This window comes from Labeo rohita, chromosome 23, assembly GCF_022985175.1.
Source record: "Labeo rohita strain BAU-BD-2019 chromosome 23, IGBB_LRoh.1.0, whole genome shotgun sequence".
NCBI classification, from domain to species: domain Eukaryota; kingdom Metazoa; phylum Chordata; class Actinopteri; order Cypriniformes; family Cyprinidae; genus Labeo; species Labeo rohita.
In genome coordinates this window covers 23,640,388-23,755,209 of record NC_066891.1, presented here as the reverse complement: position 1 = coordinate 23,755,209, position 114,822 = coordinate 23,640,388, and the positions used below count along the sequence as shown (strand labels likewise).

Here is a 114,822-nt window from a genome sequence, read left to right as displayed (position 1 = left end):
TGCTCCTGAGCTAAACTTCAACTGTCCCAGATAGGCATGAATACTTATGCAATGGAATCATTTCAGTGTTTTATTTATAATAAATTTTTGTTTTTGCTTTGTCATTATGGTGTATGGAGTGTAGATTGATATGGGTAAAAAGTACTTTAATGCAGTTTAACATAAGGCAGCAACATAAATTGTGAAAAAAAATGAAGGGGTATGAATACTTTCGAAAAGCACTGTATGAACAGAACAAAACAAAACATTATCAAATATGTACGTCATATGTACGTTATGTTTTAATTATTGCACAAGCACTAAAAGTAACTAAAATTGACGTTTATTTGTGCCCACAATTTAATTCGTTCCCTCATTTTGTTTAAATATATACAATCTATTGTATAAATCTATTATCTGTTATGGCCATTAATTAAGTTTTTGTTCCCTTTAGCATGTTTATCTATGACCATGATTTATTAATTTGTAGACTTGTACTTGCAGACATGTACTAATTTGTTCCCTAATTTTGATTTAACTAAAACAAGGCAATGAATTAAAAGTTGTATGAATGTGTTCTTAATTAATGGCTGCAATAAAAATTAAAAAATCTTACTGAACCCAAACCCGAACAGTAGTATATGTAGCTGTGAGATGTGGAAACAAAGAAATTTTAAAACTTAAAGAGGAATTTAAAGGGAGCCAGTTGTTCAGTTATGAAATTTGCCCAACCATGGTATTAGGAAAGCCAAGAACCGAACATAAATATCTGTTTTCATTTTTTGGTCAGATTGTCCCTCGTTTTGGAAATCAACTGAGCATCTGTTATTAATCCACAGTCAAGTCAAGTTTGTGATGTCTTCATGTGTCTGTTGGCTGACTGATCTTTTAAAGGTCAGCTGTGCATTATGAAATGAAAGAATAGTTTTTATACTATATAAAATTCATGTTCAACACTTATTAGGGCTGCAAGGTTCCGCTTATCAGTTCATTTCGGTTTTAGTTGCAAGTAGCCATAATTAAAATAATTGTAATAATATTTCACAATATTACATGTGTTTTTGATTAAATAAATGCTGCCTTGGTGAGCATACAAGATTTTCAAAAACATAAAAAAATTATCAACCCCAAACCCCAATCAGTCTGTAAGGCATAACTTTATTTTATTCAAGCCAACTTTTAAAGTCTGCCTTAACAACTTGGCTTTTCTAGTTAAAATGAGTTATATGAGTTTCTTTCATATCATTTTTAAAGTTAATTTTAATTCTGCTTCCATATATTTAAATGTTTCCTTATATTCAAACTTATATATATAAATTTGCTACCTTTTTAATTTAATTCTGATGTACAACTCTGCTTAAAACAATTCAACGGATAGTATTCAAAAGTAGTTGTTTTCATAACTTTTATCATATATAACTTCGTCCAATAACTTGGCTTTACTGTGGTATGTAACAGCCACTTTTCACAATCCAAATGATTAAATAAAATCAGTCCCTTTCCTTACATTTCACCTCTTAAATTTCAGATAAAAGCTACAAATCTGCCCTGGGATGGTTCTGTGTACTCTTAACGTACTAATACATTGTTTTAAAGTACTAATATGTAACATTTAGGGTAAATAAGGTACAAAGATCTACTACATTTTGGCTTCTGAACCTAAGTGTACCACCTCAGTGACAGCTTTGTACCATATTTCTGAAGTAAATTGGTTGCAAACATTGTTTTATTTTGGCTGCAATACACAGCGATGTCTGATTAGGACCAGAGGGAGCAGTAATTCATTACTGTCACGTCTCACTAGAATTTCTCAGTTAACAGCACTCTCACAGTAAACACTTACTGTTTACACCATTAACACTGCAGTATATACAGATTATGGATCCATAATCTGTCTTTCTAGTACACCTTACCATCATATTTTCTGTTTACTTGTCTAAGAATGTCTCATAAGATTATCTATCACAGGAACGCTTGCAGCGTGCATCTGAGGACCGGAGACTTGTTATAAAACTGCTCCAGTCAGCTGCTTCTGGAATGAATTTGATAGCTCCCACCGCAGAGGCTGTCGATCATCCAGACAACATGCTTAATTGTCTGTGAAAGATTGCCATGAGGGGATCAAAAATTCCCTTTATGCCTAAAAGCAATTACCTTGCCCTTGTTTTTAAAACACTCCACTTGTGCACTGGTGCATGGATGAAAACAAGAGGCATGCTGGGACTGGCAAATGCAAGAGGACTGTGATTGAGCTCTGTCGAATTAATCAATATATTAGTCCAGTTTCTATAAAGGAAACACTACCATAGATAATAGCATAGTTGATGCATATGCAAAAGACTACAGATGTGAAATGCTTTCTCTGTTGCTAATAGAACTGGATCCACTTTAAAGCTCTTCATCTAAAAACAAATATTTTAGAAACTTAAATGCAGAACAGGTGTGTTGTTGTAATATAGACAAACTTTACTGATTAAGCCATTTAAAAACATCTAAAGCCGCAAGCATGTTGTAAAATGAGGCATCTAGGTATATTTAAACACAACGGTTTAAAAGTTTGGGGTCAGTAAGATTTTCAAAAAACTTAATATTTTTATTCATCAAGAATGCATTCAATCAAAAGTGATTGTAAATACATAATTTTTTTCAAAGATTGTATTTCAAATAAATACTGTTCTTGTCAATTTAAAATTTTTCAAAGAATCCTGAAAAAAAAGTATAAAAAATTTGCAAAAATATTAACCAGCAAAACAATTTTCAACATTGATAAGTGTTTTAGGGCCCTATGATTTCCGCGATGCGGAAAACGTGGACGGAATCGTGAATCCAGTCATAAAAACGGAATTTACTGAATAACACGGAATGTCACGGAATTTGTCAAAGTTTGAATGAATTAATCAAAAGTAGGTCATTACACTTAAATCAAACCGCAATATGGACTAGTATCTGTAAATTTTACGGAGCAAAAATACAATTTAATTGTGAATCCTGCATGTTCTGCGTGTATTTTAATGAATGGAGCAGACGAGCGGAACTAACGTTATATCATATACACACAGAAATGTAAAGGTAGACAAGGCAACCCGTCAAAATAAAATTCCGGTTTAACTAAAGACACTGTGCCAGATATATATTACTACTATTACTACTACTACTAAAATGAAACAAACATTATTTTTTAGGGTATAATCACACAACATTTCTTCCATGTTTTAATTTTAATAGTAAATTCCCCCTTTTTTTGCTTAATTTTCAATAATTAAAAGATAAATTAAATTAATGTTTTATGCCTTCATTTGATAACCAGAACATTTTAAATACACAACACAGAATTTCTGAGGGTATAAAAAGCTTTCATAAGGCTATTTTAAGAATAAATTTGAATAAATTAAGTATGCATGTAAATAATTAGACATGTTAAAACACAGAACTTGAACACAATAAAACATATGCTGAGAAAACATAAAACATTTCATGGGCCTTAAACATGTCATTTTTGTTAAACCTTTATTAAATTTATGTGAAATTGTATAAGTTTCATGATTTTAATTAATTAGACACACTCTTTAATAAAGTTTAATTTAACCATTAAAAAGGAGCTGAGAAAATGGGAAAAAACGGAATCCAGAAAAATTGAAATGGAAAACACGGAATTTGGAAAAAAATAAAACAGAATTTGGGTAGAAATAAAACAGATTTCATAGGGCCCTAGTGTTTCTTGACAAGCAAATCATCATATTAGAATGATTTCTGAAGGATCATGTGACACTGAAAACTGGAGTAACGATGCTGAAAATTTAGCTTTGCATCACAGGAATAAAACACATTTTAAAAACTACAAAACATTTATTTACAATTGTAATACTATTTCACAATGGCTCGAAAAGCTTAAGAGAAGAAATGTGCAGCTTGTAATTTTGTAAAATAACTTCTATTAAGTCCTTTTTTAAAAAATTGTTTGGCTGTAAACTTCTATTTTTACAAACTGAGTGACATGCATGTCACATTTTCCAGTCAAAGTTTTTATTTAACCCAGAATATCCTTTGAATTTACTAAGCCGCAACAATAAGCAGCTGGACTCTGAACTATAAATATTCAGTGACAAAAATGAATTTTTATGTAAGATCCTCACAAAATCAGATGTTTGTGTTCATGGATGGAATGTCGTTGAAAAACAGCGTACCATCAGCACATTCTTAGCTATAATTACAATTTCTCAGGCAAAACTATATTTCATCCAACATCTTTAGCATTTATAGCTGTTGAAACATTTCAGTTATTGTAGGATTTTGTAAACACTTTTTGGGGCCTCCATATCTGACACTGTGGGGCTTTGATATGTGTGACCCTGGACCACAAAACCAGTCATAAGTATCAATTTTATACATCATCTGAATAAATAAGCTTTCCACTGATGTATGGTTTGTTAGGAAAAGACAATATTTGGCTGAGATACAACTATTTAAAAATCTGCAACCTGAGAGTGCAAAAAAAAAAAAAAAAATTAAAAATATTGAGAAAATCTCCTTTAAAGTTCTTAGCAATGCATATACCTAATCAAAAATTAAGTTTTGATATATTTACAGTAGGAAATTTGCAAAATATCTTCATGGAACATGATCTTTCCTTAATATCCTAATGATTTTTGGCATAAAAGAAAAAATTGATCATTTTGACCCATACAATGTATTGTTGGCTATTGCTATAAATATACCCGTGCTACGTACGACTGGTTTTGTGGTCCAGGGTCACATTTGTGCTAAGAATGTTATGCATAATGCAAAGCACACAATTTACTGCCTAAACCAAAAACTCAAGTTTCAAGAAAAGCAAGGCCATAGAGGGTACTGAGAAAGTTTTAGATCAGAAAGTCCAATCTCTATGTAAACTATGTACAAAACTTACATGACATGAAAAACATTAAAGAGTGGCAGGTGAAATTACCAGTTAATATTAAAAGAAGTAATGAACAAGCCAGTGATGAAACAGACTGAAAATAAATAATGTTTTAAATAGAAAAATTGTATATAAAAACATTATATAGAATGAATGATCTTCAAATACTGTACACAATTTGTAATATTCAACAAATAGTATCATGTGAAAATAAACCAGACATTTAGGCTGGGTCATATGCTATCATATCATGCCATGCACCTTTAAAACTAGATTGGCATTATAAGACCACACAAAGACCCTTATGTCAGTAAACAGAAATAAACTGTCTTCTTTGTATTTTACAAAATGTATGCCTAAGTTACAGAATATTTTCATTTACATTCACGCTTCTGCAAACACTATTAGTCTGAGGATGGCTCACACCTTAAAGGAGAAGTCCACTTCCAGAACAACAATTTACAAATAATGTACTCACCCCCTTATCATTCAAGATGTTTATGTCTTTCTTTCTTCAGTTGTAAAGAAATTATGTTTTTTGAGGAAAACAATTCAGAATTTTTCTCCATATAATGGACTGCTATGGTGCCCCAATTTTGAACTTCTTAAAAATGTAGTTTAAATGCGGCTTCAAACGATCCCAAATGTGGTTGTAAACAATCCCAGCCGAGAAATAAGGGTCTTATCTAGCACAACGATCGGTTAATTTAATAAAAATAATACAGTTTATATACTTTTTAATGCCAAACGCTCGTCTTGTCTTACTCTGCCTGGACTGTTTTTGTTCCGGTTCATGACAGTTAGGGTATGTCGAAAAACTCCCATCTCATGTTCTCCCTCAACTTCAAAATCATCCTATATTGCTGTTTTACCTTTTTTGTTAAGGGTGCTTGATCTTCTTTGCATGTTCACTTGCAAAGACTGTGTTGGTACTTCTGCAGCGATGTAGGATGATTTTGAAATGATTTTTGAAGTTGGAGGTTGGAACTGGAGTGTTTCGACATACCCTAACTGTCTTGAACCAGAATACACAGAGTTCAGGGAGAGCAAGACAAGACGAGTGTTTGAGATTAAAAAATATTTAAAATTTTTTTTTTAAATAACCGATCGTTTCGCTAGATAAGACCCATTTGGGATCATTTAAACTGCCTTTTAGAAGTTCAAAATCGGGGCACCATACCAGTACATGGGCGTTGCTAGACCCCATTTACTGAGGCACGTGCCCCAGTAAAAATCTGCTGTGCCCCAGTAAAATCTCAAGTTTGAGTTATAATTTACTTAATTTGTCAGTGTATTAATTTAGAATGATAATCCCGAAATAAAGAAATTAATCTATATGTAACAACCGAATCAACGCTTGTAAAAGCAATGCAGTTTAACCGATGACAAACTGGCCTGTGCGTGCAGAAATCCATGCCCGCGCACGTCTGTATATTTAAAGGAGAAGTTCACTTCCAGAACAACAATTTACAGATAATGTACTCACCCCCTTGTCATCCAAGATGTTCATGTCTTTCTGTCTTCAGTCGTAAAGAAATTCTGGTTTTTGAGGAAAACATTTCAGGATTTTTCTGCATATAATGTACTTCATTAGTGCCCCGATTTTGAACTTCCAAAATGCAGCTTCAAAGGGCTCTACACAATCCCAGAACAAAGCAGAGGAAGAAGGGTCTTATCTAGCAAAACGATCGGTCATTGTTTTCGAAAAATAATAATTTGTATACTTTTTAAGCAAAAGCTCGTGTAGCACAGGCTCTGGGATGCGCGTCCACGAGTCGTTCTTGAACGATTTGTTAATTTTGAATGAATCTTCAATGTGACTCGGGAAGAACGAGTCGTCTCGGGAGTGATTGGTTCAGTCGCGCATGCACAACATCCTATTAGGTTCTGTACTGGAATTAGTTCACCTGTTCACGAAATGGCTAGAAAAAAGATTTGTTCATTTTGCTGAACGAGACTCAAAGGTACGAGTAGGTAAAATGATGCGAACTTCTCATCACTACTACGAATCATGTCTTCAAATCACCACAAGTTCACTGTCTGTGTACTCCGGCTCAAAATGGTAGAGTATGTCGAAACACTTATTTTCTCCTACAACTTCAGAATCGTCCGACATCGTTGCACCTTTTTGTTTGTAAACAGCGTTTGACTTACTTGCACTTTCTTAGTCTTTGTGCGTTCACTTTGTAAACACTGGGTCTGTGGTTCCGCCTACATTCTGCATGACCTTCCTACGTGATTCAATAGTACTTGAATGCACATCCCAGACCCTGTGCTACATGAGCTTTTGCTTAAAAAGTATACAAATTATTATTTTTCGAAAACAATGACCGATCGTTTTGCTAGATAAGACCCTTTTTCCTCTGCTTTGTTCTTGGATTGTTTAGAGCCCTCTGAAGCTGCATTTTGGAAGTTCAAAATCAGGGCACCAATAAAGTCCATTATATGGAGAAAAATCCTGAAAAGCTTTCCTCAAAAACCATAATTTCTTCATGACTGAAGACAGAAAGACATAAACATCTTGGATGACAAGGGGGTGAGTAAATTATTTGTGAATTGTTGTTCTGGAAGTGGACTTCTCCTTTAACGGCAACTGCAACTTACAAAGAAGTGTATTTTTGTTGTGTTCTGTAGAAATGTGTTATGAAATTAATATTTATTTATATGAAAAAGTGATGTGAGTAATGGGGGGCCTGTGCCTCAGTAGAGTTTTAGGTCTAGCAACGCCCCTGGGTGAGTACATTATATGTGAATCTTTGTTTTGGAAGTGGACTTCTCCTTTACAAAAATACAGAGTTTACAAAAATAATGTACTAATGTACTGTGAAATACTATGTTTTCTAGGTAACAAAGCAGATAAAAGAAGTGAGATAATGCTATAAAAATAATGTTATAAGCACTGATAAAACGCTTATGGTTTACTCATAGTTTTACGACTGCTTCTCCGTAACCCGTTTTGTATTGTTATTGCTAGTAGTGTAGGCCTAAGTAAGCTAAATGAACTATGAGTATTTTTTTCGCGTTACCTGCAGATATCCCTGCTTATTTGTCAGCAAAAGTCCGCCGGATGATGTAAACGCATAGTGAGTGTTGACTTCTGACAGCTCCGGGGCTTTTGTGAAAAACTACAGATTGTACGTCCGGAGTTTTTTATTCCCGCTCACGAATAGTCTAATCGAGCCCAGTGTATTGTGGGTATTGTAGTTTTCCTACCTTTTTCTGTACAACCCGTTTTATGTAGCCTTGTAGTGCTGAAAGTTGCAAACAAAAACTGTGTTTGTGCTGCATAGGCAGCTAGCTTTATTAAAACCCCATCTTGCCAGCAATGAATTATCCCTTTAAAGGAACTAACTAAAGCAACTTGTAGGCTAATGTTAGGTAGTTTAAAAGCGAAACAGTGGTTAAGGATAGGCTACCGTTACGAAAATTAACCATGGTTTTATTATAGTAAAAGTGTAGTAACCATGTTTTTTATTTTTTTGATGCATTGATTATTTGTATAACCATAATTTTACTACACATACTATGGTTAGTGTACCAAGACCATGGCTAGTTTGTGGTTACTATGTTTTAATTATAGTAACCATGTTTTTTGGTTTTATTTGTAGTAAAACCATGGTTAATTTTCATAAGGGTATGCTTTGAATGATACAGAACTGTTAAAAAGTAACGACGAAGCTTGTACTTAATAACATTGACCATATAATGACCATATAATAATTAAAAGTGTTTACAAATACAAATAATATTAGTTAAAATTAAATGGTAGTGAAACTAAAACAAATCATTATTGCTAATAAGCCATCCAAAGGTGTTTAATGCAAGTTTTCTTTATGTTTTGGCGAATAAAGTATTTAGATACCTCCTGCAGGTACCTAAAACTCTCAGGTTATTGTTTAATATATTTGGCACAGTATTAGAGTACGAGACCATTTAGTTTAGTATTCAGCTTTCAGTATATTGTTCTCAGTGGACCCATTATTTCATGCATGAATAACAACATTTAAACTCAAAGCCATCTAAAGAATATAAAATGTCATATCTTGTTGTGAAGAGGGGATACATTTTGCTGGAGTGAGCAAAAATGTAGGAAATAATTTCAGGAGGTTGAAAATTGCGGCGGTTAATCTGGCAATCTTTCTCTCTGGAGACTTGGAGTTCCTAACAGTTCACCAACAATAACACTGTTAAACGTTTAATTTTCTGCTATCAGCCAAAGTGAAGGAGCCTCAGCACACGTAAAAATTCAAGACACACTTCATCTCCATCTTCACACAGTAATCCCTGTGTGTGCTCTCTGAAAATCAGCCCACAAAGTGGAGATAATGCAGAGTGTATTTTACAGGTCTATTTCCAATTCCGCAAGGGCGTCCGCTGAATATTTGTATTAGGTCTAAAGTCAGGCTGAAACAAGTGGACGTAACCCTTGAAGCAAGGACGTGGGTCCCACACAGATATGCTTCCGAAATCTGCAAAGAGTTTTCTAAAGAATTCACTTGTTACCGTGGACCAGATGAGTCAAGGGCGTTCCAGGAAATATAACACTGTGAGGAATGTGGGGAAGGTTTTGCTCCAAATCTGTGAAAATCCAAAACCTGTGCCTAGTTGGGTGCCCAGTTTGATGCAGATCATCTTAAAGGCTTGAGGTGTCACGTGTTTTTACCCAGGTGAACGTCCTATCAATCTTCTGTCCGGCACATTCTGTCTTCTTCGTAATTCAAAACAGAACCATAAAATAGCATCACACACAATGATGGAATTGGAAACAGAAAAATATATACTATTATATTTCCCCCTGTAGCGTCTTACATTAGTGATTATACAGTAGGATACATTCAGCTTAGTTTTGTAGCTAATGAAACAAATAAAATGCAATAAATAAATACAGATTATTTTGCTTATGACTTAGTTTTGTGTACCTTGCGTTACAGAAGTTGTAGCACTGGGAATCACTGTGGTCTGCACATGTGCAGCGATGAAGTACCGTCCCATCTGTACCACTGGAGCGTTTCAGTCGCTGAGGGCTGCGGTAACTGGACATGCCATACGGAACTGTGCGCCTGCACACAGAACAGATATGAACTTTTATTTTGGGCATCTTATGATTTTTAATAATTCCTTACAGGGATAGCTCACCCAAAAATGAAAATTCTGTTATTGTTTACACACCCTCATGTTAATCTGAATGTATAAGACTTTGGTTAGTCTTGGAAACACAGATTAAGATATTTGTAATGAAATCTGAGAGGATTCTATCCCTCTACTGAAAGTCCAAGTCCAGTAGTTTTTCAACACTTTTGTGTATTTGAACCTTTTCCAACAATGACTGTATGATTTTGAGATCCATCTTTTCACACTGAGGAACTCATATGCAACTATTACAGAAGGTTTAAATGCTCACTGATGCTCCAGAAGAAAAAAAAGATGCGTTAAGAGTCGGGGGGTGAAAACTTTTGGAATGTGAAGATCAGGGTAAATTTAACTTATTTTGTCTTCTGGAAAACATGTAAGTATCTTCTGTAGCTTCTGAAGGGCAGTACTAAATGAAAAAAAAAAGAAGGTATTTAGGCAAAATAAGAAAATTATACACGTTCATTCTTTTCAAAAGTTTTCACCCCCTGGCTCTTAGTGCATCATTTTTCCTTCTGGAGCATCAGTGAGTGTTTGAATCTTCTGTAATAGTTGCATATGAGTCCCTCAGTTGTCCTCAGTGTGAAAAGATGGATCTCAAAATCATACAGTCATTGTTAGAAACGGTTCAAATACACAAAAATGCTGGAAAACGAAAGAGTTTGTGAGATCTGAAGGATTTTTCTGAAGAACAGCAGACAGTTTAAATGTTCAGGACAAACAAGGGACTTATGAATTACTATCAGTAAACTAAAAACACAGCTGTGGATCATTCAGGTAACAATACAGTATTAAGAATCAGTGGGGTTGTAAACGTTTGAACCAGGTCATTTTTATAAATTCAACTATTATTTTCTCTTGTGGACTATACGTAAACATCTTTTATGTGAAATATCTTATTCAGGTCAGTACTAAATAAACAATAACATGTATTTTGTATGATCCCTCTTATTTTGATAAAATAATTAAGATTTTGCAGATTCTGAAATGGGGATGTAAACTTTTGACCTCAACTGTATTTACACTAACTTTGCCCACCAACATGTTATTTGGCTAGTCAACACTACAAAAGATGATAGCATATGACGTAGTCTTTTTAATGCAATCGACCCAAGTTCGAATCTGGCTTTTACTTAAGTTTTTTCTCCCTTTTTATATCTCACATCGGATCAGAAAGGCATTTATTTTAAATAAAAATGAAGGAAATTATCAAAAAGTTAAAAAGAAAGGTGGGTAGGGTTAGGGTAGGTGTTGGGAGGGCTTTATTGTCCCAATAGGGTGGCATCTATTTAATCTATTTATGGCATCTATTTCAAGTAGAATTAAAATTATAATTTGCACTCAATGCAATATTATTTCATACTGTTTTGTAATGTACTACAATTCTGAGGTGCAGATAATTGCCACTTTTTACTAAAAGTAGTATAAATGGCAGAAAATCCTGCTATTTTCAAGTAGTATAAACAGAATCCATTGCTATTTACACTTAGTGTATTAGCAAATTAGAAATAGCAAAGTGTAAATAGCCTCTTTCGAATAGCCGCTGCTATAAACATTTCCTGATAGTTTAACCACCCCCATGTCATCCAAGATGTTCATGTTTTTCTTTGTTCAGGCGAAAAGAAATTAAGGTTTTTGTGGAAAACATTCCAGGATTTTTTCTCCATATAGTGGACTTCAATGGGGGTCAGCAGTTTGAAGGTCCAAATTGCAGTTTCATTGCAGCTTCAAAGGGCTCTATACACTCCCAGCCAAGGAATAAGGGTCTCTACGCCATGCATGACCTTTCCAACGTGACTACGTAATGTGTGAAGTCCAGCTAGTGCATGATGAGCATTTGTGGTTAAAAAGTATACTTTTTAAAAAAAATAAATAAATAAGACCCTTCTAAAAAAGACCCTTAATCCTCAGATGGGATTGTGTAGAGCCCTTTAAAGCTGCATTGAAACTGCAGTTTACACCTTCAACCCACTGGTCCCCACTGAAGTCCACTGGAGAAAAATCCTGTAATGTTTTCATCAAAAACATTAATTTCTTTTCATCTGAAGAAAGAAAGACATGAACATCTTGGATAACATGAGGATGAGTAAATTAGCAGGACATTTTCATTCTGGAAGTTAATTAATCCTTTTATTTGTTTTTCCAACATTAAGCAAAGTCTTATGAGTAATTAATGACAGAATTCTCATTTGAGAGTGAACTGTTCCTTTACATCAAAAGAGAAAATATACTGAAATGTTTCTTTGGTTCTGAAATGACAAAATTATACAGTAATACTTAATATTTGGTCAAATATATTTAATAAGTGCGTTAAACATGTTTTCATCTGTTTCTTGTTTACTTAGAGGTCAAAACGTTGCTTTGGAAATCACTATGCCAACCAAACAAATTCAAGACTGACTCTGGAATGATTTAAGGCATTCATTACTGGATTTAAATGTGGTTGTCGTTCCTGATACTTTCCAGTGTGAATGTGTCCTTTCTTGCACATGAAATGTGCTGTAGTTGCCTTTCATCTTGAAAAAAACATTTTGTTGTTTAATGAAAAAATGTGCTGTCATGACAACTTCAGTTTGCCAATGAATTACATATTAAGCCATTGTTCCATTTTCTCCTGTGCACAAATATTTAGAGCCCTCTCATTTGGTTGGAGTAAAGCTTAAAAGGCATGGCACTGCTTTTGAGACAACAGGTGGGCTGGTAAATCATGGTGAAATGTAGTTTTGATGGTGTATAAGCAGTAAAGAGAACAAAGCCATAAAAGATAAGCCTGATTTTCACAATCATGCCAAACAGATTATTAAAATTTAAATCACACCACATATGGCGCATGTTGGGCTGAACTCATACAGTAATTGCACAAAAATTTCAACTGATTTCAAACACAGACTGCAATAAACTAGCAAAAACACAAATGGTGCTTTGACCACAACTGTTTCAAGAGAACATAGACTGTGCTCACCATTTATTTGATTAAAAGTAAAACAATAATATTGTGAAATGTTATTGCAATTTAAAATAAGTGTATTCTATTTTAATATGTGACCCTGGACCACAAAACCAGTCTTAAGTAGCACAAGTATATTTGTAGCAATAGCCAAAAATACATTATATGGGTCAAAATTGCACCATCAGATTTTCAAATAATTGTATCTCGGCCAAATATCGTCCGATCCTAACAAACCACACATCAATGGAAAACGTATTTAGCTTTCAGATGATGTATAAATCTCAATTTCAAAAAATTGACCCTTATTACTAGTTTTGTAGTCCAGGGTCACATATATTTTAAAATATAATTTATTCCTTTGATGCAAAGCTGATCCTTCAGAAATCATTCTAATATGATGATCTTCTGCTCAAGAAATATTATAATGTTTAATAATATTTATTATTATGCTGACAGCAGTTGTGCTGTTTAATATTTCTGTAGAAACTGTAATTCAAGTTTTTAGGTTTCTTCAATGAATAGAAAGTTCAAAATAACAGCATTTATTTGAAATATAAATCTTTCGTAAAAAAATATACAGTACAAATGACTTGTCACTTTTGATCAATTTAATGCATCCTAACTGAATAAAAGTATTAATTCAATAAAAACGTTACTTTTTAAAGGGGTCATTGGATGCCCATTTTCCACAAATTGATATGATCCTTTAGCATCTTAAAGGAGAAGTCCACTTCCAGTCTTTCTTTCTGCAGTCGTAAAGAAATTGTTTTTTTGAGGGAAACATTACAGCATTTTTTCCCCATATAATGGACTGATATGGTGCCCCGAGTTTGAACTTCCAAAATGCTGTTTAAATGCAGCTTCAAACGATTCCAAATGCGGTTGTAAACGATCCCAGGCAAGGAAGAAGGGTCTTATCTAGCGAAACGATCGGTTATTTTCATAAAAATAATACAATTTATATACTTTTTAATGTCAAACGCTCATCTTGTCTTACTCTGCCTGAACTCTGTGTATTCTGACTCAAGACAGTTAGGGTATGTCGAAAAACACTGATCGTATTTTCTCCCTCAACTTCAAAATCGTCCTATATCACTGTTTTACCTTTTTTGTTAAGGGTGTTTGATCTTCTTTGCACATTCACTTTGCAAAGACTGGGTCGGGACTTCTGCAGCGATGTAGGATGAATTTAAAATGATTTTTGAAGTTGAGGGAGAAAATACGATTGGAGTTTTTCGACATACCCGAACTGTCTTGAGTCAGAATACACAGAGTTCAGGGAGAGAAAGGCAAGACGTGCATTTGAGATTAAAAAGTATTTAAATTGTATGTTTTTAATGAAAATAACTGATCTTTTCGCTAGATAAGACCCTACTTCCTTTGCTGGGATTGTTTACAACTGCATTTGGGATCGTTTGAAGCCGCATTTAAACTGCATTTTGGAAGTTCAAAATCGGGGCACCATATCAGTCCATTATATGGAGAAAATTCCTGAAATGTTTCCCTCAAAAAACACAATTTCTTTACGACTGAAGAAAGACATGAACATCTTTGACGACAAGGGGGTGAGTAAATTATCTGTAAATTGTTGTTTTGGAAGTGGACTTCTCCTTTAATAAAAAGTCTATAATATACTTTGATTAAAAATTCTTAATGGTAGTGTAAAACAACACCCTTTTTGATTTGCCAAAATCAGCTCTGCAAAAATCATCCTGTTCTGGCTGAGGTTGCTTTTAATGTTAATAAGCTCTGCTCGCCCCGCCCCTCTCTTCTCTCTGTGGAGTGACGAGCCTGTTTACTTTAGCTGCGTTTAACCGCTAAACTTGCTAACTAGCACGTTATTAGGAAAGGTGATCGCAAAGATTCACAAAAAAACCCCCCTTATACTCACTTCAGCTGTAAGTGAAGATAGATCACGAATGATTTGCGCAAACATCAGGAGGTGCATTCCCTTCACAAACAAATGTAATCCACTGCATATTCAGCGGCTCAAATGTCGGGAGTAAATGATGACCACTTGCTGGATGTTCATTATTACATCCAGCAACACAACACCTCAATCGCTCAATTGGAGATATTCTTGTCTAACTTACATCCCTGCTTTGGCATCAAAACAATGGAAGTTGGACTGTTACAGCTGATCTGAGGTAAAACGCTCATGTTAATCAACTATCGTGGGAGCGGCCTCTGTGGGTGTGACGCCACAACGACAGGCATCTGAGAACGGGTCGATTTGAAAAAGGGGATATTATTTTTACAGATTAATTAAAAACCACTGCATGGATTTTTATCATTATAGGGTAGATTTGTACATACACTGCCAACACACATTAATGTTTAAACAACATGTAAAAGTGAACTTTGCATCCGATGACCCCTTTAAACTCTTAACAATGTAAATTCTGTCATCATTTACTCACTCTATGTTGTTTCAAACATGTATGACTTTCTTTCCATATGAACAAAACAAAACAGTGAGACATTTCTCAAAATATCTTCTTTTATGTTCCAGAGAAGAAAGTCATACATACAAAAAATATGCTAGCGAAAGAAACCTGTTATATTTAAAACAAAGCTGGATTGACACTGAGTTGGAGATAAACCACAAGAGGCTGCCTCTAGTGATGAGTTGGAACAAGGGCCAAAAATCTTTCTGCAGTCTCATCTGGGAAAGCGTCCATGCACTTTATATGAGCTTCTCTCTGATCTCCAGCCACTCTCTTCAGTACTCTCTTTCTGAACGCATGCCTCTCATCTCACATCACAAGTGTTTGCTCTCACGTTGACCATTTGGTTTCAGCACGGAGCCAGAGGTCCGAGCTGAATTCCTGAAGGATCGCCTGTCAATACCAATGGTGAGTGATGTGCCGCAACACATTGTAAGTCATTGTTTAAATAGCGCAGCGTCAATCTGAATCACTCTACTAAAAGTCCTGTGGTGATCTCTCATGTATTTGGCTAAATAGCAATAACTCACTCGTGGTTGCATGTTGTCATTTTTTTGTCATTTATACTTCTCTATATATCTAGATTTAAAAATGTCTTTTAATCATGTGTTTTCCGGCTGTGGAATCATATTGATTTAAGGAGTGTTGGGCATGACCTCATTTTAATATTTTTAGGTATTCTGGCGAATCATATGGGAAATTAAACCGGGTTTATTTTAAATGATATATATATACTGTTTGTGCTGGCTGTCAAAAAGTGATCATATTCAAACTCTAATTTTTGAGAATCCTGTTCTTCTATTGCATCAGCACCATGGACAGTAACCGTCACCATGGAAACACAGTCACATCATGTAAAGCTTGTGGTAAGTATTGCAGAATTGTAAGCTGGACCTCTATGTACAATATAAAGAGCAGACACCATTAAATCAATGACACTCCATCATTCTGCTCAATCAGGTTTAACTACATGTCAGTCAAACTACTAAACTTTATTAAGTCATGGCTTAATTATAATATATCATATTTATTTCAAAAGTTTCAAAAGTTTTAGTAAATGTTATTTGACGCACTTTTGAAACACAATACAGCAAAAACAGTAATATGGTAAAATGTTTTCTTAATATATTTTAAAATGTAACTTATTCCAGTCTTTAGTGTCACATGATCCTTCGGAAATAATTCTAATATGCTGATGTGATGCTCAAGAAACATTTCTTATTATTACCAATGCTGAAAACAGATCATTTTTTAAGTTAAAAAGAACAGCATTTTAAGTTTTTTTAAGGTAACACTTTACAAAAGGTGCCATTTGTTAACATTAATGTAATTACTAACATTAACAAACAATTAACAATACATTCATTACATTATTAGTTAATAAAAATAGTCGTTTATTGTTTGTTCATGTTAGTTCACAGTCCATTAACTAATGTTAACAAACACAACTTGTGATTTTAATAATGCATTAGTAAATTCTGAAATTAACATTAACTAAGATTAATAAATGCTCCAGAAGTATTGTTCATTCTTAGTTCACGTTAACTAATGTAGTTAACTAATGAACCTTATTGTAAAGTGTTACAGAAATTAAATAAATTAATACTTTTATTGAGCAATGATGCATTAAATTGATCAAAATTGACTTTTTAATGTATAAAATATTTATATATATATATATATATATAAAAAGTTCATCAAAGTTGTTCTAAGACAGTATTGTTTCGGTTTTAGGATAACTTTGATGGAAGCTGTACTGCATTAATTTTTGTCCTTATTCCCCTTAATAATCCAAGCTGAATTACAACTACTCAGTGTTCTATGACTTTTCATGGATAACAATATTGGTCTAATACAGTGAAATAGAAAAATAGACAGAACAACCTGATCCAATTACTTTTAAGTGCCTCACAGTGCTTCTGTCCTGAATATAAAGGTCACTGGGTTGATCATTCATCAAGCTACAAGCCTAAACAACAAACTTTCAAAACAGATTCTTCAGCATGACTGAGAATCCTTGCCCTAATATCATGCATGCAATGTATTACTTTACCAAGGGTTCATTTTGTTTACCCCTCTAGAGACCAAACCAACAAATACTACATTTACTACAAATGTGTGTTTCTGCAGAATCTTCTGCCTTGTAGCAATGAAAACGTGGTTTGTTGATTGGTAAATAAATTAAAATGACTATTTTTAGTATATTGTAACCTGTTGTTAAAACATGTTTGTGTACAGTTTATAGAATACATTTTATTTTTAATTTGCATTTTGTTTGGGAAACAGACTATTGAACAAAATAAAAATAAATAATTACTTGATTATCAAAATATTAAAGAATAGAGATTTAGAGATTAGAGATTTTGTGAAATACTCATTTTTTCACTGACACTTCAGTAGACATATTATTCATCATTTGCAGAAGATCTTGAGAATGGTGATGAATGTACTCACTGTGGGGTGTTGATCCAGATGATGCCCAAGTGACAGTAATAAACACATTCCCTGTCCTTAAAGGAGTAGCAAGTGCAGCGCTTGGATCTTGTGCGGGTGTGTGATGCTGAAATGAGCTCTGCTTTCGTCTGCGGATGTAAAACACTGTTCGGATCATCGCAGAAGACTGGAGATGAGTGCAGGTCTTCTGTCCTGGATAATGATGCACCTTTAATTTGAACAATAATCCATCGTTATCAAAGAGCATAGCTAATGTCAAAGCACCAAAGTACACTGGAATTGCAATTTACAAATGTGGGAGAAAAGGTCAAAAAAAAAAAAAAAAAAAAAAAAAAGGTCCAGGCACATTTCAGGCACAATTATAGGGCAAGCACCATTATTCTCATTAGTAATTCTCATTAGATCCTCATTACTGACAGAATAATGTAATACAGTGTTATTGTTTGTTTCGATGCACAAAAATATTAATAACAATAACAGCAGCTGATATTTATAATGCTATAAAAATTGTATATTACATTATCTTGTATAAGAATATTATTATTATTATTTTAAGTAATGGTGAAAGTAACGGTTACACTGTTACGTGGTGTTCTTGTTACAGTGTAATTATACATTTAAGTACTGAGTAATATTAATGAACTAATTGTACTTACTATATGGTTAGGGTTATAATTAGGTTTATAATTTAGGGTTACTTGCATGTGATTATGCATAATAATTGTTTTTATAATAGAAAGTACATGTAACATGTAACAAGGACACCTTAAAATAAAGTGTAGCCCTCTACAGTAAGGAACCATTAGTTAACAAGGAGCAATACCTTTTTTTTTTTTTTTACATTATCTTTGTTAATGTTAAAGGTAAAGGTAAAAATTCTTCTGATCATTTTTAGTTCAATTTAGCTCTGGTGCATTAAATAATATTACTTTGGATTTTCATAATGTATTAGTAAATACTGAAATTAACATTAATTAAGTTTAACATTTTAACCTTAAGCGTTACCACTATTATTAAATTACAGTGTTGAGGAATATTAGAATTTTAAAGAAAATGTGCTTAATTTTCATGATACTAGGTCTAATGTCAAATTGCAAAAGGCGTAAAATAAGCTTGAAATTATTAAAAAAAAAAAAAAGTGTTGTCTTGTGATCCAGTCATGTTCTTCACCCATGTATTAGCCACATAACAGTCGGTAATGAGGAAAAACCATACGAACTGAATGACACTAAAGTACGCAGGCTGAACAGAACTTAAAACTAGTTAAATAACAAACTATTAATGGCTCCAATAAATTAAAAAACCCACTTTACTCATGTAAAACTCAGAACAAAATTGTGATTCAGTCTAGCTGGAGCACTTACCCACGGTGAAAACGTTTAGCAAACTCACAATTAACAAAAGAACGTCAGGAAACAGTTTTGCCATTTTGCCAGCGTCCTTTTAAAACGCGCAACCAATTTTTATATGTGGAAAAAGTTGTCAGACGCGGTATCCGAGTTTCTAAATAACAAATGTCTTCCAAAATAATTCCACTTCAGTCCACAAACCAGTTCTGAGCATCATGTTCTTCACCTCTGAAAAAGCTGTGGTGTAAAGGAAAATGAGATTTTTTTCACGGTCAGACAAAATATATATTTATAGCGCGTGTTGACACCACCCACTGGTGACCGCGCTCACATACACACGAGTGTAGTTTCAGAGGAGAAACTAATGCTGTGAAACATGACAGCTCAAATCAGCCTGATATTACAAAAGTAGCGCACTTTGGAATTTGGATTTGTCCCTGTATAGTTCGATCTTCTATGTATAGATATATAGCCTACTAAAACAGTCCGTTATTTACACTCTGTTGTCTCTTTTCACTTCAGGAATTTTAGCAACTAATCTTTCTCAGCCTTGAGGAATTTGCTCACGTTGATAGAGTCCGTTCTTTATTATTTTACCTTCATAGCTGGAAAACATTAAGGTTGGCCTATTTTGAAAACCAAGCATGGTTTCTGGTCTACCTCAAGTTTATAAAACTGTAGAATAGTAAATTGTGGCATTTAAAAACCTTCACTTTTAAATTGCAATGATCTTGTGTGCACAGTGACTTTTTCCTTTTGGCAATGTTAGTTATGTGGCAATATAAGGCATTTTATAAGGTTTTGGAAGGTAGTAAATAGGAATCCCAGGAATCCACTTTTCTTTACAACATAATACGTTCCTACCTGAATTTTTTGAAAACCAATTTTTATTTATTTATTTTTTTTTTTATTGTTATAAAATAACCTCTTTAGGTTGATTCAGTGACATTAAATGATATTTTACGTGAAAAATGTAGTTAGTTCACATTAATAAATTGTATTAAATATAATTCAACTAAAAATGAAAGTTACTTGAGAAATGACTTATCCTCAGGTCATTCAAGATGTGGAAATGTTTGTTTTTTAATCAGAACAGATTTGGAGATTTGTAGCATTACATCACATGCTCACTAATGGATCATCTGCAGCGAATGGGTGCTGTCAGAATGAGAGTCCAAACAACTGATAAAAACACACAACTACATTCTATTAGTTAACCATCTTGTGAAGCAAAAAGCTGTTTGTGGAGCTGAGGTCAAAAGTTTACATCCCTCTTTCAGAATCTAAATTATTTTACCAAAATAAGAGCGATCATGCAAAATGCATATTATTTTTTATTTAGTACTGACCTGAATAAGATATTTCACATAAAAGATGTTTATATATAGTCCACAAGAGAAAATAATAGTTGAATTTATAAAAATTAACTGGTTCAAAAGTTTACATCCCCCTGATTCTTAACACTGTGTTGAATGTTCATGAGTCCCTTGTTTGTCCTGAACAGTTAAACTGCTTGCTGTTCTTCAGAAAAGTCCTTCAGGTTCCACAAATTTGTTGTTTTTTCAGCATTTTTGTGTATTTGAACACTTTCCAACAATGACTGTATGATTTTGAGATCCATCTTTTCACACTGAGGACAACTGAGAGACTCATATGCAACTATTACTTAGACATTTATTAGTGTGTTAATTACAGAAGGTTCAAACGCTCACTGATGCTTCAGAAGGAAAAACGAGTTGGGGGGTGAAAACTTTTTGAATTTGAAAGTCAGGGTAAATTTAACTTTTAACAGTTTTATCCGGGAAACATGTAAATATCTCCTGTAGCCTCTGAAGGGCAGTACTAAATTAAAAAAAAAAAAAAAAAAAAAAAAAAAAAAAGAAAGTAGATATTTAGGCAAAATAAAAAAAAAATGCACACTTCTCCATTCTGTTCAAAAGTTTTCACCCCCAAGCTTTTAACGCATGGTTATTCCTTCTGAAGCATCAGTGAGTGTTTAAACCTTCTGTAATAGTTGCATATGAGTCCCTCAGTTGTCATCAGTGTGAAAAGATGGATCTCAAAATCATACAGTCATTGTTGGAAAGGGTTAAAATACACAAAAACGCTGGAAAACCAAAGAATTTGTGGGACCTGAAGGATTTTTTCTGAAGAACAGCAGGCAGTTTAACTGTTCAGGACAAACAAGGGACTCATGAACAACTATCACTAAACAAAAAACACAGCTGTGGATCATTCAGGTAACAACACAGTATTAAGAATCCACGGGATGCAAACTTTTGAATGGGGTCATTTTTTATAAATTCAACTATTATTTTCTCTTGTGGACTATATGTAAACATCTTTTATGTGAAGTATCTTATTCAGGTCAGTACTAAATAAACAATAACATGCATTTTGTACGATCCCTCTTATTTTGGTAAAATAATTAACACTTGTATTGATTCTGAATGGGGGGTGCAAACTTTTGTCCTCAACTGTAAGCTGATGTTGTAAGATGGTTGTAATTCATCATTAAGGCTTAAAATATGAGTCTTCTTTTCACAATATTTCTTTCTCCAGTGGATGTTTTCATCAGCTGCTTGGACTCTCATTCTGATGGCACCCATTCACTGCAGAGGATCAATTGATGAGCAAGTAACATAATGCTAAATTTTTTAGCTTTTTAATTATTAAAAAGCTAAAAATTTCACACCTAATTCTTTAAGTGTTTTCTTTTGGAGACACTTTCAAGAATTTATTAATATTAATACATTTATACATTTATTACGTTACATTTAAAGGTCTTACACTGACCTAAATCAGAAGCTTCTCTGCGGGATGCTAAAGGGTAAAGTACTACAGAAACACTTCAAAGCAAATAAACATTTAGACTGCCCACCTCAGTGTCCTGGTGACCTCAATTTCCTCTTCAGTGTAAAGTTCGATGGCCAGTATCCCTCTGAGAATTTCAAGCCCTTTGTAAATATCTTCAGGGTCTGGCGGTGTTATTTATCACCTAAACTTTTGTCATTGAGGTCACATCATTAAAATGCAAGACACTTCTGTGATATTTAGTTCACAACGTACCAAGAGTTATACAACATTTTGTTTTTATTCTGCGCTGTATCTAATGTTCTATTCCTGACTGATAAAATAGCCTATTAGACAGACCTGCTATTACTTTAATGGAAAATGACACATTTACTTATCTGAATTTCATGAGGGTCTTGGCAGAAGCTGTATTTGGGCATGAAACATGTCTATCCCTAAACCTAAATCAAACCCACAAACATCAGAAAGCTTTCCCATCCAGCACCCTGGTTAGCTGCAGTGGAGAAAGAGGAATTCCACACCAATTATATGGGGGGGAAAACACGAACAGAAACAATTCACTCACAAGCATCTCTCATTTTTGACAGTGGGAAATAAGGAGTTTTTCATATAATTTTGCAATTATTGCACAGCAATTGCAATTTAGAAATACCCATGGACTGACTGCACATTATTTCAGATCAAATGTATATCAAATATTATATTATATAGCCAGTTCATATTGTACCCATTAAAATTGCTATATCCTTTGTGGATATAATTTCCAAAGGTGCTTATCTAACAACAAACAATGTTTTCATAAGCACTTTGAGTTATTATGATGAAAAACATTTTTGGAGCCAAACTCCTGGGGACATTTATGCATGCGCTGCCTGGAGGTATGAGTATTTAAGAAGCTCTACCTCAAAAGCCACTAAGTACATTCAGGGAAAATATATGTTACATCAGTGTTCAAACATATTGTGTATGCATAAAGCAAACACAGTTTGATTGTACAGCCAAGTAAAACAACACGCACTTGAAGCTTCGCCCAGAACCAGCTGTAAAACTGTGCAGAAAATCTAGTTTAATCACTTTCCTGACCCTACCATGGCACGACTTGAAATAAATATAGGCTATGGTAGAAGTGCTCTTTCTATAAATTAAAATTCCACGTGGGAAAAAAAATATGTGTGTAGGAAATGTGCAAGCATTTTTACTAACCTATTTAATATTTTACAGAAGTTGTATTAGTGTAGAGAGATTATAAAATATAATTTGTTTAGGAAAGATATGAAGAACTAAAATCTTAACTTCCAATGAACACACTGGATATTTTCATCAAAAATAATTCCTCAGATTCTTCTGTTTGTCAAATAAATGTCCCATGATTTCAGAACAAACAAACCTGTAAGGGAAAGAATGTGGGTCTTTATTCAATTCAAAAACTGCTAACAAGCTATGAAGAAGAGATTACCTCTCGATATTCATAGAATTCTGAAAAATCCAGCATATAGATCAGTAGTGTGCTGTGGTGTTCTGAAATAAGAAAGCGAAGTCCTCTTTTTTTTTTTTTTTTTTTTTTTTTAACCAAACGTGAATTCATGCCACATTTTCTTGGTTAAATAAACATTACACTATCAGAAAAAGAAAAGAAGAAAAAATATATATGTTATATTTTTACATTAACAATGTAATAATGTAATCAATATTCTATTTATTAAAGGAACACTCCACTTTTTTTAAAAAAAATAGGCTCATTAGGCTCAAATAGAGCCAGGTATGAATCTCATCAAGTTAATAATTCAAACAACATTTATTTGTGAACTTATGTTCAGCTATTTATTTCAACTTTAACTTTCAACTGTTTTTGATTTGTTTTTTTTTTCCGGAACATCAGTCATCAAATATTGGTCACAGACACAAAAATTAACTTTAAATTTGTCGCATGAACCAATCACAGCCGATCCTAGCTAGTCATATCCAATCATATCGCGTGACTTTCTTCCATCCACTCTTTGGGGGTCTGTTAAAACACAGTGGGCTCATGGGAGTCGAGAGAGACGCAGACCTCTGCTGTAACTTTATCTGCTGGTGTGACTGTTGGACAGTGTTTCTTGTGAGTGATTTGTAGACTTTTTAATGTTATAATTTGTATTGCTTTATTTTTGTACTACGATTGTTTCTTCTCATCCAATATTATCAGGAGGCACTGCTTCTCTTGCCTCCTCAGAGGAAGCATATTGTACAGTTATAAGTACATAAATGCCCTTATGAAATCATAACTCTGATTTCAGTTTGTTATTGGCATATAAAATGGATATATTTTCAATAGCATGCACTGCATAAAGCTGTGATCTTGATCTAGAATATAATTATTAAAAAAAAGTTTTTGGAAAGTAATTTCATCAGCTGAACAAATTTGTTGTGTTGTTAAACAACACACATTGTAGTTCTCTGCCTGTCATGCAGTCAAAAATTAAATATGGCATTACCCTAAAACTCTATACTGTAGAAATGCACAATTTACCACTAACTGACATCTGAAAAGAACAAAACAGACTTTATTTTCTGCAGTTAGCTTTCACTGCAGTTGACACATCTTTATATTTACCGACCAGATGAAATTTCACAGTTTTCCACAGATGGTACATTGAAAAATGGATGCCAAGTAACTTCCTTGTGCTATAATCCAAATCTTTGTATAGGCAGTTCAACTGTTATATCATCCTCTACAGTCTCTATGAACAGCATTCTTTCACTTAATAAATATAATAATCTTATTCAAGATGCTGGATGTCCAGATGTCTCCATAAATAAGCTGCAGGTCATTTAAAATGCAGCCAGTGTTCAGAAAATTGAAAGGCCTAAATATCAGTCCAATAATATCAGCACTCAACTGTTTACGTTAGTTATAAAATACTTTACTGTTCTATTGTGGGATTTGAAATGTGCTATTTTTCATACAACTGCTTTGGATGAATATTTTTTTTAAAAGCACTAAAAATTAAAGTGAATTGAATTCAATTTAATAACAATGTTCCATGCAAATTCGTCACTCTTTACAACATCTATCTATTATCTATTTATCTATCTATTTAAATATCATTTTGGCTGTTTACTCTGAACAAGAAAATGGACATAGAAAGTGAAAGATCAGGTGTGGAATGGAGTTTTCATTGCCTTTCATTACTGAATTGTTCTCTAGATAGTCTAGCTGACTGATCTGAGATGAAGCCATCAAAATACGTGAATGAAATCAAACAACAAACCACCTACCTGTGAAAGAGAGTTGACCAAATGAAAACGCTCTGTGACCCGAAGCTACAGTGAATAGAATCTGTTTTTACAGCAGCATTACAAAAGAAGTTCCCGCAGAGTGGATTATTGTGTTGAAGAAGCTTTGTGTGCTTCTAACGTGGTCCTTGTCTGTGAGAAGTCTGAGTGTCATTGAATTGTTGGTGGCAATTTGAACAACTAGATGCCCGTTGTTTGCATAATGCATTTTAGTACAGCCCCTAAGATACTTTGAGTTTCAGAGTGAGTGTTTGGAAAAATGGCAGTACATTTCTCGCTATATTGAGCCTGAATCAAGCAGGCATCTGGGGAACGCCAAGTTCTGCTTCAATTCATTAAAAAGAAATACATCAGTGTAGACTTGAAATTGCATCCAAGACACTGGAGAACACTCAGGATGGTAAGATTCAAGGCATTGGCAGACGATACTGAAACTTGATTAGTTCATTATGTTGGAAGCCTTTATTCCCAGATGGTTCACAGACCAGGGCCTTGTGGACATATACTAAATTTGCTTTTTGGTATTTTACGGTTTATATTCAATTATGAAATTAGTTTCAGGAGGACGTGCCATTGAATTTTCACCACTCAATTTGAATTTAATTTCGAACGTCCATTACAAAGTACTACAATTCATCCTCTTAAACACACTATGCACTGATCTGATATTTGAATACTCCTGTCTGATATAACACCTTTAAAATGCTCTGATGGATTACACAAGCTCAGCTATACAAAAATGTCTGTTTCTCTACCAGTGCACACATACAGAGACGATAGAGCTAGAATATATCAAACTTATTTCCTGCAGATCTTGCATGATGAACCTGGCCTTCATATCCTACATTCCTGAGACACCCAAACTGGTTCATGTAATATTTGCCAAGTCCAGGTTAATGTGAATTGTTGGTCTTCTGGAAAGTATTTTCATTTACTGTATATGTACTCAATACTTGGTAGGGGCTTCTTTTGCTTTAATTACTGCCTCAATTAGGTGTGACATGGAGGTGATCAGTCTGTGGCACTGCTGAGGTGGTATGGAACCTGGGTTTCTTTGACCGTGACATTCAGCTCATCTGCATTTTTTGGTCTCTTGTTTCTTATTTTCCTCTTGACAATACCCCATAGATTCTCTGTGGGGTTCAGGTCTGGTGAGTTTGCTGGCCAGTCAAGCACACAAACATTTGGTGCTTTTGGCAGTGTGGGCAGGTGCCAAATCCTGCTGTAAAATTAAATCAGCATCTTTAAAAAGGTGGTCAGCAGAAGGAACCATGAAGTGCTCTAAAATTTCTTGGTAAACGGGTGCAGTGACTTTGGTTTTCAAAAAATGCAGTGGACCAACACCAGCAGATTACATTGCACCTCAAATCATCACAGTCTGTGGAAACTTAACACTTGACTTTAAGCAACTTGGGCTATGAGCTGCTTATGGGCTTAACAAGAGGTATACGAAAACTGTAGCCAAATTCCTTAACACGTCTGTGTGTGGTGTCTTGATGCCTTGACCCCAGCCTCAGTCCATTCCTTGAGAAGTTCACCCAAATTCTTGAATTGATTTTGCTTGACAAGCCTTTTAAGGCTGCGGTTCTCTCGCTTGGTTGTGCATCTTTTTCTTCCACACTGTTTCCTTCCACTCAACTTTCTGTTAACATGCTTGGATACAGCACTCTGTGAACAGCCAGCTTCTTTGGCAATGAATGTTTGTGGTTTACCCTCTTTGTGAAGGGTGTCATTGATTGTCTTCTGGAAGACCGTCAGATCAGCAGTCTTCCCCATGATTGTGTAGCCTAGTGAACCAAACTGAGAGACCATTTTGAAGGCTCAGGAAACCTTTGCAGGTATTGAGTTGATTAGCTGATTGGCTTGTCACCATATTCTAATTTGTGAATTGGTGGGTTTTTGTAAAATGTGAGCCAAAATCATCACAATTAAAAGAACCAATGACAATGACTGTGTGCACTGAATTTATTTATTACACGAGTTTCACAATTTGAGTTCAATTACTTAAATAAATGTACTTTTCCAAAACATTCTAATTTATTAGGGGCACCATTATTTAGATTGCATGAAACGGTTGCACTCGGTGAGCCACTGGCAATATCTGTTGCCATATTTACCACAACATAACTTGGAATATACAACTCGGTAAATAAAATACTGATATGATGACCACAAGTACTGAAAGAGCTTATAAGTGGTGATGGATATAAGCGTATGCTTAAACTGAATGCCGTACCATCGGAAGTTTTATTCGTCCACAGGCACCTTACCTTTCTTTCTCCTCTTCTTATCGCTAAGAAAGCAGTGAAGACTTAGATCGCTTGCCTTGTTGTCCTTTGACTGAAAATTACAACCAGAAGGCGCACAATGTGGCATCATATCAGTATTTTATTTTTCAAGTTGCTTGAAAAATAAATAGTGTCAGATAGTGCCAGTTACCCACTAAGTGCAACCGTTTTTACGTAATCAAAATAATGTCACTTTAGGGGCGCCGTAGTATTACGACAGGCTACAATTTAATGCGTTAGATCTGATACAGTACATACACTCTAAAGTAAAGGTTCTTTAAAAGGTTCTTCACAGCGATGCCATAGAAGAAACATTTTTGGTTCCACAAAGAACCATTAAGTCAAAGGTTCTATAAAGAACCATCTCTTTCTTGCCTTTTTATAATCTGACAAACCTTCTTTCGCCACAAAGAAAGTTTTGTGAAACCAAAAGGTTCTTCAGATGTTAAAGGTTCTTTATGGAACCATTTAAACAAAAAAAGTTATTCTATGGCATCATGAAGCACCTTTATTTTTAAGAACGTAGGCCTAACACATTAACTCAGAAGTTCCAAGAAGTGTTATTAACATGTTTTATTTGAATATTTTGTTAATTTTTCAAGTGTAGCAGGTGAGGTTAATACTGTGAGACACTGTAAAAACATTCTGTGGTTTAGTCCTATTCATACGATTGTCATCATAGGTATGAACAATTAATACGGTTGCATTGTTTGCATTGTTATGAATATTCATGTTATGTTGTTAGCAGTTTATGATAACAAGGACTTTTCTTGTTTTCACTGTTTTTGCATGCAAGTTGATACACAATGGTTTGAAGTTAAAAACATCTTATGATTAATTTATTTCTTACAAACATGCAGCTTTCACTTCACAAGATGTTAACTGATGGACTAGAGTGTTGTGGATTATTGTGATGTTTTTATCAGCTTTTCAGACTGATATGATATTCTGACAGCACCCATGCATTCATTGCAGAGGATCCATTGCTGAACAAGTGATGTGATGCTAAATTTCTCAAAATCTGTTCTGTTGAAGAAACAAATACATCTACATTTTGGATGGCCTGAGAATAAGTGAAATGTAAGCATATTTTCATTTTCATATTTTCATCACACCAATTGTTACAATAGGTAATTGTTACAGTTTTGTCAGATGAAGTCAAGCAAGATGTTTTCTTGCAGTATTAACTGAATTTATCTTTAAAAACACGCAGACTGTTCATTTTAGTTAAATTGCATGAAAATCAATTTTTCACACACTCATCAAGTATGATATTCTCAAGAGGAAAATTTGCAATATCATTTTAACACAGCAGGAATAATGCACCCTCTCCCTCAGATAAATGTGTAGGTGGAGAAAGTGAAACACAGAATCTTATTACTAAACTTATTACTAACTCGATGACACAGTCCTGTCCACATTTGACCGGTTGTTAAATTTGTCCTCCCTTTAAGGCTAGCTTTGACAAATTCCCCTATTTTTCCAATATGCACAATGAGTAAGATGAACCGAAGAGGTGTTTTATCTTTGTATGAGACACATCTTCCTCCCTCAATCCAATCTTCGAACCACCACTTCATCAGTTACTGTGACCTATCACAATCCAGATAACAAGTCTTGCTTTATCAGGGATGGTGAATCAGCTGATCTGATTTAGTGTTGCACGATACTGGAATTTCTAACTTCGATACGATACCTTGAAAAATATTGATATTCGATACCATTTTCAATACCACAGAAAAATAAAACTGCCACAATACTAAGAGGGTAATTTCTTTTTAAAATTTAAAGATAAATATAACAAATCTAGAACATGACAATGGCCGTTTCTCAATACCAAGTACGCAAAGTTCGGACTTGCATCCTTCGTAGTTCGGACTTAGTAGTTTGACTTGGGAGTACAAACTCCCGAGGACGGGAGGACGCAAGTCCTGTAATTCTGCAAATGGAACAGCAGCGTACTTGATAACGTCAGTCAGCTCGCCTTATCTACTCCGGTTATCTTCACTGTACGTATTTACGATAAGACGAAATATGATATCAACCACCTCTGCCTCTTTTCGTTTTCATTTAAACATATTAATAGCTGCAAAAATGTAGTTCAGGGAATGTACAACATTGCAGTGAAACGAAATATTATATCAAACAGCATTGCCTCTTTTCGGTTTCATTTAAACATATTAATAGCGACAAAAATGTGGTTCATGCAACGCGTACACGCATTAATGAACAATATTAGCTATTATAAAAGTATAAGTATAAAGTATAAGAGACGTATGTAATCGGAAATGAAGACAAAAGCAAAAAATTCAGTCAAATGCATGCTAAAATGTCAGCATTGAATTACGATTGATAAATAAATAATTTATGAAGCATAACTTTGTCCTCAGGCAAAACGATATACCCTGGAATAAATAATAGATTCACGAGACCGAAAACTAGCTGTTAGATTTACCCACAACGAATTATACCTCTTGATTAACCACTACAGCGATGTCAGGACCAGCGGCAAACGTCAGAAGGACTAGCCGTGGTGAGGCTCTCTCTGCGGGATACATGAACACTGAGCACCCGGTGTTCGCCTGGAACTCACATCTCCGAAATCGGCGAAACAAAATTTTAAATAGGCGCGGTCTTTGTAAATAAACCGCAGATTTGAGTTTTAAACAACTACATTCTCGCCTGAAATACTCTTTAAACTACATTTCATGACACAATAACAGTAATATTTTGAAAATCATGCGGGTTTTCGCCTCCGCCATTAACGCTCGCTAATAGGTGCGAAATGCATTCTGGGATACATGGCTGCCTCAAGTTCGCACAAGTCTCCTCTTGATGCATCCTTGATAAAAGGGGCGGAGCAAGAACACATCCGGGGATTTGAACTGTACTTGGCTAGATGTGAACTTTAAATTGGAACAGTACTTGGGTGACGACTGATGATGTTTCACAAGTCCACAAGAACTCAAGTACAGACAAGAACGCATATTGAGAAACGGCTAATGAGGTATATTTTACATGAACAAAAATGTCTTGAGGTACTACACTGCTACAGCCCTGTTCAGCTTCTTAGGTTCATTTGAGTTTGCTTCATACTTTCTTTGCTGTTCAAATACAGCTGGTAGTGTAGGTTGTGAGCATGTTGTTTTTGTTGCAGGTCGAGTCTCATCTTCTTTCTGGTGCTACAAGAGAATGCCAAACTTTAATAAACTTTTTTTTTGTTCTGTTTTTAGACCACACTTTTAAAATGAACTGAACTAACTAATCTTAGAACTTAAGCTAATGGTAATAGGTATGTGTTAACATTAGTTAACATAAATAAACAATGAAAAATACATCCAAAACATTTATTAATCTTAGTTAAAAGTTAATTTAAACTAACATTTACTAATACATGAACTAATTAAAATCTGAAGTTCTATCTGTTAATATTTTTTGAGTGGACAAGAGCTTACATGATCCGTTGTTTTTATTTTCTACCGTTATCAAAGATTAAAATATACTGTAACAAATGCATTGCTCATCGTTCATAAATGCTGGTTAATACATTAAAATTATATGATGAACAGATTTTAATGCCAGATTCACATATAAACACTGATCCACGCATGCAAGTGCGTGCATTACACGTGAAAACAATGCTCAGTTGCTCACTGGATCAACATAAAGACAAATTGCAGAATTTAAGTAATAATTTTTTGAATAAAGTTAAATAAGCACAAGTTAATTTACATTTGGCCACAGTCAAAGTATTTACTTGTCTAAGATTCCTCAGTCAGATTATATTAACTTTAAGAATTACGGTGAAAAAAACGAGACAACACTCATATCAGCAACAATCCCTGGTAAAAAAAAAAAAACAGCATATGCTGGTAGGTATGTTTTGATGCTGGAATGCTGGTTAGGTAGGTTTTGATGCTGGTTTAAGCTGGTCCTTTGCTGGTTTATGCTGGTCCTTAGCTGGTTTAAGCTGGTCCTTTGCTGGTTTTTGCTGGTCATGTTGCTGATCAAGGACCAGCATAAACCAGCAAAGGACCATCTTAAACCAGCATCAAAACCTACCTAACCAGCATTCCAGCATCAAAACATACCTAGCAGCATATGCTGTTTTTTTCACCAGGGATACTAGGCCATCTTGGTCAATGATTCAGTAATGTTAAAATGAGAACAGTTACCAACCTCTCGAAATTCTTTATATAGATCTGGGTGTCTGTCTTTTAGGTGCTTTGCTAAATTAGAGGTGTTAGCGCCTTTTGTTAGCTATTTATAGAAATATCTATATTTTTGACAACACTAATCTGATTTCACATTGGACATCAATGTGGCAGCCCAACACTTTATGCAAAAATTACTTTAATGTATTAATATTGCCATCAGGCCCTGCAATATGCAAAATTATTAACCTGACACTGGCTAAAAAAAGGACAATGTGTGTGTGTGTTTAATGTCTTGAATTGTTTTTCATAGTTCCATGCTCTCGTTATTTAAAACAAACCATATTTTCCCTGTAAGTGAACTCATTTTAAATGAAGTCTGGGTTGTATTTTGATTGAACTTTGCATACTTTTGTTCATAGCTTGAGAGGAAGAGGACATCTCACGCAACCTGTCCATGTTGGCATCTGTCTCACTTGGCTACAGCGTCTAGAAAATGTCAAATAAATTTGAATCAAAATACCACTGGATGCTTTTAACATCAGCAACAAAAGATATGGTAAGTGTTTTGTCCTCAATTTTAAAGGCTGCTAAACAAATTTACTTTATGCAAGTGGTATTTTGCATCTAGCACTACTTTCCCTGCTGTGCACAAAACCCATGTCTCATATTTTGGTTGAGATGCACCACTTTACGTGGCTTTTGAGTAATGTTATGGTGTTATGACAAACATCTCACAATCCTGATTTCTAGTCCCCAACTATCAGATTTTATCTCCAACATGACAAATGAACTTTTCTTGACATTCTCTCCAAACCACAAAGGACTGAAAACAAGGGTGTTGTTTCCCAGTGAAATATGCATAATGATGGTAATTGCTCGAAAGATTGCCCTCATCGCCGACAATGATTTTCCCACATACTCTGTACATATGGGAGTAGCGTATTTCACATCAAGCCACTGTGTACAAAACACAAAGGCTTGGGAATGAGCCATTACATGGTCAGAAAAAAATAATACTGCCATCCTCTGGTTGAAATATTAACAGCAACAGTTCTAGCTGTACCAAACATATGTATCATGAAGGTATTTTTATTATTCGACTCTCAGTTATTGATTTTTCATTAGTTAAAGAAAGTTTAGTGTTTCTTGACAAACAACAAAAATATCTGCTCTTTCTCTAGAATAATGACCTTACACATGACCATATACACACACTTGTGTATGTAAGGACTATCATTTGTACACTCTGCTGTAATTTTCTCAGCACGCACACTCATTTCCTGTGCTGTAATTACAAATGCACTCCCACTACATAGCACATTTCCCATCAGGCAACAGCCTCATTGTTTAATATGGCTGAATATGCAGTAATACTCTAGAAATAACTGTGATTATTTGTATAGATAAAAAAAATATTTTTCAGATGTATTTGATGTTCTAAATTTGGAGCTCAACCAGATTTTAAACTTTTATTAAAAAGAATAAAAAATAGGAATTCAGACAGCAGGCCTTTATTAACACCATGGTGATTGAATGGACATTTAATAACTCTGCGATTACATTCAGTTTCATCATTTAAGACTGTTCCCTTAATTCAGAAGTGAGGGATATCTGTCAGCAGCTGTCTGTAGGCACAAGGGCTGTCAGTAAAGCGGCTGTGCACACTGGGGTTTTTATCTGTTTGCGTGGGGTTGGGATGCTTTCTTTGCCATGAGATGTTTGGATTTCTGGAGGAGGATGTGGATTCGAACATGCTGAAATAAGTTTAAAGGTGTCCTCTTTCTCATCATCTTTGCTTCACATACATTATGGACACATTTTTTGTTCATTTGTGTTTCTGAGGTATTCTCAGGTTTATTGTAGTATTAATTTGAGACTAACTTATCTCAAATTCACTTCGTTGATTTCAGAAATGAAAATTCTTTTATCATTTACTCGCCCTCATGTTGTTCCAAACCTGTAGGACTTTCTTTCTTTTGTGAAACGTAAAAGAAGATATTTGGAGGAAAAGTGTGTTTTTCTGGCTCTGCAGTGGAAGTCAATGGTAACCAAATCTGTTTGGATACTACCGCTTTTTGAAATATCTTCTTTTATGTTAAAAGAAAGCAAATGAATAAATAAACAAAAAAATAGATTATAAAATCTAAAAAATACTACTACTACTATAATAATAAATGAAGGAAAGAAGGAAGGAAGGAAAGAACGTCATTTTGAGGAACAAAAAAAGATATTTTGAGAAGTGTTTTGTTTTTGTCCATACAAAGACAAATTGTCAGCTGTTACCAAAACTGTTTGTTTACCGACAATATTGTGTGAGTTGTATTTTATTTGTTCATTCACATTTTTTTTTTGTTAATTTTGCTAACTATTTTGCTAATTTAAAATACATTTTTACTAATTTCAGAAATTAATTTTTTTTATTATTTACTCACCCTCATTTTGTTACAAACCTGTATGACTTTCTTTATTCTGTGAAATTTTAAGGAAAACAGTTTTTTGGGTCTGTACAATGGAAGCCAATAGTAATCAAAACTGTTTGGATACCAACACTCTTAAAGGGGTCATTGGATGCTAAGTTCACTTTTACATGTTGTTTGAACATTAATGTGTGTTGGCAGTGTATGTACAAATCTACCCTATAATGATAAAAATCCATGCAGTGGTTTTTAATTAATCTGTAACAATAATATTCCCTTTTAAAAACTGAGCTGTTCTCGGATGCCTGTGTGGCGTCACACTGACAGAGGCCGCTCCCACGATAGCTGACATGAGACATGAGCGTTTTACCTCAGATCAGCTGTAACAGTCCAACCTCCATGTTTTGATGCCGAAGCAGGGATGTAAGTTAGACAAGAACTGAGCGATCGAGGTGTTGTGTTCCTGGATGTAATAATGAACATAGTGGTCGTCATTTACTCCCGACATCTGAGCTGCTGAAGATGCAGTGGATTACATTTGTTTGTGAAGGGAATGCGCCTCCCGATCTACATATATTCATCTATGTTTGCGCGAATCATTTGCGATCCAGCTTCACTTTCAGAGTATAAGCGTTGTTTTTATGAATCTTTGCGATCGCCTTTCCTAATAATGTGCTAGTTAGCAAGTTCAGCATTTAAACGCGGGTGGGGCGAGCAGAGCTCATTTGCATTTAAAGCAGCCTCGACCAGAATGGGATGATTTTTGCAGAGCTGATTTTGGCAAGGTAAAAAGGGTGTTGTTTTACACTACCATTGAGAATTTTTAACCAAAGTATATTATAGACTTTTCATTAAGACCCTAAAGCAGGGGTGCCCAACCCTGTTCCTGGAGATCGACCTTCCTGCAGAGTTTAGTTCCAACCCTAATCAAACACACCTGTCTGTAATTATCAAGTGCTCCTCCAGATCCTAATTAGCTTGGTCAGGTGTGTTTGGTAAGGGTTGAAGCTGAACTCCGCAGGAAAGTCGATCACCATGACCAGGGGTTGAGCACTCCTGCCCTAAAGAATCATATCAACTTGTGGAAAATGGGCATCCGATGACTCCTTTAAAAATATCTTTTTATGTTAAAAGAAAGCAAAGAAATGCAATAAACAAACAAACAAACAAATAAGTAAATAAATAAATTAAATAAATAAATCTACAAATATATATATATATATATATATATACACTACTGCTAATAATAATAAAGGAAGGAAGGAAAGAAGGGAGGAACTTTGTGAAACATAAAAAGAAATTTTGAGAAAAGTGTGTTTTGTTTTTGTCCATAAAAAGATAGTCATCGGTCACCAAAACTGTTTGGTTGCCAACAATATTGTGTAAATATTACATGTATTTATTTGTACATTTGCTTTTTTTGTTAATTTGTATTTCTGAGGTATTAATTCTCAGGTTTATCACAGTATTAGTTTGAGACTAACTTATCTCAAATTCAGTTAATTCATTTCAGAATTATTTACTCACACTCATTTTCTTCCAAACATGTATGACTTTCTTTCTTCTTTGAAACATAAAAGCAGATATTTTGAGGAAAAGTGTGTTTGTGTTTTTGTCAAAGGTAAACAAAACTGTTTGGATACCAACATTCTTCAAAATATCTTCTTTTGTGTTTAAAGAAAGCAAAGAAATAGAAGCAAAAAATAAAAAAATAAATATAAATATAAATAAATAAATACATTAATGCTGTCAAACGATTAATCGCGATTAATCGCATACAAAATAAAAGTTTTTGCTTAGACAATATATTATGTATATATAAAAATGCATGGATATTTTTAAGATAAGTATGTTATGTTTATATATTAAATATATTTATATCTAATTTTAATTAAACGAATACATGTAAATATTTTCAAAATATATATTTTATGTGTGTGTATTTATATATACACAATATATATACACAGTATACACACATATATTAAATATTATAAGCAAGCATATTATAAGCAAAGACTTTTATTTTGGATGCGATTAATCGTGATTAATCGCTTGACAGCACTAAAATACATAAATAAAATAAATAAATAAAAAGTAAATTAAATACATAAAAAGTACCATAAAAAGAACATAAAAAGATATTTTGAGAAAAGTGTGTTTTGTTGTTGTCTGTACAAAGAAAGTAAATGGTCAACAAAACTGTTTGATTACCCATAATATCTCTTATTATATACATTCATTAATATGTATGTTTATTTGATTGTTTATATATTTGCTGGGTTTTAATATTTAGTTTTATTTATTTATTTAAACAAATATTATTTTTCTAAATGTGTTTAATTTTAGTAATAAGGTCCTAAGATACCTCTAAGTTTATCGTAAAAAAAAAAAAAAAAAAAATTGACAACGTAATGCATCCAATAGAGAGTTAATGATAGTTTCACTTTTATAAAACTCAATCATTTAAATATTACCAAATGAAACACATATTTGTTACCTGACAAAACATTTTTACCTTGCATTTGAGAAATTTGTATAGGGAGTGGTGTATTTTTATTGTATTAATTGTTACTCACGCAACTCTCATAATATATCGTCTACAGATACAGTTTACTCTAAAATGCATGTATGTGTTTCTTCAATTGTCCACTAAATTACAGGAATAGGCTAGTGTATATGGACGGACATAAAGCGGAATAGAGTCTCGTAGCTCATCCGTGATGATGAAATCGGCGCGTGTTCAGTTGAGCGCTGCTCTCTCAGCGGCGAGGAAGGAGTTTGGTGTATTCCAGCGCGCATACGCCCCCTACGCTCCTCTCTTCTCCTCTCCTCCTCCTCTTCTTCTCTTCTCTCCTCGCCTCTCATCCATCCACCCGAGAGAGCTGCTCTTCCCCCTCCGTCCGCTGCTCCGCTCATTCATCCTCCCGGACAGTCTCCATCCTTTGACGGAGAACAGAAGCAGCAGGGCGGTGGCAATCGCAAGCCCTCAATGGTCGGCATTTGGACGGAAATCCGCGCGTCAAACCTGGAGAGACAGGTAGGGCTCTTTGTTGCGATGTCATCCCGTGTATGCTCACTATCCGTGAAGTGTGCACTGTAAACAGGCTGAATGTGTCCTCTCAGCGCTTGCAGCCTATATGCCCTTGTGATGAGCCCTTAAATCTTGCGTTATTCTGGCATTTGACATTTTGCGCGGCAGGCCGGTCTGTTAACAAGGGGTTGCTACCGCTTTTGCTCCTGTGGTCATTTTGTAACATAAAAACTGGGTTTAGTGAAGGGGATGCCGTTGTTATACTGAACAATACGTGTAGATGAGCTACGCTTTCCTGACAGTGCAGGTGTACTAACCTTTTTCACTTATACAGGAGGACAGAGCTGATATTTAACCCTTATATTTTTCATATGTTGCATAAAGAGAAATATCAAGCTTTCAGGATGCTGTGTGGCCGTGTTACTGTATCACGTGTAGAATAACATTAATCTTCGCTGTCTCAATAGGCTACCGGGGGCTTCACTATAATTTAAACGTTTCTTATTGGTGACTCAGATCTAAGTGAGGTGTCAAGGCTGTTTAATGAAAAGAGGGTGTGGCACCGGGGCAGTCGTGCGCGCTTCGTGTGGCTCCAGAAGCCAATTAACTGAAAGCTGTTGAGACTTATGGAGAGCGGGCGCGTACACACGCTCCAGTGCGCACCATGTTAGTTTGCTATAATAGAGCTGAAGGAGCACGCTGCGAGAAAAATGAACATTTGCCAACGCTTTTCAGAAAACAACTGGACTTGTTATGTATTTGTTGGCGTATTTGTGTGGCTTGTTTATACTACAGCACCCATGTGGTTCATGCCAGATTTTTCTGCTGTTTTGCTTGAAGAGGCTCAGATGAGTATACAAAGGTCTCCCGCAATTGGAATACGAAGTGTAGTTGCTTTTCAAAGCTGAAAATGTTGGGGAGTTTTCAAATGGTGTTTTCCAGGCCTGGAAAAGTAATGGAAATACATCCACGGAACCTGTCCATTTCACAAAAACTCTCTTAAAAATAAAGGTTCTTTATTGGCATTGATGGTTCCACAAAGAACATTTAACATCCATGGAACCTTTCCATTTCACAAAAGGTTCTTCAGAATGTTGTTTTTGAGATTATTGAAATGTTCTTCACACAAAGAAAATGGTTCTTTATGGACTGATCACCAACAATTGGGAATCAAAAATGGTTCTTCTATGGCATCCTGCATCCTTTTGGAATTTTTATTTTTAGGAGTGTCAAGATTTACATTGCACAAAACACTAAAGATTCTTTGTTAGCATTGATGATTCCATGAAGAACCTTTAACATCCATGGAATCTTTCAACTGCACACAAAGTTTTTTATAAGGTGCTTTTGCACCGCATAGTTCCTAGAGAACCAATTTTCCAATTTTTGTTCGTGGTTGCTTTCACACCGGCAGCAGGAACTCTGAAGCAGCAGACGGCGACGTCTTTATTTGCGGCATTTACAAATGTCAACAAATGGTGAATGGAGGACGCCGTGATCAGAGCTTTTTTTGTTGTGTGTCGTAGGTTTTGTGATAATGGAGATGGAATCTAAACAGACAATTTACAGGACTAAAAGTGCATTAAAATCTGACAAAATCTCCCTGTTACATATCACCGAAGGTGAGAAATGAACACATTGCTGTAGAGAACAGGTGAATACCATTATTGCTGTTTTCCACATTCGTGGAGTAAATATTTTTACATGGCTTTTAAAAAATGCTGGGTAGCCATTGTTTCGTATGCGTTTGGCCAATCAGTGTATACGTAAGTGCATACACTTGCATCACTGGTAGTTCCTATAGAACTGTTTTAGACCCTACCCTGAGGTAGGAGCTAATTTAGTTCCCCCAAACGGAGTTCCTATACTAAATATGTTCCTAGTTTCTACAGTACGAACATTGCAAAAAAAAAACGGGAACTTCCGGTAATTCTAGGAATTATGAAAAGGTTCCTCTGGTGTGAAAGCCCCTATAGTTGAAAATGTTTTAGCGGTGTGAACCGTTCCATTTGCACAAAACACTAAATAAAAAATGGTTCTTTATTCACCTTATTCTTCAACACGGAAGTAAGCCTATGGGCGAGACTTCCAGTTCATTAGCCGCTATAGGGAAATAATGAGAAGAATAACAGCATGCAGTAAACGGTAAAACTGTGTGCACTACACAGCCACTGTGTTCATGAAGATAATACATATGGTAAGACACACCTATTTGCAATAACCATGAGCAAAGCGAGCTGTTTTTTGCAGTAAAAAATAGCTGGACTCGGATAAGACTGGAAGCCACACCCATAAAATTTACAAAAGGCCAGGCCCACTCTTACGGGAAAAATACGGTAGATATTTAAAAAGGTTCTTTAGATTGTTAAAATGTTCTTCAGACTAAATAAAAAATGGTTCTTTTAAGAACTGTTCACTGAAAGGTTCCCAGAATGGTTCTTCTACAGCATCAATGCCAAACCCCCCTTTTAGAATCTTTACTTTTAAGAGTGTATGTCTACTTCAAGTGTACGTTTTCATCTACATCTCTAAACCATTCCCTGTCAGATGTTAAAAAGAAATTCAGATGTCTTAAAGACGTATATAATTTAGTATGTGAATCGGCTCTCTTTTAAAAATACCTATTAGATGTTGTACACAATAATTAGATGTTTTCCAGATGTTCAGAGCTCTTAGAGATGTGCTGGATGCTTACTTGGAAGTCATAGAAATTTTGATAATCACCACACACGTTCTCTAGTTATATTTAGCTGTGAAAGATTTAATGGGCTATATATTGCTTTTGGGAAAAGTCAGACTTGCTTGGTGATTTCAGATTTAAAAAATCTTATCCAGCAATCACAAATGATTGGAAAAGTGGGAAAGTCAAAAAGAGCCTTGGTTTATTAATCAAAAAAGATGACTAAAAACCACAGCAGACACATTTAAGTAAACCATAAAAAATCTGGACACACATTTAGCTGAACAAAGCCCATCTTTCCTATAAGTAGAGAGTGGATCTGTTGCCAAACCACAGAAGTGCATTGGTCTGCATAGCCATATCATTTATCACACATTTTGGCATCGTGCCTGTCCAGATTAAAGTTATTAACAGATGAAAGATACCTTCGTTTTGAACCTTTTTGAACAATTGTTCATTTTTTGGACAATTTTCATTAGGCTTCTCACTGACTTTTAACTTCACTGATTTTAAATACACTCTGAAGAAAATGTGAGTCCTACTGGCCATATAAAAACCCGCCGCTATAATGCTACAGGCTTCTCATAGGCTCCTAGAGCTTTGTTACTGAATGCGGTTGCTGAGGTATTCAAAAAAGCCCACTCACAAGTCTCTGATCCCTCCTTTAATGTAAGTTAGTGGGATTTTATCATCCGCCAGGCGAAAATAGTAAGTCTGATCACTCAACCCTTGTGCGTACAGTCACACCGGTTTTATTAGAACGTTCAGCGCATCACATGATCAACTGCTATATTCCAATCTGCTTTCACGCTCTGGCGCTGAACCAGACAGAGACTCGCTCATCGCTTGTCGTATATCACAGCTGTTCAGTGCTTTCACCCACATAATGTTTATGTCATATTTCAGACATTTAAATACACATAAGTTCTAACAGAAACACATTAATTGTTTGTGAAATACCCAATGATGTCTATGGAAATCTCTCTACATTTGTCATGTGACAAACTTAAAGTGTAGCCAAAGGTGATACATTCTAAAATAACAGTGTAACTCACTCTGGGGCTCAGCTTGAATATTTTAAACTTACGTGTGAGAGGGTTAAATAGGCAATAACACACCTCCTCAACAAGCCGCAAGATTTGAGATATCATTTTTTAGCAAAAAACTGTGGATGAGTAATACGCCAAAGTGTAATACTTTAGAGGTTTGTTGAATTCTTTATTTTTAAAAAAACCCTAGGAATGAGCAATAGTAAAAGCAGCCGCTGCTAATTAGCCGAAAACCAACTGTTTAATTCATATCAAGACTGTAGCAATAGAAAGTGGCAAAAATTCTGCAAGCTATTCCTGTAGCACGTTGTTTGGACTAATTGAGCACAGCGTGCTATTAATGGCAAACTGCAACCGTCCCGTCCTACACACGCCTCCAACATGCTCTCAGCGTTCCTATATAACGTCCCATGAGTTCCCCTGATGTCAGTATGCTGACATGCATTGCATTGTGCTGCATTTGCCAGTTCTGTACTGTGACTAAGATCTTGTTTTCACAACCCTTATTCCCATGAGCACAACCGAGGGTGAATGCGTTGCACAGGTAAACCGGAGGTAGCCAGACAAACGTGTGCTTCTCAGTAAACCAAACACTTAGTCTGAAACCGAAGGTACAATGGCTGCTTTGTTGCCTTAGCGGCCAGACAGTCAATGGCTCTTTCTCAAATGCCAGCTTAAGCCATTGCGGTTCATCTCTGAGCCCACATTTTGGTGATGTAATATTGTATAAACTGCCAGGTGTAGTGTTCATGCAACTTTTATGTCCAACGTGAGTTCACATCAGCTTAGACCTGGCAAGGGTGCTTGTGAGAACTTGAGAATCAGAAAATGGTAAATGGGACACTGTGCTGTCTCTTGGACTTCACAGATGGTCCATCGCAGGACGTCAAGATTCTGACAGGGCCTATGACTTGAAGGGATAGTTCAGCCAAAATGAAAATTCTCTCATTTACTCACCCCCATACTGTTTCATATGTACATTATATGACTTACTTTCTTCAGATAAATACAGCTTTTGCAAGAAGCGTCCACAGTTTCCCAATGCTCGCTTCACAACTGCGTGAACTGCATGCTAACACTTACATCAGTTGTGAACTATTGAACCCATGTGTGACTGTTGGTTTGAAGCTATGGTTTAAAAACGTAAAATTTATTAGTATTTGTTTCACACACGGCTGCCGTTTCATTTTAGAAGACAGTGATTCATCAAATTGGGCTGTTTGGATTACCGTTACGTTCATTTTGTTTGTTTTTTAAGCATCAAGTTTGACGATTCCTTCACTTGAATTATATGGACTCACAGAGATAGATAATTTTTTTAAAAATCTCCATTTGTGACTCTGGACCACAAAACCAGTCTTATGTAGCATGTGTATATTTGTAGCAAATGCCAAAAATACAATAGGTCAAAATTATTGATTTTTCTTTTATGCCAAAAATCATGAGGAAATTAAGTAAAGATTATGTTCCATGACAATATTTTGTAAATTTCCTACGTTAAATATATGAAAACTTCATTTTTGATTAGTAATATGCATTGTTAAGAACTTTATTTGGACACCTTTAAAGGCGATTTTTGTGCACCCTCAGATTTCAAATATTTGCATCTCGACCAAATATTGTCCTAAAATCATACATCAGTGGAAAGCTTATTTATTCAGCTTTCATATGATGTATAAATCTCTATTTCAAAAAAATGGACCCTTATGACTGGTTTTGTGGTCCAGGGTCACATTTATGTTCATCTGAAGAAATTAATAAAGTACATGTGGGACAGCAAGAGGATAAGTAAATGATTCGAAAATTTTCATTTTTGAGTTTAGTATCCTTTTTAAGGAAAAAAATGTTATAAAATGTGTAATATGATGATGATCTACAAGAGAGATGATGATCTACAAGATCTAATTGAGATTTAGCTTTTTACATACCAAGTATATAATACCAAGTCAATATTTGCAGTACTGACTGCAGAAACAAAATCATATATTTATGTAGTGTGAAGTCTGATCCTTGAGAATAAATAAAAGGGTCACTAACTTTGTAAATTCTTTCATTTTTTCCCCACATTTTTACTGAACTGTACCATAAATTTGTCACATGGTGTGACATAGCAAAAATTAAGAAAAAAAAAAAATATATATATACAAATAGCATGAGAGAGATTTATCTTCATTGTTAGACACGTCTTTCATATAGTGTTATTTATTTAATATGAAATTATAAGTAACATTATTTTTTTCTCCATGACTTGTTGGACAATTTCAAGACAAACTTTGACAACAAAACAAACTTTGCTGCATCTGTTCAAGACTGCTGAATATTAAACCATTTTATGATGCGTGATATTTATATGTCCCCTATTGCAATACTACAAAACTTGTTTTTTTTTCTGTTGTTCTGTTATGTGTCACGCTATAGGACATTACGACAATCTAAAGAAGAGAAATAGTAGTTATTAAAGTATTTCAATTTCATTTTGAACATGTCAAAGGAGAAAGAAAGTTTAATTTTGATGCAAACAATATTAACATGTTTTTTAAACAAAACAAAATAATTTTTTATCAACAAAATTCAGTCTCTAACTCAATTAGCATGTTACTGAAACTTTTCTAACACCTCTGCTGCATGTGCGGCATGAATATGCTAAATATGATTGATATTCAAACTATATTCATTAAGATGTGAATTAATTAATTAACTAGATGGCTATGCTTTTAAAGGCATCATTTTGATTGTTTACTTTCTGTATTGTTCTCTTAGGATCTCCTGTTAATTTTCTGTGTCCTCCCTCTTCCACTTATTTCTCCCCCTCAATTCTTTCTGTTTAAAAAACAAAGTATCTCATTTTATACTTATTTTCATGACACTTTATAACAATTTTTTGCAAAAACATCAGAAAATAGTTTAATTAATGTAATTATTGCATTTTAGATCACTGAAAATTATCGAAAAAGGATAAAAAGGAGTTAAACAAATCTTATTGCATTATTTAAAATGCTTCTTAAAGAGACCTCATCCTCTGATGTGACATCTTTGTGCTGTGGTTTGACAGTACAGGCGTCACACCGGAGGACATTATCTGTCACACCATAGGACGTTTCAGCCTTGTGTGTCAATTAACGACTTTGCTATTCCGAGCTAACCTGTCATTAGCGGTTAACAAGACGTATTTGCATAATCTTCCATGGTTATGTAGTTTAAAATACAGTTTTTAATTAAAAACCAAATGACAACAAAATGTAACACTTTTGTAGTGGTTCCAAAAAAGTAAATATTTGAACAATTGTGAGACAAAAATTGACCATGTGCACATGTCATGAGCTTGACGGGGTTCAGTAACATGATCATGAATGGGGTCCTTCAGCTAATTAAATTTTTCTCTGGATTGGGTGAAAATCAGGATATGGTGTTACACCAGAGGACATGGTTTTCAGAGACAAAATGTATCAAGTTCCTACGCTTTCAGAAATATATGGATGAAAAAAAAAGATTGCCACTTACTAAAATAGAGACTTGACGGCGCCGATAGCTTTTCCTGTCCTTTCTGATCTGTCCTGTCCATAATAAAGGCAAAATGCCAAATAAATAAATAAATAAATAGACACTTGTACAATTATGCAGGTATTTATTAACATTTTTATGCTTTTCTTTTTCATTTATAAAAGTGGTAATTTATTGAACCGTGCTTGAGACAGTCACACCATAGGACAATTTTGATATTTGGCTCAAAATGTTAAAAAAAATGGTCTTTTTTAACAACAGGTCCATATAGGACAAACAAATGTTTAATGATTTACTGCATTTTAAATGAAGACAACGTTAATTATATTAATTTTAATCCTGTTGGAAAGTGAAAATGCCATATCATGTCAACAATCGCTAAAAAAATGTATATACTATTTTAACATTAAAAACAATGTTGTTTTATTAGTATTAAGATACTATTATTATTTTCAGTAATAATATGAATTAGACAGCATGAGGATGAGTAAATTATGAGAAAAGTAAAAAAATTTTTGGTTGAGTATCCCTTTTAATACACTTTTTAAGGAAAAACGTTGTAAAATGTGTATTAATCTGATGATCTACAACAAATTTTATTGATTTTTTTTTTTTTAAATCTGCAGTAATGGCTATAGAGCATAGAAACCAAATCATAAAAATCACAAAAACTATTTAATACAACTACTTAGAATTAAAAAGAGACAAAACATATATATATATATATATATATATACACATTTATATTTATATAATATTTTACCAAAATAAAAAAAAACACCTGTCAGTGTGTTGCCAAACTGCACAAGTGTTATTTTAGTTTACCATTTTCATTCATATTTTAAAATTAGTTTTATTTTTATATTTTCCATTTTAGTCAGAGTTTTATAAATTTTGTTGTTTTTGTCATTTTTTTTTTAACTTAATGAAAATAAGAATGTTGTAGAGAAAGTATGAGAATGTAAGCTGAAATAAGTTGTGTGTGTATATATATATATGTATTTTATATTTTATATAAAAACTGCACATTGTTGAGATCCATCTGTGCCGCCCTCAAAAACAGACCAGACAGAGGTTTCTGAATAGACAGGATGTTGCACTATGACATAACGTCTTCATCTTTAATATAAGCCTCTTTTTGTGGCTTTTTTTCCCTCTCTCTAGGCCATAACCCAGTAAGATCCATCCTCTCTGCTCTGTGTGCTCTTATGGCCTCCAGGGCCGACAGACTGAAAAAACGACCCCCTCTTTTTTCTCCACCCCCATCGCAAGGCTCAGAGAGTGCGAATCACTCTTCATTCATGTTTAACAGCATCCCGTTTGCTGTGTGTGTCCGAGAGGCGAATGTCTGTGCTTCAGAGTCAGGGATGGGCAGGTTTTGATGCTCACAGAAGGAGCGCTGCCTCCCACGGGAGCTTATTTGCTTGTATATGAGTCAGTTGTATGTATGAAGTTCTGCCCTGATCGTACAGAAGAATGTAAATTATTCAGAAGGCAGTTAAGCTTTGTGGTCTTGTGGGTGACAGCATGACTCGGTCTGATTGCTGTGAGTCAGCGCAATTTTCTCTTGCCGCTTCATCAGACCCCCTTTCACATTCATTGGATTCACTGACATCTTTTAAATGGACACGAGGCGGAAAATGAAGGGGTAGGTGGTGATGCCTTTCCAGGAGGCACTGATACCTCGGAGCTAAAAGCAGTTTTACTTCCCGCAGAATTGAATCTGGCTTTGCCTTTGTTTATTTCCTAGGAGAGCCTTTTATGCTTTCCATCATGATGAAATATAGAGTCACAGACCTCTCAAAAAAAGGTCATTGCTGTTGTTGTATCGCTTCGTTCCTCTTCTCATCTGTAATTAGCGGTTCTTACTAGGCGATCACTGTTATTATTTCTCATAGTTTGTTCTAAGCCGTAAGTGTTAACTTCGGTGTGTAACTCATCCTGTTTGTGCTACATGAAAAATATCTCAAGTCGTGTGATTTTCTAACTTTATTTCTTAGTTTAACCTGTCACAATTACTTTTTTTAGGTTTTATGGCACAAATAATCTTCCATAGGATCTTGAGCAATATCTGTTATTATTGTTAAACTAACACTACTGAATATGTTTTCATCCTTTTAAATAATGATAAAATAAAATATAAGTATTACATGAAAAACTAAAAAGAATGGCAACACTTTACAAATACGATACCTGTACAGCATTTATTGATCTCAATTAATGTTAATTTCAACATTTACTAATGCATTATTAAAATCACAAGCTGTTATTTTTTATGAACTACATTGACTAAGATGAATAAATAGTGTAATAAATGTATTGTTTATTGTTCATTCGTGTTAGTTAATACATTAAGTAATGTTCACAAATGACACCTTATTGTAAAGTGTTCAAAAAAAGAAAAGAAAAGAAAAGAAAGGTTGCATTAAAATAAGTACTAAAATGAGTAAAATAGTAGTTAAGTACTAATATTACTCAAAACTAAAATTCAAAATGCTAATAAAATAAAATGGCAATAAATAAAAGCTAAATAGAAACAAAATCATAATGATCACAAAATAAAAAAAAAAAACTTACAATAAAACATGTATGTATTTTAAAATAATTATTTATATAATATTTAAAAAAGAAAGGAAATGTTTCCTTAAAATAATCTGAAGTACCAAAAGTAAAATAATTCAAAGTATTAACATTTCTCAAAACTAAAATATTAAATGCTAATAAAATAAAATGGTAATACATTAAAGATAAATAGAAACAAAACCACAAAAATAACAAAAAACAAAAAAACAAAAACAAATTATAATAAAAAATGTATATATATTTTAAAATATTTTTTCATATAATATTTTAAAATATAAAAATAAGAAAAGAAAGGAAATGTTGCCTTAAAATAATTACAAGTACCAAAATTAGTAAAATAATTTTGGAGTACTAATATTACTCAAAACTAAAAATACAAAAGGCTAATAAAATAAATTGGCAATAAATTAAAGTTAAATAGAAACAAAATCATAAAAATCACAAAAAAAAAAAAAAAAAAAAAAAAAAAAAATCAAAACAACATATTACAATTAAAAATGTATATATTTTAAAATAATTATTTATATAATATTTAAAATATAAAAATAAGAAAAGAAATGTTGTCTTAAAATAATTACAAGCACCACAATTTGTAAAATAATTTTGAAGTACTCATATATTACACAAAAATTAAAATACAAAATGCTAATAAAATAAAATTGTAACCCATTAAAGGTAAATGAAAAAAAAAATCACAAAATAAAAAACAAGATAACCACTTACAATTAAAAATGTACATATTTTAAATAACTTTTTATATAATATTTAAAAAAAAATTAAAAAAATATTTTTTAAAAAATATTACCATTTTTTTGCTTAAAATTCAGATTATTTTATAGATTAAAAAAAAATTACCTTTTTATTTTTATTATGGCTTTTAGCTGGTTTATATATTAAAACTGCAACTGAAATAAAATATGTTACTGAAACTAAAATATAAATATATTTTTAATTAAAATGAACATGAAAAAGCACATAAAAAATAACTTAAATTCAAATTAAAATTAAAAAGTGAAATATAAAAATAAAAGCTAAACCAAAATCAAAAAACCAAAAATCACTATAATATACAAATAATACTAAAAGAACACTGATTGATGGCTTCTTTTGACTTAAGTCATTAAGCAAGCAACTATGCACGCAGAACACATTACCATTCGCATATCAATGGCCTGACTGTGAAATTTGCATAGACGAGTTTGGCAAGCACCTCTGACATTTTGCTCAGAAAAAATTAGGAGCTTTGTTAAATTTAAACTATAACATTTTGATGTAATGTTGCATTGCGAAGAATCAAAATTCAACAAGACAAACAGATTTTGTTTTTGCAGGCAGAGATAAAAATCTAGTCTCTAGAAATGTGTCACTGTCAGTGTGGACAGGTGTGTTTGTTTGAAACCAAAAACCTCATTTGCATAACCCTAATGAGTCTGTCTGCCTATACGCTCATTACAAAGTCCATTTGATCTCCCAGTCTGGCAATACATCTCAGCCACTGCTGAGACTGTTGAATCGGTGAGGTAAGTAGGAAGGATGTATCGATAAGTGAATGAGGCTGGCCAAAAGAAAGGCTCAATCATTTGAGAATTGAGTTGGCTACTTTGACTGCCATTTTAAGAAATTAGTTTAATCAGTAAATGAGCATTTCGTTACTCCAGGCTTTCTGCCATTGCGCCTCGCAGGGACTGACGAGGGCTAATCTATGAGCTTTCATTGTACAAATCATACAGTCGGTCTAAGAAGCAGACGTCCTTCTAGATGCGGCTTATTTACTTCAAACCCTTCCTACTTTGAAAATCATAGGCTTATATGTAAAATTTCAGCGTTAGATGTATTAAGTTCTTTAAAATTCATCCTCGCGTGTCTATTTCAAGTTCCTCTCCATTAGAATTAGCCATCTTCTGTGGTAAAAAACTAGATGATTCCCTTGATGAGTCACAAACTCATCAAGTCACTAGCAATGCTAATATCTGAGGCTCGTTTTAGATTATTGCGAGAATTAAAAAAACGACCCAGCTGATTAACCTTTAATGTCAGTCATCAAGAGGATACCCACCGGCTCAACTCGCATTTCATTTTATATTCGGTGGCCACTTTATCCATAGGCAGTTCGAGTTTGTGTCACCATGGCAACGGAACTTTACAAAGAGCACTCGTTTTTTTTTTTTTGTTGAAGATCTCTTTACCTCGACGTTGCATAGCTTTTTGCTGTCATTTTCCTGTCTTTAGAAATGGGTTTATAAAACAGGCCTCAATCAGCTTGTCAGACTGAGAGTTTGTCATTGTGTCACGGTGGATGTTTTAAAGGAGCTTCGTGACAGTGACGGTTGTGGAGGTAGTAAACACATTTTTGTCGCTGAAGCACGATTTGAATAGCCTACATCGGATTGAAGACAAAGTGCAAAATGATTCAACCTGTAGCAGAGGTACTCAAGTTAAAGGGGGTAAATGTGGATGGACCCAAAAATTAAAATTCTGTCATTACTCACCCTCATGTCATTCCAAACCCGTAAGACCTTGCATAGACAGCAATGTTTCAGTCGCGTTACTGTCTATGCAGGGTCAGAAAGCTCTCAGATTTCATCAAAAATATATTAATTTGTGTTTCGCAGATGAATAAAGGTCTTACGGGTTTGGAACGACATGAGGGTGAGTAATTAATTACAGAATTCTAATTTTTGGCTGAACTATCCCTTCAACCCACAACACTTGTAAAGGTCCAACATTTTGTGAGATATTTTATAATTCGGTTGTAGTCTACCAAGTACAAATTTGCTTGTACTCGTGTTTGACCTCCGAGGAACGTCAGTTTTTTATTACATAGTGGTTTTGCAGCATTGATCAGTGTAACCAATCACATGAGGAGCTCATAACTGCAATACCCAGCCACACTATGCAACTTATGGAGTGTGGAGTCAACAATACTTGAGTTTTTTTTTTGCTTAAAGGGGTCACCGGATGCCCATTTTCCACAAGTTGATATGATTCTTTAGGGTCTTAATGAAAAGTCTATAATATACTTTGGTTAAAAATTCTCAATGGAAGTGTAAAACAACACCCTTTTTACCTTGTCAAAATGAGCTCTGCAAAAATCATCCTGTTCTGAGGGATTGTTCCTTTAAATGCAGATGAGCTCTGCTCGCCCCGCCCCTCTCTTCTCTCTGTGGAGTGACGAGCCTGTTTACTTTAGCCGCATTTAGCGCGCTTAGCCATGAAACTTGCTTATTAGGAAACACGTTATTAGGAGAGGTGATTGCAGAGATTCATAAAAAAACCCTTATACTCACTTCTGCTGTAAGTGAAGCTGGATCACGAATGATTTGTGCGAACATAGACGCATTTATGTAGATCGGGAGGTGCATTCCCTTCACAAACAAACGTAATCCACTGCATCTTCAGTGGGTCAGATGTTGGGAGTAAATGACGACCACTATGTTCATTATTACCTCCAGCAACACAACATCTCAATCGTTCAATCAGAGATATTCTTGTCTAACTTACATCCCTGCTCCGGCATCGAAACAATGGAGGTTGGACTGTTACAGCTGATCTGAGGTAAGACGCTCATGTCAATCAGCTATTGTGGGAGCGGCCTCTATCGGTGTGACACCACACAGGCATCTGAGAACAGCTCGATTTGAAAAAGGGGATATTATTTTTACAGATTAATTAAAAACCACTGCATGGATTTTTATCATTATAGGGTAGATTTGTACATACACTGCCAACACACATTAATGTTCAAACAACATGTAAAAGTGAACTTTGCATCCGATGACCCAATGACCCCTTTAAAGGGTTGTTATGATGTCGCAACGTGGCCCATTTGAGTATCATGGGGGGGATTAACCTAACTTTAGCGAAGCAGCACGGAGAGCCGCTTCTGATAAACTTGCACTAGACTAGGCTAATCAGTGATGATGTTCATTGATAATGTTAATGCTCTTTGCTTTTTTTCTGTAGTTGCTTTTGTAAGCATTATAATTTGTAACTTACAATGTTTTTATTCACTTGTTTTCATGTTAAATACAAATTCAGTCATATTAAAAACATTTGGCTGCTTTTAGCCTTATGCTGGAGCTGGTTTCGGGCAATGAAACTAAGTATGTAAATAATTGAATAAATTAGCATGATAATATCGGTGATCTCACTTACTGTAGTATCAAGTATACCTTAATATATTCTCAACTATAACAGAGCAGACAGTGTTTCAGTACTGCCATGCTGTCATGCTGCTTTGACAGGGGTGTGGCAGTACTGGAACACTGTCTAAGCTGTTCGCCAATCGCAGTGCATTGGGACAGCCAACCAATCAGAACACATTTCTTTTTTTCGAAGGCGGGCCTTCATCAAAGCCGGAACTAATCGAGCCATTTACTAGTCGGAGAAAGTGGGGAGAAAGGTATTGTAATAATGTAAATTATGTGAAAACTAATTTGTTTTTCAAACCATCAAGCAAGAGAGCATGTTCTAGTTTAACCCAAAAACAAAATTAAGACTTTGTAAAAGAGCATAATAGTACTCCTTTAAACCCGGGACACAACAAGCCGACGATAGGCCATCGGTCAATGTCGGGCCGTTGGGCTAGTCTGTTTGGTGTGTTCCACTCGTTGGCTCTCGTTGGGCTAATCGTCGGCGGAAGTTTGCCATGTTAACATGTTCAACATGTTAAATGAAGGCGGCACAAACGGAAGACTGTTCTCATGTTACGTGATCTTTCCCAAGCATTCCAATATGCAAATATTTTCATAACAACATGAGTCGCTTAAAATAAAAAAAGGTCTCAACCAAACTGATATTCAAAATAGTAAGCAAGCACTGATTTGTTTGCATTTTGTATATCTGCATATATCTGGTATATTATTGTTTTGGTTTCTCCTTTTAAATGACGAATGTATACTATTAGAAGCTGCTGATTAAACAGATAAATCTTCTCATGCAGGCACAGAATGCAGTAGTTTGCAGTAGTTGAGAGCAGTAGTTGCTGTAGGCTGTGCACTGTGTTCAAGTGCAGCTTTTTGGTCCAGATGCTCCCGATGCAAGGTGGCTACACCATCGGCTTTGTCACTGCTATTACTTCAAAGTCGTCTTGGTGTGTCCCGGCCCATAGAGTTCATGCTTTCACTGCGTGATGTAGTCTGTTAATATATATTCAGAATATGTACATTTGTATTATCACCACGATTGCAAATGTGATATTGATTTTATAAAAAAGTCCAAGAAATAAGTTAATATTAACTGACAGTTCATCCAGGTGGATGCTGCGCACTGGTGATGGTTGAGGAGATACCCCTTCTATGTAAAATGCTTTGAGTGCCCAGGAAAGCACTATATGAAATGTAAGGAATTATTATTATTATTATTATAGTTCCTGTTTTTGCTGTATTTCGTCAACAATAGTAGTTTCAAACCATGCCACAGCAGAGCTGTTGTGCTTCTCTGTGCAACATGACGGTGTTTTGTTACTGAATTATTGCATTGCTGAATCAGTCATCCATTTGAACGAATCAGTTGAATGAATGACTCAGTGACTCATTCAGCAATATGCCGCAACCTGTTGGAGATTTTAGGTTTATATTTAAAGTATATTTTACAATTTTTCCCCTAAATCATTTCAAATATCAGTATTCAACTTTTTGTTTTAACATCAAAACATTAATTATGCATTTGTAACCGCAGGTTAAATGCATTCATGTCCTGCATTAAACAATCTGTGCAAATGCATCTAAATGCCTCTTAAGATGCAGATTCTGTTCCACCTCTGCATTGCAAACTCAAATTTTGTTGATACAGATTTCATTTGATTGGTAACAGCTCTATAGTGTCTTATTATTTGAATTTATTAATCAAATTTAAAAATTTGATACAAAATATGATGCATACATTTAATTAGGTTGGTAAAAATGAGGTAAAAATGTCCATAAAAGGTAAAAATAATTTCTGTTGCTCCTGCAAACTAACCACCTCACAAGATATAAAGAATGTAAAATGCTTTGGGAGTCAACTGTCCACAGCGGTCCTAAACCTGCCAAAGTACCAGCGCAATAACACGCTCAGCAAAATATTGTCTAATTATTGTTATCGACAGAATTCCAGAAAATATCAAGATATCATTTTTTTGTTGCACAGCCCTAACTCACTCTCCACTTGTGTCTTTCCTCTGAACGAAAAAGAAGATATTCTGATCCCCCTATAGATATTATGTATTGGTAGCCAAACAGTTGACCTTTGACTTCCGATATTTTGAGCTGATTTTTAATTTAATTTTTCATGCATCTTCTAGCAACAGGGCGCATATTGTTGCGTTTGCTGAAAGTGGTAGTAGTGTGTGATCCTCAGTAGTTCAGTGTATATTTTTCTGTTTCTATTAACAAAGTCGACAACTGTATTATGCCTAGTGTTTTAAAATCTGTTTAAGTTTTAGCCTTCAGTCAAAATTTAGTACGAATTTTCGCAAGAGTGCAGAAGTTTAGTTAGTCATGCTGAAGTGAAGTGATTGAAAGCTTCAGTGATTTTAAAAGTAGCAGTCTTTCTGAATGTTATCCATTTACAATTTGAATAATAGTTTTATTTTTCATGCCACTAATACAAATAACACTGCATAATATTCACGCTTCTTTTGAATGCAGATTATAATAAATATATGTTCACATGGCATTACCGATTTCCCCCCAAGAGCGGCAGTAATTTGTGATATAGCAAAATTATATGACAGAATTCTCAACTTCTAATTATTTGTGTCCTTATCTGTTTGCGAATGCCATAAAGAGCCACATTTCATTAGGAATTTACGGCGCGTCCTTGAAAGAGAATCTATGTCTAATTCAATATGCAGCTATCTGCATGCCCTTGAACTGCTCAGTGATGCGAGATGGCACGTTCTTAAAGGATGATGTCTGCATCTGTGGATTCTCACTTTTCCTCTGCAGAGTTCTCCAAAAGGAAACGTCCATGTTCCTTCTGGCGTTAATGCATTTATCTACGGTAGGGATAAAGGCAGATGTTGTAACACAACAAAGGCTGTTTCACAGGATTTTTCGGGGATGGCCTTTTCCTCAACTTACTGTGATGCTCCTGTGGCTAGAGATGTTTGTTCGCACTTTTACTGGACTGCGTTTTTATCGCAACCGAGCAATAAAAGGCCTCTCTGGTTGAGGTTTTACACTCTCACTGAGAAGTGTACATGCTTGGCAGCCATTCAATTTAACTCCTGTTGCTTCATAGGATGCTTTTCAGAAACTCAGGCAACATCCTCCAAGTCAATTTGAACTGGTTTTAGCTTTAAACCGTCGACAGAAAAGTCTCATTCTTGGGACAAGGACGTTTCTGTGCTGAACTGAATGCTGTTTCGTTGCATCAGCCAAATTTCTCTCAGGACAGATTGATGGATTGGAGGTAAACAGCATTAATATGAATGCTTCAATTAATTTGAGAGGGGCCGTGTATGATGTGCATGCTAACTAGGGGCCCTGAAGAAAACCTGCTTTCCTTTTCTTCGCCTCGCTCCTCCCTTTTGCCTGCACGCTGCTCTCACAGAATGACTGCACCGGTGACGTCAGCACTTCCTTCTGTATGCCACCATTTGAGGACTCATTTGCTTGGGGCTACAAATGAATCTTGGGTTGATATGTTTTTCTTGCACATGAGTGCCTGTGTTATTGTATTTGTTTATTTGAAGGTTGTTCTGTGCATTATACTATTATGGCAGTGCTGTTTGAACAGATTCGTTCCAAGATTGTAAGTAGATCTTGCAAAACTGAACTGTCAGTTTTTTCATAAACTCACTCAGTTGATATAAGACTCAGCTGACGTTCGGTTGTTTTTTCTTTTTTACAGTGGAGCGCTTTCATGCATTGAACAAGGGGGGTTTTGTGCCTTTTGAAAGGGCACCACAGCTCCCTCAAAAAGAAGTCCTGCCATCACCGTAGCTCTGTTCCAAAATGTAGTGAGCTGAATCTGTAGGCTACATTTTCAAAGCATTATAGATTCTCCTGATGCAAAGGCTGTTTCAAAATGTAGTCACTTGGCCAAATCCAAAGGCAGTGTCGTATTTGTCTTTTGTGGAGATAACGCAATGAAATGCGACATGCTCATTTAGAAAAAAATGGTAACACTTTAGTATAGGGAACAATTCTCACTATTAACTAGTTATTTATTAGCATGCCTATTATTAATATATTGGCTGTTTATTAGAACTTTTAAAAACACCTATTCTGCATGACCATAATCTACATCCCTAATCCTTCCCAATACATGAACTGAACAACTACCTTACTAACTATTAATATACAGGAAATTAGGAGTTTATTGAGGCAAAAGCCATAGTTAATAGATTGTTAATAGCAAGAACTGTAAAACTGAAAAAAATCAAAGCTGGAGAATTAGAAAATAGGACAATATAAGAGAAATGCTGATTATAAATGTAACTAATTCAATACTGAAAATGAATAATAATAATACATATGCAATGCATATTCGTGCAAATCAAAGGAGTAATTTATCCCAAAATGAAAAGACATCATTTACTCACCCTCATGTTGTTTCAAAATTGTATTACTTTTTTTTTTTTTTTGCAAAATAAAACATCTAGCATAAGTGAAAGTGGGTGGGAACAGTTGTGGGTACCATTCACATTCATTGTACGAGCAGATTCATTGTAAGCTTCTCATTCTTTGTAACATATCATATGCATATTTTATGCAATGAAAAAAATTAAAGTGGTTCATAAGTTTTATTAAGTGTGTATCCGCACTCCTGGTTTCTTTTAAAGGAGAAGTCCACTTCCAGAACAAAAATGTACAGAAAACTCACCCCCTTGTCATCCAAGATGTTCATGTCTTTCTTTCTTCAGTCGTAAAGAAATTATGTTTTTTTGAGGGAAACATTTCAGGATTTTTCTCGATATAATGGACTGATATGGTGCCCCGATTTTGAACTTCCAAAATGCAGTTTAAATGTGGCTTCAAACGATCCTAAATGTGGTTGTAAATGATCCCAGCCGAATAAGAAGGGTCTTATCTAGTGAAACGATCGGTTATTTTCATTAAAAAATACAATTTATATACTTTTCAATCTCAAATGCTCATCTTGTCTTGCTCTCAATGAACTCTGTGTATTTTGGCTCAAGACAGTTAGGCAGTCGACAGTATGTTGAAATCGTATTTTCTCTCTCAACTTCAAAAATCATTTCAAAATCATCCTACATCACTGCAGAAGTTCTGACCCAGTCTTTGCAAAGTGAACATGCAAAAAAGATCAAACACCCTTAACAAAAAAAGGTAAAACAGTGATATAGGGTGATTTTGAAGTTGAGGGAGAACATGAGATGGGAGTTTGTCGACATACCCTAACTGTCATGAACCGGAAAAAAACAGTCCAGGCAGAGTAAGACAAGACGAGCGTTTGACATTAAAAAGTATATAAGTTGTATTATTTTTATTAAAATAACAGATCGTTTCACTAGATAAGACCTTCTTTCTCAGCTGGGATCGTTTACAACTGCATTTGGGATCGTTTGAAGCCGCATTTAAACTGCATTTTGGAAGTTCAAAATCGGGGCACCATATCAGTCCATTATATGGAGAAAAATGCTGAAATGTTTTCCTCAAAAAACATAATTCCTTTACAATTGAAGAAAGAAAGACATGAACATCTTGGATGACAAGGGGGTGAGTACATTATATGTGAATCTTCGTTTTGGAAGTGGACTTCTCCTTTAAGGTTCCTTATATTGTTCTGGGACACGCAAGGTCAAAAAACGCTTTTGTTTTCTCAAAACATACATTTAACATCACTTCATTTTCCAGCGATTCTCAAATGGTTCATTTGAAGCTATTCAAAGATTCAGTCTCTCTAAACCCCACCTTTCCATAAGCCTACTTTGCTCTTATTGGCCAAATGGCCCTAGCTTTTCTGATTGGTCTACCGCGTACTGTAGGTCAGAAGATTGACGCCCATTGTAATAGTTCCATATTTTGAACGCACAGAATAGAATATAGAATAGAACATATAATAACATCAGTTATTATTCATACTTACAGGTTGTGATTCAGTTGAACCAGTTGGTTCAAATAAACTGTACTGAGCCATCTTTCAAGAGCAAGCGTTTTGTTTCACGTTGAAGTCCCAGAGATTAGTGAAGCAGTCGATAGTAAAATGACAGGAACACAAAAAAAGATTTGGGTTGTACTGCTGTGGTACAGTCGGGAAAAATGAATTTTAACCACTGATTCTTCGCAGCCTCATTATTTGGTCTTCCTGGCATGATGTTTGCCACACAAACAAGCTACAGTGTTTGAGGGCGGGTCAAGTCATTCGTGGCCGGCCACGTAGAACATAGGCAGGTGTTATGCAAATGTCTTACACACAGAAGTGGGTTTTGAATTACTGACAACTTCGTTTTGCCTGTTCAAAGTCCATTCTTTCTTGTGGGAGACAAAAACTTCATTTATTGTGCACTTTTGGCTTTACAGTTTTGCAGATCGTTTGGATTCATTTACAGCTACATTACATGCTGCATGAAAGGCAATGTTCGAAATGGCATAATAGAGGCACTTTAAGACAAAGAGCACAAAGAGCATTGCAGAAATACCAGAAAAAATATCTTTTGTGCTGGACAGTGAGGGGGTCTACAAGCCAAAATGGTGGAAAAGCACTGTTTTAAAGTATTTTATCATCTCTCTTGTTTCTCCAATACTAAAATGAATCAATGACACACAGAGCTCCTGCATGTGCAGAGCATTCCGAATCCGTCCCTAATGAGGTTCCATTGTTGTTAGGATGCAACCTAGGATACTGTGTATGTAGGCAGTAGGCAGCCTGCCAACTTATGGACCATAGCGCCTGCCTTCATGCATGAGAAGAGGCTTTCCCTCATTGCTTTTTCCTCATGCACATTTTGTCATTTCCCTGAAATCGTTTTGTGTGAACTGTTGACATGTTTGTCTTGAGTTACTAGAGCCTCTGCCCTGTGCCTTTCTTCTGCTAGCATGCGTTCTGCCATAAATGATGGATTCCTTTAGCAGATTGCACTACAGATGAGTGATTGTGCTCCGAGCTACGGAGAACTGGTGGCCAAGTGTAGATCCATTTTCCAACAGCAAGGCTGCAGGGAGAGAACCAAGGGGAAGATACTTGATGACAAATGGCGTAGTACGGCCGTCATTTTGCAGGAAATTATTCCCCATCATTTTGCTGGCTTTGGGGACATTTATCTAAGCAGGCCGGCATCCTGAACTACACTCCAAATAGCTGCTATAAAAAGGTTTTAGTATTTGATTTTAGTGAGTGTTATGTACAAGCATGGTGTCGTAAAAATTAGATTCTTTTAATTTTAGCTTTAATTACACTTTGCTAGTTAGCACAGAATGAGATAGACAGGCTAATTGTGAAATGGCAAGTGACAGGATAAAAATAATACATGCACAGTGATAGCAAGTGGTAGAAGATGACGTATAAGCCGAGGACACGGGTTTGAATCCAGCTTTTGTAATGTTACGATCCTGTTAATACATAACTGGAAATTGGATGTCGATTTGGCCTTACAGAAATTGGAGGAGAAAGATAATTGCCCCTGCAGAGAAATTTAGCTTGCCATTTTGCAGTCATTTTGTGAACATTTTGACATTTTAAATGTTTTGGACTGAGGCAGACATTTGTATTCCCTGTTGACACTGGCAAGAGTGCAAAAAAAAAAAAAAAAAAAGCCTGCCTGCTCCAATTTCAACCTTATAACATGTCAGCCTATTAAAAAGATGTAGCAGCTGTGCTTACTTAACAGTGTGTCAATAAAACAACGTTTTTATATTTTATTAAAAACTGTGAGCGACGCTTAGTGTAGGGCATATATCATATATATCAAATAAATCATATACAAATGGAAATGCACAGGAGGGGGATCATTATATTTAGTGGTTCAAAGCAAAACATTTAGTTAAACTCTTTATCTATCTCAAAAAATCCTTTTGCCAAAGGCTTGTCACAGCAAAGGTCAGTGTACAGCAATTTTGGACATACAGTACAGTACATGTTTTATGTTTATCTGGTTGTCCTTGAGTGTAATGACGTTGCTATCAATAGCCATTACTTTTATTATGTTGTCCACCTTTTTGCTTTACCCATCAGAAAGCTACTCATTTCTGCAAAATCCAACACTCTCATTCATTAAATAGTTTTTTAAATCCAAACATCCCCTGGTCTTTGTGTGCTTAATAAATATTTTAGATTTTGCTTTCAGCTAGTAATATGAGTGTACTTCGGTTCACATTCCCTTATTAACCCTGTTAAGCCTCACATAAAATAATAGTCAGAAAAATCTTGATTTTTATTGGAAGTTTGTTGAACCTTTAGACAAAAGTAGTTTTAAAAATCGTTTTTTATTAACAGTAATGTATTTTTTTGAATCTGTGCAAACTCCTTGTGTTGTGACAACACAATTGAATGAGGAAGAATCTGTGAAATTATAACGTCCAACCTAATCAGTTAATTAAAAAATATTTACACTAAGTGCAAATAGCAAAAGATTCTATTTACACAAAGTGAAAATAGCAGTATTTTTTAGCGATATGCTATTTATACTAAGTGCAAATCACTGTGGATTCTATTTAAACTATGTTAAAATAGCAGGATTTTCTGCTATTTATACTGCTTATTGAAAATAGTGGCAATTATCTGCACCTCAGTATTGTAGTACATTATAAAACAGTATGCAATAATACTGTATTGCGTGTAAATTATAATTCATCATTCAAATTATTAAATGGATGCCACCTTATTGGGACAATAAAGCCCACCCTGCACCTACCCTAACCCTACCCCTCATTTTTATTGAAAACAAATGCCTTTCCAATGTGAGATTTGAAAAGGAAGAAAAAAGTTCAGCAAAAAGGGGGTTCGAACCCTGGTCGATCGCATCAAAAAGATTTTCTTATATGATTTTCCCTCTGCACCATTGGAGTTGATGATTGATAGCCATATTTTGTATTGTTGACTACACCAATCACACATTGGTGGGTGGAGTTAGTGTAAATAGCCTCTGCCAACTAGACAGGCTATTTTCACTTAGTGTAAATAGACACTCCGTTATTGAAAGCTGCACTGTAAAAAAAATTCTGTAAAATTTACGGTAAAAAATATGGTAGCAACATTTTACGCTTTTCACTTAAATTTACAGGTAAATACCGTAATTTCATTAACTGATATAATGTCTATTGTCTATTGAAGTACTGAAATCTGTTTTGTACCTTTGTAATACACTGATAAACACCAAAAGCAGGTGGTGATTAGCAAGTCACATGATGAACCAAAGCTCATCACAAACAGCTTTTAAATATTAACATATATAGAAGGTGCACAGTGTCATTCACACAAACACTGAACACCATCATGGTAACAAACATGAAACTGAAATAATGCAATAAACATTAATTCAACAACATTAGATGTAACATACAACCCTAATGTGTAAAACAACAAGAAAAAACTAAGAAGAAAAGGTTATTTCAACAAAAAAACCCTCCATCAAATTAAAAAAAATGTAACACAGGGAATTCTGGGAATGTCAGTTTATGGTTATTTACTGTCTTTTACCATTAACCATTTAACAGGTTTTTACTGTAGCATTTTTACAGTTTTTTACCGTTAAATTCACAGTAATTTTTTACAGTGTGGCCAAATATGTTTCACTCAACCCACATAAGGAGATTTGTTTTAAACAATTCCTTTTCATTTAAAATTCAATTAGTTCTAGTTTCTTTAACTCAGTGGTTTCTATTTAAAGTTACTCCTTTCAACAAAGCATTTTTTATGTTTGTAATTGTCTTTATTGAGTCATAAAAAGACATGTCACAAATAATCAAACTTCATTTTTTAAACAAGAACAATGAATACAGTTACATACAGTTAAATGCAGTTGAAACCACATTACAAAATTACACAAACTGGCAGAAATGTCAAACTACTGTCATTTCCTTATACTTGACATTTAAAGGTAACCAATCAAACCTTATTCCAGGAACAGTCCTTACTCAGACACGTCAAAGAAGAGCTTGGCCTTCAGTCTTTGCACTTTTTTGGATGACTTGTTGCCATCTAGCTTTAGAAATAACTGCAGTACTTCAAGTCCATACAGTATATCAGTCCCAGAAACATGGTATTGCGTATACTGCTAAGGTCCTCAAGAACTTTTCAGCTTCCAGTACTTCATCTGCTGGGCTGTCTTCAATGTTTGCACCTTCAAATCTTAATAATGTAAATCATTGAGATTTTTACTACAGTATAGCACACTACATTAAATGCTTATAAATATCTGCTGTCACTCTTTAATTCTAATTAGGGCTGGCAAACGATTAATCGTGATTAATCGCACACAAAATAAAAGTTTGAGTTTGCCTAATATATGTGTGTGTGCTGTCTGTAATTATTATGTATATATAAATACAAGCACATATATATTTAAGACATATTTACAAGTATATGTATTTATTATAATTTTGATCAAATTTATATTATATATAATTCAAAATATTTTGTACATAACATAATTCTCTTAAATATATACATTCATTTGTGTGTATTTATACATACTTAATAATTACACATAATACACACACATATATTAGGCAAACTTAAACTTTTATTTTGTATGTGATTAATCACGATTAATCGTTTACCAGCCCTAGTTCTAATAATATGTCTTAGTAAGATGATATTTATGTAAGATGATATTTTATGATCAAAGCTCTTTAGTTTTTGTGTGAGGGCAAATACAATGCAATACAATGATGACTGAGAACTGTATCCTTATGCATCATATTTGATACATTTTAACATGACTTGTGTAAAATTGATATATATGTATAATTAAGTAAACCTAAATTGCTTCAGTTCGGTTAATATTTATATTAAAAAAATATTACTAATAATATATATTATGTGGTCAACACTCTATTTTTAAGTCCAGTTCTCCCTATTAACAAACCATTAACTATGACTTTTGCCTCAATTAACTCCTAATTTGCTACTTATTAATAGTTAATAGTACATTTAGGTATTGGGTCGGATTAGGGATGTAGAATATGGTCATGCAGAAGATGTGCTATATAAGTACTAATAAGCAACCAATATTAATAATAGGCATGCTAATAGCAACCAGTTAATAGTGAGAATTGGCCACTATGCTAAGTGTTACGAGTTATTCTTAAGCTTACTATATAAAAATCAATAAAGACTTAGCAGCAAAAAGACATGTGAACCACAACCTGAAGGTGGACATATTTACAATTATGCTACAAGGTCTTTTACTTGCTATAAATGTATCGTTTAGAAAGATGATATGTACTAGATTGTGTTTAACAGATTTTGATCACAATAATTTGAAGGCCTTAGAAATCTGTGTATTAAATCTGATCTGTGTAGGCTTTAGGATTAAAGTTCTTTCCACAGAATTCTTCATATTTTCCCCTGCAAATGTCTGCCAAATATATGTACTATTCAACATATTCCTTCTTTCTGATTTGTTTATGCTTCAGCACATGAAGGTTGCTGTTCTAATAGCACCATGCGACTGATAGAAGTGTTCGGCTTGTCACTGGTTACATCAGGTTTATTTCTCCATATGTCCATATGGCCTGGGGCAGTGCCAGCTCACTACTGCGCTCCCAATGTGCATCATGGCAGAACTGGGAAATTTAGCAAATGAGACGACAGTCTTGTTCCATAATTTCGGCGCTCAATAATCTCATGATCACTGCAGAGATATTTTGCAGCATTTGTTAGTTTTCACTACATCTGAGCAAACACACATAAACACACACTCTAATTAACTGCTATTGTAAGAGTCCAAGCCATCTTCTACCGCATCACTGAGCCGTTCAGATTATCCCTGATCAAACTTGACCTCTGATTTAAACAAAGACATGGTTACGTGTACAAACAACATTAGAGTTGCTGATCAGCTTGAATTCTGAGTGCAACACGATAAGGCTGCTTGATCTCTGTTTGGGCATTTTAATTATCCATCATCATCTGTGTCAAATGCAGTTTTGATCATGGTGAGCGCTTTAGTCGGAGGAAACACTTCACATGAAAGCTACTACACGAAGGTCAAAGTGTGCATCTAATCACTGCTGTTCATTAAGAGGCATCAGGCAATTAATTATTTAACTTTTAACTTCAGAGTTGATGTTTTCGAAATACCACTTGTTTTAAATGGTTGGTTCATCCCAAAAAATTAAAAACATCATCTTCATGTGATTAATAAACCTACTTGCTATTGTGGAACACAAAAGATGTTTAGAAGAATGTTAACGCTGCTCTTTTCCATGCCGTGAAAATTAAAAGCCAAGCATCATAAAGCAGTCCCTATGTCTTATGCACTATATTTAAAGTCTTCAAAGCATTTATGTCTCATATTGTATGATATATGAGCAATATCACACGAGTAGCCGTGCAATATGGTCGGAACAAATAATAGATTAATGAGATCAAAGACTGCCCGTTAGATTTACCCAAAATGAATTATACAGTATCTCATGTATAACCACATTATACATATGTATAAAGACATTAGAGCCAGGCACGGCAGGTATAAACACAAGCATTGACTAGAGTGGCCGTGATCAGCTCCGGTGGCCATGTTAGAGCCACGACGTAGATGTGTGCAGTATAGGAGCTCGAAACACATGCGGAGGTGCGGCTAATGTAAACACAAGCATTGACTAGAGTGACCGCGATCATCTCCGGTGGCCATGTCAGAGCTGCGCCACAGACGTGTGCAGTGTGTGGTAAGAGATTTATTGATCATACAGTGTAGATAGCTTCACTTACAATGCAAGTGTTTTTTAAAATGCATGAACTTGCACTAGACTAGGCTCTTCTAATCAGTGATGATGTTCTTTGATAATGTTAATGTTCTTTGCTTGTTTTCTGTAGCTGCTTTTTGAATAACTAAGGAAAAATAAACATTAGGCTGCTTTTAGCCTTATGCTGGAGCTGGTTTTGGGCAATGAAACTAAGTATGTAAATAAATTAGCATGATAATATCTTGTATCGGCAATCTCGCAGGCTGACTATAGGACCCAAAATTACTGTAGCGTATTATTTACTCACCCTCTATGCATCCCAGATATATATGACTTCCTTCTTTCAGACAAATGCAATTGGAGTTTTATTAAAAATTATTCTGGCACTCCCAAGCTTTAGAACGGCATTTCTCCTCATCAGTCCAAAACAAGTCCAATAAAGTGCATCCATCCAGTGGGCTCACACGGCTCTCGATATGTTTTAGTAAGAAATGTCTAGCTTGTGCTAACAGTTGTACATGGAACTTGCTGCTTTGGCAAAAGGCGGGGCAGTACTGAAACACCGTCTAAGCTAACTAATCACAACACATTTTGTTTTTCGGAAAGTGGGCCTTCATCAAAGCCATAACTAATCGAGCCATTTGACTTTGTAAAATAGCATAATAGGACCCCTTTAAAATTACATTCTGTGACACAAAAACAGTATTAATTTCTAAAATTATAGTGGATTTGGGCATCCACCATGACACCCACTTTGAGAAATGCCACAAGCGGAGTGATACAAATGGTTAAACGGTTGGAATTCTGTTATCACTAGAATATCACACTCCTCCCAGCCAATCAGATTCGAGGACCAAAAATAACAGAAAAAAAGGAGCTCACACTCCAGAAAGGAAAAACATCAGTTTTATTCAGTGGTCCAAAGTGAGCAAACAATTGATGCAGTTGCGGATATTTACAGTATATGGCCAAAAAGTAAGGTGTAATTCTGGTAGCTTGTAATATAAATCACTGAGATCTTTATAACAATATAACACTTACATAAAATGCATATACCTGTAAATATCAGCTGTGACTCTGTATCTCCTAATAATATCTTAACATGATATTTAAATGTTTAGTTTTATGTTCAAAGCACTGTAGTTTTTTATATGATGGGGTATTTCAAGAAGGTGTACAAAAAAGTCACTGGAGATCTCAAATCTTAGTTATCTTATTTAGGTTTAACTATACTCTCTCTCTCTATATATATATATATATATATACACACATATTATAGAGGTGTAATGGTTCACAAAAATGTTTGTGAAGTGCTTCTGCTTTTGGATGCAAAATATTTTAGCAAAATGTTATATTTTAGTAAAAATCACTTCCATTCTATTGTGCCCCGTCTGTTTGACACGTATGCGCATACTGGCGCTGATTTAGTCAAGTCTGAATTTTAACAGGGACACTGCATTTTTCATGGAAGTACATGAATTGCAAAGTTTTACAGATACGACCATATGATGTAAGCTGTGCGCTGATGAAAATGAGACTAAAATGCATTGCCAGAGGGCAAGCTGCTTAAAACTGAAAGCTTGTGAGTTTGAAGTGCTTAAAATATAAAGCACATGTTTAGTAAAAAAGAAAGTCATGTGGATTTGGGACGACATGAGGGTGAAATAAATGATGACAGAAGTTTAGTTTTTGGTTGAACTATTCCTTTAATTTCATTTATTGGAAATAAATGTAGCTCAGCGGTCTACTTTGTAACATGTCCCAGCTTACTGTTTTACTGTATATTCTACAACTGGCTCTGACATTTTGTGTATTGGATGAGAGAAGTGTAATACAGACTGAAGTTATTCCCAACAATGGTGTGAATTAGACACTTACGAACAAATAATTTACAAGACGAGAGAAATTATGTAAGCATCTGTAAGCGTAAACAAATCTCCACTGCTATTAGTTTCAAAGTGATTCACTGATGATCCATGAAGTATTGGCTAAATAATTTACTGTACAGTCTTGCAATGCTTGTCAAAAAACCTTGTTTTTTAAGTTTACACAAATCAAAAACGCCACTGATCTTAACAACATCCCTAATCGTGCAAATTTTAACACTCTGACTTCAGCAAGCATATGAAAGAACTCCTTGAGGAGAAACATCTAGACAAGAGAGAGAAAAAAAAAGACAAGCAGAACCGCCCCATGTCTGATTCCTTATTATCTCTCCCGGCCTGCTGATTAGGTGTGTATTGACCAGAACAGTCATTCATGTATAACGATCAGGGGGTGAAACAGATGACATTAGAGAAACGAATCTCACGCATGTTATTTCATTTACTGAAAGGCCTGATCTCTGACAAAGCAATACATTTTATCTCGCCTTGTAATCCGTTACTCATTATTCTTTGATAAAAAGCCCTCACTTTGACATCGTATTTGCTTGCCTGTGTTTACAAGAACGCGAATTAAGGATTCTCCATAAACCTGCAGTACAGTGACTTATGGTTGGCACTTATGGAAGGCACTTATGACTTATGGAAAGGATCGCTGACCCAAAAATGTCAAATTAAGATATTTTTGATGAAATACGAGACCTTTCTGACCCTCCATCGACAGCAACGCAACTGACACATTAAAGGCCCAAAAAGGTAGTAAAGTACTTAAACTACACTGTAAAAAACACAATTTGTTGAGTCAGCTTAAAATAATTTGTAACCCTGCTGCCTTAAAATTTTAAGTTTAGTCAACTCAAATAAGTTGTCAACTTGAAATATTAAGTTGTTCTAAGTGACAACTTAGATATTCGAGTTGACTAAACTAAAAAATTGGTTTGCTAAACTTAAAAGCTGTGTTTGTTACCCAGCTGCCTTAAAATTGTAAGTTTAATCAACTCAAATATCTAAGTTGTCACTTAGTAAAACTTAACATTTCAAGTTGACTAAACTTTTTTTTTTTAAATGACTGAACTTAAAATTTTAAGGCACTGGAGTAACAAATTATTTTAAATTGACTCAACAAATTGTTTTTTTTTTCAGTGTAGTCCATGTGACAACAACGGTTCAACCTTCATTTTATGAAGCTACGGGAATACTTTTTGTGCACAAAACGAAAATAATAAATATAGCTGCAAGCAGCAATTGCGGGGCCAAGCACAAAAGTTGCAGAATGAGGAGCTAAGCACGGCAAGGAGCAACAGACCGACTACAACAATGAGTAATTAAAGTCATTTTAGGATGAGATCAGCTGAAATGGCTGAACACTCATAAATACAACCAATAAAAATATAATTTAATGGCTTATCACTTTTGACCAATAGGTGGTGCTGTTTTGACACACACAAAATAGGTGACAATGACACACACAAAGTTTGGTGTCATTATGTGAAAGTTTACAGAGATACAGCCTCAGCGTCATTTTGGCATCAAGCCTAAAATTTGTAGTGGCACTGTACGAAAATGGTTTAGTCTATGTTTAGTCTATCGACACAAAATCCATAACTTTGAGTCAGGACAGTCTGAAGATGATCTGACTCAATTTTGGTGAAAATCGGACCAACGGTCTACGAGGAGTTCGAACAAGTAGGTTTTGTACATTAATCAAAATGGTGGAAAGAAGCTTTGGCCAACTATGGTATAATTGGTATGTATGTTGTCGGCGCCAGTTTTATTACAGTAGGCTAATGCAATCACAAGTTATTAGCATTTTTGGAAATTTCTTTATTAATGTTTAATAAATGGTATATTACTTCTGACCAGTAGTTGGCGCTGTTACAAAATTGATGTGGTGTGGTCAGGGTGTGGTGATATTGGCACACATAAAATTTGGTGTCAATATGTCAAAGCTTTGCAGAGATACAGCCTCAGATGTAGTTTGGCATCTTTCCAGCAAATTCGTTGATGCGCTAAATGCGCAAATGCGCAAAATTCATAACTTTTCGCCAGCGTGGTCTGAAGATGATCTGAGTTCTGAGTAAGTTGATTTAACTTAAAATGTTTAGGCAGCTGCTAAATTGAAACTGGTGAAAGCTTTTTACAGTGTAGGTTAGTGGCATCAATTCTATAGAATATATATAAAAAATATTTTTTTTGTTTGAAGATCTTAGGTGGCAAGTGAACTAAGTAGAATTGTATATTCTAAGTTATCTGTGAAATATCTGTACTTACTACTTTTTAACTTTTTGATGTATATATTATTATTTCTAATTACAAATTCAACACACATTTCCACTAATTTAATGTGTATAGCTGGTCACATTTGGACACTGCTTTGCAATTATTTTAATGAGTTTTTCCCACACCAGACTACTAATGTGCTAATGACATTTTTTTAAGGACTTGAATTCTTAAACAGCACATTAAAACAAAACAAACTGTGATTGTTTTCCTGTCATCTCAGTCAGACAGTCTATTCCTGTCTATGTGGGTGGTTTTTGGCCTAAAATAAGCTGCACCTGAAACAGACGATAGTCAAAAGTCTGGCTTCCCAAAGCTTGCTTCAGGCCTTGGCCTGGGGTTAAAGAATAGTTCACTTCAGATTGAAAGGTTTCACATCATTTACTCATCCTCATGTTGTTCCAAACATCTATGACTTTCTTTTTTCAGTAAAACTGTTTGACCATATAATGAGAGTCAGTGTGGACTCTCACAAAACAACACTGGACCTCATTAACTTTTATTGTATCGGTGAAATTAGGACAGAATTTACATTTTTGTGTGAACTATCCCTTTAAGACTTTCTTATTAACCATTTTTAAGTATTTCTTTTGTTGTTAGAGGTAGGTTATAGTTAAGAAAAGGTTAAGGTTAATTGGCTTCCAGGCAATGTTAAAGAACACATACTTGGAAAAAAAGCACAGTTACCATTTTCTTATTGAACTTTTCTTATAATCTTACTAACCGAGTGTCATACCTTTGCTTTAAAGTACATATTTATCTCAGAATAGTGGTAGTTCTGTCAGCGTAATATGTTAAGCCTATCATCAAAAAGGCTGCATATCACAATTGTGTTAGATTCTTTGAACGGAGGTGTTTAAAGATCTCAGATGGCGCTTTTTGCAGCGAGTCGATTTTTCCCCGAACTGTCCCAGGTGTATGAACTCAAAAGAGACCTATTACAGTCGAGATGTGTCGGCGTTTGCGTAGCATTTGAGCCGAGGAGGATCAGTAGCTCTCTGAATGTTAGGAACAAGGGAAGGTGGGCCAGATGTTCTGCAGTTCATCTTGTGCTCTTTGCAAGAGCTGCAGTTTCCTGAATATTTCTCTCTGGGAGTTTTAGGCACTCATATACATCCACACAGTGTCATCTTCTGAAGTGCTTGGTTATTGGTCTTTTTAATCTCCTCAGATATGTTTCTTGTAGTGCAATCTGGCATGCGTGTGGTTCGAAACTCGACAGCATTAAATCCCAATATAAGCATCTGGATGTAGAATGTTAATCTCGGCTTTTCAACACTACGGCTGCTAATGCCACATTATCCGTCATCTGTTTACAAGGAGGATGTAATTATACAAAGGAATTAAAGTCTCACTTATTAGGTAGCTATAATTTGGTTGGCATTTTTAAGCAAGTGCTCTTTCCTTGTCTCTCTGAACTGCATCTCTGGCTCCCCTCCACCTGTCTAGTATTTCTTCAGAAGCTTCCCATATGTTTGAAGAATACATTATCTTTGTCTTCTTAATGAGTGCATAATCAGAATCAGTGTCGTTTTTATTGTTCTTATAAGTAAAGTGGGGCAAGTGTAACAAATATGCCTACCATCTTTTGGTAAAAAGCATTTATATGCACCAAAAATCTATATAAACCTTTTTTTGGACATTTTAAAATCTAAGAAATGGATTGAAACATGGTAAAATGTGTTAAACAGAACCGAGACTGTTTCACGAGTTCACCTGCCCATCCAGTCCTGATGGGCAATGGTAAACAAACTTGGCTTGCTGTCCTTAATGGATGCTCAAACCAGAGGCTCGACTTGAGCACCGAGTTCAACCCCCCATTGCGATATTACCTAGAGGGAGACTAACAGAAATAGAGGAGGAGAAGGGGAGGTGGAGGGATGCCGCTTGGACGGTGCAATGAGAGCTGCTTGTATAGGCTCGTAATGATGATTGACAGGACTGAATGATTAGCCTCCTCCCGAACCTATGTTTGGAACTTCATTAAATTCATATTACACTGTAAAAAAGATTTTTTTTTAAGTTGTATATCAAAGATTATTGGAGTATATATTGCAAGATAATGCTATTTCAGTTTTTCTAATTCAGGACTTTAAAGTTTAATCCAATGTGTTACTTCCAATTTCCTTGTGATAGTTTGTGAAATATTCTATACTTTACTGGATTTACTTAACCATGAAGTAAAATGTTTATTAGTATTCCTAGTTTGAAATGATGATGTCACTCTAGTATGTCTCAGTATTTCTGCAACAAAAATGAAATCAGAGTGTTTAGACTACATAGATTCTTTAAAAAAAGGGCTCACATTTCATTACAATAGCTCTGGGTGAATTGTGCTATTATAATGTTCAGCTGTGTCTCCATTTTATTTAGTTGCGTTTGTGTTCGTTTGTTTTTGTGTGTCATTTATTCCTAGTGGCTTTCTTCAGGCTATTGTGCTATGGACGCTTTTTTTTTAGCTCCAGCAGGGTTGACTGAGACTTCAGCAGAGACCGGCTTGTTTCGCTAAGCCATTAGCTTATGAGCCTTTAGTGTATGTCTAAGGTTTAACTTCTATGTGTGGAGACTTCTGGCAGTGTACACACATACACATAAAGTGTCTTGCAAAAGTATTCGTTTTTTTCACATTTTGTTATGTTGCTGCATTTTGTTAAACTACTTTAAATAACTTTTTCCCCACATCATTCTACACTCCATACACCATAATGGCAAAGCAAAAAACAGACCCTCAGACTGTGAGATACAAAATTCTCTGATGAACCTCAATTTCAAGCGTCATGTATGGAGGAAACCAGATACTGCTCATCACCTGGACAGTAGCATCCAAACAGTAAAGAGTGCTGGTAGCAGCCTCATGCTGTAGAAAGCTAATTGCACCAAAATATTGAGATAGCCTTAATGAAAACCCAGCCCAGAGCATTCAAAACCTCAGACTGAGCAGAAAGTTTACCTTCTAACAGGACATTGACCCTAAGCACAAAGCATGAGTGGCTTATAGACCACTGTCCTTGAGTGGCCCAGCCAGAGCCTTGTCTTGAACCCAATCAAATATTTCTGGAGAAACCTGAAAATGTGCATCTGCCCCCATCCAAGCTGACAGAGCTTTAAAGGGGAAGAGGTGAGGTGAAAAATCTCAAATGTAGGAAAAAAGTATTAACATTATTTAAAGCAGTTTAACATAAGGCCGCAACATAACAAAATGTAAAAAAATATATATATATATAAAATAAAGGGGTATGAATACTTTCGCAAGGCACTGTATGTATTTTTTTTTTTTTTATCAATTATATGTCATACTTTTTTATGCTTTTAAAATACAATTGTTATAATTTTAATCAAACACTAAAACATTTCTGTAAACATGGATTTGTGGTAACATTAATGGCTATCCACTGATGGAGGCACATAAATTAATTTCTAGACCATAAACTGACCTTCTTAGCCCAGTAAAAGGCCTCATCAATATATTGATCGGAGCACACATTAACTGAAAGAGAAGAAGCTGGAAAAGCAACTGGCTGTTACTATTCTGGTGCTTCATATCTTTCTGTAGCTGTCATTTAATTCGGCTCATCTCATTTTAGTAGAGGAGTTGTAACTATGGAAGCCTGTTTCTGCCACAGAAGAAAAAGTAAATGTAAAAGTAATTCTGACTCTTTATCTCATAGTTCAGACTTTTTTCCTCATAATGCAGAGTTGATATCTTATATTTCTGACTTTTATTATTATTATACTTTATATTCTGTTTATATCTCACAATATGGTGTTTGCTTTTCGTTCTGAGAAAAAAATCTGAATCGCAAGATATAACTTCTGACTTTGTTTTCTCTCTCTCTTTTTTGCACAAAATAAAAAAAGGTAATTGCAACTTATTATCTCACAATTCTGAATTGTAAAAAAAAATCTGAATTGTGAGATAAAGCATTGCAATTACTTTTTTTTTTTTAACAAAACAAGCTACATATGTAACTTTTTTAACGTTGGTTTTGTAAAGCTCATTTCATTGTAATATTATTATTAACAACCTATTTGAAATGGCTTGACGAGTGCGGTGTTGCATTTTGTGTTAACCCATGTTTCCTGTTGAAACAGGAAGTGGGGGTGGGGCATATCAAAAGCTTGTCCCAATATTTTTAATATAGCCAATAGGCTTTATTTACATCATAACTATAACTTATGATTTGATAATTTACTGGCAGCAGATGGTTTTAGGGGGAGGGGCATGCTTGTTGCAGAGAGCATTTGATTGGACAAAATTCTCTGTAGTGCAGGATGAGTCATCAATATTTTTAGTTCATTTTCCGAGATGCGAAAGACAGTGTTTCCAAGTCTTGGGGTACTGTAACACTGTTGCCCCAGTAACGTTATATTTAGCCCCTGGAATATTAATTTTACCAGGGGAACCCTAGTAAAAAAAAAGCGTGTATTTTAGCTCCTAAAAGCTATTTTTACCAGGGGACCCCTGGTTTTGAGTTTTAAGTAGCAGTTAGGCAAGTTTTTTTGTGAAAATCTGGCAACCCTCGTAAAAGACTGTACATTTTAAATATGCTAAAAGTGCATTTTATTAATTTATAAGTTTAGGAGTTTTTTAGCAAATAGATGGCTTTGAAGCTAACATAGTCTTTTAGGGTCTTTAACATTTTTAAATTTCTTTTTCAGCTTCACATTTCTTTATGCCGTATCTTCTGTCACCATCAATAAAACTGCCTATCAGTAAACTCTGTTTTGTTAGATCTGACTTGTGATATTTCCTTTCTAGTCCTCTGTATTATGAATAAAAGCAGTAAGAAAGCTCAAACCCTCAAGGCCAAACAGTTCAGCTAAAATAATTAAATCATTAAGTCCTCCATTACGGCAAAATGCAGAGCTTCACTTAAAACCGGTTAATTGCTAAAAGAGATAAGTCAGCAACCAGAGTTAAATGTATAGATTAGCCATTTAATGGACTGGCTGTTTGTCTTCTGACTGAATCACGGGTGCATTTGTGCATAGTATTTAAAGAGCGAACGATGAAAGTGAGCACGGCCAAATGGGGAGGTTTGTTTGTTTGAACTGCAAAGCTTATATTGAGTGATATTTGGAGAATTTCTATGGGGGAGATGTTTGGGGCTTTTAGTAGCACAGCGTGGTGCAAGTGAATGAGATGGAAATGAAGGCGATTAGCATATTCACAGTGGTATCAAACTGTCAAGCTGCGACACCTAAACACCATTAAACACAGAGAAGTTTATTTGCTAAAAAAAGGATTGCATATTTAGCCAGGTTTTAAGCGTTTTACCTTTTTAACATTCCATCTGTCTTCTATCTTTCTTAATTTAATGGAGATCACAACAATGTATATTCTGGGGAAAGAAGAATAGCTTAGTTAATAAATATAAGGCTTTCATTGTACTCATTTGATTAAGCGCTTCATTTTAAAATAGTAAATCTGTTTACTCAAACACTTACTGTGTATCACAGCTTGTTAATTTATTAATATGCAATCATCACTAGCTAATTATACTTACGGTGCAGACACGTAATGTTTTAGATGTTTCGCATGACCATATGCCAATGAACACATTTCCTGCACTGTAATTCACCAAATGTCCTTTAAGAAACAGTCAGACTTTGTCCTGGTCATTTGTGACTAACTGTGAAACATTTGCTCTGCAGATCACATGAACATATCGCAGCACGGCTCATTAGATAAACCAACAGATGTGTGTGTTTGTTTGTTCTTCATCTATTAAAGGGATAGCTCACCTAAAAATGTAAATTATTATTTTTTAAATAACCTATTGTTCTTCCAATCCCGTATGGCTTTTTTAATGGATTGCAAAAGATTCTTTAAGAACAACATTTTTTTCAGTGCAATCAAAGTGATTTAAGAGACTGGTATGTTACCAGCAGTCATTTATATGTTCATTAGACCTGTTAGGGCTATAAAGAAATGAATATTAAATTAATATGGTCAAGCATGAGGAAAGTTTAATTTGTTTAATGAGTTTGTTCTAATCTTTTTTAGGACTGCAAGTGATTGCTATGTCAGAGAGAAGTTCAGCCACAAAGAATACAGCAGACGGAGGTTACATGGTAAGATCTATAATCTATTAAATATTATGTCTTATAATATGTTTGCCTGTGCCATGCAACTTTCTATCATTTGAAATTCGTGAAACATCCTTTCATGCATTGCTTTTGAACACTTTTTTTTAAACTATACTCTGATCACTTATATTCAGGATCACGATTCGAAGATGTCGGATGAGCACAGAGACACGGATGATTCGTCGGAGAAAACGCCTAGTCGGATGTCCAGATCTCCGCAAAAATCCTCTAAAAGACCAAAGACAGTGCCTGTGAAAGTCACACTGCTAGATGGATCTGCCTATGAGACCGGAGTGGAGGTACAGCAGTTGCTTGCGTGTGCTAAAACTAATTTGTGTTGTTCTGTAGAAACATGGTGCCAGACCTCTAGGGGTCTCAGCTGTTCACATACTGTTCTCCAGTAGTGCTGTATGCTTTTGTCAAGTCAACCACACCCCTGCCGACTGCTTAAACAGCTGTATTATTTGAGATTTTTCCAGTAGAGCCGGGCTCTATTTTTTTTTTTAGATATTTATGTCAATATCTATATATTTGCTATGATGCATTCTTTTAAAAGTTGAAATCACAATCTATCTACAGTGCCTTGCGAAAGTATTCATACCCCTTCATTCTTTTCACGTTTTATGTTGCAGCCTTATTAAATTTCTTGTTTCCACATCAATACACTTCATACACCATAATTACAAAGCACAAAACAGATTTGTGACAACTTTGCAACTTTATTAAAAATAAAACACTGAAATAAGTACACTGCATAAGTATTCATAACCTTAACTCAGTACTTAGCTAAAGCACCTTTACAGCCTCAAGTCTTTTTGGGTATGATGCGGCAAGTTTTGCACATCTGCATTTGGCAATTATCTGCCATTCTTCACCTCACCTCTTCACCGCTCAAGCTCTCTCAGCTCGGATGGGGGTTGACAGATATTTTCAGGCTTCTCCAAAAATATCTGATTGCGTTCAAGCCAAGGCTCAAGGACGTTTACAGAGTTGTTTATAAGCCACTCTTGCTGTGCGTTTGGGGTCATTGTTCTGTTAGAAGGTGCTTTGGACTGGGTTTTCATTAAGGCTATCTCTATATTTTGCTGTGTTGAGCTTTTCTTCTACTCTGACGAGTCCCTCAGTCCCTGCCACTGAAAAACATCAACACAGCATGAGGCTGCTACCAGCACACTTTACTTTTGGGATGGTACTCTGCAGGTGATGAGCAGTGCTTGCTTTCCTCCAAACAAGATGCTTGAAATTGAGGTTTATCAGATAAAGAATATTGTAAGGTACTTTGTTGCAAATTCCACGTGTGTTTCATGTGTCTTCACTGAGGAGAGGATTAAGTTTGGCTTCACCGCCATGAAGCCTGGATTGGTGGAGTGTTGCAGCAATGTTTGTCCTTCTTAAAGTTTCTCCAATCTACATATATGATCATGGAGCTCAACTAGAATCATCAGCTTCTTGGTCACCAGTATAACCAAGGCCATTCTCCATCAATTGCTCAGTTTGGCCAGGAGGCCAGCTCTAGGAAAAATCCTAGTTGTTTCAGATTTCTTCCATTATGGATAATGGAGGCTACATGCTTCTGTGAACCTTCAATGCAGCAGAATCTTTTTCTGAAATCTTTCCCAGATCTGTACCGTGATGCAATCTTGTCTCTAAGCTCTACAGGCAGTTCTTTTGACCTCTGGGCGTGGTTTTTGCTCTGATCTGCTTTTTCAGCTGTTAGTCCTTTTATTGAGAGGTGTGTGCCTTTCCAAATCATATTGAATCATTCAATTGAATTTGCTCAAAGTGTAGTAACATCTACAAGTGCTCCTGGGCTAAATTTCAACTGTCCCAGAATACTTTTGCAATGAAATCCGTTCAGTTTTTTGTTTCTAATAAATTTGCAAAGCTAAAAGGTGCATAATTGTAACTTATTTAGTAATAAGTGTATTTGTAAAAAAAAATACTATCCTATTTTAAAAGTATCATGATTTCTAAAAAAGTATCAATAATAATCAAAAATGTTTCCTGGACAGCAAATCAGCATATTAGAATGATTTCTGAAGGATCATGTGACACTAAAGACTGGAGTAATGATGCTGCAAAATTCAGCTTTGATCACAGGAATAAATTACATTTTAAAATATATTCAAATTAAAAAATATATCAGAGTATTACTGTTTTTACAGTATACTTAATCAAATAAATGCAGCGTTAGTGAGCATAAGAGAGTTCTTACAAAAACAGTAAACATTTTGCTCATCCTAAACTTTTGAAAGGTAGCATAATTAAAAATTCTATAATTATCTTTACTTTTTTTTTTTTTCAGAAATTAGCATCAATCATATATTTGCTTTGATGTATTTTCTTAAAAGTTTGATTATTTTTAATCATAAAGAACGATATGCATAATTCAGAAGTAATCCACTTGACATAATAAAATTCCTTAATCTAGTTTAACATATTTAATATTTAAATTTAATTTGTATCAAAATAACAATATATACACTATTATATTTTAAGTATTGCAAAGGGACACATCCTTGGTGACAAAAACACATTCTTAATCAGTGTTTTGAAACTAATTTACTCAAACAGTTTGAAAAAACGAATTAATGGAAATGAATCAAACATCCCAACTCTCTCTGTACTTTTGCTACTGAGACTTAAATTAGAGGTGCTACGAAAATATCTCATTTTTACCACTCTCATACCCAAGAGAGCATGTGTGAAAGTTTAATTAAAGGTGTTGGGTATTTTTTTATACATTTAATAACAAAGTACATTGCAAATATTTAATGTATGGAAGCAGCTATTTGTGCTAAGTGCAAATAGCAATTCTGTTTACACTATGGTAAAATAACAGGATTTTCTGCTATTTATACTACTTATTCAAATAGTGGCAATTATCTGCATTTCAGTTTTGTAGTACATTATAAAACAGTAAGCAATAATAATAACGTAATGAGTGTAAATCATAATTTTAATTTACATTATTAAATGGATGCCACCTTATTGGGACAATAAATCCCTCCCTACATCTGCCCTAACCTACATTTTCAGCTTTTAGATTATTTCCTTAATTTTTTATTGAAAATAAATGCCTTTCCGAAGTGCCTTTTTAAATTTTAAAAGGGAAAAAAAAATAGCAAAAGGCAGATTCAAACTCAGGTCAGTTGCGTCAAAAAGACACTGCGCACACTTTATCATCTACGCCATCGGAGCCGTTGTTTTATTAGCGTCTTTTTTAGTGTCGACTATCCTAATCACACATTGGTGGGCGGAGTTAATGAAAATAGCTTCTGCCAACAAGGCAGGCTATTTGCATTTAGTGTAAACATACACTCCGTTAACATATTTTATGGTGCTAAACACATAAAACCAAAAACTAAATTAGACTATGCTAAACTATCACATCTGACACACCAACCAGCAGCTGTATTTACAATAAGAATGTGCATAGATATTACAATAGTGTCGGAATGTGTCAAACAAAAAATCACTGTGCTGTTCTTGTGATCCCTGAACCTCACATTCCAGTCCCTCATTGGAATTTCACAGCCCGGCTCTGCAGCTCCATGTTGCCTACCGCAGTGCTTCTGGGAATTACAGCACATGAGATATGAATGCTAGTGCGGGCTGATGGGGTGGGGGTGTTCATTGATAGGTGAAAAGCTCTCCCACACTAGTAGCTCTCCTGGGAGTGCCACATACTGCTCTGAGATCAGTGCCATGTCTGCCTGTGTGCCCCAGGGGTCTGCCGGTTGATGGATTTCCAGGGTGTTTTCAGACATGGCTGTTCTCTGGGGTGTTATTCGTGGCTCTCTGGTAGCCTCTGCCATCCGTTTGCCATTACTGATGCTGCAACACCTACTGAGAGAGACGGACTGTCCAATCTAAAGGTCAAAGGCCGCCTATACTTCCAGTCTTCTACGGTTGGATGAAGGGGAGGAGGATGGGAAATCTATAATGGTGACATGTTAGTGGTCCCATGGAGTAAATAATACTACAGCCTTTCAGAGGAGGGTATACCAGCATGGGTATTTGTCACCCTTGGCTAAAGTTCACGCAGATTTGTTATCGTTTACTCACCCTCAGCTTTGCTTTGGGTTGTTTCAAACCTGTATGACTTTATTTCCGCCAAAGAACACAAAAAGAGGAGCAATGTCTAAGCTGCTTATTTCTATACAAGAAAAAAAATGGATACACACTACCATACTCCAAAAGAATAAAAACACAGTAACAGCTGGCAATATGACAAATGGCTGCTTTTGAATGCACATATGCATGTTTGCATGCACTTCTGCTTATGTGTCGAAAAACGGGATCATCATGCCACTATTTAGTGTAGTTTTTATGAATATTTCATTTTAATTGAGTTTTAATTCAGTTTTAGTAGATTTGTATTTTTGTTGCTTCTATTGTTTTTATTTATTTATTTATTCATTTTATTTTAAATATGTCTATATTTACACTACCAGTCAAAAGTTTTTGAATAGTAAGATTTTTACATTTTTCTTTTGAAGAAGTCTCTTCCGCTCACCAAGGTTGCATTTATTTTATCCAAAATACAGCAACAATAGTAACATTTTAAAATATTCTTTTACTATTTAAAATAACTGTTTTCTATTTGAATATATTTTAAAATGTAATTTATTCCTGTGATTTCAAAACTGAAATAATAATATAATAATATATAAGAAAATCACTAATTGCTTTTGGCTGGATAAAATTATTAGCCATAATAAACAATCTGAAACCAAATCTACACAAAAAAATGTGTATTTTTTAAATTGTGTAATTTTTAAAATTTTTAAATATGTCTAGGTATTTTTCTCTCTCTCTCTCTCTCTCTCTCTATATATATATATTTATTAATATTTCTTTCAATTTTAGTTTTTGTTTTCTTACTACATCAAGTTAAACTAAATGAAAATGAGAAATTCAAACTGAAATAAAACAATTTAATAAAAATTAATATATAAATATAATATAATATAAATATATATATATATATATATATATATATATATATATATATATATATTTATGTGTGTATTTTTAGTTAACAATTATTTAATTTAATTAACAGCTAACAAAAATGATTTTTTTTGATGGTTTTAGTTTAAGTTAACTATAATAATACAATAATATAAAAGAATCACTCATTGCTTTTGGCTGTGTAAAATTATTAGCCATAATAAACCACCTTAAACCAAATCAACACAAAGTTAGGCTTAAAAAATAATTTTACTGTGATTTTAGTTTTAAATGTCTGCTTTTCTATTGTTTGTAGGCTGTTTGCTTCTTTTTAATTTTGTTTATTAGTATTTAATTATAAAACATAGTCATTGTGAATTATTAAAGAATAACCTGAAGTCAATTTTTCTTAATTGAAAACTACATGCCAGTTTTACGGGTAAAGGAATAGTTCAAAAATGACATTTTCATCCTCATGTCATTCCAAACCTGTATGATTTTCATTCTTCTGTGGAACATAAAAGAAGATATTTCAGAAAAGTGTTTTTTTCTGTCTGTACAATGGAAGTTAATGGTCAACAAAGCTGTTTGGTTAGCAGCATTCTTCAAAACATCTTTCATGTTCCACAGAAGAAAAAAACCTGTACAGGTTTGGAACGACATGAGTAAATGATGATTGAATTAAAGCGATAGTTCACCCAAAAATGAAATTTCTGTTATTAATTACTCACCCTTATGTCATTCCAAACCTGTAAGACTTTCGTTCATCTTTGGAACACAGATTCCGAAATTTATGATGAAATCCAAGAGCTTTCTTACCCTGCATAGACAGCAATGCAACTACCACCTTCAAGGCCCAGAAAGGTAGTAAGGACATTGTTAAAATAGTCCATCAGTTGTTCAAATGTTATGAAGCTACGAGAATACTTTTTGTGTGCAAAGAAAACAAATATTACGACTTTATTTAACAATTTCTTCTCTTCCATGTCAGTCTTCGAGCCATGGTTAGAAAGCTCTCAGATTTTCTACATTGCTGTAGAAGTACAGACCCAGTGTTTACAAAGTGAACATGCAAAGAAGATCAAAGCCCTTTACAAAAAGAGGTAAAACAGTGATATAGAACGATTTTGAAGTTGGAGGAGATAATGAGATGGGATTTTTCGACATACCCTAACTGTATTGAACCGACCTAGACAAGATGAGCGTTTGAGGTTAAAAAGTATATAAATTATACATTTTTTAAAATTAAATAACCGATCGTTTTGCTAGATAAGACCCTTCTTCCTCAGCTGGGATCGTTTAGAGCATTTATGCATACAAACAACTGGATGGAAACATGAATAGTCCTGCTGTTAAATTATGTTGAGAATTTATATTATGCTAATTTCATTTAATTGTCATACTGTTCATTCTGTTAAAAAAAAAGTTTTATAAAAATAAGTTGAATAAATAAATAATTTAAACAATTCAAGTTTGTGCACTCAGACATTTGATGAAACTTAAATTTAAAAAGAAAATGTAATAATCTTTTGCAAAGATTAAGGACAAAATATGTTCGCAGTTACATATTAACAAGGTCATAGTCATGTATATTTAATAAAAACACAAAAAATCTAGCTTGTATTGTTGTGTTATGTTTGACCCACCTGTGTGTCACTTTCGTCCCATCCAATGGGATCGAAAGTAACAATGTGCAACTTATGTTCAAACTGAAACTATACTTTACAAAATACCACCTGGTATTAATAGACCACACTTCTGAGTTATAGGCCACAGCAAAAATATATCTCTGTCTACAACTTTATCTTTTTAAATTATGTTTTTCTGAAAAAAATTGTACTTTTGTCCCCACTCTCCTTTATATTATCTGTAAATTTTTGTTCTGGACGTGAACTTCCCCTTTAATGACTCCTTCAGTATATTAATATAATACAGTGACAGCTGTAATAGGCAGTTTATTTACTGCAATCTTTTTGTCATTTTGAAGACTGGATGTCCCATCCCCATTCACATTCACTATATAGCAAAAAGCAGCCTGAGCAAATAAGCTAAATATCTCCTTTTCTGTTCGAGTTGAGTATGGGTGAACCGCCATTATAACTATCTGATTGTTTTGCTGAAACAATGGCTTATTCTTGAGTTGATCAAAAGCCAAAAAGAGATGTGCAATTTCTCTGTGAACATTTCATTAATTCTTTTATGTCACATCATCAATATTAAAAATCTTTCCACTCAGGAAACCCCAGATAAACACAGCAGAGCACTTCTCATTACAAGCTTTGCTGATGGAAGCAAGCTGTGAACGTACAGTACTGCCTAAAATCACAAATGGCAACAACTACACTACTAATGTTTGTCAAAACTACAAGTACATTCCTGCACCTGGGGATCTATTAAAATCAAGTCCTTGAAGTGCATTATGTTGGGCTAAAAACTATGAAATTACCTTTGCATATCAATATAATGTGCTGGTGTAATTGAGGGCCTCCCTGGCTAACTTAAGAAGCCTTTTTATGGTAGCACACCCACTCTCTTTCTTTCCTCCTCTTAAAAAAAAAAACCTTGTGCTTCAGCCATGAGAGGCCAGGGAAGCGACACACACACATGCACAGACTCACTCACAAAAAAACCTCACCACTTCTGTTGCCATGGAAACAGCTGCGCTGTATCCCTGTCGCCGCGGGAAAAGGGCTCCCTGGGCGGTGAGTGCTCAGTGTTTCAGTAGAAAGGCAAAGCCAGAGCTGGTGTCTCAAGCGTGTTGCATATGCCACTCTATTGTGCAGAGTGACAGGGTGTGGTCAGAAAGGCACACAGATGCTTAGCCACGACTGAAGATTATATGAACATGAAATTAAGGTTTTGTAGAAACAGCACATAAGTGGTCATTTCTTAAGTGTTAATTGAAGAATTTAATGTAACAAAGGGCAGAGGATTTTATTATGTCAGTTTACTATCTTTAAGATTGTAACCCAAACAAATTTATATATTTTTTTACACACATACACGCATATATATATATACACACTTGTCTAGTACAAATATGTAGCTTTGTTTCATAATTACAGTGTGTATGTTTTTTGTTATTTACCTCAAAAGAAAGGAAGTGAAAAGTGACAACAAGCCCCGTAGGTGGGGTACATTGTAACATGTGAGGTGCACAGTGTAACATGACCATATACACAACAAACTAAAATAGTTTGTCAATAAAATAAAATGATTTTTTAAAATAAAATAATGGCGTTTTTTAAGAATTAAAAAAAGTCTAATTTTTGAGGTTCACAATGAACACATTGCAACCATGCATTTTGCTATGATCGCAAAACGCAGCTATACAGTATAGTTGAAAACAATGTGCGCGAATAGATGAAACACATTCAGACATTCAGAAAAACACTCCCCTCCCTCCAAACACAGCTCTCATAGAACATAAACGAGCCAAAATGCTTTACATTTTTTTAAATAATAATTTTTCAACTTTAAACATCTATTGTCAGTCTTTATTCACCTGTTTCTTGTGGTTTCTTTCTAAAATCCATAAAAGTAAATAGTGAAAATTACATCATTAATGTCATAGAATAGCATAGTTTAATAATAGCGGGGCAGATTGTAATGCAGTGTTACAACGTTCCCCATCAGCGCGACTGGAATTTAAAACTGGTTAGTGTCTTCTGATGGTTTGCTAACTGATAAATAACAGATTGGAGATTAAAATAATAGCATATTTGTCTCATTTTGAATGAATACTAAAAACTGAGATGAAAAACTTACTTCAGCCAGAAATGTACTTTTACTATGGTAAAATAAATATTCAGCGATATCTGCAAAAGGCTTTTGAATTTTGCCGCACTTTTTTCTGTATAGTGTTGCTATGGCAACTAGTAAACGCCGTAAATTTGGTTACGCTAGCGTGTGTGGAAATATTTAAACCACGCGTTACAACTAACCCTGCGTTAGGTTGTGCACCGCTCACCCCTAGTGTTTATTCATCAACGGAAAACAGCATAGACCAAAAGATGGATTGTGATTTAAGAATCGATATTGGTTCATTAAAATGAGAATCTATTAAAATCGAGAAATCGTTTTTTTTACTCAGCCCTAGCGTATTTTGTTGTTTTTAAACACTGCGCTGTTGTCCTGTATCTTTATGATTAACAATAAAATGTTAACAAAAATAAAATTAAATGTGTTATTCTAATTAAAATATGGAAATTAAAATAATGGGTAATAATCGATTATGACGGAATTTTTACTACCCTGTCCATCAACATGACGAATAATGTTAAAGTCTAGCGCAACCATGCGCAGTAATGTGTTAAAATATGTATATACACACACACTGCCCTCAAAATCCTTATCATTTTTTGGTGCAAATACATTAAAGTAACTTGACATTATCATTGAAGACCAGCAATAATAATTTTCATTCTGATTACATAATAATGGCAATATATACATGTCAAAGTCAGACATGCCCCTTTGCCAGCTGTGATGCCTGGTTACTGGTTTAAACTTGGTCCAGGTTTTTAAAAGATTTTTGGGTCAGCACACCTTAATAGCTTCAACAACTGATTGCCAATTTGCCAAGTTTAGAATACAATGAATTTAGGCCCAGATTATGCAGAGCTGCTAATGGTGGATATTTTGATGAATCGAAAATTTACATTTTTTCTATGTATAAACTGTTTATGTAATAAAATATGTTTTTGTAGTTTCTGTTGACCCTTATCAGTGCAAAATTATCACAAATGAAAAAGAATTTATGCCAATATTGTCCAAAACCCCACATTCCCAAACTTCTGGAGGGCAGTGTATATATATATTTATTATACATTTTATATATCTCAGGTTAGTGTTTTTAAGCATTTTACATTTATTCCAAAATAATAGCTAAAGGCAGTAACAATTGAAACAATATATTTTATTTGTGAACTTATGTTCAGCCATTCTTTTCAGATTTCAGATTCTTTTACTGATTGTTCAGTACTGATGTTTTTGGATCATCAATCATGAAAGATTGGTAAACATTGGTCACAGACACATAAATTTGCCTCTTTGGATGAGACGCCCCTGATATACATCAAATCTAAGTCTTGATTTCTTGTATCATTATATTATCGTCCAGCTCTAATGTGCTAAACATGACTGTAAGGCATGAAGATATTAAGATTTTTTAAACATCAACATAATGGCTTTCTTGTAAAACTGCTTTAAAACAATGTGTATGGGGGAAATTTGACTTGACTTTGAGTTGATTTACATGCTAATGTTCACCTTATCATTGACCCAGCAAATGGATGGAAACTAAACGGATAATTTACTACATATTAGCATAAATCTTGCTTGTTCGCAGCATATTTGGGGACTTTCAGCCTCTGAACATTACAAATATGGCATTTAATCAGCATCTTACTGGTTAATATGAGTCTGGCCAGCTAATATGATGTTGACTTGTGTCTTAAAATCATAAAAACACCTTTGTGTTACATGACGGAACTCAGGTATTATCATATTCTCAAGGGAAGGATACTGTGTCCCAGTGAAGAGACTGGAGACACTCCTGACTTTGATTAAAAACAGAAGGGGGGCATTTTCTGCAATGACAAACACTAGATCAATCTCTTTTCTCTTGTGCTCTTTGTCTGTACTTGTTCATTTATCTTTACAGAAGCTCTGTAAAGGGCAGATGTTACTGGATATGGTGTGTGAACATCTCAACCTCTTGGAGAAGGACTACTTCGGCCTAACCTTCAGTGACACGGAGAGCCAAAAGGTCAGAGTTCACCTTTTATGTCTTTCCATTATACTGTTTCTCTTATATAATTGCTATAATTGCTTTAGCTTAACAGAGCACATATTGGTAAAACTTTTTTGTTATTCCAGCTATGTGCCCTGATAGCAGACGTACATCACGGAGACGTCTATTTGACGTCTGCATTCACATCTGCAAAATGTATTTTTTAGAGTGTTTGCGCATCTGCAATACATCTATAGGATGTTTCCTATCAGATGTCAAATAGATGTCTATTAGATGTCCTTAAGATGTTTATGATTTAAAATATATGTAAAACTTAAAGATGTCTGCCAGATGTTTGTACACAGCAGATGCTTTCCAGACCAAGTGATCTTTAACAGACATCGTGTAGATGTATGTGTGCTATCTGGGTGTAACTTGAATGTACGAGTCTTCGCAAAAACAGCCCGTTATGCTGTTTGATATTGCAAACTGGTATGCCAGAAACATGTTAAATAATGCTAGCAACATAATAAAAGAAAAACATAGTGCTAGAAACACACTAGCTCCATGTTAAAACATTACAGAATCATGCTAGCAATATGATAAATCATGCTAGAAACATTTCAAAACAGCAAAATAGTAAAGCATATTAGCAATGTGTTAAAACATGTTAACAACATAAAACATGTTAGAAGCATGTTACTAACGTTACATGTTACATGTAAAAAAAACTTGATAGCAACATGATAAAATGTTATCAAAATTTTAAAACATTCTAGCAATGTGCTGAAACATGTTAGTAATATGTTCAAACATGTCAACAATGTGCTAAAACATGCTAGCTACACTACAGTAACATGCAAGCAATATGTTAAATCATGGTAGAAACATTTTAAAAACACTAGCAAAATAACATATTAGCAATATTATAACATAAATTATGTTAGAAACATGCTGGTAACATGTTACATGTTAACAAAGTGTTAAAACATGGTAGCAGATAAGACATGTCAGCAAAATGTTAAAACGTGCTAAAACATGTTAGCAACATATTAAAATGTCAAAAACATTCTAGCAAACATTATAGAAACATGCTAGCAATATGTTCAATCATGTTAGAAACATTTTAAACATACTAGCAAAGTAGTAAAGCATATTAGCATGTGTTAAAACATGCTAACAAAATATGTTAGAATGCTGGAAACGTTACATGTTAACAATGTGTAAAAACATGGTAGTAACGTGATAAAACATGTCAGCAAAATAGTAAAACATGCTAGATACATGCTAGCAATGTGTTAAAACATGTTAGCAACATGTTAAAACATTACAGAAACATGTTAGCAATATGTTAAATCATGTTAGAAACATTTTAAAACATACTAGCAAAATGGTAAAGCATATTAGCAATGTGTTAAAACTTGTTAACAATGTGAAATATGTTAGAAACATGTTAGCAATGTGTAAAAACATGGTAGCAGCATGATAAAACATGTCAGCAAAATCTTAAAACATACTAGATACATGCTAGCAATGAGCAAAAACATGTTAGCAACATAGTAAAATGTTCCAAAAACATTCTAGCAACATGTTAAAACATTATAGAAACATGCTAGTGATGTGTTCAATTATGTTAGAAACATTTAAAACATACTATTAAAATAGTAAAGCATATTAGCATGTGTTAAAACATGCTAACAACAAAATATGCTAGAAGGCTGGAAACTTGTTACATGTTAGCAATATGTAAAACATGGTAGTAATGTGATAAAACGTCAGCAAATTAGTAAAACATGCTAGGTACTTGCTAGCAATGTGTTAAAACATGTTGGCAACATGTTAAAACCTGCCAACATTATGCTTAAACATGCTAGCAACATGTTAAAGCGAATTAGAAATATGTTAAAACTTGTTAACAACGTAAAATATGTTAGAAACATGCAAGCAACATTATATGTTAGAAATGTGTAAAAACATGGTAGTAACGTGATAAAACATGTCAGCAAAATAGTAAAACATGCTAGATACATGCTAGCAATGTTAAAACATGTTAGCAACATGTTAAAGCATTACAGAAACATGTTAGCAATATGTTAAATCATGTTAGAAACATTTAAAACATACTAGCAAAATGGTAAAGCATATTAGTAATGTGTTAAAACTTGTTAACAATGTGAAATATGTTAGAAACATGTTAGCAATGTGTAAAAACATGGTAGCACCAAAAACATGGTAGCACCAAAAACATGGTAGCACCATGATAAAACATGTCAGCAAAATCTAAAGACATACTAGATACATGCTAGCAATGTGGTAAACATGTTAGCAACATATTAAAATGTGCCAAAAACATTCTAGCAAACATATAAACATGCTAGCAATATGTTAAATCAAGTTAGAAACATACTAGCAAAACAATAAAGCATATTAGCATGTGTTAAAACATGCTAACCAAATATGTTAGAATGCTGGAAACATGTTACATGTTAGCAATGTGTTAAAACATGGTAGGAACATGATAAAACGTCAGCAAAATAGTAAAACATGCTAGATACAGGCTAGCAATGTGTCAAAACATGTTAGCAACATGTTAAAACATTACAGAAACATGTTAGCAATATGTTAAATCATGTTAGAAACTTTTAAAACATACTAGCAAAATGGTAAAGCATATTAGCAATGTGTTAAAACTTGTTAACAATGTGAAATATGTTAGAAACATGTTAGCAATGTGTAAAAACATGGTAGCAGCATGATAAAACATGTCAGCAAAATGTTAAAACATGCTAGATACATGCTAGCAATGAGCAAAAACATGTTAGCAACATATTAAAATGTTCCAAAAACATTCTAGCAACATGTTAAAACATTATAGAAACATGCTAGTGATATGTTCAATCATGTTAGAAACATTTAAAACATACTATTAAAATAGTATAGCATATTAGCAATGTGTTAAAACTTGTTAACGATGTGAAATATTTTAGAAGGTTGGACACGTTACATGTTAGCAATGTGTAAAACATGGTAGTAACGTGATAAAACGTCAGCTACTTAGTAAAACATGTTAGATACATGCTAGCAATGTGTTATAACATGTTAGCAATATGTTAAAACCTGCCAACATCATGCTAAAACATGCTAGCAACATGTTAAACATGTTTTAAACAAGCAACATGTTTTAACATATAAATATGTTAAAACTTGTTAACAATGTAAAATATGTTAGAAACAGGCAAGCAACATTATATGTTAGAAATGTGTAAAAACATGGTAGTAACGTGATAAAACATGTCAGCAAAATAGTAAAACATGCTAGATGCATGCTAGCAAAATGTTAAAGCGAATTAGAGATATGTTAAAACTTGTTAACAACGTAAAATATGTTAAAAACATGCAAGCAACATTATATGTTAGCAATGTGTAAAAACATTGTGGCACCATGATAAAATATGTTAGAAACATGCTAGCAGCATATTAAAACATGTTTGCAAAGTGAAACATGACAACATGCTACAACCTATCTATAGAAAAGTTTATTTAAAAAATGTAAAACTGCTTAGCGTTTTCAAACTTTTAAAACTATTGTATTATGTTTCATCATAGACACACTAGTTTGTAGTGCATATCATTTTACTGTTTACTGCACTTCTTCTAGTTACTTGCATACAGAGCTAATGAATCTCAAACGTTCAAAGAAAACAGTTTACTTCCATGTTGCAAAATAAGGTTAGCTGCTATAGATTAATTTATCAGTTGCTCACTTGATTAACTTTAAAGCAAACATCCAAAGCAATCTTGTTTTCTTCATTTGTAACTAGGAGACAGGGGATGTTGCCCAGTATGCGTGATCTCATTTTAACAAGAGCATCCATCTATTCCCACGACCACAAACCTCTCTATATAAAAATACACATAAATGGGTTGAGATAATGGGGCTCTGAGTCCTTGTGAGTGGGGCTTTTGGAGGTAGGGTTTGATTGATGGAAATGCTCTGAGGAACTCCCCAGTCCTAGTTTAGCCATAAGGACCCTGACTGCACCGCCGCGGCTGTCCCAGTCTAGTTCCACTTAGCTCTTTTTCCCAGCTGAGGCTCTTGTGCCCGCTGCTATGATCAGCGGGATTGTTCCCGGGCCAACAAATCTGATCACACTGCAGTTTGAAAGGTGAATGATTTCCGTTTGAAAACCACATGTGTCAAGCATGGGAGTCGAGACCTACGGAGAGCTCAAGGTTGGTTAGAAACACTTGTAAAGACAGTAAGAGATCCAGAAACAAAAATGGGCCATTTTTCAAACGTAATGGAGAAGATTTATGTTCAAGTATGAAGACATTTGCAGGCGGGTGGTCAGGTAAAAATAACCAGGCTTTCAGTGGAAATGTCTTGAGTTTGACTTAGTACAGCAAAGGAAAGTCATTTCTGAGACAGTTTTACTCCCGGCCCTATATTTTACATGTATCAGTGGTCATTTATGAATGCTGGTACTGTGAGATGTGAATAAGGCAGTGCTTTTCATCTCCTCTGGACCGAGGTGAGCTGGCATTAAACGTTTTCGTGTGTCACCGGGCTTTGGGTGACCTTACTGGAGTGCGGTGTGCCGGAGATGACATTTATCTACTCTTTTAGTGCTCCTGTGGCTGCAGAATATTAATGCACTGACCATTTTACAGAATATGTATGAGGTGATTGCTCCCGCTGTGGAGGAGACGGTGCTGAAACTGCGGCATTTGCTTATCAATGTGTCCTGGCTGATAGAGGAATTTTTGTTCTCTCTTTCAGAATTGGCTGGATCCTTCGAAAGAAATCAAGAAACAAATCCGCGGTAAGTGCAGGAAAATAAAACACTTCGGCTTTGTAACCTTGGTTGCTTGAACCTGATGAAAGTGAGTTTGTGTCTGATTGTTTTTAGTGGGTCCCTGGCATTTCTCCTTTGCTGTCAAATTCTATCCTCCCGATCCGTCTCAACTGATAGAAGACATCACACGGTGAGTGCGTTGTTGAAACATGTTAAAGCTGAAATGTGTAATTTCTGTGACACTACCAACACCAGACTTAAGTGCAAACATAAAGACTGTCTACAAATAAATTTGTCAAACACTCCCACTGTCAGGATTTGGTCAGCAAAACAGATAGTCCTACTCCAAATGAATGCTATTGGTTGGGACAGTGTTGCCATGCTAGCGGCACTATTTGAGGAAATGGACCCAGAACTTACAGCTGTCATTTGCATATTAAAGAGATAGTTCCCTCAAAAATCAAAATAAAAAAAATCAATTTACTCACCCCTGACTTGTTCCCAAACTGTGTGAATTTTTCCCTTTAGCTGTTAAACACAAAAGAAGATGAAGATTGAAGAATGTTTGTAATCAAACAGTTGACGGTAGCCATTGAGTTTCATAGTATGGAAGAAAATAACACAATGGAAGTCAGTGGCTACCATTAGCTGTCTGGTTACAAACATTCTTCATAAAATCTTCTTTTGTGTTCAGCAGAAAAAGACTGGTGTCAGTTTTTTGTTATTCCAGCCATGCGTAACTTGAATGAGCAATTCTTCTTGCATGCTGCTTGATATTGCAAACTGCTATTATTAATAAAAGAAAACATCATGCTAGAAACATGCTAGCACCATGTTAAAACATTACAGAAACATGCTATCAATATGTTAAATCATTTGAAAATATAGCAAAATGGTACAGCATATTAACAATGTGGCACAATATGTTAACACCATAATAAAATATGTTAGAAACAAGTTAGTAATGTTACAAGTTGACATGATAGCAACATAAAACATGTAAGCAAAATATTCAGAACATGCTAAATACATGTTAGCAACATGTTAAAACATACAAGAAATATGCTGAAACATGTTTGTAATATGTTAAAACATGCAAACATTATGCTAAAACATGATAGCAACATGTTAAATATTACAGAAACACATAGCATTATGCTAAAACATGCTAGAAACATTTTAAAACACTAGCAAAATGGTAACCCTGATAGCATACGTACATCTTGGAGACGTCTGCATTTACATCTGCAAGACATCTGCAAGACATCTGCAAGACGTAGTTTGCTCATCTGTAATACGTCTATTGGACGTTTCCTATCAGTTGTCAAATAGACATCTATTAGATGTCTTTAAGATGTTTATGATTTAGAATGGATGTAAAACTGACATCTTACAGATGTCTGCCAGACGTTTGTACACAGCAGATGCTTTCCAGATCAAGAGATCTTTAACAGTCCTGTTGAAAAAACCAGCATATGCCAGTAGGTATGTTTTGATGCTGGGATGCTGATTAGGTAGGTTTTGATGCTGGTTTAAGCTGGTCCTTGACCAGCAACATGACCAGCTAAGGACCAGCATAAACCAGCTAAGGACCAGCTTAAACCACAATCAAAACCTACCTAACCAGCATCCCAGCATCAAAACATACCTACCAGCATATGCTGTTTTTTTCACCAGGGAGACATCTTGCAGACGCATATTAGCAATGTGTTAACATGTTAACAACATAAAATATGTTAAAAGCATGTTGATCATGTGACATGTTAGCAAAACAAGATAAAACATGTAAGCAAAATGTTAGAACATGCTAAATACACGTTAGCAACATACTAACAATGTGCTGAAACATGTTAGCAACATGTTGAAACAATAATAAATAATAATAATAATAATAATGATAATATTTAATTATACATATATATATTTTTAATATTATAGAATAATATGTAAGCTGTCCTTAGTGGACTTTAAAAATTTGTGGAATTTTCCATGGTGAATTATTTATATGCATTACATATTGTACTTACAAGACACATACACATTAATCTCTTAGCACTTGTGTTATATGCAAAATAAAGTACATGTTCACTCAAACTACATGCACAGCCACATTATGCATGTCACAACTTTATTTATTTTTGTTTCCTAGATGGACTGCTAAAGGTCTAAACAGTGCATCCCTGTAGTTCAATATGGTCATGTTGCCTAACAGCACCATGCCCTTGTTGATTGATCAAAATTTAGTTCTGTTTTGTTTTATTGTATGATACATATAAAATAAATGAACACAAATTACCTTTAAATTGACTGTGATTTGATGGTTGCGTGTGTTTGCGCGGACAGGTATTACCTGTGTCTGCAGCTGAGGGAGGACATACTGTCAGGTCGTTTGCCCTGCTCGTTCGTCACTCATGCTCTGCTGGGCTCGTACGCTGTTCAGGCTGAGTTGGGAGACTATGACCCAGAGGAACATGGGCCAGACTACATCAGCGAGTTCCGCTTTGCTCCCAATCAGACCCGTGAGCTGGAGGAGAGGGTGATGGAGCTGCACCGCACCTACAGGTGAGTGGAGATGACCTGCATAGGGAGTAATTATTACCAGAGCTGTCAATTAATTAAGAAATTTAGGTGTATTAATTACATGATATGCTGATTAATTAAATGAATCCTAATTTATCTGAGCAAATCCCCCAAATGAAGATAACCTAAATTCATTACATTACTATGGCAGAAGATCAAAGCTTTGAATAGACTTTAAAATCTTTATAAGTTAATGTACTGCTTTATATCCTGACCCAGTTCAGTCAGTTTTGCAGTTAAGGGTTAGTTTAACCAAAAATGAAAATTCTGTCATTAATTACTCACCTTCGTCGTTCCAAACCTGTCAGACCTTCGTTCATCTTTGGCACAATCTGTGTCAGCAGCACCACATGCATACGTTGTGGTTCTCTTGCGAACGCGTGTCAAAGACAGACACGGAAGAGAAGATACTGTTGAATGAAGTCATTATTTTTGCTTTCTTTGCACACAAAAAGTATTTTTGAAGCTTCATAAAATTACAGTTGAACCACTGATGTCACATGGACTATTTTAACGATGTCCCTACTACCTTTCTGGGTCTTAAATGCATAAGTTTCATCGCTGTCTATGCAGGGTCAGAAAACTCTTGGATTTCATAAAAAATATCTTAATTTGTGTTCTGAAGATGACCGAAGGTCTTACAGGTTTAGAACGACATGAGGGTGAGTAATTAATGACAGAATTTGCATTTTTGTGTGAGCTATCATTTTGAGTTTGTTAGTCTGTCTAAGTCTGGGCTCACAAAACATGAAATATCAAATTTAAGTTGCTCGGATGGTATGAAAGATTCCTTAATGCATGATATCATGGGGCATGGTTAATTGCCCCCATTTTTATCTATTAATAATAATAAATATACACCAAATAATAAATGACACTAAATTAACACATTCAATTGATAGCTCTAGTAATTACAGATGCTGACAACATACAGCACAACAATCAAATAGCTCAAAAATTCTGCAGCATATGTTGCATTTATACAAACTATTTAATTACTCTGAAAATGATTATCTATTACCAGGGGCATGAGTCCTGCAGAGGCTGAAATCAACTTCCTGGAGAATGCCAAGAAACTCTCCATGTATGGCGTTGATCTCCATCATGCTAAGGTATGATGCTGTTATTTATTTGTCTTTTTATATAAGTTATATCGCTAGCATAGAAGTGTTTATGTTGTACATGGAACATCATGAACTGTATGTTTGGTGGACAGGCGATTCTAGTCCCTGTTTAGGTGGGCTCAGCCCCAATAAAAATTTCACCCTTTCACAATTTTCACCCTTTCACAATTTAAGGCCTTAAAAGTCTTAAATCAAATAAGAAAGTCTTAAATTCACAAAGTCATGGCATTCAATTTTGAGTGAATAATAAAATCTTATTTTTTTTTAATTTTCCAATACAAATAATCTAAACATCCTTAAATCAGGATACATCAAAATGTTGAGAAACAGAACAAAATTAAGTGAGTTTGTGGTTAAACAAGAACAAATACAGTATCTGTCAATGGAGTATTAAACTTTTTCCTGTAACACTTTATAGTAAGGTTCATTAGTTAACTACATTAGTTAACATGAACTAAGAATGAACAATACTTCTACAGCAATGATACCTTTTTGTAAAGTGTTACCCTTTTTTTCATATTTTAGTGTTTGTAATTTTTGTGAAATGAATTAAAAAGTAATAGAGAATGGTAGGAAGTTGTGAATGTACTATACTTGGTCTTAAAAAGGTCTTAAAGGTGACATTGGATGCAAGATTCACTTTTACATGGTATTTGCATATAAATGTATTATGCAGTGTCAGACACAACCACCCTACAATGATAAAAACGCATTCACTATTATTTTTTTTTAATCACCAAAAACCAGCAGTCTCAATTATCAAGCCATCTTGATTTTCGACCGTTGACGGACTGTCCGTATTAGCATATTTCCACCTTCAGCCAGTTGGACACTGTCCGCCATTTTTAATATATAAAAGTGAACACAACAGTCTTAATTTTCTCTCAACATCAGTGCCACTGAAGACGCAGTGGATTAGTTATGTTTCTGATGATAAAACACCACTGAATACACAAAAAATGAAAAAGGGGGCAGGGTGAGCAGAGCTCATTAGCATTTAAAGAGACATGCACTGACACGGTTCGCAGTAAACAGAACTGTTTTTGACAAAGTAAAAAGTTGTTTTTTCAGGTGTAGAATCATACCGACTTGGAAAACAGGCATCCAGTGTCACCTTTATCTTCATAAAACCTGCAGAAACTGTTATAATGTTACAATTTTAGCACATTTTTAACATAATTAAATAGGACAATGGACTCATACAGGTATAAACAAAAAGAAGAAAAAAGTGAGTTTACCAGCCTAACACTTGAAAGACTGCAGGTCAGAAATTGCATTCATATTAGTTTTATTACCAAGTAACATATGAATTTCCACCCAAATACCTTGAATGAAGTAGATTATTTACTTTGCCACCCCATCTTTGTGTGATTATATGGTTATTTGGATTTTATTATTTGGATTTAACAATGTTTTTCCCTGCGGTGCACAACTCCATTAGAACAGACCTGTGATCCAATTGTGCAATTTTACAGGCTCAGACCCCTTAGGCTGAAATCCTTGAATCACCGCTGGTTTGACAGTCTGAAACTGAGATGTAACTGAAGACCGAGCATCTGAATGTGTTTGTGTGTATATGTGTGTTTTAAAGGACTCTGAAGGCATTGACATCATGCTGGGGGTGTGTGCCAGTGGCCTCTTGATCTATAGAGACCGGCTGCGTATCAACCGATTCGCCTGGCCCAAGATCCTTAAAATATCCTACAAGAGAAGCAACTTCTACATCAAAATCCGACCTGGAGAGGTAGAGAAAAAGGTCTTTTGAGATTTTCCAGGTTTTTCTTGTTAGATTTCGCTTGTAGATGCATGTTGAAGAGGTGGCTAGATAAGGACGCCGTACTGAGACTAATGCTGTGGGCGAGAAAATGGCTGGATAATCTACATGATGTGGTTTTATTAGAAAAGAATGAGATTTTTTTTGAGTATTTGAAATGATCCAGTGCTCTGAAGACATGGGTGTTCTTCGCACAACGAAATGAAGTATTTTTTAAGCGCAATTCTAATTACGCCACTTAAAAAAATGCCTTTAATTACGTTTCAACAAACACTAGTTTTATTGTTTGAGGTTCTGCTCTTTAGTGGTTGTTAGCTTGCTGAGTGCAGAAAGGATGAGGGTTTTAAAACATTAGGCTGAGCTGTGAAAAATTTTTGCCTAGTGGGCACAGAGACAGAGAGAGAAGCAGAAAATGAGTAGAAATGGGGTGAGGAGAGAATTCAATCCGGAGAGAGGGGAGAAAGAAAGCAAAATAAGTTGCAGAGGTCTTTATTAAGTGTTAAGGATTCTGCAGTCTGCATTTATGGTGTTATTTTCTTTGATTTTCCTCTCACAATGGGATTCTCGCCTTTGTTTAGCACAAAAGTGATGGTGTTTCTTTGACTCTGGCTGTGAGGGTCAGATATGAACTGTAAACAATATCTCAATGCCTTTATTCAAGATGCTTCGCTGTTCTGCATTTTATCAACACAACAGCCTCCATTCTGTGGACTTTGAGCTTTTAGATATTAATATTTACTCTCATTCTTATGCAGTTTCTCTGCAGCGTTCTTTAGAAATTCTGGTTACGTTCTGTTTGGCTGAATAAAGGCATGCAGAATTGTGCCCTGTCGGTTGATTTGAGCTGGAGCAGCACACAGATTTTACACCTCGTCAAATCTCCTGTCAAGTAACACGTTACCACTCTGCTTTCCCTTCACACCCCCCACTTCCTCTCCATCACATGCCCACACTCCCCTGCACCCCCAGTACGAGCAGTTTGAGAGCACCATTGGCTTCAAGCTGCCCAACCACCGTGCCTCTAAGCGCTTGTGGAAGGTCTGCATTGAACATCACACATTTTTCAGGTAGGCGCTTACCGTCCTACTGCCACAACACTGGGCACAGTCTTTTTTAAATGTGAGAATGCAGGTGTTTTGGTCTTGTTTGTTTCATTGTGGCTTCATTAACAAAGTTAGAGTCATAAAATGTGGAATTAACTAACTGTATACCTCATTATCTGGTACCTCAATTTCTGTTCTGGATTTGGGGCTCGGTTTATGGTCTCAGACAAGACCATATTCTTTTTCTCTCTTTAATTAATTTTCTTGTTTAAAGGATTATTTTTACTTCCAGAATACAAATTTCCTTTTAATTTACTCACCCCCATGTCATCCAAGATGTTCATGTCTTTCCTTCTTCAATCAAAAAGAAATTATGTTTTTGAGGGAAAACATTCTAGGATTTTTCTCCATATAGTGGAGTGGATGAAGTTTCGATGCAGCTTCAAAGAGCTCTACACGATCCCAGCCGAGGAATAAGGGTCTTAAACATTTCTATAATTTTAAACCACAAAAGCTTGTCTTGCACTAGCTCGGTGTTATGTAATCGTGTTGGAAAGGTCACGTGAAGTAGGCGGAAGTACCGACCCAGTGTTTACAAAGCGAACATGCAAAGAAAGTCAAACGATTTTGAAGTTGAAGAAGAAAATCTTATGTGACTTCTGCCTATGTTGCACGTGACCTTTCCAACATGATTATGCAATGCGTGAAGTCATGGAGGCACATCGCAGAGCTAGTGCAAGATGAGCATTTGTGGTTCAAAAGTATATTAAATTTGTTTTTTGTTTTTTTTAGAAAATGAATAATCGTTTTGCTAGACAAGACCCTTATTCCTTGGTAGAGACCTTTGAAGCTCCATTAAAACAGGAATTTGGTCCTTCAACTCGTTGGTCCCCATTAAAGTCCACTATATGGAGAAAAATCCTGGAATGTTTTCCTCAAAAACCTTAATTTCTTTAAGACTGAGGAAAGAAAGACATGGACATTTTGGATGACATGGAGGTGAGTAAATTATCAGGAAATTTTAAATGTTTGTCTTGTTTCTGGAGTTTCTGGTTTTGATTCCAACTCTGTTCACATAGTCATGCAGATATGATGTTAGAACCCAGAAGACCAATTTGCACTGGTTCCTTTGAGATTTTCCCATAGGGTTTTATAATGGAGTTTAAAATCGTAACCGCAAATTTTGAAGCAGTTATGTTTATTTTTTAAAAATGCATGTTTCTAATAAGTAACTAGATAAGACAGTTTAGGGTGTGAGTGTGTGCAGTTAATGTTGTAGAACAAAACACCAAAGTATTGTTAAGTTATGTTTAGTACAGGCTAGGGCTGGGTGATAAATTGATAACGTTAATTATCGTGCAATATATATTTCCTCAGTAAACAATAACAAGAGTTTGATAAATGTTCGATATAACGTTTATACGGCAAAGGCGGAACAAAAGAGTGCTAGTCAAAGCGCGCCACTCGGACCGCTCGGATCAAAGTTCAAACGGCGGCACCGGTGCAAACTTTACTAGAGCAGATGAGTCCATGAGATCCAGTGTGAAGCGCTTGAGTTCAGTGACAAATGACTTGGTTATTATGACTGGAAAAAGTGTGAAGAATTCAATGTTTGTCATGTTCTGACCATAAATAATATTTTAAAGCCACATTTAGAGCTTTCACATTGTAGCAAAAATCTGCCTTAAACTTGAAAGAAATGTAAAAAATGACATTTATTGTTTATTATCGATATCGACTGATATGAAAAAACATTACTGTGATAATTTTTTGCACATATCGCACAGCCCTACTACAGGCTTTAATTTAATCATAAATTTAAACCAGAACCAGCAGTGAATTAGTCTTCCGGGTTCTGAAGTCATACCTGCACCACTCTGTTGGTTGCATTAAAAAGTGCTGACAGACTTTACTTGAACTTAGACAATTATATGTTTAATCCACTCTCATTCTGTTGCATGTGGTCACATTTTTTCTTTCCTATAGGTTGGTCTCTCCTGAGCCTCCTCCCAAAGGTTTTCTTGTGATTGGCTCAAAGTTCCGCTACAGTGGGCGGACCCAAGCCCAGACTCGCCAGGCCAGTGCTTTGATTGACAGGCCAGCTCCTCAATTTGAACGGTCAATTAGTAGGAGGTACCTGCTGTCCCGCAGCATAGATGGAGGTAAGTATTTCTCTGATACCATCACAAAATACAATACTTTTTTAAAATCATACTGCAGTTAGTACCTCTCTACAAGTTTTGACTTGCAAATTTGCAAAGATGTGATGTAAAATGTTCTACTTTCAAAAAGTGGAAGCTTTCACATTTTCCTGCTAATATTCTCTGTTCACAATGCTTGTGAAGTGAATCTGTGTTTACAACAGTGGGGTCTGAAGTCTGACACCATTAGTAAAAATGCTTTTAGAATGGCAGTTTTAATATTCAGTAAAGACTTTTCATTACAAATGATAAACAACAGTTGGAGTGAAGCGTTGAATTGAAAAATAAACGTTAATTGCAGAACGTCTCAAGATTTGATTTGTCTCCCTTTTGCTTTAATAAGAGCAGCACTCAAACTGCATGAACTCCACACACTGATAATGATCCAAAGAACATCTAGTTCTTCAATGGAAAGAAGAACATGGAAAAGAAATAGGACAAGAAAACTTAGTTTATTTCCAGTTTTAAATTAGATTTGTCCTAGATTGCCCTAAATTATAGATTTGTGGTCTGTGTTATTTCAATAGGATCGTGAGTTTCTTGGTTTCCTGAGAGGGTGAAATTGATCCCTATGCAGATTTCGTTCATGCTTAAGTTGTTCACACAAATGCACTATTCTTCATGAATTTCTACACTATTGACAACAGACAATGGATCTTTTTGCTAATGTTGACCACACTTTTTATTTTTGGACCCCACTGCATATTTGTCTACAAATTGAATTATCTCCATGTAATGTACTTCAGTGGTGCCCCCAAGTTTGAACTTCCAAAATGCAGCTTAAATACAGTTACAGCTTCAAATGGCTCTAAATGATCCGGGGGACTGCAGTGACCATCTGACCTGGATACGGGCTGGATCTGGTGGTTAAGGTGACCTCGGAATAAACTTGGTCCAGACTTGGACCTTGTCCAAGTCTGCGTAAACTCTGTTTTTTTCCAGTTCAATATAGTCAATACAATTAGGATATGTTGAAAAACTCCCATCTCGTTTTCTTCCCCAACTTCAAAATCATCCTACATCGCTGCAGAAGTATCGACCCAGTGTTTACAAAGTGAACATACAAAGAAGATCAAACGTCCTTTACAGAAAAAGGCAAAACAGCGATGTAGGATGATTTTGATGTTGAAGAAGAAAATTAGATGGCAGTTTTTCGACATACCCTAACTGTATTGATCCGGATTACACAGACTACGCATGCACATCGAGACAAGACGAGCATTTGAGGTTAAAAAGTATATAAATTGTCAATTTGTTTATAAAATGACCAATCGTTTCGCTAGATAAGACCCTTCTTCCTCAGCTGGGATCGTTTAGAGCCATTTGAAGCTGTATTTAAACTGCATTTTGGAAGTTCAAACTTGGGGGCACCACTGAAGTCCACTATATGGAGAAAAATTCTGGAAAGTTTTCCTCAAGAAACATAATTTCTTATCGACTGAAGAATGAAAGACAAACATCTTGGATGACAAGCGGGTGAGTAAATTATCTGTAAATATTTGTTCTGGAAGTGAACTTCTCCTTTAAGACTTTCCTTTTAGATTTTAGGGTGACAGTGAAAGAATATACTATAGGACTGAGATATCTACCCTGATTTGGTTTCTTACCCTAAATGCTTTGTTTTTCTTCTCTTTCAGAGTCTGCTTTAGGGGACACTATGGACCGACTTTCCCAGCATACCTCCAGTGAGCCTGTGCCTAGTCTTCCCAGAGATGAGCTGGACCAGGACTACCTGGAGCCCAGTCTGGACCAGGACCTGGACCAAGATCATGAAGCTGAATACCAGCGATTTGAAAGTGACTCCACTCCATCTAAGACTGTGGAGCTCAAGGTTCTGTGCACACAGCAGTATTTAGTGTCAGCTTCATCATATAGTTTTCTAATAAGTAATCTATGGAAAAGAAGCAGGTTTAAGTTCATACCCTCTTTGCGTTATGGGTGGCAACATGTAAATGTTCTTCTGAGCAGATTCAAACAACTACTTGCAAGAATTCCAGTCACGTCCCCTTGCCCTCCCTTCTGATTAAAACAGTCCCCCACTCCAAAACCTTTTCCTAACTTTGCCTTTCTCTTTCTTAATCTTAAATATATTTCTACACCTGCCTATTTTGTTGACAGTCTTTTGAATCTAACTTTCCAACTTCTCTACAAGTTTGCCTCTACACTCACCTTCCTCTCCCTGTTTACTAATTTCCTCAGTTTAATTCAGATTCTGCACTGTTCTCCCTGCTTCTAACCCTTCACTGCTGTGCTCTAACTATCGCTTCTTTCTTCATCTTCTCGCGGACAGAGGGAGGAGGCAGGCTCTCCTGTAGACTCTAAGACGGAGGTATTTTTAGCGTGGTTTATCTATCTGTGTGTCTAATTGTCTGTCTGTCATTGTCTCAATTGCACTCTAAATCTGCATACACACTGCTAGCATGGCTTTAGAGTGCCTCGAAAAAATAGCAACGTGATTGCTATGTTGTTAGCCACGAGGCAGATCATGTAATTTTCCAGCCTTCGTGGCTTTTCTTGAGATCCAGATGAGACCATTGTTCATAGCTGGATCATATAATGGTTATTTGTTAAGTATTTAAAAGAGAACTGTGATGGATAATGTACTTTGATTGGCTTTGTTTTTTTTGTCCCGCTTAAAGTCACATTGAAATCAGTGCTGATACTGTATTTCCTTAAAGCACATTGCTGGTCTTATTGTGTGCGATTCATCAGTGCACATTATTCAAAAAAATGCTATGTTAAAATATAAAATGTAACTTCATCAACCTCTGAAATGACTGTACTTGTGCATGGTACAGAATGGAGCCTTTCTAAAATGTAGTAGTTAATGCAATAATTTAATGCATTTAACATTTTTATAATTAGGATTAATATCGCTTACATCAATGATAATTAGCAACAAATAATGCTTACGCTTACAAACAACGCTTTAAAAGATGGCCTCATTTCTGGGACAAATTTGCATACTTTCCACAGTCTGATGAATAATCACACACCCTAGTGTTTTTCTCATTGAATATTCTGTTTCATTCACAAATATACACAACATAAGTAACAGAACAGAAGAAAAATGGGTGTGATTGCTATTTCATGTTGACTTTCAGAAATATATTGGGTCTTGCACACTAATTGTATGTGCAGTACACAGGGAAATATGTGTTATCTATAATATTATAGGGCCCTATGAAATCTGTGTTATTTTTTCCCAAATTCCGTTTTATTTTTTTCAGATTTTTTTCTGGATTCCATTTTTTCCGATTTTAATTTTTCTCAACTACTTTTTAATGGTTAAATTAAATTGTATTAATCAAAGAGCATGTCTAATTAATTAAAATCATGAAACTTATACAATTTCACATCAATTTAATAAAGGTTTAACAAAAATGACATGTTTAGGGCCCTATGAAATGTTTTATTTTTTCTCATGTCTAAGCATGTCTAATTATTTAAATGCATACTTAATTTATTCTTAAAATAGCCTTATGAAAGGTTTTTTTACCCTCAGAAATTTTGTGGTGTCCATTTAAAATGTTCTGGTTATCAAATAAAGGCATAAAACATTATTTTTAATTTATCTTTTAATTACTGAAAATTAAGCAAACTTTTTTACTTTTAAAATTAAAACATGGAAGAAATGTTGTGTGATTATACCCTAAAAAATAATGTTTGTTTCATTTTAGTAGTAGTAGTAATATATATATGGCACAATGTCTTTAGTTAAACCGGACTTTTATTTTGACGGGTTGCTGTGTCTGGTGTTACATTTCTGTGTGTATATGATATAACGCTAGTTTTCCTAAAATGGAACAGTCAAATGCTCATGAAGTGACTCTCAGCAGATATTATTCATGTATTTATGTCCTCATTCAGTGAGAGGACAGACGCTGAAATCACCGCGAGCGTCAGTGTAATGACCTACTTTTGATTCATTCATTCAAATTTTGACAAATTGCGTGACATTCTGCGTTATTCAGTAAATTCCGTTTTTATGACTGGATTCCGTGATTCGGTCCACGTTTTCCGCATCGCAGAAATCATAGGGCCCTAATATTAGAAATGGATTAAGTGACTGAACAAAGTACTATTGTATTAAGTATTATAATATATAAACTGGTTTTTGTTTTATAATCAAACACTTATTTTAAAGGGATAGTTCACCCAAAAATGAAAATTCTGTTGCTCACCCTCATGTTGTTCCAAACCCGTAAGACCTTTGTTCATCTTCGGAATACAAATTAAGATATTTTTGATGAAATCCGAGAGCTTTCTAACCCTGCTTTAGGAAGCTACGAGAATACTTTTTGCACATTTTTTTTGTGTGTGTGTGCACAAAAAGTATTCTCATAGCTTTCATAAAATTAAGGTTGAACCACTGATGTCACATGAACTATTTTGGACTATTTTAAGTTTTTGGACTATGTCCCTACCTTTCAAAGTCTTGAATATGGTAGACAGCAACGCAACTACCAGGGTCAGAAAGCTCTCGATTTCATCAAAAATATCTTAATTTCTGTTCCGAAGTTGAATGAAGGTCATACGGGTTTGGAACCACATGAGGATGAGTAATTAATAACAGAATTTTAATTTTTGGGTGAACTATCCTTTAAACACCTGTTGTGAATTTGGCTGAATTTTTTCTCTTTTTTGTGAACATGAATGTACAAAATTATTAGTGACTGAGACCCAATTTTTCCCATCTGTTTTCACAAATCAGAGGATAACTGTACACGCTCTTTCTTAAGTAGGGAGGAGCTCAGGGACATTCTTCAGAAACAGAGCTGACGTTATACCATACTGTCAGATTAGTCTCGCCTTAGCTCCATGTTGACTTAGACTACTTGCAAAACAGTCCATGTATTGATTTGTGCTGGAATGGTTTTGTAGAGATTAAGGATGTCATTGGTGTATTGTTTATCCATGCTCACAGATAATTTCCAGTACATGCAAGTCTGCACCTCATAAGACATGTATGATGAAGAGAAAGCTCAGGAGATTTGTGTCACTGAATTTGATACAGTATTCCATGTTGCTCAGTGTTTATGTGGCTAAGACAACTTTAAATGTGTGTATCTGAGGCAGTGACACAACCTCTTTCACTCTCTGTACTTCCATGGCTGACATCAACGTCTGTATGAGAGTTCCTCTCTCTGTTTGGCTGCCTGCTTTAAGAATTCAACCATGCTCTGCCTCTCTGTCTCCACTACCTCACTTTGCCTCTGCCTCCGCCTCCGTTCCCTGGCTTGCACCACCATCCCCCTTCCCCCACCACCCCTTTATCCCAGTCGGACCAGGACTTGGCCCCACGTCCTAAACAGGAGGTACTGTTTCTCATCGATCAACTGCCTGAGCTGTCACTCTCTGTAACTACACATGTTGTAGTTTCTCTTTCTTTCTGTAATTGTTTTTTAGTGGAAGTAGCACAACACTGAGCCAAGATGGCAGTCCATCTGACATCTGTTATCAACACCAGCATGTTTCATGTTTTGTGTGCTGCTTCGTTGTCTTCAGTGTTGAAGATGTAGTGATACATAAAGAAGAGGGCTCAAATCACAATGTTTACTGTACACTGCATGTCAGACTAAAACTATGCTAGTCTAAAATGTTCTCTTGAAAATAGGAATGTATAGTCTACAGTCATATTGGTTTATTGGAGTTTTCTATTACCTCAACATGCTTACTCTTCTGTTTCAAGAACATAGTAATGCGTACTTATGTACTTACCACAGTTAGATAAACATTTGTAAACAGCTGTGCTGGTCTCCCTCAGTTAAGTAACTGCTGAAGGTAAGTGGTTCTACCGATTGACCTGTTTGTTTTATAGCAGTTCCTGGATAAACCAGAGGATGTGTTGCAGAAACATCAGGCCAGCATCAATGAGCTGAAAAGAGCGCTGAGAGAGCCCAACAGCAAACTGGTCCACAGAGAGAAACGTCTCTCTGGAGCCTCATCTGGTAGCACTCCGGAGAAAAAATCTGTGAGTAATTGGTACCTGGAAGGGATCGTATTGTGTGGTGACTTTTTAAAAAGCAAAACGCGACATAATTAGTGTTATTTTGGTCTGATACTGCTTTAAGATTCCTGTTGAGGATTATTCAGATTTATGTCAGTACCGGTTTCGGATTTAGTGTGCCAAATGCTTGATTCGTTATTCATGTGCTCTTTTTTATGTGACTAATCTCTCTTTAAGTGGATGCTGTTGAACCATTTCATGTCATGCCTCTGGTCAAGTGCTAGCAGCAATTTTGAACTTTAATAGAATCTGGCTGGAGTGGTTTATTTGAACACAGCATGAATGCATTTTCTTTAATTAGTGTTACAAAGACAATGATATTGCTCGATAATAAACACAAATGGCATTTTAAGTACTTATGTACATGAATGTCTCCCTTTTGTTTAACTTCAAAACATCCATCCAACATTTGACATGAAATTCAACTTGATAACATGAATTTTTCCTCCTCAGATCAATAAATTGATATCTTGCGTCATAAGATTTACGGTAGAGGGTGTTGTCGGCACTGACAGGCCATTGAAACTGTTCACTCTATTGATATATAGGCCTCAGAGGATTCCCTATTGATTGAGAAGCAAGATGGTTATCAAAGAGACCGGCCCCTCAGTAAAAAAGACGAAAAGAGCAGGAGTCCTAGAGTAGCTTCATTAGCCACTGGATTCAACAGAGAGACAGAAGACAAACTGAGAGAGAGAACCATCACCACACACAGTGACATAAGGGAAAAACAAAGTGTAGCAAAAAGGACCTTGACAGAAACCATCCTATCACCCGAGAAGCCCTTGAGAAATCGTGCTAAAAGCCCTGCTTTAAGGTACAACCATTTCCAGGGTGCCGGTTCTTTGGATGAGAAAGCATATGATAATGGGCACCCTCAGGACAGATCTTTGTCAGAGAATGTCGTTCATACAAATGGATGCGATGAATATGCAACAGAGAGACTCTGGGGCGATAAAAAGTACATGGGGGTAACCAGTAGAGAAGACAACACAACAAATCAAGACTTGGCAAGGTATGTGGAGAGAAGCTTCGGAGAGGCTTCTCCCAATGCGGCCGTTGACAAATACATGAGAGATCGATATAATGAAAACCGGTGGGAGAGACAATCCAGTGAATCAGAATCAGAAAACACCAGAGCAACCTTACAAAAGCAAACCTCTAAACCGGATTCTAAGGGTAAAGGCTCTATGATCCAGAGACACGATTCTACGGCAAGCGACACGTCACAGTCTGAGGTGAAACGAATCGTTCCACTGAAGCCTGAGAGGTCAAAGAAGTTGAAAGGCAGTAAAGGAGCCAAGCTGCAAGGACAAGCGAGTGAGAAAAGCATTTCAGGATCATTTGATGAAAGTGACGGGCCCAAGTCTAAGGAAGAGCAAGTTGGCTTCGAGAATGCCTTGGACAGCTTGTCGCAGCTCAAATATTCTGCAGCTTACGAAAGCACTGGAACTTTTGCCAGGCAAGATTGGGTGAGCAATTGTCACAATAGGGAAGTCAGAGAATATAGCTGTCAGTCTCTCCAAGACAGGCCGCTATTAAGGGATCTCAAGAACAATGCAGACCACAGACTTAGTATCGAACAAGATCAGTTTCTTTTTGAAGATCCATTGTTTATGTTTGATTTTCCCACCAATTCAACATTTCCAGCCTTTGACCAGATACCCCCTTTATACCCACCTGTAAAATCCCAGAGGGCGAGAGATACACGTTCCAAACCTATCACCAAAAGCGATTCTGGCAACAGTCTTCACAAGAGCTCCACAATGGAATCTTCCAAGAGGAAACCAGTGGTAACAACTGCTTGATAATCTGCTTGTCACTCACAGGAACTAAAGCATCGCATGAAACGGCACATCCATATCTATAGTTTTGCATAATGCACATGCCAGTAAACATAAGCAACCTGTTTCTGAGGAGAGTTGAGTAGAATAGTCTGTTTTTTTTGTGTAATCGTAGCATTGGCTGATAGAAGTATGAGGTACTAGAACCGCTGTCTGATTGGATGAGGACGTGCCACTTCCTTTTCCTCTCCTTCCTCTGCACAGCTCAACATCTGCTTGCGCATTTGAGAAACACTTAGGATCTTCCACATAATCTCCATTGCTTAAGCTTCAGGCTTCCGTTCCACTAACTTTCCACCTGATGCGCGGTCTTTCCTTCCAACATTCTTTCTCTGGTTCCCTCTTACCAGGCATGTAGGGAATGGTTGTTGCAAGGAATCAAAGGCCTGTGCACCATACTGTTATGCTAAAATGCCATTTTTGCAAACAAAAGGGCTTCTGCAAGACTTTCAAAAATGGCCATGGTACTGTTCATAAGAAGGGCTCTGAAAGTTGATTTAACAAGGAACGGTTTTAGCGGTCATTTAGAAGATAATATCCCCAGCTTCATTTTTAAGGATTTTGAACTTACTCTTTGACTTGGCTGGGGGAAAAAAAGGTCAATAATTTATTTCGCAACAAACTGCAGGGAATCTTGAGGGCTTTCTCTTTTTTATGCAAAAGCCCTCTGAGCTGCAATTTCAATAGACAGCAGTTGATGTCAGAACTTCTTTATTTTACTCAACATTGAACCTGAAAGAAATTCATAAAAGAAAAGAGCCTGATGAATAACCTTGCAACATAATGTCTAATATAGATATTAGTTCTGAATGATTAAAAGGCTCTTTAGTGGCACTTAGTGCAAAATTGCACCCAGCTGCCATAATCTATTTTAACTTCCAATTGTTGTGGTGCAATATGCTGTACGCTCTAGTTCACACTGTTTAAGACTTTTTGTCCACGTTTGTATCTGTGTCAGTCAGTGTATTCGGTCAGTTATATAAATGTCTGGTTTTTGGTTCAGAGCCTACTCTGGGCTCCTTCCCTGTTATCTCAAATTTCAGTGCACTAACTTTGCATTGCTCTTCCTATTATTTCATCTCATATTCCAGGAGCCCCTTCCCACTCCAGCAATTCATGCGGAGCCTCAGGAGGAAGCCCAGGTGCCTCATTTTTCCACTCATCTTAGCTACTGCTACCTCCTTGCTAACCCAAAAAGCTTTGACTCTCACGTTTTTGTACACATAAACACTATGCCTTCTGTCTTCTGCTCTCATCACTGCAGCATGAACTAACTGCATGATCCAAACCATCCTACACAACAATCCTACACAGAAATGTCATTGAATGCATCCACCACATGCATTGATTCCTTGGCACTGTTTAGGAGACTTGCCACACTTAGCATGAATTTAACATGAAGTTATAAATGCATATAAACACTGAAATTGCTGTGGAGGAATAATATATGAACTACAAACATACAGACTTGCAGTACTCTACCCTAGGGTGAAATTCAGTATATTATTATCTCAGTTTTTCCTCAGAGACATGTAACACTTCTGACATTTCAGTTAGCCTTTTGAGTTGAACTAACCCCTGCATCCCTACTAGACTCTTTAACCATCAGTCACCACAATGTTGTCTCATTCTTGTCTTGTGAAGAAGATGTAACATTCATTATACTGCCTTGTTTTTACCTGTTTGTCAGTCAACATTTGCTCTTGTGGCATAGCTGGTTCCTTGCACCAAGACCTATTTTTCTGCTTCTTCAGAGAGAGCCCTGGGAGAGACGCTTAGGATCGGTGTCAGAAGATGATCCTGACCCAGACACTCTGTACCTGAAGGAGACCCACCTGGGCATTGAGCGCAAATGCTCGAGTATCACTGTTAGCTCAACGTCCAGCCTGGAGGCTGAGGTGGACTTCACTGTGCTCATGGACTTCCAAACGGGTATCGAGGAATTTTCTAGAGGCATGACTGAGCTGGGGGAGAAAGACTTCTCACCTGAGTTTGGCCTCTCTGACCGTCCCACCCATCCAGCCTTTATACTGGGAGCGGATCCTATCTACTTTCCAGAGGAGAGACCTGTAGAAGTACCAAGGCCCGTAGAGAAACCAAAGCCTGTTGTAGAACAAAAGCCACCGGAGGAACGTAAACCGGAGGTAGACAAGCGTCCTATCTCTTGCAGCAAAGTGGCTGGCTCACTGGTCAGAGTAAATGTGTAAATGTGCTGATGGATGCAGTCACATCCCATTTTTTCTCACGTTCTACAGGGCATCAGAGCAAAGCATGAAATTACATTGGAATTTGAGTTCATGATTGATGCTAATTCCATTCCATTTGATGCTGCCCTCCATAGTTCAGTCAGTCCGTTCAGGTTTGGTTTCTTTGATTTCAGAATTTTGTTATGTTTTTCATTGCTTCTTATTCTTTTCCTTTGAACCATGACTCACCGTATGCTGCCAAGTTCATTTGATTGGCACTGTGTTTTTTCAGATCTCATGATCATTCCCAGGTTTCAGCTTAATCTGTTTCATTTCTTTCCCAAGCCTTTTGTACCTAAGAAAGCTCCTCGGTCAGTAAAAGCTGCCCAAGCCCTGAGGAAAGACTCTACAGAACAAGCGAACACCCAGTCGATGAGACGGGAGAGCTCTGAGTCACCTCCAATGCGTCCTCTCAGCAGAGAGAGCAGTGACATCATTGCTTCCCAAGCTCTAAGGAAGACCGAGGTCAAGATCGAGACACAGCCCAACGGCTCTGAGGTCACCACGACCATAATGGAGATTGCAGACCCGGTAAAAACCTTTTAGCTCATCATATGTACTTTACTGGTGATATGTCATTGTACGATAGGTTAGAGGAGCATGCTCTGAAGACTGTAATTATGTCAATTATCATCAATTACATAAGTGAGTGTAATTACGTTCTTTTATTACTTACATGCACTGTGGTGGATCTTGTCTGGATTGTAACTTTTTTGTTTGGTCTTAGGACCATGGTATCAGCAGTATGCGAGAGGCGGCGTACTCTATGACAGAGAGAATCTCTCCTGTAAGTATTTTCATCTGGTGAACTTAAGTTTTCAAACCTCCTTGTGGTCTTTGTCATTTTGTCTGCTGCTTTTACTTCCATCTGTAGTTTCCAGAGTTTGCATCAGATGTTTTTTCATTCTATTCATGAACAGGTAAACCTGGGATCATTAGCTAGAGATGGTTCTCCTCTAATGGTTACTGAGAACGTAACATCAGCCACTACAACTCATGTTACTAAGGTATCTTCTGTTAGCCTCTTTTTTAGGTAAGGTCTTCTTGGAGGATTGAAAGTGTACATATACATGTGTTTCTGTTTTGTAGACGGTGAAGGGAGGCTACTCGGAGACAAGAATTGAAAAGAGGATTATCATTACTGGTGATGATGATGTTGATCAAGATCAGGTAGGTGCAGAAGGAACTAGGACTGGGTATTTTAGTGAGATATAAAATTTATATCAGCTTTAGAAGGATTAGTTCACTAGAAATGAATATCTTGTCACCATTTTTTCACAGATTATTTCAAACCCGTAAGATTTTCATTCATAATTGGAACACAAATATTCCAAGAGATATTTCTGTCCATTCATTGAAAGTCTAACAAAGCCTTTTCCTCTGTTGTTAACAGTGCAACGCTTCTGGCACCAGTTGGGCTGTGAGACAGTTTGCTATTGCATCAACATCCATGCAATGAGATTCTCTAGTGATAAGATATTTTGTGACTAAACACCTAATTTTTTTGCACCCACAGCAATCACATTGCTTCATAAAATCTGGAGTCACATGGATTTCATTTATGATGCTTTTTGGAGCTTGAAAGTTTTGAATACCTAGACTAATTGCTTTGATGGACAGAAATCTCGGTCACACTTTAGTTTGGGGACCAGTTCTCACAGCTAACTATTAACTATTACGTTTGCTTCAATAAACACTTAATTTGCTGCTTATTAAAGGATTAGCTCACTTCCAGAATAAATACAGTTTCAATGCAGCTTCAAGGGGCTCTACAGGATCCCAGATGAGGAATAAGGGTCTTATCTAGCGAAACGATTGGCCATTTTCTAAAAAAAAAAATTCTGTATGTATGTTTTTAACCACAAATGCTTGTCTCAGACTAGCTTTACCTTACACATTACATAATCACACATTCGTGACATAGGCTGAAGTACCGACCCAGTGTTTACAAAACAAATGTGCAAAGAAAGTCAAACGCCCTTTACAAAAAAAAAAAAAAAAAAAAAAAAAAGATGAAAAAACTAATTTTGACAATTTTTAAGTTGTAGGACAAAATGAGATGGAGTTTTTTTGCCCTACCCTACCGTTTAGAACTGAAGAACTAATGAAGAACTAACCATACGTGACTAACCTGCTGTTGGGGCTAAAAGGCACAATAATTAACATGATCATTAATTGAAGGCTGACTTTTCCATTTGTTGATATAACATTGTTAGATTCAGATGGCAAATATTATATATTATGTTGGGTGTCCGTCTTAGAATGAAACCATCATATTTAAAAACATTATATTAATCATATCATATAATAAAAAATAATTTGTTGTTACTAATGTATACTATATTCAGTTACTATGAGATCTCCTTCAATGCTTTCAGAATCTTTACATTTTAAAATGATTTTGTTTCTGTATTTTAAAATATGTTTTAATGACAGTACATTTATTGAACAATAATTAATTATTTTAATTATCAAAATAAGCAGAAAATAGTACAAACTTTGCTAAAGTGATTGTTTTGAACAAGTATTAACTTATTATAAAAAACATTATTTTAGCGAAAGTATTTTGTGTGCCTTTTACTCCGTACTGGTGACCCTTTTACCCCGTTTGTGGGGTAAAAGGCCCTCCTTGCCACCTTATACATTTATAAAATTCTTAAACAAACTAGTATGATTTATTTTCACACATAATCTGTTGCTCCATAAATGTTCAGTACAAGTGTATACATATTTTTCTGCAATCATACACTTTGGGCACAGTGAAAAGCACATTTTTTTCTTAGGGTGTGCCCTATGCTTTTTTATTTGTTTATAGAAAATGACCAATCATTTTACTAGATAAGACCCTTATTCCTCAGCTGGGATCATGTAGAGCCCTTTTGAAGCTGCAATAAAACTACAATTTGGACCTTCTTAAAGTTATACAGGTTTGAAATGACATTAGGCTGAGTAAATGATAACAGAAATGAAAATTGACCATTCTTATTTTTTATGGAATGTTGTAGTGTTTAGTATAAATGATTTATCCTTGCATATCCTTTTTATTCGTAATCGTATGCCCTTATAATTTTTAATCAAAAACATCAACTTCATCTCCCCTCGCAACTGAATCTCTTGAAAATCTCCGATGCCGGTATGAGGACTGGGCAGTAATTCCTCCCCTCCAGCAATTTGTCACTCACATGAGATTACAGCAAATAGCGAACAACGATTCAACAGATTCTGGATGGACAAAATCAACATCATCATACATTTTTCTTGTTATAGAAGCCATTTCACAAAATATCAAAATAGGAAAGAAAAGCTATTTCTATTTCAAGCTGCCTTCAGAGTGCAAATTAATTAGTCAGAAAGCATATTACTAATTCATTAGCTGCATGTTTCTGTCATTTAACTTGAGAAATAAATGACTTTTTCACAGGCGCTTGCCATGGCAATAAAAGAAGCCAAGCAACAGCACCCTGACATGTTGGTAACCAAGGCTGTAGTTGTCAGGGAAACAGAATCTTCCACTCAAGATCCATACGAGGAATCGAAGGTATTTGTCACCGCTGGCCCCTGCATGCACAATTAATCCATCCATTTCGAAAATGCATATTATGGTTTCACTTCAGTGTTTATCTGTCATATTGAGCCTGCTTGTGTATAGCAGTTTGACAAGGGTGTAATGACATGTCAAAACCAGTTCAGTCAGCGCCGTGTGTTAACTCTAGGTGGACGGCGCTGACAAACACACTCTTGCATTTTACAGCAAACCACGCAGTTATCAAAAATCTATTGCAAGCCTTTTAGTTTTCATCTTACACCAGCAATCACTGGATCTTCTAAACATACTTTAATAAATATGTTACATGATCTGTTTATTTGTTTTTCTCTCTATTAGTCCTGATCTCCTCAGTTCTCAGGACTTCAACGAGAAGCAACTGTTCCTCAATGACTGCCAGTGGGTCACCAACATCTTCAGACCTCTTATTCTAAGCTTCTAGCTTCCACTTACATACACCACACTAACATTCACACATGCACACAAACACATGCTGCCTCCCAGATGTCGGAAACTATTCCTTCTCATGTAATTTCTATTTTGTGTCTACATTCGCTGTGGTAATATGGACATTCTGGTTCGGTAGGCGCACGGTCTCCTTGGCTGAGGACCGCCGGGGAAGGACAGACTCAGCATCACATCGATCAGACGATTTAGCCGCCATTGTAGTCTCTTGCTTTTTCTTCACGAAATGTGAAAACTAACCAAGCGTACTATCGACAGCCCGATGCTAACATCAAGCATGAGGCATGGGGCTTTTTGATGAACATTGCTGAAGATTTAGCTTAGTGGAGTGACAGTAGTGTCTATTGAGTAGTTTTTTCTAGGGTTCATTGAGATATAACACAGAAGATCTTTTTGCAGATACTGAACTGTAGGGAAAAGCCTAGCTAGCGTACATACAGTATGTCGTGCTTCTCTGATCAACAAACGTTATGTTGCTGTTAAAATCTGAACCTCATCTGCATGTGGCAAAGCAGGGTTTATAACGTTTTCATATACAACCAACTAACTAAAACCTCTGGTTCAGTGTCCTTACAAACCAGAAAGGAAAACAAGACAGACTGTATTAATGTATGATTGCCAAACTTTTTGAGTCCTCTGAAAAGTATTGCTTTCCATATGAGACATAATATGGAGATAGATTTTTTTTTTAAGTTACTGCCATATTTGTTTTACAGATATCTAGATTTTTTTTTTTTTTTTTCAGGAGCCCTTACATATGCTTGGTAGATATCACAAACAGAAATAATTAAAAACGCCAATTTACAGTCCAAAGTAGTAATCAAACTTTAGATTTTAGATTCAAAATATCCCCAAGTATGACATTGTTTTGAAATGCACGATACAAAAAAAAAAGTTTGCTTGTTGAATGCTCTATTTCATCTTCTGCATATATTGTTAAACTGAAAAATCCAAAGAAACCAAACTTAATTTGAGTTCAGTACATGCTGACACTTACATAATCAATGTGTTATGTGCATGTGCATTTTAGACAAAGCATTTGAAGAAAATTAAATTTGCAGAAAACAATTTAGAATTTTTTTTCCAACAAGCCGATATTTTACAAGTTCCCTACTGCTCTATATGTTTGAGACTTCTGTGATTTTTTTTTTTTTTTTTTTTTTTTAAATGTTCTTTCCCACACAATGCTGTGCCAATGAACTAATGATTTTTAAACACTGTTGAAACGGTTCTGATTTGTTAGATATAAGACCTTTTATGTGTAAATGTCATGAGCCTGTGGTTTTCAGTGAAGCGTGACCCTCGAGCCATGATTCTCTTTACAAACGTTCCTCTGTGAAAGCAGTAGAAATCCTGGATGAGACAGGACGTATATGTGTTCTAGTACTGAATGGATGAATGAGCTTCAAATTGTGTGTATTGCCAAATTAAAAACTTTATATTAGGATGAAAGAAGGCCAGGATAGCTCTTAATAACCTTTGCTAACACGGTAAAGGCTTGTTGTTGTGTAACTAATGCATTTGTTCAGGACTGTGCACTATGTGAAAATAACACTTCACACAACCTGCAGCTATCAGAAGGGAAATTTGTATACGTCATACTTCCAACTTGTACAGTTACTGAATTCTGAGGACACGGGAGCTGTTCTTGAATATAAAGAAAAGAAGTGCCATGCAAAGGTTGATAGTTGGATTCCTAATCAGCCACAGCATTCTCCAGCCAGCCCATTTGCTAAGCCTATGTCAGAGTTTTGTCCCTTTACAAGGCAATGGCCTTGTTTACGCTGTACATGTTGCATTTAAGATTTGAAATTTGAGGAAAACAAGTTAAGCTTAGAAAAGTACTTTTAGCATCGATTCCCCGGAGATTCCACCTGCAGACACTTCTGTTTACAATGCTATCCTCTACTTTCTACTGCTTGGTTTTGTGTGTTTGCTGTACAGTGTTCGAAATAAATAAGATCCATCCATGTGGTCAAGTTTGCTATTTGCTGCATCTGAGTTAAATAAAAAGGAGATATAGTACTGTTTTATCCAACAACGGTTTAGATACAAATATTTTCCATTTTGTTCAAGAAATGTTGCATTAGCTCTGTTGCACTGCCCTCTTGTGGTCTCCTGAAGAACTTCAAATCGGAGTAGGACTCCATGTAGAGCAGGGGTCACCAGACCTGGTCCTTGAGGGCCAGTTTAGCTCCAACCCTAATCAAACACACCTGATCCAGATAATCAAGGTCTTACTAGGTACTAGGCTTGAAACTTCCAGGCAGGTGTGTTGAGGAAAGTTGGAGGTAAACTCCACAGGACACCGGCCCTCCAGGAACAAGTTTGGTGACCCCTGATGTAGAGTACTGTCTCTGTTTAGCCTACAGTACACATGACAACGCTTCTGATTTTAAGCACAAGGGAGCGAATAATTGTTCCCAGAAATATTAACAAACAGTACAG

The 114,822-nt window shown here is 35.4% G+C and overlaps 2 protein-coding genes across 13 annotated transcripts; one reads left to right on the top strand and one right to left on the bottom strand.

Annotated features, from left to right (window-relative positions):
- Positions 1-8,920: 8,920 nt before the first annotated feature.
- On the bottom strand, positions 8,921-19,442 carry edn3b (endothelin 3b). Its single transcript, XM_051097070.1, has 4 exons — positions 19,222-19,442; positions 17,858-18,065; positions 9,796-9,936; positions 8,921-9,584 (listed from the first exon to the last, which is right to left on the bottom strand). The coding sequence occupies exons 1-4, from the start codon at positions 19,283-19,285 to the stop codon at positions 9,536-9,538; spliced, it is 462 nt and encodes a 153-aa protein (XP_050953027.1). The 5' UTR covers positions 19,286-19,442; the 3' UTR covers positions 8,921-9,535.
- Positions 19,443-36,809: 17,367 nt separating this feature from the next.
- Positions 36,810-114,344, top strand: si:dkey-178k16.1 (band 4.1-like protein 1). 12 transcript variants are annotated; one of them, XR_007825485.1, is made up of 24 exons: positions 36,825-37,198; positions 73,975-74,042; positions 74,192-74,356; positions 84,679-84,783; positions 89,528-89,570; positions 89,658-89,733; positions 91,887-92,105; positions 93,148-93,235; positions 94,839-95,003; positions 95,991-96,088; positions 98,051-98,226; positions 99,903-100,096; positions 100,556-100,594; positions 103,548-103,583; positions 104,087-104,239; positions 104,824-106,068; positions 107,874-108,263; positions 108,651-108,896; positions 109,093-109,152; positions 109,286-109,372; positions 109,455-109,535; positions 111,787-111,903; positions 112,249-112,308; positions 112,496-114,344. XR_007825485.1 is itself a non-coding variant. In XM_051095984.1 (23 exons), exons 2-23 carry the CDS (start codon positions 73,992-73,994, stop codon positions 112,252-112,254), a joined length of 3,828 nt encoding a protein of 1,275 aa, XP_050951941.1. In that variant the 5' UTR covers positions 36,826-37,198; positions 73,975-73,991; the 3' UTR covers positions 112,255-114,344. The 12 variants fall into 12 exon arrangements, 11 of the variants coding, with proteins under 11 accessions (XP_050951947.1, XP_050951941.1, XP_050951940.1 ...); XM_051095984.1 differs by having other exon boundaries at positions 36,826-37,198; positions 94,839-94,991; positions 112,249-114,344; XM_051095983.1 differs by having other exon boundaries at positions 36,826-37,198; positions 104,090-104,239; positions 112,249-114,344.
- Positions 114,345-114,822: the final 478 nt, after the last annotated feature.

Coding starts and splice junctions, on each gene's coding strand:
- edn3b (XM_051097070.1), bottom strand. CDS start 19,285: ATGGCAAAACTGTTTCCTGACGTTCTTTTGTTAATTGTGAGTTTGCTA. Junction 9,937..17,857: donor ATCTGGATCAACACCCCACA/GTGAGTACATTC, acceptor TTCTGTGTGCAG/GCGCACAGTTCCGTATGGCA. Junction 9,585..9,795: donor TACAACTTCTGTAACGCAAG/GTACACAAAACT, acceptor TGAATTACGAAG/AAGACAGAATGTGCCGGACA.
- si:dkey-178k16.1 (XM_051095982.1), top strand. CDS start 73,992: ATGTCAGAGAGAAGTTCAGCCACAAAGAATACAGCAGACGGAGGTTAC. Junction 92,106..93,147: donor GAGCTGCACCGCACCTACAG/GTGAGTGGAGAT, acceptor ATCTATTACCAG/GGGCATGAGTCCTGCAGAGG. Junction 100,097..100,555: donor CTAAGACTGTGGAGCTCAAG/GTTCTGTGCACA, acceptor TCTCGCGGACAG/AGGGAGGAGGCAGGCTCTCC.